Source organism: Geotrypetes seraphini, chromosome 1 (genome assembly GCF_902459505.1).
Source record: "Geotrypetes seraphini chromosome 1, aGeoSer1.1, whole genome shotgun sequence".
NCBI classification, from domain to species: Eukaryota; Metazoa; Chordata; class Amphibia; order Gymnophiona; family Dermophiidae; genus Geotrypetes; species Geotrypetes seraphini.
The window spans coordinates 517580542-517693411 of record NC_047084.1 but is presented as its reverse complement, the minus strand read 5'-3'; the positions used below and the strand labels follow the sequence as shown (position 1 = coordinate 517693411).

General features: G+C 43.9%; 1 protein-coding gene across 1 annotated transcript; it reads left to right on the top strand.

The window, feature by feature from the left end:
* The first annotated feature begins 20950 nt into the window (after window positions 1-20950).
* On the top strand, window positions 20951-112201 carry CDC42SE2 (CDC42 small effector 2). Its single transcript, XM_033928959.1, has 5 exons — window positions 20951-21087; window positions 52550-52868; window positions 97988-98089; window positions 109199-109317; window positions 110332-112201. The coding sequence occupies exons 2-4, from the start codon at window positions 52815-52817 to the stop codon at window positions 109295-109297; spliced, it is 255 nt and encodes an 84-aa protein (XP_033784850.1). The 5' UTR covers window positions 20951-21087; window positions 52550-52814; the 3' UTR covers window positions 109298-109317; window positions 110332-112201.
* Window positions 112202-112870: the final 669 nt, after the last annotated feature.

Here is a 112870-nt window from a genome sequence, read left to right as displayed (position 1 = left end):
CAAGTGCTCCCTTAAAAGCTTTTTGTACAAGGACGCTTTCAAAACATAGAAAACATTATCTACAATACTAAATCCTAGTTTTTAATGAGTTTTATGAGTAGGTCGCCAAAATATTCTTTATTTTATTTTATATTCTGGTTATGTGATCCCACCATATGTGTTTTTCCTTAAATATTTATTTTTCTTTCCTTAAAAATTGTAGATCAGCCCCTTTGCCTTTTGTACCAGTTTGTAATGGAATGTGAAAATTTGTTTATATTATCTTGTTTTGTCCTCCCCAATTTTTTAAATTGTTATTTTAAAAAACAATTGTTATATGCATTGAAATATATGATATTGCATAGATAACAAATCCCAATAAACTTGAAACTTGTCTTGGGGGAAGGGGAGGAGACAGATACCAGACCTGGGAGAAGGAAAAGAGGAAGGAGACAGATACCAGATCTGAGGGGAGAAAAGAAGGAGAGAGATGCTAAAATCTGATGGGAGGGAGGAAGGGAGGTGAGAAAGAGGCAGAGAAAGGGGGGGGGGGGGTTGTAAGCAGATTAGAAAGACTAGAAAGAGAAAGGCCTGAACCAAAGGGGAAAGACAGGAGGCAGATGCAGGACTATGGGAGAGACCCTGGGGAAGAACAGGGAGATTTAAGATCATAGGAGGGAGAGAGAGGGAGACCTGGAGCAAAGGTACAAATGAGAATTGACACTGGATCTGGGGAGTGTAACAGAGAGAGACCTGGACCCAAAGGGGATGGAGTTGGATTGTGAAAGAAATGTTGGATGCAAAAGAAAGAAATATTGGATGCACAGTCAGAAGGAAGTGCAACCAGAGACTCATGAAATCACCAAAGGTAGGAAAAATGATTTTATTTTAAATTTAGTGATCAAAATGTGTCCGTTTTGAGAATTTATATTTGCTGTCTATATTTTGCACTATATTTCTCTATTTTTCTATAGTTACTGAGGTGACATTGCATATTTTAAAGTAATCTGCCTTGACATCTTTGAAAAAAACCTGAAATTGGTAAATGATAATTAACATTTTCTCTGTGTAGTGTGCTTTGTGGGTTTTTTTTAATTTTATGTTTACTATTATGAATTAATAAGATATTGTGTGTACATGAAAAATGAATTGATGAAATTGGGGCAGGGCCAGGGCGGGATTGGGGGCAGGGCTGAATATTAATAGATGTCCCGTTTTGATGAAAAAAATTAAATGGTCACGTTAAGTATGCCCCATGTACAGCCTCCTGGCTGATGAATGCAAATTCTCCTCCAATATTTTCTGATAAAATACTGCATTTACCTGCCATCAATTTTGTCTAAATTCCATTTGCTGCTGTAGTTCATAACCCCCCCCCCTCCCAAAGAGCAGAGATCTATCTCCATGGTGTGTTTCTCTTCATAGGCCTTGTTGACTCCTCTCTTAACATAGGACTTATGCCTGTCTGACGTTGCTTCCTGAATATCTCATCACCATCTAAAATTAAACATGGCCAAGACCTAGCTCCTTATCTTTCCTCCTAAATCCACCTCTCCTCTTTCTCTATTTCTGTGGATAATGTTCTCATCCTTCCTGCCTTATCAGGTCGCAACCTTGGGGCCATCTTTGGCTCATCTCTTTCCTTCTCTTCACATATCTAACAGATCACAAAAACCAGTCATTTATTTACAACATTGTTAAAATCTGACCTTTCCTTTCTGAGCACACTGCTAAGGCCCTTATCCACACTCTCATCACCTCTCGCCTAAACTTGCTTCTCACAAGTCTTCTGCTAAACCATCTCTCTGTTCAGAATTCTGCTGCATGCCTCATATTCTGTCAGTGTCGTAATGCTCATATTACCTCTTTCCTCAAGTCACTTCACTGGCTACATGTGCTTCCACATACTGTACAGTTCAAACTCCTCTTATTGACCTACAAGTGTATTAACTCTGCAGCTCCTCAGTTATCTCTCCTCTCTTCTCTCTCCCTGTACTCTGCCCCAGGAACTCCTTTTCATCGGGTATGTCTCTCTTGGCTGTATCCTCTTCCTCTACTGCCAACTCCGACTCTGTCCTTTCTACTTTGCTGTACTGGAACAAACTGCCTGACTCGGTACTTCTGGCTCCATCTCTGGCAGGGCAGGATTAACCAATAGGCCCAGTAGGCACGTGCCTAGGGCCAAAAATGGTCAGGGGGGCCCAATGAAGGAGGGCATCAACATTGTTTTTTCCAAACGGCGATGGGCCTCTCCAGCATCGATCGGCAATGCAGGCCTCCCCTGTTCGGAAACGCGAGCCTCCCCCCAATCAGCAACACGGCCCCCCCATCAACGGAAAGTAAGACAAGCAAGCAACGCTGGTAAGAAAGGCAACGGGAATTGTAATTTTGCAAGCAGTGCTGCTTGTCCAAAGCTTCCCTCTGACGCAGCTTCCTGTTTCCGCCTGGGCGCATGGGGGGGTGGGGTGGGGCAGGGGAGCCCAGTGTGTGCTTAGGGGCCCTCGAGCGTCAGCAGCACTCTAAACAGGTTGCTTCATGGTCTCTCCTGCTGGTTGTTCCCTCTGCCGCATCACTGATGATGTCATCAGCAATGCGGCACAGGGAAGGCCCCGGCGGGAGAAGGCTGCGAAGCAGCCTGTTTAGAGTGCTGCTGATGCTGCTGTTAGGAGGGAGGTATGTCGGTCTCTGCGGTGGGAGGGTCAGCAGGGTTCAGATGGGAGGGTCAGCGGGAGTTCGGCTGCTTGGGGAATAAGAGGGAGGGATAAAAAGATGCTTGCTCAAGGGTTCTGCTGCACAGGAGGAAGTGAAGGATAGAAGCTGTGCAAGGGTTCTGCTGCGTGAGGGATCGGAGGGAGGGATAGAAAGATGCTGCAGAGGGAAGGCACAAGGGGATGGGTGAAGGAGGAAAGATGCTGCACATGTGGGGGAGAGAAAGGAAAGAGGATGAATTGGGGTAAAGGAGAGGAAGGGAGAGGAAGGGAGAGCTGATCATTGTACATGAAAAAAATAAGGCCTAGCCCGAAAATAAGCCCTAGTGCAATTTTAGGACCCAAAATTAATATAAGACACTTTTTTTGTTAGTTTTTTTGTTAGTTTTGCCTGCCCACAGCGATTTCTGACTACATGTTATTAAGACTGTTCTCTATCTATTTCTTTATCTGTGTAATTGAGATCCATTGGACCCCTGAGGAAGGCATGTTCTTCGAAACACGGACCGTGTAGGGTCCGGTTGAACTATTACAGGGGTCTCAAAGTCCCTCCCTGAGGGCCGCAATCCATTCGGGTTTTCAGGATTTCCCCAATGAATATGCATGAGATCTATGTGTATGCACTGCTTTCAATGCATATTCATTGGGGAAATCCTGAAAACCCGAATGGATTGCGGCCCTCAAGGAGGGACTTTGAGATCCCTGGACTATTACATTTGTGTTTTTATGGTTTTAAGTGTAAGAGTGCATAATAAATTTATCTCAGAACATCAGTATCCACAGTTTTTGTTTTTATCAGTGGATTGTTTTTACTGTGGATCATTGGGTTTTCATCTTTTTTGTTGTTTTATTTTCAGTGAAACATAGTAGTAAGCGGGCTATTTTATGGTGTTGGTTCAGCAAAGGTTTTTTTTCTGGCAACCCTAGCATGCAGACCATTTTTGTTCCAGTATCTCCTTATTGTGCATGCTAAGACAGCCACACCACTGTGTTTCAGAGAAGCCTCTGTTTCTGTAGATGAACTTAATGAAATGAATAAAACCTACTTGCAAAATCGATAATACCAGCAATTTCAAATGCTGACTGAATAGAGGTCAACCCCAATGCTGCCAGTGTCATTACCCAACTTAAAGATCTGGTATTAAACCAGAACATTCTGCAGATATACACCGCACACAGATATTCCAAACATACACTTTAAACCAGTGGTCTGAAACTCGCGGCCCGTGGGCCACATGCAGCCCGCCAGGTCCTATTTTGAGGCCCTCGGTATGTTTATGATAATCACAAAAGTAAAATAAAATTGTTTCTTGATTATATGTCTCTTTAGCTATAAATGACAATATTATTATTAAGACTTAGCCAAAAGGAAAGATTTATAAACTATAAAGTGTTTTACCTCATGCAAAATTGTCATTTCTTTAATAACACATTAACTATTTTTTCTGAGGCCCTCCAAGTCCCTACAAATCCAAAATGTGGCCCTGCAAAGGGTTTGAGTTTGAGACCACTGCTTTAAACTGTCAGTGCAAATAACTTAAATTCTGCAAAATTTTGAATGCAAACTGATTTTGCGTATAACATTCCTGAGATTCACATTTATAGCTTTCATTTGCTCACATTATGTTTTTAAGTACCTTTATTATGTGAAGTTTGCAAGGAATATTTATTTATATTACAAATTTGATTTATTAACCATCTTTATGAAGAGATTCACCCTAGTCAGTATATTTTTCTGCATGGTCATTTTATGATTCTGTCATAGACCTATTTGTGAGTAAGGTTTTATTATTGTACAACCAGCCATTCACTTGTTATATTGGAAAAAAGGGGATTCTTTGTTATTTTGAAATGCAGTGGCCAAAAATCAGTTCTAGAAGACAATCTATGGATGGGCATTTCTCTAGCTTTTAGCCAAGGCAGGACTTTCATTCCTTCTTTGACAGATTTTTAAAGGATATCATCAATTTTATACAAGCTTTTGCCAGCATTATTACTATGACTGCTGAGGTTTGCATTAAAATGAACAGCTAGCAGAATGACTGACTGCCAATGAATGAGAAAAGAAAATGCTTCCTCATCATTCCCATGTCATTTTTCCACTCTACTCCCTTCACTGGTGACTGTACCTGTGGCAATTTTGCTCTCAGTTCAAACTTCTACTCCTCCAGGGTCTATGCAAGCAATGGCATAGTATTGGGGGGAGGGGGCAGCAGACCGCCACAGGCACCTTGTTGGTGGCGGTGCTGGCACCTCTCTGCTCCCCCACACCACTCTCTTGCCCTCCCTTCACCCCATACCTCATGGGGCCAGGAAGTGATATCAAAGGGAAAGTTAATGCCAGCATGAGCAGTAGGCTGGAGAAGCTGCTTGCACTGGCAAAGATTTATAGAGGTATGGGCCGGGGGTGAAGGGAGGGCACAAATGTGGCATGGGGTGAGGGGAAGGAGTAGGATGGGCACCACCACCCCGAGTGCCTCCTATCCTCATTAAGCCACTGTACGTAAGGATACTAGATGGCAGTGGTCTCAAACTTGCGGCCTGCCAGATACTATTTTGAGGCCCTTGGTATGTTTATCATAATCACAAAAGTAAAATAAAACAGTTTCTTGATCATATGTCTCTTTAGCTATAAATGACAATATTATTATTAAGACTTAGCCAAAAGGAAAGATTTATAAACTATAAAAAGTTTTATCTCATGCAAAATTGTCATTTCTTTAATAAGACATTAACTATTTTTTCTGAGGCCCTCCAAGTACCTACAAATCCAAAATGTGGCCCTGCAAAAGGTTTGAGTTTGAGACCACTGCTAGATGGTGTAGGTAAACTTTCAGTCTTGTGCAATTGCCTCTCCCTCCTAATTATCATTCATGGTATTTTTAGGCCCAATTTTAGCATAATATAACCAGACAGAAAAGGGTCCTGCACAGTTAAGTTGTACTTATCGTGAAGATCTGATTAGTGTCAGGGCAGACCAGGGGTGGAGACTTGATGGAGCTGGAATTTACCCAGTTAATAGCAGTTGTCAGATCACTAACCAACTAAATGTCTGGATAAAATTAGGACAGCAAAAAGTCTACTGTAACTTTATCTAGACAGTTATCTGAATATTGGCTGACATCCAGATATCTTATGGTGCTTGGTCAAGTTGCAGATATTCAATGTTCATGCCTGGATTAAGTCCAGCATTGAATATCTAGCTCATACATCATTGACCTTGGCAAGCTAAATATAACCGTTCCCCTTAATTGTATCCATGACTTCCTGTTTGTCTGTCTTGCCTGTTTAGATTGCAAGCTCTTTCGAGCAGGTACTGTTTTCTTATTCTCTGTGACTGTACAGCCCTGCGTGCATCTGGTAGCATTATAGAAATAATTAATAGTAGTAGTAATGACACCCAGATCCTTTTTTTAGACGGAACCTCCAAGGTGGATCTTAGCATCCGGTAACTGTGATTCGGGTTATTCTTCCCAATGTGCATCACTTTGCATTTATGGGAGGAGTGGAGACAGAAATATGTGATTAGTGTTTGAAGACAGTATATTGAGATGATTAAAGGAGGAGAGGGATGAGAAAATCCGAAGATGGCATTGTATTTATTTGAAATTGAAATGATCCCAGAATAACGGAAGTCTGCCCTCAGGGATACAAAATAACAGTGTCTTGCAGAGAGAAAAAAAGAGAAGGAGGACTTGCAATCATTTTCAAAGACTCCCTAACCCTAAACATTCTCGAAAAAACATCCACTCCACACATGGATCTTCTAGCATGCCAACTCTCAAGAATCACACTAAAAAAAAACACTAAATTGCATGCTCTGCTACATACCACCAGGAAACTGGACCACAGTAAGACCTGAATTTGAAAACTTCATATATCAAAACTCATTCACAGCAGCACACAACCTTATCCTACGAGATATAAACCTACATCTTGAAGACCAAACATCCAAACCAGCTGATAGCCTTCTATCATTCCTTGACGCCTTAGCCTTCCGAATCTTAAATCCACAAACTACCCATGAGAAAGGACACCAACTTGACATCGCAGCCTTCATGACCCATCAACCATCCACTTCAGAAATTCAAACATCTAATGGAACCTGGTCCCCTTCCTTGTGATCAGACCACTACACATACACTTTCAACATAATCTGGACCAAAAACAAAACCACACCAAAAACCAAACAAATAACCTACACCTCAAGCAAGCACATCGAGCCCACCAAATTCTGGACTAAAATAGATGAATCAATCCTGGAATGCAACCCCAAGGACTTCATTTCACATTGGTGCAATTTGAGTGATAACACCCTTGATGAGCTAGCCCCATCACAAACCAAAACTAGAACCAGCAGACGATCTGACCAATGGTTTGACAATGATTTACTCCTACTCAAAAGAAAATGTAGAAGACTAGAAAGAAAATGGAGAAAAAAAACCTAGAACACACGAAAACCACCTGGAAAAAAATTAACAAACAATACAAAATACAACTAAAGGATAAGAGGAAAACATATTACACCAACCTAATTGGGAAAGAAACCCAAGACACCAAAAAACTATTCCAAATATTAAAACAACTAACAGACACCAAACCCCTCACGACCACTAACATCACCCCCCTCCCTCAGCCACCCTCTTAGCAGAACACTTCAAGAATAAAATCACAAAATCACTGCACTCCACCTCACCTAATTGAATTCACAATATGCCCCACTGAAAAAGATTCAACAGCCGCAGACAGATCTTGGTCCCAATTCTCCAATATACAATGGCCCGAATTCAACAAACTCTCCAAAAAGTACAGCCACGCATCCTGTGACCTCAACCACTGCCCACCATATCTCCTAACAACATCCAGTACAAAATTCCATACTATACTCCTTCAATGGATACAAAACATGCTCACAGATGGCCTTTTCCCAACTAACCTCAGTGAAATCATCATCACCCCGATCCTTAAAGACCCTAAAGGACCAACTGACCAATCTTCCAACTATAGACCCATTGCCTCAATCCCTCTATACGTCAAAGGACTAGTAGCTAAACTCCTCACCACCTACCTAGAAAATCATAACATACTTCACCCTGCACAATCTGGCTTCAGAACCAACTTCAGCACAGAGACATTACTAGGTTCCCTTATGGACACAGTTAGATAACACCTCAGCACTGGAAAAAGAATGCTTCTCATACAACTGGACCTAACCGCAGCATTTGACCTGGTAGACCATAACATACTACTGCAAATTGTAGACACAACAGGTATCTTAGACAATTTACTCTCATGGTTTGAGGGTTTCCTAAAATCCAGAACATACAGAGTTAAATCAGATAAAGAAAAATCTGAACCATGGTCCAACCCCTATGGAGTACCACAAGGATCCCCTCTATCTCCTACTCTATTCAATCTATATACTGCCTCCATCGGAACGAACATGGAAAAACTAGGCATAACCTCCTACAGTTATGCAGATGACTTCACCATCCTCATACCTTTTGATCAACCAAAGACCACCATAACAGACACTCTACACCGAACTCTGGAAACAGTAGCGAACTGGATGGAAGACCACAAACTGAAACTCAACCCAGACAAAACAAAATTCATCCTCCTCGAAAATAACAAAACCCCAACTATTAACAACATAGAAATCAACTCGATCAATTACCCCATTCAAAACACCCTAAAACTACTAGGTGTGACAATAGACAGATGTTGCACCATGCAATCACAAATAAACATAACAATTCAGAAATCTTTCGCCGTTATGAGGAACCCAAGACAAATACGCAAATTCTTCGAAAGAGCACAATTCCAGCTCATAGTTCAATCCCTTATCCTAGGTATAGTGGATTATTGCAACATCCTCTATCTCCCCTGCCCTGCAACAATGATCAAACAACTACAAAGAGTCCAAAATACAGCAGTAAGACTCATCTACTCCCTAAAGAAACATGACCACATTACTGAAGCATTCATGAGCTCACACTGGCTCCCAATCCAGGAAAGAATACTATTCAAATTTTACTGCATGCTATTTAAAACCATAAACTGTAACAGCCTAACCTACCTGAACAACCGATTCAACCATAATACCTCAACCAGACATAGAAAATCTCACACCCCATTCACACACCTGCCAATCAAAGAAGTTAAACGAAAAAAAATTTACGACGGCCTCCTAGCCACCCAAGCAGCGAACCTGGATAACCAAATCTCCAATCTGCTGATAACGACCACGGACTACAGGTTATTCAGAAAAGAAATAAAGACCATTTTCTTCAAGATATCCCTGATTAAGTCTTAACATCACGATTACCTCATTCCTCCTATCTTCTTCTTAACTCCCTGAGAATACCCGCCCTATTCTCTACCTTCACTAGTCATGACCACTGATCTCTTCTTGTAACAGACCACTGTTCTCTTCTTGTAACAGACCAACCTTAAATCTTTTGTAATCCGCCTTGAACTGCAAGGTAATGGCGGAATAGAAATCTCTAATGTAATGATTCTAATAAGGATTGTGTGTATGTGGTGGAAGAACAGCTGATGGAAGGCCACCTCCTCTGCGAGAAGGGCAGTTGCACATATGGTATTTGTAGCTATGGGAATGGTCTGGTTAAAGACAGGCTACAATTGGGAGCCATGTTTCAGTGAGGCAGCATAAATCTAATTTATTTGATTCTATAAGATATTTATTATTGAGGGAGTAGCAGTTTAATAGTACAGCTGAGAAGGTAGTGGGAGAAAGGACAGTATTAGAGTGATCTTTTGGTAGAAGAGAAATATTTAAAAGATGCCTTACCTGGGAAATAGATGTGATAGTTTTGACTGGTGGCAGTCTATGTCCCCAGTGAACTGGAATTGGCTTCACAAGTCATATAGCAGTATAAGAGAAAAGAATAAAAGTTAGATGATAAAGAGTGGTGTGGAAGTTGGAAGGAAGGGCAGACTCGGTGACACTCAGAGTGCATACTAAGGAGCATGATCTGTTTCTTAAGAGTGCTCCTTTGGAATGCACTTACATGGTACTGCCACCACTAAAGACTTTAAATTTAAGCAGACTAACTGCTGAAGTCACATCTAGTGGATGGAATCACAGTACACTGTGTTCGTGGCGGTCTTGGTAAAGAAGGTAGACTTGGGGAGAATTGCTGAGGTCATGCCTGGTGGGTGGAGTCACAGTACAGCAACTGCTGAATTTGCGGCAGTTCTGGAGAAGAAGGAAGGCTTGGGGATAATCTGCAAGTTACAACTGGCAGGCACAATTAGCATGTGAGTTATCCAAAAGATAAAGGATCTTTGGTCACCATACTATGAGAAACTGTGTATAACAAAATTAGTCCATAATTGATTTGATATTGATTCGATTTGGAGTTGATTTAGGGCCCCTTTTACAAAGTTACAGTAGCGATTCCCACACGGCAAGTACAATGCAGCCCATTCAGTTCCTACAGACTGCGTCACATTTGCCGTGCCAAGACTTGCTAAGCAGATTATAGAGAAAACCCATAAAATACAGTGGAACCTTGGTTAACGATCATAATTCATTCCATAAGCATGTTCGTAAACCGAAGTGCTCGTATATCAAAGCGAGTTTCCCCATAGAAAGTAAGGGGAAATCACTTGATTCGTTTCCCCCCTCCCCGAGGCCACCGGTGCTGCTCCACCTAACCCCCCCACCCCCGAGGCCACCGGCGCTGCTTCATCTCACCCCCAGCACCGAGGCCACTGGCGCACTGCCACCCCCCGAGAACCAGCATGCCCCCCTGCTCGCTAATGCCCCCCCACGTGAACCGGCATCCCCCACTCACCCAAACACAAGCTCTTACCCCGATCTGGCACCGGCATACAGGTCGTGCTGGTGTCGGTACCCAAAGATCCTGCCTCTTGCCTGGGTTGGGCCTTCAGCATCTGCGCATGCTCAAGGCCTTCTCGAGAGAGTGGGAGCCAGAAGGCCTTGAGCATGTGCAGATGCTCAAGGCCCAGCCCGGGCAAAAGACAGGATCTTTGGGCTCTGGCACCGGCACGTCCTGTGGGTTGGTGCTGCGTGCCGGTGCCAGATCAGAGTAAGGGCTTGTGTTTGGGCGGGCGGGGGATATCAGTACGCACGGGGAGGGGGGAGAGTGATGCCGGTTCTGGGGAGGGGGCATTCAAGGGCAGGGAGTGATGCCGGTTCTCAGGGGGGCTCACAAATCGAGTCAACGCTCGGTTTGCGAGGCACGATTTTCTTGAGTGTTTTGCTAGTCTTGCAAAACACTCGCAAACCGCGTTACTTCAAACTGAGGTTTGACTGTATACAATAATCAAAAACAATATAAATATAAAAAACACTTCCCCCCCCCCCCCTTTTACTAAACTGCAATAGTGGTTATTAGCGCAGGGAGCTAATTTCCATTTCCGTTTGCATGCCGGCCGACCAATTCAGTAAAGGCCTGCATGCAAATGGGGATGATCGTTAACACACCCCCTACATGCCCTCTACCCACAGCCAGAGCGATCCCCGCTCATGCGCACACCCTGACAGTAGTGACAGGAGAAGAAGCTTCCTGTCACTGCTGTTAGGGCTCAGCCCAGCCCAGATATCTCTTGCCTGCTCCCGGACTCTCCTGATCTCTGCCGCCGTTTCCTGCAGTGCAAGCCCGTGGTTTTAAAGCAGGCCTGCACTGCAGGGAACAGTGGCAGAGAGCAGGTGAGTCCGGCAGCAGGGAAGAGAGATCAGGCACCACAGCCTGCTCTCTGCTGCCCCGAAGCTGTGCCCGAATCTGTCTGCCCTGACTCTCCCGCTCTTGCCCTGAATCTCTCCTGCCACCCCGCTCTCACCCTGAATCTCTCCTGCTCTTCCCACACTTGGAGCCCATGGTTTTAACCTGCTGATTAAAGCGGGTTAAAACCACGGGCTCCCTACCCGACAAAAAAGTTACTAAAAAAGAAATTTAAAAAAAAAAAAATCACGGTGCCCCCCCCCCCCCACGCGCTGATGCCCCACAAAAGGCAGGACGGTTGCCAATTCCCTCCTGCCATGTTACCCTCCTGGTCTGGCCTACCCACCCACCCACCAATAAACAAACTGCAGGAGGGATGCCAACTCCCTCCTGCCACCCCCTGGATACCTCCTACCCATTCCAAGCACCCTTTCCACCCCCCTTCCCGTACCTTTAATGGAGCAGGAGGGATGCTCAACTCCTCCTGCTCCAATGACTCCAGCGATGACTCTGAGGCCTTAGGCCCCGCCCCGGTGCATCATGCAATGCACAGGGCGGGGCCTAAGGCTCTGATTGGCTCAGGCTCCTAACTTGAGAGGGGCCAGGGGCACCTGAGCCAATCAGGTACTTCCTTAGAGCTGAGCCTTAGGAAGTCCCTGACTGGCTATTGCTTTGACCATAGGCTCAGCCCTAAGGAAGTCCCTGATTGGCTCAGGCACTCCAGGCCCCTCCCAAGGTAGGAGCCTGAGTCAATCAGGGCCTTAGGCTCCTCCCCATGCATCACATGATGCAACAGGGCGGGGCCTAAGGCCCATATTGGAAATACATCATGAGGAGGGGCAGGAGCAGGAGGACTTTGCATTCCTCCTACTCCCTGTAGACTTTGCAGGAAGTCTATGGAGCAGGAAGGACCGGGCACACCTCCTGCTCCAAACTTTGAGGTACGGGGGTGTCGGGTCAGGCCCGGTTGGGGAGTTAGTCGGCCTATGGAGCAGGAGGGACCGAGCACACCTCCTGCTCCCAACATTTTTAAAGGTATGGGGAGGAAGAGGGGTGGGTACGGCCGGCCCAGCCCAGCCCAACCAGACATGGACCGGTCGGGTGCGGTGGCCCAGTCGTTGGTGGGCCGTGCTGGCAGGAGGGAGGCCTAAGGAGCAGGAGGGACTGAGCACCCCTCCTGCTCCCAACTTTTACGTACCGGAGGAGGGTGTTAGGGTGGGCAGCTGCGACTTTTTTTTAAAAAAACTTTCCTTCCTACGGGCTGGCTCTCCTGCTTCCCCCTTCCAGGCAATCTTTCCGCCCAGACTCTCTGCCGCCTTCCATGCAGTGCGAGCCCGTGGGTTTAAACCCGCAAGCTCACATTGCAGGGAAGACGGCAGAGAGTAGGAGCTTAGGGCAGAAAGCAGGGCTGGAAGATCGGGGCGAGCAGGCAGGAGATACGGGGCAGAGCAGGACTTCTAGGGAGCTGGAGAGTAGGAAAGACTGGCAGGGCTGTGGATTTGGTAGATAAATCCTTCGACTCTGACTCCAAAGTTTCTGGTACCCACGACTCCAACTTCAGGTACCCAAAATGTCTCCAACTCCTTGACTCTGACTCCACAACCCCGCTAGCAACTATTAAAACAATCTCAAACTTTCACATGTAACTGCTATATAAGAGCTTTACAAATGCAACAGCAGACTTCAAAAACTGACAGCAACAATTAAATCACACTATTCTTATTATATTTTTTTCCTTTTAAAATAAATCTCAGCAAACAGATTGAGACAAACATATTGAACATCAAATTACAACTGGCAACGTGGTGTTGTCTTCATAAAAAAATCAAATTGCTATCAGCATTAAAGATACTACTGGGACACAGCAGCCACTTTAATGAAAAAATTCCCAAGGTTTTGTGAGACTGACATTTGTTCATAGCAATCCGAAGCTATTAGAAAAATTTAAGACAAAGCATAGTAAGGTTACAAAGCATCGTCACCATTGTAGAGAGTGGGAACAGTATCTAACAATGGCCTAATCTTTAAATTAAACCAAATCAAGAAACAAAATATATTTACAGTATAATCTCGTTATAACAGACTTCAAGGGACCTGGAAAAATGGTCCTTTATATCCAGAGTTGCATTTTTTAAAAACTTTATTTAGGGCAACTTGAAACAACGTAAATCGATGAACAACAGTCACTGCACAAGCATATCAGCAACATCAATAACAAAACTCAGCAATATATTGGTATGGTACGAAATGATTGCAAACCAGAACACTGTACTGTAAAGAAAAATATTCTGTCATTTTTTTTCTGTTTTGCATTTTGATACTATATCACCGGAATGCCACATGCCTTGTAGGCAGAGCCTGCATGTCCATTATAGCTGAATAAAACTACAGCTAAAAGTGGCTCTGGGGACCAAAATAGTTGTCCGTTATATCCGAAAGTCCGTTATATGCGAGTCCACTATATCCGATGATTTTCTGTATGTTTATAATGGCGCTTGGCCAGGACCAGCAGACCTCGTCCGCTATAGACAAGGTTCCGTTATAAGCGAGTCCATTATAATGAGATTATACTGTATGACAGCTCAAATACCTATGACTAGAGACAATACATTATTCATGAAAATATATAAAGAGCAGTTCCTAGAAATAAATCAGTTTTAATGCGTGCAGAAGGAAAGAACGGTAGGTGGAGCTAGAGAACCCAATGAGTACTGCAGAGGCAGAGTGAAAAATCCGGAGTGGATTCCTTCTGCAACAGCACATGGCTATAGGGAAATAACCCATCTATCTAGAAATGTTCTTTTATTCATCCAATAACTCAATGACTTTTTTATTCATCCAGTAGCTCTAAGTCATAGACCTATTGGATGAATAAAAGAGTCACTGAGTTAATTGGATGAATAAAAGAACATTTATGCAATAATAGATTGTGTCCACCAGTCTATTTAGTACAAATCCACCCCATGTTTTGTGACTCAGTTGTGTGCCATTTATCAAATAGCCTGTAGCACCAGGATTTGCACTCAGGGGCATGAGCACGCCTCTTTCCCTTCCCCCATAACTCAAGTTGTTCAAAGCCTTGAGCGACAGCTTCAACATGTTTCTTGTGCCTGCGTCAGCTCTCCCACTGACGTCACTTCTGGGTGCAGCGCACCCAGGAGAGCCACCGGTGTCATGAGGAGCACGTTGAAGTTGTTAGCCGCGGCTGTAAACAACTAGAGGTATGGGGGAAGGGAAGGGGGTGTGTGCAGCAGGAAGGAGCAGGGGAGGGGCACCTCTTACCCTCGATCCACCACTGTCTGCAGTCAACTTTGGGTGCAAAGATTTACACCAGTGGTTCTTAAACCTATCCTGGGGGACCCCCCAGCCAGTTGGGTTTTCAAGATATCCCTAATGTAATGTAATTTGTAATGTAATTTATTTCTTATATACCGCTAAACTCCGTTAGGATTCTAAGCGGTTTACAGAAAAAACAGACAATAAGTGAGATTTGCCTATAAAGTAGGTAGTAGGCATGCAAATCTCACTCATGCATATTCATTAGGGATATCTTGATTGGCTGTGGGTCCCCAAGACAGTTTAAGAACTGCTGATTTATACCAACTGAAATCTTAATCCTCATGTATACATTAGGTACAGATCCCCTGAATTCTGTAATACTGTGTGCAAATTTAGTGAATGCCCCTGACCTGGCCACGTTCCCTTTTCAGTTGCGTGCTAAAAGATCTGCATGTGCGTCTTCACAGAATGGCACTTAGAAAGATAAATCTAAATTGTTGCCAATTAGCACCAATAACTGAGTGTTGGTACCCATATTTGGTTTGTTACTCAAACTGTGTGTGTAAACTGGGCGTACATGCAAATTTCTACATGCAATTTTGGGCGCCATTTATAGAATCTGGGGGGGAAATGTCTAGGGAATAATTGGCAATGTCTAATTTAGACATTTTCAAGTGTTTCTATCTATATTCAGTGGCACTTTTTAGGCACTCTGATGCCATGTGGTGAGAGCCTATTCTATAATGGCATCAGTGCCTTTCTTGTGGCCAATTTGACTACAATTGACTGATGGGACAGCTGTAGTGCAGTGGTTAAACCTACAGCCTCAGCACCCTGAAGTTGTGGGTTCAAACTCATGCTGCTCCTTGTGACCCTTGGCAAGTCACTTAATCCCTCCATTGACCCAGGTGTGTTAGATTGTGAGCTCACCAAGACAGACAGGGAAAAATGCTTGAGTACCTGAATAAATTCATGTAAACCATTCTGAGCTCCCTGGGGAGAATGGTATAGAAAATTAAATACATTTCCTATACCCTGCATTTTGAATCAAGTCTTCAGCTAGTTGCTCTAGAGCAGGGGTGTCCAACCTGCGGCCCGAGGGCCGCATGCAGGCCGGTGAAGTATTTTGTGCAACCCCAGTCGAGGGTGATGCAGTGTTTTCCTCTGCTGCCCTCGGTTGTTTACCGTCTTGCCAGCTCCCTCCTCTGTCTTGCTGCAGTGTTTGCGCAGCCCCAGAAACATTTTTTTTGGCCAATGCAGCCCAGGGAAGCCAAAAGGTTGGACACCCCTGTTCTAGAGAATGTCTCACCTATTGCTAGAATATGCTTTAAAGTTTGTCAAAAACATTGTCCAGTTTCCATTCAAATATAATCAAGTACAATTTCTGTGAAGTATATATTTTTTTCAAACGTCCATAGTTAGTCACCTTTATTAATATTATAAGGTCTTTGGGAGCTTTGAGTGCAGATCTTGTTTAAGATTTGTCTGTTATAAATCTAAATACTCCTGGAAATTGATGCTTTTTTGCTTCATTTTGTTAGTAATCGTTAACTTCATTATTTCTTCTCGAATTTCTCTTACTCCTAGTGTGGGTTTTATGTATACTATTGAGATTTTTCTGTATTATTTATAATTTTCATTTATGATAGCTTAGATAAAGTAAAATATACCTTGTCCATCCCCAACTGTATTGGCATCTGCAGCTGTTTATGCCTGTTCGTCACTTCAACAATGTTGACCTTTCACTCCACACCCCCAAAATCCTGGCATATCTGCTGCTGGTGCTCATTAGCCAAGTTTACCACATTGACCTTGATGGCTCACAAGGGATGCACTAATCACAAAAAGGCCTGGCCAACACATATTTTTCTACTAAAATTCTGGAGATATCTATCTTAGTCCATCAGTTCTAGCAATCTGCTAGACATCCTACAAAAGAAGGAAAAATACAATATTTAGGGCTCCTTTTACTAAGCTGTGGTAGCATTTTTAGCATGTGCTAACCCCTGCGCTACGCAGAAAAACTAATGCCAGCTCTATGGAGACGTTAGCATCTAGCACGCGCTAAAACCGCTAGCGCAGCTTAGTAAAAGGAGCCCTTAATTCAAAACAGCAAAAATACTGTAGAAATATTCCCCAGTATAAACAATGTTGGACAGAGTAGATAAAAATCAATGATTTAAATAAAAAAAAAAAAATCAGATTTTTTTAAAACAAAATGCTTTTTGAGGAAAAATCTATCTAAACATAGGGCCTCTTCTATGAAACTGTGCTAGTTTTTAGCGCAGAGCCGCGCTGAATGGCTTGCGCTGCTCCTGACATAGAATTCCTATGAGCGTTGGGAGCAGCGCGGGCCATTCAGTGCGGCTCTCTGCGCTAAAAACTGCTAGCGCAAGTTAATAGAAGAGGGGGTCAGTTTTCTATTTAAGATACATTATAGTCCTTAACACCCCTCTTTTACAAAAGCATAGCACATTTTTTAGCGCCGGCCGTGACAATAACAGCTCCAACACTCATAGAATTCCTTTGAGCGTAGGAGCTGTTACCGCTACGGCCAGCGCTAAAAACTGGGCTACGGCTTTTGTAAAAAGGGGGGGGAGTTGTAAGTTATTCATCATGAAATAAGGATTTGTTTTTAAATTGTGTAGAAGGCTGTATATTCATGCAATGTTTAAATTTTGGGGTAAGTCGTGATGGGTGGAGTAATGTTGCATGTGCTTGTATGACAGAAGGGAATGTCTTTCCTGCAGAACCAATTGATACCTCACAAAATGCATATTCAGCAGAATACTTACAGGAAGTGGCAGCAAAAGCTATAATAAAATGTGAACAAAAATTAAAATGTCTAGTACATAGTTTAGTCACAGACAATGCTACAAATGTGTCCAAAATGAGAAGAAATTTAGAAGAGCATGAAGAGAATGCCATGCTAATTACATATGGTTGCAGTGCTCATTTGCTGCACCTCCTAGCCAAAGACTTCACTGTCCCAGAAAGAGAGGCTAATGTCATTGACATTGCTAAATACTTCTGTAACAATCATTTTGCAGCTCCGAAAAGAATGGTTGGAATCAAGACAATGCTCCCACAAGATGTTAAATTGAACTCTATAGTGGACAGTTTTAAGCGGTATATCAAGAACTGGTCTAGTCTGATGACATCTGGTTGTAAATATTAAGACTGTACTAACAAAAATGAGTATCTAGAAAACCCTGATTTAAATCGAGTCTTTCAGAGTGGTGATTTAAATCAAATCCATCCTGTTGCTGGGTTTCTAGCTAATCATACAATTACTATTAAATGTCAAATTCAGCTTTCTTCAAAATGTTTGGCTTAAGAACTTAAGTTGGCCATTATAGCAAAGAATGACAATGACAGTTAAACAGTTAAAGGAAAGGTTTATAAACTATAAAGAGTTTTACCTCATGCAAAATTGTCATTTCTTTAATAAAACAATAACTATTTTTTCTGCAGCTCTCCAAGTACCTACAAATCCAAAATGTGGCCCTGCAAATGGTTTGAATTTGAGACCACCAATATAGACTGAAAACCACTTTAGTGCTGGATACTATTACATCAGCTACATTTTTAGTATATTTTGATAAATGTTTAAGGTAACATGTTGCGTGAAAAGGACTCCTCATCCAAATGAAGTGCTTTCCTTTCCCTTTTATATCAGTTTAATTCAGTTTGGGGTTTACTTCATGAACATGTCTGTAGATGAAATCTTATAATGGGTTATGAAAAGGAATAGACGTGCAAGTGCTTATTTTAGGTCCCCCAAATACAGTGGAACATATTCCAAAAGATGGATGCAATATGATCATGACCTGTTTACATAGATGAGAAAACTCTACCTTAATCTCCCATAGCCTTTCTTAAAGTGCTGCAACTTCATCAGATGATACTCTTACATGGCATGGATTGTAATTTTGAGTTTGGTTGTGTTCCTGCTGTTACAAAGGAATAGGTCCCTTCCTTCTTCTAGAGCAGTGTTTCTCAACTCGGTCCTTGCCAGTCAGGTTTTCAGGATATCCACATTGCATTTGCATAAACTTGATTTTCATACACTGCCTCCATTATATGCAAATGTCTTTCATGCAAATTCATTGTGGATATCTTGTAAACCTGACTGGCAAGGGGGTACTCCAGGACCCAGTTGAGAAACACAGTTCTAGAGGAGGTGGCTGATATGAAGCAAAACAAGCACTATTTCCTCAATCCTGCACTGACACCTCTAGCACGTCGGACACAACTGACACTAGGGGAAACCTTCTCTCTTGGCAAACCTGTCCTGAAAATTAGAAAGAGTAAGAAACTCAAATGGTATTATAAAAAAGCAGAATTCTGTTGTATTTTAAGTGAGGATGAAAAACTGGTACTTAAGCAACTACAAAGCTCTTATATAGGAACATTCTTGGGAAATTCTTGTACTAGTCCAACAAAAATGTATTTCACTGCCTACAAAGAACTCAATAGCTACAAATTTAAGATCACAACTAGGCAAATCAGTGAAGAGAAATATAAGGCCTGACCACAATACAAAATGAGAAATAAAAGCTTTATTAAACTAAACCCATTACACAAACCAAGAATAAAATGTATAAAAGCTGTATTCACCCAAGAAAAAAAAAATCCTTTTTACAAAACAAAAATTTCAGATTTATTTACATCCATCATTGTTATTTAGAGCTCAGAGACATTTCACCCCAGGTTTTATATATTAATATTGTAAAAGTACTGTATAACTGTTTCATTTCAGGAACTTTGCCTAGCTCACTATGTCACATCACCAACTAGACTGGAGCAGTTATTAATAGAGTTCCACTTATCAGAAAAGAGGAACATCCTTTACAGATTCAGATAACTTTATTGGTTTAATATGTGTTTGTTGCCCACATTATCAGCACACACCTTAGTTTTATAAAGAAGAGTTTAATTGCTTTTATACAAGAGGATCTTACAATAATTCCCAGCAGCCCAGATATACTCAACACAAAATTACAAACTGAATCTAGGAAGGAGCAAATATGTGCAAGTACTCTAATAAGGGCATGGGCCTAATTTATAAAACACTACTACTAATTATTTCTATAGGTTAAATAATAAAGGTATACAACTCCTCCAACAAACACCCAGTAAAACCTACAAGCGGACCTTGTTAGGACATAATAATAATAATAATTTAATGTTTATATACCGCCAAAGTAGTTCGAGGCAGTTTACAATAAAGAAGAGCTGGACATAAAGCGAAAAACAATTAAGTCTTTGAGTACATGAATATTTGTACAGAGTATGGTAACATTCTAGATGCGGGTTTACAATAAAAAGTAAGTCGAGGCGATTTACAATAGGAAGGGCAGGTGTGGGAATAAGCAGTGAAGACTTTAGGAATTCTTGGTCACAAATCGGTTGAACAGGTTGGTTTTAATAAGTTTTCTGAAGTTGAGGTACGATGAGGAGTGCATGATGCTGCTGCTTAACCAGTCGTTCTGTAGACTTGCTTAGAAGGCAAGCGTTCTGTCAAGGAATCTTGACAGAACGCATGTACTTGTTCATGCATGTGCATCCATACAATTTTCTAAAAAGCCATTTCCTCGTGCAGAATACGCCTCACACAGAGAGAATGATTTATGAAATCTACCATCAGAATAAGTTACAGGACACAGAAAGCTCTTGCATTTACAAATTCAAAAGGCAGTAAGTATGGGACGGTACAGTGCATGTGCAAGCTCATGCGTGCGGCGCGTAAACTTGAATGCAACTGCACACGTCTAGGTCAGGCGATGTTTTTGAAGTCTCGTGGACTCACACGTCCGCTTCGATTCCCGTGCAGAAAGGCGGTATATTAAGTGCCTCAATAAACAAGCTTAAGCGTGAGAGCCAATCACAAACTGCGGGTCGAGACGGGTCCTGTTGCACCCTTTCTCGGGGAAGCAACCGGATAACCGACTCCAACACGGTCGCAAGAAAGCTCGATGTAACGGCACCTCCGAGTGCGGTGAAAGGTAAAAAAAAAACCTAGAGGAAAGCCCGATCCTCCACGTCTCCCTCTCTCTCTCAATCGGTCCGCACACCAGCATCTCTCCCTTTCAAACACCCTCCTACTGCTCCAGAATCTCTTTCTCCACTACCCCGCCATCTGCCCACCCTCTCGACCTCCTCCTCCCCCCACCCCTTGCAAAAGTTTTCTTCCAGGTCGCCCCCAGCAACAGCAGCAACTCGTACACATTAGCCGCCACCCCCCACGCTTTTCCTCTGCCGCGTCCCGCCCTGCCGGAAACAGGAAGTTACGTCACGGGGAGGGGGGGCGGGACGCGGCGAAAGGAAAGCTTGAAGGGTCGATTGCGGACAACCTGTATGAATTGGTGTCGCCGCTGCCGGCGACCTCAAAGGCACGTTTGAAGGTAGGAGAGAGGGGTGCGGAGTGAGGGAGAGACAGATTGCAATTGCTTGTCTAAATGAATACTGGTGCCGAATGGGGGGAGACGTGCTGGATCGAGGAGAGTGGAAGAGAGAGGGATGATGCCGGACTGGTGGTGGGGGGTGTCCCCGGGTCCCTAAAATGCGTGGGAAGAAAGGCGTTCGGCGTGTTCATGAGAATTTTTTTTTTTTTTTTACGCGCTCTCTTTTACTACAGCTGTGGAATGTAGAATGATCAGGGAACGTTCGGATGCGCTTAGGAGCGGTTCAAGGGGCACCGATTAGGGCTTGATATTTCAGATCCTGCTTATAATTAATGGTCTCTGTGTAGGAATGCGGAGATTGGTCCGGTTCTAGCTTGAATACGGTACTTTTTCTATATTCCTCCTCCTCCAACCCGAAGCAGTGGGGATTGCAGTCCTCATCTGGTCGGTGAATTAGCAGTCGCTTTTTTGAAGGTCTCCTTTTACTCGTAATGATAAACTACCTCAGGTTTGCAGAATGTCAGCTGGTGTAAAATTGGTATAATTAGAGTAAGCAAACCTGTTCAGCTTTCTAAGATATCTGGAGATTTTAGAAAGCAAGAGCCTTTACTCTTTCCTACTTCAGTTCACCGGGAGTTACTCATCCTCCCGCTTAACAGCCGTGTTTTTGCTTCCTGGAGGCCTCCATCTCAAGTACTGTGTATTTAATCCTCGCTGAGAAACAGAAATGACTTTTTTTAGCCTCCCTATCTTTTATAGGAGAAAAAAATAAACTTGGTGTTCTTTGCTCTCATTAAAAATTCCTTATTTTCTTTCACTCTTTCCAAACACTATTGATACAAACCGGAAAGATACAATGACTAGAATGGTCTTATCAGTGGTGAGAACGAGCTTTAATGTAGTTTAAACATCCTTGAGACAGATAGAGGTGATGATGTAGGAACTGGATTGAGAAGTTAAGAACAGGATTGGAGCAGGGGTGAGTTTTTAAGATTTGGAATTTATATGCTCCTTTATTTGGAGTGGTATTTTTAAAAAAAAGCTGAGTGGGCTAGGTCCCTTACTGTTCTTCCTTCATGTGTTCTACTGTGTTATACTAAAAATATGGAGAAGAGGGTCAGAAAAGACATCTAAGAAAATCCTGTTTTGGAACAGATTATTGCTACATTTAAATAATTGGTATTGTTAGAATTGGCTTAACCCATTTAACCAGACAAGGAGGATACCTAGAATGGCAGTTTCTTTGGGACGGCATAGAGTAGCTGCAATCAAAGCAAAATAAGTCCTGACAGTTACACCAATCCAAAATAACTATCTATGTGTACTTTTTCCTGCAAGCAGGGTGGGCAGTTTTCAAATAGCCTGCATGTCTGGGAGAATGATAATTGGATATATCTCTGCTTTTATATATATATATCAATGGATAGGTACATAAACTGATACCCAGTTGTTTGTTTACACAGTATGTGAGAGTGGTGGTGTTTGGTTATGATGTTCAGTTTAATAATCAAAATTTCGGGTGTGGGGGGTACTAGGGGCCTGAATGTTTGTTCAGCGCACCTATAATATCCTTGTACTGGTTCTGGGTATTGTGTTTTTCATCAAAAACCATGGAACTTGTTTTCCAAGAAAACAGCTTATGGATTACTCCAATTCACATCCAGTTGTAACATACATACCATTTAAAACCTACTTCAGAGATGTGCTCAACACCACCAGCCTCTCAATAATCCTGTAAAAATAAACAATTGAATGTTACTTGGGGGGAGTGTGATGTGGGTTTATATGTATTATACCACAAATGAAAGTGACACAAAATCCCCTCTGAGGCAAGAAGCACAGTCACAAATAGTGGGATCATGAGAGATGGTTTTCAAAAGGGATCTTTATTTGTGGTTATAACAATTTTCATAAACCTCAGCAGAGACAGTGTTTTGACACCATAGAGACATCTTCCTCAGGAGTCTTCAAATGTGGTGCATATGCTTTTGTACTTGCAAGTCTATGCAAATCAATCCAGCAGAAAAGCTTAGTGGCGGTCTAATGTTGAACAAACTGTTCTCTATTTGTTTGTTTTTTAATTTATGTATGTAAACAGCAAAATATAAAGAAGTCTAGGTGCTGAAATCTTCAATGAGTTGCTGTCATCAGACATAATAAATGCCACTTTAATAGTTCTTAAATGTGTGCAAATTCTTCTTGTGTCAAATAGTCGCAGGTAGTGTGTTATATTCCAACAGACCTGCACAAGAGAAGGGATCTTTCCTTACAAACTGTAAGTTCAGCTGTTGACAAGATGGTACAACAAGTCCATAGGTGGTAGAAGAGCACAAAGTCCGTGAAGGCACATAAACTTCCAGACAAGTCTGCAAGTACTCGGGAGCTTGCTATTGTAAACTCAGATAAACCAACAATAAAAATTTAAATCTCACTCAATATATTGTTAGCCAACACAAAGACATCAAATAGAAATAGGAAAAGATCAAATAGGAAGATCTAAGACAATCCAAACAAATTTTTGTGCAACTTGCAAAGCATGCAAATAAGTAGCAGGCATTCCCAAATAGGCAATGTTACAATAATCAATCCCCAACAGTACAGGGGATTGCAACACCCGCTTAGCATTGTTGGATAAGCTAGTTATAAATATTTTAAATAATTAAAACACCTGCTTGAAATCATACCCAAGAAGATATGAATGAAGTTTGGTCAACATTCTCAACTTAATAAATGAAAAGATGGCAGATAAAGACCTGAACAGTCCATCCAGTCTGCTCGTTAATTTAATCATGTATTTTTAATGGTTATAACTAACTTGTCTCTTCTTTGATATTTCTGGGTCATAGACTGTAAAGTCCAGCTGGAATTGGCCTAGGTTACAAATGCTGAAGTTGCCATCCAAGCTCACTCCAGCCTATCCAGCCATCCTGTTTGCAGGATATCTACCATAAAGTCTGGTCAGTAACGTCCTCATGTTCCAAGTTAGTAGAGATCTCATGGATTCCCTCTCCTTCCCATCCTACACGAAATCTCCACATATGGGACACAGACCATGCAAGTCTGCCAGTACCAGCCTTAGCTCTTTAATTTACATTCATCATTTTCTAATTAGAGATACTTTATTTTTTCCACCAGTAGTTTGGAGAACCATATCAGTTTCCTTTTTTTTCTTATTTTTATTTATTTTCTTCACATAAAGATCAGTAGCTCTTTATTGCACCTTTCAACTTGGACCACTGTTTTTCTTCTTCTCTTATGTCTTTCCATCCAATCGGCTCTTTCTTCAGGTACTCTCCCATGCTACTAAAGTCTGTACGTTTGAAATCCAGGACTTTGAGTTTTATGTGGCCATCCTCCACTTTGGCTGCTATATCGAACCAAACTGTATGGTGATCGCTACTTCCTTCTTACTTCCACTCAAACATTAGAGATACTTTCTCCATTTGTGAGCACCAGATCCAGTATTGCTTTTTGCCTCATGGGTTCTGTCACCATTTGTCTGAGCAGAGCTCCTTGAAAGGCATCCACGATCTTCCTACTTCTTTCCAGTTCTGCAGATGGAACTTTCCAGTCCGCATCGGCAGGTTGAAATCACCCAGCAACAGCACCTCCTCTTTCTTTCCCAACTTTTGTATATCTGTAATCAGATCTTTGTCAATTTGCTGTGATTCAGATCTTTAATCAGGTAGTTATTTTGTATTATCTGATGCAAATATGGTCAGAATGTTAACCGAGAGTCCAATATCGCACTCATACTCTTCATCTGAGTAGATAGTTGTACTGGAATATCTAGGATAGTGAATACAGAACAACTATCTGAATCACATTGCGTAGACACCAACATTATATTGGTCTTCGAAAAATTTAACATCAGTTTATTTGCACTCATCCAACCTTGTATAGCTTTCATAATGACATTGAGCTGATCCACAATGCTTTATGAAGGAAGGCTGAACTGGAATGAAAAATTCCATAGATCCCAGGGTAGTAAGAAATTTTACCATGATACTTGGCATGGCCAACCGCTTTTGCACATCCATTTAGAACTGGTGATGTGGCTGATGCAACCCCGGATTTGGCATAGAGGAGAGAAGGGACACATGCAGGCTCTGTTATAAATCTGCATGGAAGTATTACTGGCTTCAGTATTCTGAGGAACTAGGAAGAGTTGTCCAACCACTATCTGGCACAGCTGGCCTGCTTCCTGTGTGCTATCCCTTATGCTGGTATAAATGAGGTAAAGGCCATGGAAGTACTAGGGAGTTGTTGCTACCAGAACATAGGGGCAGGAATAAGGGGTGAATGGGGAGAGAGCATGGTAGCTTGGAGCAGGGAAAGGAAGGTGGGGGGGGGGGGAGGAAGAAGTTACCAAGGAGAGAGGTGGATTCAGAGACTGAAGGGAAGGTAAGAGGTCAATGAGGGGGTAGGATGAGAGCTGCATTTTGACTGTCCCCCAATCATGTGGATACCACTTCTGACTTCTGCATTTTTGTACTAGCTCACAGAACTAAAGTAAATGTTGTCAGTGATTGCTTTAGCATCTCTTTCTGGGGTGTGATATGATACCATCTTCAACCTTTTTGTTTTTGAAGGTAGAAAAGCAGAATGGCCTTGTTGGGCTGAAAGAATAAAAGCTAGCTAGTTAGAGGAAAACTAAAGCAATGAACAGAGAGAAACAAGGACAAAAGATGAAAGGAGGTAGAACAAAATCTGCACCTAAAACCTATAGTACCCTTTCCTTTCCAGTGAAAAGAGTCTATATGAATGCATTGGTAGCAAGCTTGGACTATAGAAGGTTCCTAGCTTGCACAGAACCAGCTGAATGGTTTGTGTGGTCAAGGGGATGAATTAATATGAGTACACATAAACAGCGGAAACATAGAACAAAAGGAAACTAATAGAAACTAAAAAAAAAAAAAAAAAGCAGGGAGGCTGGTATCCACTTTTACAAATATGAGTCGGAACATAGAAGAAACACGTGCCTTTTTTTTTTAGCTTCCAGCAGGGTACCATGTCCATAATACAGAAATTTAATTGAAACAGCACACAAACACAAGGAGTAAGCCTGTATTGTGTTGGGGGACGATAAATCTTTCCAATTTCCTATCACATTCAAGTACTTTGTAGAAGGGGTGACTGCTTTTAAGCACATAGTTTTATGCTGAAGTGTTATGGAAGACTAACTGAAAAGATGGAAGAGTGGTTTGTCTCTCAAGGATGTTCTGATTTAGAAAGAGGGTATGCTTCTGAAATTATAAATCTTTTTCTGTGTTGCCATTCACCTTGTAGTGTTTTGTCATCATGTTGACACTTCTGCCTCCTTTCTGGTTTATGTGTGAAATAACATTTCATATCAAGGAATGATATATGTTTTTGTACCCAATCACTATACAATTGAATTTATTGCAAAATCACACCAGTACCCGTTTTCTACTTGGCAACAGAAATAACTGTTAGTATATTTGGAATAGAATTCTGCCTGAAACATCCTTCCCCTAGATGGAAGAGAATTGTTCAGGGGAGAAGTAGGTGGGGGATATTTTTGATGATGTCATCTCCCAGGATGGATATACTCGAACCCTGATGTTTTGTGAGCGGAAAGTCTAGATTTGAACACAGAAATATTAAAAGCTTCACAAAACTTCCAAAAAGCTTAAAATTGGATGAAATGTCTGTGCTAGTATTTTTCCCTAACATAGTAAATGTTGGCAGATAAAGACCTCCATGGTCCATCCAGTCTGCCCATCAAAGTGACCGGAGCCCGGAGTTGAATCTAAGACTCTGTACAGGTTCAACTTCTTCATGATTAAATACTGGTTTACTTTTATCTCTGTCTCTCCCTGCAATGTTTGGGCCACAGAACATAGAAATCTACCTAGCACTGATCCTACTTCCCATCTTCTGGGGTTGTTATCAAAGCCCATTTCAACCTCAATCCTGATCTACGGTCTGAGTCCTGTAAATGACACCCCTCCACCCACCCCACCCCCGAAGTCTATCCATCATTGGTTTGTCTTCCCAACCTCTGAAACTGCTGTCAAAGTTCACTCCAGCTATGAGGTCATTTCAGGGTGTTTGTTTGTTTTTTAAATATCTTTATTCATTTTTAAACCATACATAAGTGCAACATATTATACAATCGTATTACATTATAAAAGCACTTAAAATCAATCAAATCTTAATCTATGACAAATAAATACATCACCCCCCATATTCATATTCAAAAATTGCACTCAAATTAAAAAATGTAAAAACTATTTTCCAACCCACCCATCCACCCTGGACGTGCATGACCAAAGGGCAAAATCAACAATCATTCTCTGCAAAATTTTGTCAATGACTCCCAAATCTTCAGAAACTTTTTGTAATGTCCCTGTTGTATAGCCATAATACGTTTCATTTTAAAAACGTGACACAGAGACTCCCAGCAAAAGATATAGTTCAGTCTATCTCAGTTTTTTCAATTCCTTAAAATAAAGGTCATTTAAGTTTTGCTTTAATTGGATTCCCTCCTATATAATGATCCTCTGTGTTTATTGAATGCATTCTTGAATTCTGTCACTGGTTTTGTCTTTATAACCTGTCATGGGAGGGCATTCCAGTCACCACCCACCCTTTGTGAAAAAGTATTTTTTGACATTTTTTTGTCAGCCAATAAAAAGTAGGGATGAAAGATGTTTCCACTGGATCTTTATTCAAAAGTCATAATTGCCACCTGATTCAACACAGCCAGTGCTTTGGTACCTACTGTATAAGGTACCTTCCTCAGGAGTCTATAAATAAACGTGTGTGTGTGTGTGTGTGTATATATATATATATATATATATATATATATTAATTAATTAATAAGAATATATAACATTTACACAGTTCCAATGCAAAAAGCACAAGTCCTGAACCTGAGTAGTGCATCTTCTCTGATTAAGTCTTTTGATATTATTGTTTTGTTTGGAGCAGATTTGCCTGCGCTGCCTTCTTAGTATGCAAATCTCTCTCATGCATGTTCATTGTGGATAACCTGAAAACCTGGCCTGCCAGTAGATCTCGAGGACCGGACTTGGGCAGCCCTGGTTTGGAGGCTAGATCTTACTAAGAATTCCAATGGGGCCTACCAACAACTTGTACAAAGGCATTAACACTAGAGAATGACATGGTAACAAATTTTTCCCTGTTCAATGGGAACTCATTTTCCTGTCCTGGTTAGTTCTTTTCCTGTCCCTGCCCCATTCCTGCAAGCTCTGTCCTCATTTGCACAAGCCTCAAACACTCTAAAATCATAAGTGTTGAGGCTTGTGCGGTGAAGACAGAACTTACAGGAATGGGACAGGGACAGCGGCAAAACTTGCAGGGACGGGACGGAGAAATTGTTCTTGCTGGAATGGGGACAAATTTGTCTCTTAACACCTCCTTTCTTCTACTAGATATGCCTCTCTGTGCAGTCTAGCATCCTTCTAGCTACAGCCACCACTTTGTCACATCATTTTGCAATCTTAAAATTCTCTGACACCCATCACCCCAAAGTTCCTTCCAATTTGTGCTCATCAGCCCCTCGCCCCCTAGCAAATGCAACTCTTGGGTTTCTACACCCCATGCATTAAATTTTAGAATGGTCTAATGTTTGCGCTCCAGTCATGGTACTGTTGGATGAAACTAGACAACAGATTTGCCTTTTTTGATAACAGGAGATGGAATGACATCAAAACCGTAATTAGTGTTGAAGCTAAAAAAGCACCCCAGAAGAGAAAGAAAGCCAGGTTGCCTTGGATCTCGGAGGAAACCAGAAAGGTGGCAGAACAAAGAAGACAAAGCAAAAATTTATGGTGATGGAGAAAGGGTATCGCGGATGAACCGAGTATTTCAACATCAAATTCAGCAAGACAAAGAACAATATCTCAAGGATATTTGTCAGAAAATTGAGTCGGAGCACTTAAATGGAAAAAAAATCAAATTAGCATATTGGGATGTTGAGGTTGGAATTTCTGCTGCAGTCTCTTGATTGGGGATGCTTAAAGACGCCAATGGAATGTTAATTGTATGATCCAGAAAGCATTAGGAAGAGGTGGAAAGAATAAATGGAAAATTTATACAAAAGAGGCAATGAGGATAACATTGGGGAAATTGGGCTAGAGGCTGATGCCAAAAGGGGAACAGATATTTTAAAAGAAGTCATTGTAGCAGCAATTAAAGCTTTGTCAATGAACAGGTCACCTGATAAGCAACCATATTCCAATTGAATTAATCGAGGGCTCGGATGGTGCTATCATGGTCTTCATTTGACTGTGTCAACAGATTTGGAGGGAGAAAACATGGCTAACCGATTGGCGGGGGTGGGGGATGGGATTCTTGTTCATACCTATACCAAAGAAAGGCGATGCCAAGGACTGTAACAATTACAGAGCGATTGCATTGATATTGTTGAGGATGATACTGCGAAGGCTACAGTCACACATTGGGCAGGGGGCTTCCCAGAGTTCAGGCTGGTTTTAGAAGGGGTTGAGGAACAGGAGATATTGTTGCCAGTGTTGGAGTATGTTGGAAAAGAGCGAAGCATGCCAAAAGCCCCTATACTTTTTTTCTTCGATTACAGCAAAACATTTGACTGTGTGGTTCACAATAAACTATGGAGCGCTCTAGCGCAAATGGGAATGCCCAAACACGTAACTCAGCTGATACTATAGCCTCCTGACTTTTGTAGAGGCTCTTTGAGAATTGAATATGGCAACGCTGATAAAGCATGGTGCCAGGCAAAGATGCATCTTGTCACCTTGCTTGTTCAGCCTTTGTGGTGAAGCCATCTTCAGAAAAGCAAGTTTGGGGGAGGATGGAGATGGTTTCAAAGTTGGTAGCTGATATATAAACAACTTGTGCTATGCAGGTGGTGCAGGGCTTATCACCAGTATCAAGGATGGCATGCTATATCTACTGAGAAAAGTCAGGGCCTGAGGTCATGGCATGAGATTGGAACTGTAAGATCCAGAAAAGGGAATATGGAAGGGACACATGTCAAACCACTATAAGGACAATTAGTTTATTAGAATGTCAACAGATTTAGATTAAAAGTACACATATGTATAAATAAAACGTGACAGGCAAAGAAAGTCCTTTATAATAAAATATATACTGGATCTCAACACGGTCTGTGTTTCGGCCAAATAGGCCTTCCTCAGGGGTGTAAAAGGTAGCCCAGTAGATGGCACCAAATTGCAGAAAATCAAGCCAGAGTGATTACTTGCGGTATGTATTATAAAATTCCTGCTGCCTGGCACAGTGTCCAAAAGAAACGCAATCTTGAAAGAACACTGCGATAACTCAAAAATTGCTGCTAAGTCAGATTGGAACGGAACATAAGACAACGAAGATCCTGAAAAAAGAAAATGACGAGGATTTTGAGCTTGAAGGCGATAGAATGGAGGTTGTGGAGGATTTCAGTCTCCTGGGCTCTTTGTGGACAGCAAGGCAACTGGCAGGGAAGAAATGCTCCACAGAATAGTTCTTTATTTATTTAAAAGTGTATATACCACATACAACTATGCGGTTTCCATATCACATACATAAAATCTTGTTTCCCTCCGATTATCACGTATAACATGTCAAGACAAGCACTTTGTTGCTCTTCGGTGAAAGCTCTCAACAGGGTATTTAGGGATAGGGAAGTAACACTCCAAACAAAGATCAGACTTGCCACAAACTCATTTTCTCAGTAGTCAATTACAAATGTAAAAGCTGGACACTTAGGAAACAGGGTGGAGAGAAGAGTTACTCATTTGAGCTTTGGTGCTGGAGAGAGATTTTGTGCGTGCCATGGACTGCCAGAAGAACTGGCAGGTCAATTCTGCAGATCAGGTTGGCTATATCACTCGAGGCCCAGGTGATGAGGTTGCATCTTCTTGTTTTGATCGCATTGTTGGTAGAGAGAGATCACTGGAGAGGGATGTCATGTTTGAGGAGATCGAGAGATCCAGGCGAAGAGAGTAACCTGCATTATCCCAGGACAAGCAGGCAGCCTATTCTCACATATGGGTGACATCTTCAACAGAGCCCAGATGCAGAAGTCTCGCAAGCAGACTTGCTTGAAGAAACTAGAAGTTTCGAGACGACCGCGCATGTGCGAGTGCCTTCCCACCCAGCGTAGGGTGTGTCTCCTTAGTTCTCAGTTTTCCGCGGAGCCGAGAAGTCCGTCTTTGACTCTCTGCGTTTAACTTCGTCACTTCGTGCCTTCTCTCAACCGCGGTTTGTGTTTTTTTCTTCACGAATCGCTGTTTTTACTACATTTATTTCTTTAAAAAAAAAAAATTATTTTCTTCCTTTCGGCTGCTGGGGCAGGCCGCCCGGCCGCAGCCCAAGGGCTTCGATTATGTGGCCGCTATTTTTCCTTCTATGTCCCGGCCAACTATGGGCTTCAAGAAGTGTAGCAAGTACCAGCGTGTGATTTCCCTTAAGGACCCAAACCGTTGGTGCCTCAAGTGCCTTGGACCGGACCATCAACCGAAGTCGTGCGAGCGCTGTGCTACTCTTCAACCTCGAGCCCTTAAACATCGTCGTCTTTTGGTGGACAAGCTCTTCGGGATGGATTCTTCCTCCGATCCCTCGACTTCGAAGGCTGCCTCGACCTCACCTTCGACTGAGTTTCCTCCTGCTTCTACTGCTTCCACCTCGAGCCTCGTCAGACCTTCTTCGTTTGCAGCGGCTCTCTCGTCGACGACTCCTGCTGTATCTTCCCCTGTATCCTCAGGTCAGATAACTCAGCAGAAAGTTCCAGCAGTGGTTCTTAAGGTGCCTAAGACTTCCAAGTCGAAGCACATTCCCACTGCCTCTGTGGAACTTCCAGCCAAGGCAGGTGGGCCGGTTTCAGATGCGGTACCCTCCTTGCCGGCTGCTTTCCAGACCATGTTGGAGAAGCAATTCATGAAGTTCCTTACTAATATGGGACCGAAGCTTCTCCATCTTATCCAGCTTGGGCATTCTGCAGACTCCCGCGAGGTCGAGACGCTTCCTTTGCCTCAGTCTGAGCTTCCACACTCTTTGCAGGGAGCAGAGTCTCTGCGAGTGTCTGGTCTGGCATCCAAGCACATCATGCAAGGAGCAGATTCTTTGCCAGTGCCTCGGCAGGAATCCTCACACTCTATCCAAGGAGCAGAGTCTTTGGGAGTGTATCGAGGTTCCTCCACCAAGCCTCTGGAGCTTCGCTCTACAGCCTCCATTCCTATCCATTCGTTGGTAGCATCGGCTGCTTCTGTCTCCGAGGCGAAGTCTCCTCGATCATCGAGATCTGCTTCCAAGCACCATTCTCATAGAAGATCGAGACATTCATCGAGGCATACTTCCAGGCACAGTTCTTCTTCTAAAGAACGTCCTTCTTCAACCAAGCCTCGATCTACTCCTACTTCTACTAGACCACCTACTCCTCGATCGAGGTCTCCACTTCTAAACCTCGAGGATGTCGCGGTTTCGATTGCTTCGTCCAAGTCTTCATATTCATTTGATACTTTTCTTCCGACCGAAGCTTCAACCCCGACCCAGGCTGCTTCGACAACCTTGAGTCCCTCTCGAGGCAAAGCATTGGTCGATCAGCTATCTTTTTCATCCTTTCTTCATCAGATGGCTGTTGACCTGGATCTTCAATTACATGCTTGTTCCAAATACTCTAAGGAGTATCTCGAAGTTATGCATCTTCCTCAACCTCCGGCAGAGTCACTTAAGCTTCCTCTTCACAAGCTCTTGTCTCAGACTTTTGCCAGATGCCTGGAGACTCCTTTTACAATTCCAGCAGTTCCAGAAAAATTGGACTCTAGATATAAAACTCTACATCACAAAGGGTTTGACAACTCACAGTTATCTCACCAGTCCCTGCTTGTGGAGACATCCTTAAAGAGGTCCCATTCTTCCAAGGTTTATTCCACCGTACCTCCTGGAAGGGAAGGGAAAACTATGGACAAATTCGGACGTCGCATCTATCAAAATGCTATGATGTCCTTTAATTATAATTTTCATTTTGTTACTTATTTTGAGTTCCTCATTAAGCTTTTGCCAAAATTTTTGAATTATTTGGACACTCAAACACATTTTGAATTCCAAGAAGTCATTGCTTCTCTATCTAAACTCAGACTACATCTCCTTCAATCATCTTATGATGCCTTTGAATTGTCTGCTAGGGCGGCTGCTTGTTCTGTAGCAATGCACCGCCTTGCCTGGCTTCGTACTAGACATGGATTCTAATCTTCAGGACCGTTTGGCTAATGTTCCTTGTGAAGACAATGACCTCTTTGATGAAACTATCGAGGCAGTCACCAAGAAACTGTCTGACCATGAAAAATCCTTTGCTTCTATAGTCAGACCTAAGCCAAAGCCAGCTCCTGCTAAGCCTACACGTCCTCCACCTATATATCAGAGGCATTGCTCCCAGGACGGTTCTTTATAATCGCCCTCCTCCTAAGAAACAGCAGCCTCAGAAGTAACAAAAATCTTAGCCTTCTGCTGCACCTAAGGCTACTCAGCCTTTTGACTGTATACAACAGAGCATAACCTCCACCGTTCTGCCTCTGTCTTCTCTTCTCCCTATAGGAGGTCGTCTCCATCATTTTTACCACCGATGGATGACGATTACATCCAACCTCTGAGTGCTAACCATCATCAAGGAAGGATACTCTCTTCATTTCACTCAGGTTTCACCAGAGCTTCCTCAAAGAGAGTATCCTTCCAGTCCATCCCAGACTGCCCTTCTTCTTCAGGAAGCTCAAGCTCTGCTTCGTCTCCATGCTATCGAGACAGTTCCTTTGGACCAGCAGAACAGGGGTTTTTATTCCCATTATTTCCTTGTTCCGAAGAAGACGGGCGATCTGCGACCCATTCTGGATATCAGGGCTCTCAACCAATTTTTGGTCAAAGAAAAATTTTGCATGTTGTCCCTGGCATCCCTTTATCCCCTTCTCGTGCAGAACGACTGGTTATGCTCTCTGGATCTCAAGGAGGCCTACACTCATATTCCCATCCATCCGGACCTCCCATCAATATTTCAGATTTCGGGTGGGGAATCTGCATTATCAGTACAGAGTGTTGCCCTTCGGCCTGGCTTCATCTCCCAGAGTGTTCACCAAGTGCCTGGTAGTGGTAGCAGCAGCTCTAAGAAACCATGGTCTTCAGGTATTTCCTTACCTTGACTACTGGCTCATCAAAGATTCAACTTATCAGGTGGTTATTGTAGCGACCCAACGGACTACTTGGTTCCTACAAAGTTTGGGGTTCGAAATCAACTTTTCCAAATCCCAACTTCAGCCCTCACAGAATCTACAATTCATCGGAGCTGTTCTGGATACTGTCCAACTCGGAGCATTCCTTCCACAACAACATCTGGCAGCTCTTCTTCAACTCTGCCACACAGTGTCTTCCCGCTCAGCGAAACACATGATGGTACTCCTAGGTAACATGGCCTCCACAGTACACGTGACTCGTTTTGCCAGACTTCACCTCAGAATTGCTCAGTGGACCCTGGCATCTCAATGGACGCAAGTTTGCGACCCACTTTCTCGACACATAACAGTCACTCCTTCATTGAAGCAGTCTCTCCATTGGTGGATGCTCTTTTCCAATCTCTCCAGTGGCTTTGCTGTTCGAAATGCTCCCCCATCAAAAGGTCCTAATGACAGATTCTTTGACCTACGCTTGAGGCGCTCACCTCGATTGTCTCCGTACACAAGGCCACTGGACCAGTACGGATTGTCAGTGTCGCATCAATCTGTTGGAACTCAGAGCAATCCTCAAGGCTCTCTATGTTTTTCAACATCTTCTTCACGACCAGGTAGTCCTCATTCGGACGGACAACCAAGTCGCCATGTATTATGGCAACAAACAGGGAGGGATGGGATCTGCCTCCCTTTGTCAAGAAGCTCTGAAGATTTGGGACTGGGCAATCTGCCACAACACCTTCTTCAAAGCTGTCTACATACAAGGGGCGAAAAATTGCTTGGCGGACAACTTGAGTCGTCTTCTGCAACCTCATCAAAGGACACTCCATTCCTCGCCTTTTCATCACAATTTTTTCAATGGGGAACGCCTCAGATAGATCTCTTTGCAGTTCCCCACAACTACAAACTGTTTGCTCCAGTTTTGCTCCAGGATATACTCTCCTCATCGCCTCGAGACAGATGCTTTTCTTCTGGAATGGACGAATCTCTTCCTCTATGCATTCCCTCCATTCCCTCTCATTCTCAAGACTCTGGTCAAGTTGAAGAACGATCATGCCTCCATGATTCTGATTGCTCCTCGGTGGCCGAGACAACCTTGGTACTCCCTTCTACTTCAACTCAGCAGCAGAGAGCCATACCTTCTACCAGTTTTTCCTTCTCTGCTTACACAGGGTCAAGGGTCTCTTCTTCATCCCAACCTGCAGTCGCTACACCTGACAGCTTGGTACCTCTCAACATGACTCCTCTTCAGTTTTCTCAATCTGTAAGAGACATTTTAGAGTCTTCTAGGAAACCTACCACAAGACAATGCTATCCAAAAATGGACTAGATTTTCTACGTGATGTTTTTCTCACGATAAGGATCCTCAACACTCCTCCTTATCCGCTGTTTTGGATTATCTTTTGCACTTATCCACTTCTGGCCTCAGGTTTTCATCCATCCGAGTCCATCTCAGTGCAATTGTGGCTTTCCATCAGAACTGTAATTCATCTAGTCAATAGAACTTGAACGCAAGTCAGTAACATCAGACAAAACAATGTTTGACAATTAATCTTTTTAGGTCCCTTCTCATGTTGTCCGTTCCCTCTAGGGTGTCTATTTTTTATACATCTTTATGTCATCCAGAAAGTTTGCCTTTTTGCAGACAACACAAAGATTTGCAAAAGAGTAAATGACCCGAAGGGAGTAGACAAGAGAAGTGATCTATAAAGACTAGAATGGTTCAGTGTTTTACAGTTAAAATTTAATGTTTTCCTCAGCCACTCAGATATCCAGTGATTCTGCTGAAGATAAAATTACACATGTTTCCTCTCTGATATGCAGATAGCTATAATTACTTTGCATGAGACACATCTTGAAAACTAGAAGAATCCTGCAGACAAGTTGGGAATCGCTGACACAAGGGCCATTTGCTAATGGACATAAATAGCTTTAGAACACCATTAATAAATGACCCTATTTGAACCTTTTTTAAAATTTAGTTCTTAAATGTATGGAATAGATTTGTACTAGCATTAAAAAAAAATTACTCCTCCCCTTTTTATGAAGCCACGTTAGGGATTTTTTTTTGCAGGCCATGGCAGTAAAAGCTCATAGGAATTCTGTGAGTGTCGGAGTTGCTACCATTGCAGCTGGCGATAAAAATAAACCCTTATGCGACTTGGTGATATGTGCATATTTTTACTATTAGAGGGAATATGAGTATATCTGAACATTATAAAATTATTATTATATTTGAGATGTGAAAAATTGTTCTTCATAAACAAATATGAACTCAAGTGTGTGTGTTGTTCATCCAAACAGTACAGAGGCAGTTCTTTAACTTGGCACCTTGATTTATTTTAAGTGCTACAAAGGGATGTGCTTAGTGTCAGTTCTATAATGACATTTAGGTAAGCCTAGGTCATTATAGAATACTAGCACAAACCCACATTGGTATGCCAAAACTTACACGACCAAACAGTGGAGATGTTCAAGGAAATTGGTATGCTTTATTGATACAATGACTCCGATTCAGTGACTTGATATGCAAATGTTTTGGCCAATCAGGCCTGCCTCAGGAGTCTTGAATATACAATAAGTAATGCAGAGCACAGTATGTCAGAAGATGGAACATCAATATATAACAAAGGCACTCTTCTATGTCCAAAGCTAATAGCAAGTAGACAAAACCTACACTGTGACAGTGGCCATTCAAGTGGTCCTGCCTAAGTGCACCAAATAACATGCATTACTGATAATTATTCTGTAAGTTATGTACTTTACTTGATGCTATGATCCTCCCATGTTTACGTCCATCTTAACAGTTACATGCTATAATACCTAGAGACTACTTTATAGAATATCACCTAATTCATCTATGCACAAAAACACCATGCCTTTTCGTGTAAGTGGCGCATAAGTTAAGGAGTAAGCTCATACAATTGCCTCATATGTGTTAGCATGGTCGAGTGCTTCTGGCTGTCGATCCAGTTTTGGCTGTCAGCTGCTGAGGCATAGGTTAATAAGGACAAAAGTGCTTGGATTTAGGAGGAGACTGGTTTAGGGTGAGTTTGACCGTGCAAGAAGGGGGAGGATTATATGTCCCAGTAGGAGCAGGAGTCGCTGCAATATCTAGCTCAGCAGTTCTTGGTTAGAGAGGTACTTCAAGGTCAGACATGCCCAGATTTTGCAACTTTTGTTTATAAGACTGTTGGACCAGCTCTGCCTTTTTAAGAGCCTTTCTGTTTGGTGATGCTGATAATAAAAATTTTAACAAAGGGAAATGATTCTATTGGAACAGTTACAATGTTAGTAGCTACAGAGCCTTTAACTCCACTCTCTCCCCAGCTTCCCGCAATATTGATAAATAAGCCTGGCATGGCTCTTAGTTGCTATTTGGTTAGTTTGCAGTATTTAATAGCAAGTTTAGGTCAAAGTTCTAGGCTTATTTTATATTAAACATACCACCCATCAGCAAATGTCATCTACTATTAGTACTTTGTTTACTTTTTCATTGTTTTAAAGGCAACATTACCAAAATGAAATGTAAATGAAGACGTTTGAACCTGAAGTGCTTTTTTCATGGAGGATAAAATCCTAGTAGCACATGTATCTGATGTAAAAGTTGACCTATTTACATGGCCTTTCTCTTGGATGTTATGGAGAGCTGGCATATAATCTGTTTGAGGTACTCCTAGTGGAATTCTGTACAAAAATATTTTTAAACTCCTATATTTTATTTTGTGCAGAATGTCTCCATTATAATGACCTGGCTCCTCCCCTACCCTTATGTCTGACACCTTCTGCTTTCTCCTCCTCAGACTCTACCCTGTGTAGCATTCTTGCTCTCCAGTTACCTCCCTCCTCTTGTATGTTCAACATCCAGCATTCTTTTCATGGAGGAGTGTGTGGTGCATTGGTTAGAGCTATAGCCTCGGCATCCTGAGGTTGTGGGTTGAAATCCCTCACTGCTTCCTGTGACCCTGGGCAAGCCACTTAATCTCCCCACTGTCCCAGGTATCAGTGGTTCTCAACCCTGTCCTGGAGGACCACCAGGCCAATCGGGTTTTCAGGATAGCTCTAATGAATATGCATGGAGCAGATTTGCATGCCTGTCACTTCCATTATATGCAAATCTGTCTCATGCATATTCATTAGGGCTAGCCTGAAAATCCGATTGGCCTGGTTGACCTCCAGGACAGAGTTGGGAACCACTGCACTAGATAGTTTGAGCTCACCAGGACAGATAGGGAAATATGATAAAAGTACCTGAATGTAAAAACCACTTAGGATATAAGTGGTATATAAATAAAACTTTTTCTGCTCCCCAGTTTTCTACATAACCCTCTACAAAACACCCAGTTATTTCCCTTCCCCCCTAAGATTCTCAGTTCTCTTTCTTTCTATCCCTTCCTTCCTCTGCCATGTTGATCAGCAGATCAAAAGGAGAGCAGCAGGCTGCATGTCAAGCCACATCCTCTTCCTCATGCTGCCTGTGGAGTCCAGTTGTTGATTTTTGAATTGGGCACCTGTACAGTGGCTTGTATGATCCAAATATGCAGTTAGAGCCAGGGCAGCAAAGGATGACAGCATGCTACTGTTCTGCCAGTCAGCAGTGGGGAGGAGGGCAGAGGGGGGGACTGCAAGCTACTGCTGCTTCCTAGTGGCTATGCATAATTCTGCATGACAAATATAGAATTCTGTATAGGAGGGAAACTACACAAATCCTACATTGCAGAGTTGAGATCATGGCAGATTTGCATTATTTTAAAAAGTGTATTTATTGTATTTGATTGTGATTCTATTTTTGGTGCAGCCTGATGAAGGCTGCACTCTCAGGAGCTGATTTGTCAGTAATTTGGACAGACATAAAGCAACTGATTTCTGTGCATTACTGAACCGATTGAAGTTCTTAGATATTAACCAGCAATAAATGTTTCAGGCCATACAAGGGATCTGATCTGACTTTCCAGCATTTATGTAAGGGAGACCCACAAGAAAATCATTCTTGGTTTGGCTTGGCTTGGTCTTCTTAAGTATGTCATTTTGCTACAAGAAAACTTTTCAGCATATCTCTGACTCTGTTCCATTTTTTTTGTTGTTTTTGTTTTTTACCAAAGCAAGACCTTTCCAATAACTAAAATAGTTTCTTTGGGTTTTGGCAGTGCTTTTGGTATTCTTAAAGGTCTACTGTTAGTAAAGATCATGTTTTATGTTATAATGGAATCCTTAATTAATTGAAGTAACTTTTATTGGCATGACATTTTTTTTGTATTGTTGCTAAAGTAATGCATAGGGAAACTTGATGACAGAACACTTGGGGCTCCTTTTACTAAGCCACGTTAGGGCATTAACGCGCGGAATAGCGCACACTAAATTGCCCCGCGCGCTAGACGCTAACGCCAGCATTGAGCTGGTGTTAGTTCTAACCACATAACGCGGGTTTAGCGTGCGCTAAAATGCTGCATGCACTAAAACACTAACGCAGCTTAGTAAAAGGAGTCCTTAGAAGTGAAGGCATGTAAGCACTTGTAGTGTGCCTAGTTAATAAAAACTTCAAAAGAATTAAAAAAAATAAAACAGTACTTACTATTACTTTCAAAAAAAATTTTTTGCAAGACCTTCAGAACTGTTTCTCATGAGCTCGCAATTTTTGCTTCATAAGAATATATGCACTTAGTCAAGTGAAAAAATTAGGACACCCCATGAAATATTCAGTTCTTTCTTAAGAAATGTTCACATATCGATGTCGAATCCTTTTATTATTATTATTTATCTCTGGGAAAAAAAGTTATGTAATTGCAGGTAAACAACAAAAAATTTTCCTTGATTTACTCATGAAACAAAAGATATCCACAAAAATGTGTATTCTAACTGAGGAATAAATTAGGACACCCACACATATCCTCCCACTTAACCTTTTCCTATTGTGTGTCCCGGATGACGGGACATTCCAAAAATGACATAGACAGTGGATAAACAGTCTGTATGGACTAATAAAGAGCCAGGAACACAAAATATTTGAATTTACAGACTTATGACTTATTTATATTATGTTTGCAATAGCCGTAAATGATAACGGTGAATAATACAAAACTTTGCTAAACTAATTACGATTGGAACCAGCTTAACATAAAATTTATTACGATAGGAAAAGGTTAAAGTGGCTCAAATCACACACAAGTGTTCAAGTGGATGCTCACCTGGGAAGTAGCGATCATCAAACGGTTTGGTTTGATATAACAGCTAAGTGGAGGGCGGCCGCACAATACTAAAAGTCCTAGATTTCAAACATACGGACTTTAATAAAAGGAAAGAGTACCTGAAGAAAGAGCTGTTAGGATGGGAGGACATAAGAGAAGTGGAAAAACAGTTGTCTAAGCTGAAAGGAGCAAAAAAAAAAAATGGCTATAGAACTTTATGTGAACAAAATAAATAAAAACAAGAGAAAAAAGAAACCAACATGGTTCTCCAAACTGGTGGCGGAGAAAATAAAGGCTAGAGTTGGCGTTCCTGAAATATTAAAAAACCCAAGAAGAGAGGTACAGAAAGGACTACGGGTGAAACTGAAAGATGCCAAGAGAGGGATACATCTGGCAATTGCGCAGGCGGAAGAGCAAATGGTAAAAAAGGGAGACAAAGTTTTTTTTAGATATCAATGAAAAGAGGAAGATGAAAAATGGAATTGCTAAACTAAAAGATGCTAGGAGCCGATATATGGAGAATGATGAAGGAAAAACCAAACGTGCTAAACAAATACTTCTGCTCTGTGTTCATGGAAGAAAATTCTGGAGAAGGACCGAGGCTGTCTGGCAAAGTTACACGAGAAAATGGAGTAGATTCTGCGCCGTTCATGGAGGAAAGTGTTTATGAACAACTTGAAAAACTGAAGGTAGACATGGGACCGTACAGGATCCATCCCAGGATACTGAGGGAGCTCAGAGAGGTTCTGGCGAGTCCTATTAAAGACTTGTTCAACAAATCTCTGGAGACGGGAGTGGTTCCTGGGGATTGGAGAAGAGCGGATGTGGTCCCTGTTCACAAAAGTGGTCACAAACTACAAGCCTAACTTCGGTTGTTGAAAAAATAATGGAAGTGTTGCTGAAAGAAAGGATAGTGAACTTCCTAGAATCTAATGGGTTACAGGATCTGAAGCAACATAGCTTTACTAAAGGTAAATCGTGCCAAACTAACCTGATTGAGTTTTTTGATTGGGTGACCAGAGAACTGGATCGAGGACATATGCTAGATGTAATTTACTTAAATTTCATCAAAGCCTTTGACATGGTTCCTCATAGGAGGCTCTTAAACTTGAAGGGCTGAAGATAGGATCCAAAGTGGTGAACTGGATTAGAAACTGGTTGTCTGACAGACGTCAGGTGGTGGTGGTTAATGGAAGTCACTCAGAGGAAGGAAAGGTGAATAGTGGAGTCCCTCAGGGTTCGGTGCTGGGGCTGATCCTGCTCAATATGTTTGTGAGTGACATTGCTGAAGGGTTAGAAGGAAAGGGTTGCCTTTTTGCGGATGATACCAAGATTTGTAACAGAGTAGACACCGAGGAGGGAGTGGAAAACATGAAAAAGGATCTATAAAAGTTAGAGGAATGGTCTAATATCTGGCAACTAAAATTCAATGCAAAGAAATGCAGAATAATTCATTTGGGGATTAATAATCAGAAGGAGCCATATATGCTGGGAGGTGAGAGGCTGATAAGCATGGATGGGGAGAGGGACCTTGGGATGATAGTGTCCGAAGATCTAAAGGCGAAAAAACAGTGCGACAAGGCGGTGGCTGCTGCCAGAAGGATGCTGGGCTGTATAAAGAGAGGCGTAACTAGTAGAAGAATAAAAGTGTTGATGCCCCTGTACAGGTCGTTGGTGAGGCCCCATTAGGAGTATTGTGTTCAGTTTTGGAGACCGTATCTGGCGAAGTACACAGGAAGACTTGAAGCGGTCCAGAGGAGGGCAACAAAAATGATAGGAGGTTTGTGCCAAAAGACGTGTGAGGAGAGACTGGAAGCCCTGAATATGTATACTTTAGAGGAAAAGAGGGACAGGGGAGATATGATTCAGACGTTCAAACAAAATCTTTTCCAGAGAAAGAAAAATGGTAAAACCAGAGGACATAATTTGAGGTTGAGGGGTGGTAGACTCAAGAGCAATGTAAGGAAATTCTTCTTTACAGAGAGGTTGGAGGATGCGTGGAATGCGCTCCCGAGATTGGTGGTAGAGATGAAAAAAGTGATAGAGTTCAAAAAAGTGTGGGATGAACACAGAGGATCTAGAATCAGAAAATAATAATAATAACTTTATTTTTGTATACCGCATTACCATGGAAGTTCTATGCGGTTAACAGATGAAGAGACTGTACATTACAGCGAAGTTACACTTTTTTTTTTTTTTTAATAGTAAATATTGAAGAACCAAGACCAGTACTGGGCAGACTTGCACGGTCTGTGTCTATATATGGTCGTTAGGTTGAGGATGGGCTGGAGAGGGCTTCAATGGCTGGGATGATGTAGATCAGTGGTCTCAAACTCATACCCTTTGCAAGGCCACATTTTGGATTTGTAGGTACTAGGAGGGCCTCAGAAAAAATAATAGTTAATGTCTTATTAAAGAAATGACAATTTTGCAAGAGTTAAAACTCTTTATAATTTATAAATCTTTCCTTTTGGCTAAGTCTTAATAATAATATTGTCATTTATAGCTAAAGAGACATATGATCAAGAAACTGTTTTATTTTACTTTTGTGATTATGATAAACATACCGAGGGCATCAAAATAGTACCTGGAGGGCTGCATGTGGCCCCTGGGCCACGAGTTTGAGACCACTGGTGTAGATGGACTGGAGTGAGCATTGACAGAGACTTCAGTAGTTGGAATCTAAGAACAGTACCGGGCAGAGCTTTGGATTATTTCCCAGAATTGGCTAAGAAGAAAAACAAACAAACAGATTTTTAGATTGAATCAGGTTGGGCAGACTTGATGGACCATTCGGGTCTTTATCTGCCGTCATTACTATGGGACATTATCCCAGGACAAGCAGGCAAGTATTCTCACTAGTGGGTGATGTCATCCGACAGAGCCCCGATACGGACATCTTGCAAGCATGTCTTGCTTGAAGAAACTCAGAAGTTTCGAGATGCCCGCACCGCGCATGCGCCAGTGCCTTCCCGCCCGATGCTCCGGGCGTGTCTCCTCAGTTCTTTTTCTTCCGCGGAGCTGAGAAGTCTATCTTCAATTTGCGCCCATTGAATCTCTTTTTTGCCTTCTATTTTGCCGCGGGTTGAGTTCTTTTGGCTCTCCTGTGCATTTCTTTCTTTCTTTGATTTCTTTTTTCAAAAAAAAAAATTTTTCCTTCCGATACCGGGTTGGCCGCGTGGCTGGGGCCCCACGCCTTCGACCTTGCGGGGGAGCTTTTCCGGCCGATTACCGGTTTTAAAAAGTGTAGCAAGTGCCAGCGCGCGATTTCGCTCACGGACCCTCATCGACGCTGCTTACAGTGTCTGGGACCGGATCACTTCCCGAAATCGTGCCGGCCTTGCTCCACTCTGACGGCGAGAGCGTTTAAGCGCCGCTGTCTACTGTGGGAGTCCATGTTCAAGATGGAAGCTTCATCGGATCCTGCAGCTTCGACATCGACGAGTGCTTCGACTCCTTCAGCGAAGCCCTCTGCCTCCCCGGCTGCTTCGGGCCTCCTGAAACCGGCATCGTTCACACCGGTTTCGGCCCCGGCTTCGCCGCCGGTGCCTTCCTCCGTCCCCTCGGAGCAGGTATCGACCCCGACAGTTCCACCGGTGGTGCTCAAGGTGCCGAAGACTGGCAAGAAGAAGCACGCAGCACCGAAGGAGCGCGGAGATCGTGCGGAAGGGCCCCCTTTTGGTGCGGATCCCTCCATATCGGCTTCGTTGCGGTCCCTTCTGGAGGCTCAGTTCGTGGAGCTCATGCAGACCATGGGGCCTCGGCTGATTGCCACCATCCAGGGTGACCTCCCAGCTTCGGCTTCGAGGGGCGGACCGCCCCCTCCTCCTCCTCCTCGCCGCACGACCTCGTTGCTCAGCGAGGAGGAGCGGCGAGCGGTGTCCGGGTCCTCGAGGAGGTCCTCCGTTAGTGCTGTGCCTCCTTTGCAACCGATTCCCTCGAGGAGGGCCTCCCTTAGTGATATGCCTCCCTTGGAGCCCATCCCCTCGAGGAAAGCCTCGTTTAGTGACCTGCCTCCCTTGGAACCGATTACTCCGCCCCATGACTCAGTGTGGCGTCCACCTTCGGGGCCACCCAGTCCTGGGCATAGCAGGAAGCAGGACGAGTTCTTCCGAACCCCCTATCAAACCTGGGCGTCGTCGGGGGAGGCGCCGACTCTTCCGCCTCTGCGATCGACGGCATCGAGTCTGATCTGCTCCTTGGAGGCGTCTGAACCAGTTTCTCACAGACGGGCTCGATCTCCTTCCAGGCATCGGGAGGGGCATCGATCCAGACATTCTTCGAAGCATTCCTCTCGGCACTCGACCGTCTCGCCTCAGAAGAAATTGCCTCGGTTGGGGTATGCTGCTTCGACTGGGTCTCCTCCTTCGGGCCCGGAGTTCGAGGACCCTGAGGTTTTCTACTCATCCTGTTGCTCGCAGGCCTCTCTGGAGCCTGAAGCCTCTTCTTCTTCTAGTCCGTTTCGCAGACCGGCGACGGCAGACCAACTGTCCTTTTCATCGTTCCTCAGGCAGATGGCAGATGACATGGACATTACTCTCGATGCTGGGTCTCGATACTCCAAGGAGTACCTCGATACCATGCACTTGCCTCGTCCTCCGGCGGAGTCCTTGCGGCTTCCCCTGCACAAGCTCCTCGACCAGACCTTCATGCGATGCTTCGAGTCTCCTTACTCTATCCCTGCGGTCCCTGGCAAATTGGATGCGTGGTACCACACGGTGCATCATAAAGGCTTCGAGGGTCCTCAGCTTTCTCACCAGTCCCTCCTGGTCGAATCCTCACTCAAGCAGTCTCATCCTGGCCAGGTCTATGCTTCAGTGCCTCCGGGCCGCGAGGGCAGAACCATGGATAAGTTTGATCAACGCATCTATCAGAATTCGATGATGGCGTCTCGAGTCCTGAATTACAATTTCCACTTTGCAGCCTACTTGGAATTTTTTCTACCTGTGCTTCGGAAGTTCACACCGTACATCGAGTCCCAGGCTAGGTTTGAGTTTGAGGAAGTGGTTGCTTCGCTGTCCCAACTTCGGCTTCAGTTAATGCAATCTGCCTATGATGCGTTCGAGCTCTCAGCCCGAGCGGCGGCCTGCTCGGTGGCGATGCGCCGGTTGGCCTGGTTGCGGACTATTGATATGGACCCGAATCTTCAGGACCGCCTGGCGAACGTCCTGTGTGCTGGGGCGGATCTTTTTGACGAATCCATCGAGATTGTTACGAAGATGTTGTCTGACCACGAAAAGTCCTTCCAATCTATCCTTAGGCCGAAGCCTAAGCCTCAGCAGTCTCGACCTTCTCGTCCGCCATTGATTTATCAGCGGCGTTATCAGCCGAAGCAAACTCCACCTGCGAGGCAACCGGCGAAGCGCCAGCCTCCCCAGAAGGGTCAGCCTAAGTCTCAGTCGCCTGCTGTCCCTAAGACCACTCAGCCTTTTTGACTGTCTCGTTGAGGGCATAACCAACCTTGTTCTGCCTCCCCCTGTTTTTCCCATCGGAGGGCGCCTCCATCATTTTTATTATCGCTGGGAGGCCATAACAACCGACCTCTGGGTCCTTACTATCATCAAGGAAGGATACTCTCTTCATTTCCATCGGGTCCCTCCGGACCACCCTCCAGGAGAGTATCCTTCCAACTTGACTCAGACCGCCCTTCTTCTTCAGGAACCTCAGGCTTTGCTCCGGCTTCGTGCCGTGGAGCCGGTCCCGACGGACCAACTGAACCAGGGGTTTTACTCCCGGTACTTCCTTGTTCCGAAGAAGACGGGCGACCTGCGACCCATTTTGGACCTCAGGGCCCTCAACAAATTCCTAGTCAGGGAGAGGTTTCGCATGCTGACACTTGCTTCTCTCTACCCTCTCCTCGAGCAGAACGACTGGTTAAGCTCTCTGGATCTCAAGGAGGCCTACACTCACATTCCCATTCATCCGGCCTCCCGCAAGTTCCTCAGATTTCGGGTGGGACATCTACATCTGCAGTATCGAGTGCTTCCATTCGGCCTGTCCTCGTCTCCCAGAGTCTTCACGAAGTGTCTGGTGGTGGTGGCCGCTGCACTCCGGAACAGGGGTCTTCAGGTATTTCCGTACCTCGACGACTGGCTCATCAAGGCCCCGTCAGCTCCAAAGGTCATTTCGGCGACCTTGACCACGATCTGCTTCCTGCAGAGCCTAGGCTTCGAGATCAATTTTCCCAAATCTCATCTGCAGCCTACCTAGTCCCTTCCCTTCATCGGGGCGGTACTGGACACCATTCAGCTTCGAGCATTCCTTCCTCCTCAGCGCATGGATGCTCTTCTTCGTCTCTGCTAGTCTGTGTCTTCTCGCCAGTCCATCTCAGCGAGACACATGATGGTCCTCCTGGGCCACATGGCCTCTACAGTTCATGTGACACCCTTTGCCAGGCTCCATCTCAGAATTCCTCAGTGGACCCTAGCTTCTCAATGGACTCAAGTGTCAGACCCGTTGACTCGACACATCATAGTCACTCCTGCTCTTCGGCAGTCTCTACTTTGGTGGATGACCTCTTCGAATCTATCCAGAGGTTTGCTGTTTCACACTCCTCCTCATCAGAAGGTTCTCACAACCGATTCCTCGACCTATGCCTGGGGGGCTCATCTGGATGGGCTTCGCACTCAGGGATTCTGGACCAGTGCGGACCGCCTCCATCAGATCAATCTTCTGGAGCTCAGAGCCATCTTCTATGCTCTTTAGGCTTTTCAACATCTGCTTCACGACATGGTGGTCCTCATCCGTACAGACAACCAGGTCGCCATGTATTATGTGAACAAGCAAGGGGGCACGGGATCGGCCTCCCTCTGCCAGGAAGCTCTCAGAGTCTGGGATTGGGCAGTTCGCCACAATGCCTTCCTCAAAGCTGTCTACATTCAGGGGAAGGACAATGTCTTGGCAGACAACTTGAGTCGTCTCCTCCAGCCTCACGAATGGACTCTCCATTCCAACCCCCTTCATCAGGTCTTTGCACAATGGGGGAAGCCTCAAATAGACCTCTTTGCGGCTCCCCACAACTTCAAGCTGCCTCAGTTTTGCTCCAGGATCTACACTCCTCATCGCCTCGAGGCAGATGCCTTTCTGCTGGATTGGAGGAATCGATTTCTGTATGCGTTTCCTCCATTTCCTCTCATTCAAAAGACTCTGTTCAAGTTGAAATCAGACCAGGCCACCATGATTCTGATAGCTCCTCGGTGGCCCAGGCAACCTTGGTTCTCCCTTCTACTTCAACTCAGCAGCAGGGACCCGGTCCTTCTCCCAGTGTTTCCTTCTCTGCTTACTCAACATCAAGGATCACTGCTTCATCCCAACCTACAGTCTCTCCACCTGACAGCTTGGTTCCTCTCAACGTAACCCCTCACCAGTTTTCTCAAGCGGTGAGGGATGTCTTAAAGGCTTCCAGGAAGCCTGCTACTCGACAATGCTACTCCCAAAAGTGGACTAGATTCTCTTCCTGGTGTATTTCCAATTCCAAAGAGCCTCAGCATGCTTCCCTATCTTCTGTGTTGGACTATCTTCTACACCTGTCTCAGTCTGGTCTCAAGTCGACATCTATACGAGTCCACCTGAGTGCTATTGCGGCTTTCCATCAGCCTCTACATGGGAAACCTCTCTCTTCTCATCCTGTGGTTTCCAGATTTATGAAAGGACTTTTTCATGTCAATCCTCCTCTCAAACCGCCTCCAGTGGTTTGGGATCTCAATGTTGTCCTTTCTCAGCTTATGAAACCTCCTTTTGAGCCTCTGAGCAAGGCTCCACTAAGGTTTCTCACTTGGAAAGTGGTTTTTCTGGTGGCCCTCACTTCTGCTCGCAGGGTCAGTGAGCTTCAGGCCTTGGTGGCGGACCCACCTTTCACAGTATTCCATCATGACAAGGTGGTCCTCCGCACTCACCCGAAATTCCTGCCTAAAGTGGTCTCTGAATTTCACCTCAACCAATCCATTGTGCTTCCAGTGTTCTTTCCAAAGCCTCATTCTCATCCTGGAGAATCAGCTCTTCACACTCTGGACTGTAAACGTGCTTTGGCTTTCTACTTGGATTGCACCAAACCACACAGAACTGCTCCTCAACTTTTCGTCTCCTTTGATCCAAACAAGTTGGGACGACCTGTATCGAAGCGCACCATCTCTAACTGGATGGCGGCTTGTATCTCTTTCTGCTATGCCCAGGCTGGATTACCCCTTCCCTGTAAGGTCACAGCCCATAATGTCAGAGCAATGGCAGCCTCTGTAGCCTTCCTCAGATCGACACCGATTGAGGAGATTTGTAAGGCTGCCACTTGGTCCTCGGTTCATACATTCACCTCTCATTATTGTCTGGATACTTTCTCCAGACGGGATGGACAGTTTGGCCAAACAGTGTTACAAAATTTATTCTCCTAAGTTGCCAACTCTCCCACCATCCCATTGAGGTTAGCTTGGAGGTCACCCACTAGTGAGAATACCTGCCTGCTTGTCCTGGGATAAAGCAATGTTACTTACTGTAACAGTTGTTATCCAGGGACAGCAGGCAGCTATTCTCACGTCCCACCCACCTCTCCTGGGTTGGCTTCTCTGCTAGCTACCTGAACTGAGGAGACACGCCCGGAGCATCGGGCGGGAAGGCACTGGCGCATGCGCGGTGCGGGCATCTCGAAACTTCTGAGTTTCTTCAAGCAAGACATGCTTGCAAGATGTCCGTATCGGGGCTCTGTCGGATGACATCACCCACTAGTGAGAATAGCTGCCTGCTGTCCCTGGATAACAACTGTTACGGTAAGTAACATTGCTTTCTAGGTATTCCTAGACTTAGCCTACTTTCACATCACAGGTTTTGGATCTCTATGTGATTTTATATCCAAGATGAACATTAGGATATAGACTTTGTTTTTAGTTTTTATTATTTGTACAATAAAGTAACTGGTTGAACATCCGAAATTTCATTTGCCTCTTTCCATTGTACATGATTAGAACATCATTACTCAAAATTTTGAAGGAAGTTTGCCCTACTTAAACCTCAGACATTTAGTTTGTTGTGCTCGTGACTGCTGCGGTGAGAGTGAACACCATGGTGAGATCAAAAGAGCTGTCTGAGGCCGTCAGAAAAAAAAGATTGTAGTGGCTTATAAGTCTGGTAAGGGATTTAAAAAGATCTTTAAAGAATTTGACATTAGCCATTCCATGGTCCGGAAAATAGCGTACAAGTGGAGGACTTTCCAAACAACTGCCAATATGTCCAGGTCTGGCCATCCAAGCAAGTTGACCCCCAGGGCAGACCACAAGATGCTAAAAGAAGTCTTCAAAAACCCTAAAATGTCATCACGGGGCCTAAAGCAGGCTCTTGCTACTGTTGATGTAAAAGTGCATGCCTCTACAATCAGAAAGAGATTGCACAAATTTAACTTGCATGGGAGGTGTGCAAGGAGGAAACCTTTGCTCTCTAAGAGAAACATCAAGGCCAAACTGAAGTTTGCCAGAGAGAACGTAGACAAACTCTAGGCCTTCTGGAATAGTGTTCTATGGACAGATGAGTCTATTTGGACACCAGAAAAGACGACATGTTTGGCCACCAAAAACACTAATAAAGAAAAGGAAACAGCTGTATATTTAAATATATATGTTATGTTCAGTAGAAAATCACATTCACCCACCCCATTTTGAATCTTGCCAGCATTACTTTTTTTGCAGCATTTCAAAAACCAGTTTTCTGATACTTTAACTATAATTCACCTGATGTAGCCTCATGGAAGAGGAGAAACAGTAGGACTGACTGTTGGGAAATCTACTTTGGATTTCTATGAATAAGTTGAGTAAAGAAGGAATTACCCAAGACAAATTTCTGCGAAGATAAGTCTATTTTCGTTTTCAATTAAATGTTCGCTCTTAAATGAAATGCTGATGTTATGCTATCTAGCTGTAGCCATTCTGACTGTTTTACGTAGTTGAAATCTGATTATCACCCTACTCTGAGAAGATAACAAAAACTTAAAAAGAAGTCTATTTTTGGTGAGACTGATGATAATTAATGTATGGAGTTTTTTCAGGCCAGTGATGATATGAGTGGCTTAGGGTACAGTGCAGTCCTGGTCACTCGTGTGTGAGGTCTGTTTTCTCCTTTGTATTTGGCGTACACCAAATACAGCATTCCAGGAAAAGAACCTCATACCAACTGTGAAGCATGAAAGTGGAAGTATCATGGTTTGGGGATGCTTTGCTGCGCCAGGACCTGGCCAGCTCATCCTAGAAACCATCATGAATTCTACCGTGTATCAGAGAGTGCTTGAGGAGCATGTGAAACCATCTGTAAGAAAATTAAAGCTGAAGCGGAACTGGACCCTGCAACATACTGGATCCAAAACATACCAGTAAATCCACCAAGGACTGGCTGAAAACTAAGAAATGGAGAGTCCTGGAGTGGCCAAGTCAAAGCCCTGATCTTAATCCCATTGAGATGCTGTGAGGTGATTTGAAACGGGCTGTACATGCAAGAAACCCCTCAAATTTTTCACAGCTGAAAGAATTCTGGGCCAAATTTTCCTTAGACCAATGTCAGAGACTGGTAGATGGCTACAAGAAGCATCTCACTGCAGTCATTTCAGCTAAAGGGTGTACCGCTAGCTATCAGGGTATAGGGTGTCCTAATTTATTCCTCAGTTAGAATACACATTTTTGTGGATATCTTTTGTTTCATGCCTAAATCAAGTAACATTTTTGTTGTTTACCTGCAATTACATCACTTTCTTTTCCAGAGATAAATAAAAAAAAAAAAAAAGATTTGACATTGATATGTGAACATTTCTTAAGAAAGAACTGAATTTCTTGGTGTCCTAATTTTTTCACATGACTAAGTCATCATCAGATCTGCCATTTCTTTTTTATATTAATATTTTTTCTTATTTCATAAGCTTCTTAGTTTTCTTAATCATAGTTCTCTGTATAAGATAACTTCGTGGGGAACCCTTTATGGAGGTTAAACCCTCTTGAATGTAAGCTGAGATTTTGGGGCCAAGAAAATGGCCCAAAAATCGGGGTCTCAGCTTTTATTTGAGTCAGTGCCCAACCGCCCCCATCCTGGACTTGTTGCAGGCCTCTGTTGGGTGTGCCATAAGATCTGGTGCTCCCTGGGACAGGAGGATCCCTCAGGCCTCTGGTCCCCGCCAACTCTAAAAAGTTTTACTTCCCTCCCGCCTCCCCCGCACACCTTTTTGAATTCCTGGCGGTCTCTCGGTGGGTCAGGACAGGAGGGATCCCTCCCGCCTCCTGTCCTGGCCAACTATGACAATTTTTACCTCCTTCCTGCCTCCCCTGCGTACCTTTCAATTTCCTGATGGTCCAGTGGTGAACTGAGCAGGAGCAATCTTCTGGTGCTCCTGCTCAGCGCAGAGCCACTAGCTGAATGACTGCTGCAAATCAACCCTTTTTCCTTCTTTTTTGGGGGAAAAGGGCTACCTTGGCTTATTGTCATGCTGGCTTATATTCAAGTATATATGCTGGTAAAAATCTTTGAATGTGTGTCATTTTTCTGAAATACATGAGTGCTGATCCCATTGTGCCCATTCTCCACCCTCAGGATTGTCTACATGCTGTATGCATCCAATGAAACTAATTGCTATGCTTTTAGTTGTCTGCTTTTAGCATGTAAAATGCTATTCTGTTTACTTAGGTGACCTATAAGCTTATCTCCCAAATCGGGTGAGCAGCCACAGTCCTTGAGGACCATAACCCAGTCAGGTTTTCGAGATTTCTACAATGAAGTTGCATGAGATTGATTTGCATGTACTGCTTCAATTGTGTATTCAATAGTTCAGGGGTGGACAACAAGGACCGGAATCTAGTTGGGTTTTCAGGATTTCCCCAATGAATATGCATGAGATCCATTTGCATGCACTGCCTCCCATTGTATGCAAATGGATCTAATGCATATTCATTGGAGAAATCCTAAAAACCTGACTGGATTCCGGCCCTCGTTATCCACCCCTGCAATAGTTGGTTAAGGTTAAAACAAAATGATTTGCAAACTAGAGAAATATTTTCTTTAATGTACAGTGCTTCATATAGCTTTCAGGTTTGAATGAAGAATTTAAATAATCAAAATGACTTTCTCCTCTCCTTGCAGGTCAGCAGTCATCATTTTGGAACCAGGAGAGCATTTATATCCCTTTCTGGCCTGTTGAGATCCTGCACCAGCCATAGAGATTTTTGTTTTGCTGGCCATAGTAATCAAGGACTTTATTGCTCAGGAAAACTTGTGACAAAAGGACACTGTGCTGTCTGGGACAATTTTCTAAGACTTGGTTTAAGGAGCATCCTCTGGAGGAATCTTGCTAAAGCGATTTGTGACCCTTCTTCATTACTGGTTCTCGTACGTGGGACTGTTCACAATGAGTGAATTTTGGTTGTGTTTCAATTGTTGCATTGCAGAGCAGCCTCAGCCTGTAAGTATGAGCTCCGATAGTACATATGTGGTCAGTGTTCAGTCTTTGGATAGTCAGTTTATGTGTACCTTTTGGTCATTCACCTGCCCTAAAGGCAAACAGTTTTACTTGAGGAGTTTTATTTATCCACCCCTGGGTACAGCAAATCTATAGTTAACATTGTGTGGTTTAATTTTTGTTTTGGTAGGAAGTCTCTAAACTCAGGATTTATGATTATAGGTATATGTTATGTGCAATCTTTTATATCTCACTGAATCCTTATTAGAGTTCTAGACTGGTCACAGGCAACATATCGTTACATATAATTTTATATAGAGTTAAATATGTTAAAAGAATTACTCGTGGAAAAATTAGGACACCCCGTGAAATATTCCATTCTTTCTTATTATTATTTATCTCTGGAAAAGAAAGTAGGTAAACAACAAAAATTTTCCTTGATACCAGACCACAAGAAGGAGGAGAGGGAAGGAGAGATGTGAGGCAGGGAAGGGGCAGGAAAGGAGAGAAAGATGCCAGTCCAGAGAAGGGAGGAGGGAGATACCAGACCACAGAAAGGGGGGAAAAAAGGAGAGAATGTTGGACTACTGGAGGGCGAAGGGAAGGAGAGAAAGATGCCTGACCAGGGAAGGAGAGGAGAGAGGTTCCAGAGGTACTCAGGACTACTGCCTGCTTCTGCCACTTTAGGGCGGAGGGCTTTGTGGCTCAGGACTGCTGGTGCTTCGGGGAGGGAGGGAAGGGGAAATTGAGTTTCTCACACACTCTCAATTAACCAGAAAAAAGCAAACAGTTATCCGGTATCCACCAATCCCTAAGGGTGCCAGATAACTGATTCTACTGTAATAAAAATTTTAAAGGAGACACTCAGCCCAACATACCACCAAATTGAAGGAGTTGGGAAACAAGCCTTCAGCAGTAATCTGGACCTTATGCCTGTTAGAGTAAGTAGCTGCAAAAGCTCTTGTATCTGCATCCCTGAAGGGATGCATCCAACTCAGTACTCTCTTATCTCCACCTCCTGGTAGATGGGTGCAACCCACTTGTCTCTGGATTCATCTGCTGCATCTAAAGGAAAGAAAATTATCAGGTATGAAACATAATTTTTCCTTTGTAGTATGAGTTTTGCTGTAGTGTTGGGTTTTTTTCATTAATTTCACAGAGATACCTGAGAGTAGAGCATTGCAGTAGAATAGTAGTGACAATATTGTTGACTGCACTAGTATCTTGTAGTGCTGTTGGAAGAAGTAGGGTCTTACTCTTTTTAGTTTTTGTAGTGTGTGAGAGGATTTTTGGACTAAGAAGTTAACTCATTAAGTTTTGAAGATCATGAACTTATCTAAAGTGACTCCCAGTACTTTGGAGGTTTTCTCAAGTGCTGAAGCTGGTTCCAGTTGTCAGAGTAATAGTAGATGGGATTAGACGTGTTTGTTGTCCAAACCATAATAGTTAGGTTTTTTTTTCTTTTTCAGTGTATAATAATAATAATTTTATTTCTTGTATACCGCCCTGCCAATAGTTCTAAGTGGTTCACAACAGTAGATAAATACAATCGTATACACATTTCTATGGACAGAATTATACATCATGGTTAAAATATAACTTATTGAAAATACGTTTTATCCAATTCCGTTATAAGCAGGGATTCATCCAGACCAAAAACCATACAGATAAAGCTGACATACTAAAAATCAAAAAGATGAAAAGGAGAAAAATAAACCTCAATTGAGGGTCGTTGGGACTACACAAGTACCCAACCATCCACTCATCATCACGGGTTTATAAAAAACTCCAAAACATGTATAAATAATCAGTTCTCACATCTTTCATTCACACGAGGTCTTCTTTTTATTATTTTTCACAGTCTTTTTTTATATGTATAAAATTTCAGTTTAAATGTCAAGCAATGAAAAAGGCCCGAATCCCAAGCTTAACCACATTAATTGGCGAGGACTACAGCTGAATGTAATCAGTATAAGCAGTTTTTAGAGATATGCAGCATATATCTGAAATCGTGAAAAAATACACTCATCTGAAATCGAGGATTTTCACCAAGAGGCTTCCAATTCAAGATCCCGACAGAAAAGACTTTCTGTTTCGCCCGACGAGGGCTACTTCAGGGGAACAATATCAACTCCAATATCTCTCTGCTTCTAATTATCTGCTGGAAATAGAGCCGACTCCTCTCAAGACGGTACAGGGACTGAAAGACACGCCCGGCTCGAATAAAACACGAACCGGGCGTCTTGACGTCATCACCTACGTGATGCACGATAGGTCAAACACACTCACTTCCAACTAGCTGCCAAACAAACCCCAAGAAGGAACATATGAAATGAATTTCAAAGGAATGGCTGCCATTCATAAGCTATATTCAAGCCCACTGGCTCTAAGGTTTGTAACCGGCTAATCCATTGTTGTTCCTTCTGCCATAGCATTCTTCTACTGTCCCCTCTTCTCTGAGTCGGGCGTAGTTTCTCGATGACCCAACATTTTAAGTTCTCAAATCTATGGCCAAATTGGGTACAATGAGCCACTATCGGGGCTGTTAATTTCCGAGTGTTCAAACAGCTTTTATGTTCTGTAATTCTAGTGGTTAAGGTCCTTGATGTTTGACCTATATATAAACGGTCACATGGACATTGAATCGCATATATTATGTTCATAGATTGGCATGAGGAGGTCTGGTGTAAAACAATATTCTTGCCATCACTGGGATTAATAAAGCTGGAAATATTCAGCATTATGTCACAATTCGAACAATGTCCACAAGGTTTGTGACCCTGGATGTTATCTGGATTTTCTTCTATAAAATCTTCCTTAGATGTATGACATAATAAATCACTAAGATTTTTATTTCTTGATTGTGAAAAAATAAATCTTTTGTTTTCAAAACAAGGAAGCGTTTTTAATAGAGGAAGATGTTTTTTATATTTCTTGATCACCTGTGATGACATACGAGTTTGTTTAATCACACATGGAATTATAACATCATCTGAATGAGGTCTTTTGTAATCTAGCAATGTTTCTCTAGGATTGTACAACGCACGTTTTTTAGCTCGTTTAACTATGTTTTTAGGATAATCTCTTAGCAATAATTTGTGTTCCAATATCTTTGCTTCTTGTGTGAATTTATCCTTAGTATTACAGATACGACGGTACCTGAGAAACTGCGCAAAAGGAATGCTATTTTTAAGATGAATTGGATGCATGCTATTAAATTTAAGCAACGTATTTCTGTCAGTTTTTTTGCGATGGACTGAAGTTTCAATGTGCTGATCTTTCATATAAATTTCCACATCTAAAAAACTGATGTTCTCAACACTATATGTCATGGTAAATTTAATGGAGTGATGACACTGATTCATTTTATCATTTATCATTAAATTCTATAAGTTGTTGCCTAGTCCCCAACCAGATGATAAAAATATCATCGATAAATCTCCACCACTTAAAAACATGGTGAAATTTTGGCATGGTATAAATCAGTGTTTCTTCAAACCATGACATATACAAATTCGCAATTGTTGGAGCGAATGAAGCACCCATTGCTATTCCAGACAGCTGCTTAAAGAATTCACCATTGAAAATAAAGTAATTATTTTTCAATGCAATTTCACAAAGGTCCCTCAAAAACTTCGTATGTATATTATCTTGAACATATTGTGAATTCCATAAAGCTTCCAGTACTACCAGAGCTTCTTCTTGTGGGATGCATGTGTATAATGAACACACATCGAATGTCACCATAATGCACTCCGTGGGTAATGTAGATTCCAACTCATTAAGTAATTTCAAAAAATGTGTAGTGTCTTGTAAATATGATTTAATGGTTTTCAGAAAATCTTGTAATTGTTTATCAATATATTTACTTGTTCTTTCCAATAGTGAATCACGAGCTGTCTGGAATAGCAATGGGTGCTTCATTCGCTCCAACAATTGCGAATTTGTATATGTCATGGTTTGAAGAAACACTGATTTATACCATGCCAGAATTTCACCATGTTTTTAAGTGGTGGAGATTTATCGATGATATTTTTATCATCTGGTTGGGGACTAGGCAACAACTTATAGAATTTAATGATAAATGATAAAATGAATCAGTGTCATCACTCCATTAAATTTACCATGACATATAGTGTTGAGAACATCAGTTTTTTAGATGTGGAAATTTATATGAAAGATCAGCACATTGAAACTTCAGTCCATCGCAAAAAAACTGACAGAAATACGTTGCTTAAATTTAATAGCATGCATCCAATTCATCTTAAAAATAGCATTCCTTTTGCGCAGTTTCTCAGGTACCGTCGTATCTGTAATACTAAGGATAAATTCACACAAGAAGCAAAGATATTGGAACACAAATTATTGCTAAGAGATTATCCTAAAAACATAGTTAAACGAGCTAAAAAACGTGCGTTGTACAATCCTAGAGAAACATTGCTAGATTACAAAAGACCTCATTCAGATGATGTTATAATTCCATGTGTGATTAAACAAACTCGTATGTCATCACAGGTGATCAAGAAATATAAAAAACATCTTCCTCTATTAAAAACGCTTCCTTGTTTTGAAAACAAAAGATTTATTTTTTCACAATCAAGAAATAAAAATCTTAGTGATTTATTATGTCATACATCTAAGGAAGATTTTATAGAAGAAAATCCAGATAACATCCAGGGTCACAAACCTTGTGGACATTGTTCGAATTGTGACATAATGCTGAATATTTCCAGCTTTATTAATCCCAGTGATGGCAAGAATATTGTTTTACACCAGACCTCCTCATGCCAATCTATGAACATAATATATGCGATTCAATGTCCATGTGACCGTTTATATATAGGTCAAACATCAAGGACCTTAACCACTAGAATTACAGAACATAAAAGCTGTTTGAACACTCGGAAATTAACAGCCCCGATAGTGGCTCATTGTACCCAATTTGGGTCATCGAGAAACTACGCCCGACTCAGAGAAGAGGGGACAGTAGAAGAATGCTATGGCAGAAGGAACAACAATGGATTAGCCGGTTACAAACCTTAGAGCCAGTGGGCTTGAATATAGCTTATGAATGGCAGCCATTCCTTTGAAATTCATTTCATATGTTCCTTCTTGGGGTTTGTTTGGCAGCTAGTTGGAAGTGAGTGTGTTTGACCTATCGTGCATCACGTAGGTGATGACGTCAAGACGCCCGGTTCGTGTTTTATTCGAGCCGGGCGTGTCTTTCAGTCCCTGTACCGTCTTGAGAGGAGTCGGCTCTATTTCCAGCAGATAATTAGAAGCAGAGAGATATTGGAGTTGATATTGTTCCCCTGAAGTAGCCCTCGTCGGGCGAAACAGAAAGTCTTTTCTGTCGGGATCTTGAATTGGAAGCCTCTTGGTGAAAATCCTCGATTTCAGATGAGTGTATTTTTTCACGATTTCAGATATATGCTGCATATCTCTAAAAACTGCTTATACTGATTACATTCAGCTGTAGTCCTCGCCAATTAATGTGGTTAAGCTTGGGATTCGGGCCTTTTTCATTGCTTGACATTTAAACTGAAATTTTATACATATAAAAAAAGACTGTGAAAAATAATAAAAAGAAGACCTCGTGTGAATGAAAGATGTGAGAACTGATTATTTATACATGTTTTGGAGTTTTTTATAAACCCGTGATGATGAGTGGATGGTTGGGTACTTGTGTAGTCCCAACGACCCTCAATTGAGGTTTATTTTTCTCCTTTTCATCTTTTTGATTTTTAGTATGTCAGCTTTATCTGTATGGTTTTTGGTCTGGATGAATCCCTGCTTATAACGGAATTGGATAAAACGTATTTTCAATATATTTACTATTAGTCTCACGTTTTTGCCTCAAAACAAATTATTAGTAAAATATAACTTAAACATACAAGTATTGATATCTTGATTAAAATACAACCTAATTGAGATGGTATCTCCCTGCCCATTCTTGCACTTTAGTAAGCTTTCTGGATAATATTGTAGTCATGCTTGCTTGGTTCAGACTGCAGGAGTTAGTAGAAAGACATCATTAGAGAATAGCCATTCACTTGACCTGAGGCATAACAAGTTCAATATGATGTTTATTAAATGATGAGTTGGGAGATTCTTGTGGTACTCCGCATGATGGAGACCAATAGTCAGAGAAGGCTCCATCTTTTAACACTCTGTAGTGTCTTCTCAACAGGAATCCTTGGAACCATTGTAAAAACATTCCTGAAATTCTTATTTCAGCTAGTCTGTTTAGCAGCAGAGTATGGTTGACCATGTCAAATGCTGCTGAGGTATCGAACTGTAGAAGTAACATTTGTTTACCCGATCTAACTTAGAATGTCAGATCAACCAAGCTCTTTCTATACTGTGTTCATTTCTGAACCCATGTTGGGAGGGTAATAGTAAATTCCATTTTGAAAAATTATCTTTTAGTTGTGTTGCAAGTACACTCTATCAGCTTTTGTCATGAATGGTATGCTTGCTTACAGTCTGTAACTTGCAGCTTGGGATAGGTCTTGGTATAGGTGGGATGGACATAGATCCAGTTGGCATAAGAATTAAACTAGCAATAATGGAAAATGCTACAAGGGCAAGAAACTTGTGATTCATTAATTTTCCTGAAACACGTTTGATCTCTCCTGAGATTCTTTTTCGTAAGTACCTCAGAGAGGTTTTGGGGTTGACTAACTTTGAATCAGTACCTATTTCAACACTCTATTATAAATCTAAGAAACAAAAAATTACTGTGGAACAAGGACTAGACCAATTGGCTTCTATTGATATGAATTTGACAGAATTTCTTGAAGACTCGCAAGATACAATACAAACCAGGTCTACCCTTTTAGTTTCATGTACAAATGAGAGGTACTGATAATGAAACTATATTTTAAAAATAAACAGGCAATGTTTTGTGGGGCTAGAATCCAAATATTTCCAGATATGGCAAGAGTAACCCAACTTAGACGAAAAGCTTTTTTAGCTTTGAAATCTAAGGTAGTGGAATCCGGTGCCACATTTTTTCTGAAATTTCTGTGTAAGCGTTTGGTAACTTTTCATGATAAGGATTGCGTATTTTTTTTATCCTATTCAATTAGAATATTTTCTTGAACATTCTTAGTAACCTCCTTTTTGTAAGTTGGGGTAGAATTTTCCTTTCTTGGTTATGATAATTTCAATGAAAATAGGAGTTTAAATAGTTAAATACCTCTATAAAATTAAGGGTGTTAACCCTTATTGATTACTAAATTTTATGTTGTTATGTAATGTAATTCTTTCTCCTCAATGATGGGGGCTTGATGGGATTTCTTATTTTCTATGACTGATTTTAAGTTGTATTAAGAAATAATATTTCTATATTTTTTTGTGTAAATTCCCATATCCTGTATACTTGTTTGGATACGTTAAATAAATTTCAATTTAAAAAAAAAAGAAAGAACATAAGAATTGCCATACTGGGTCAGACCGAAGGTCCATCAAGCCCAGTATCCTGTTTCCAGCAGTGGCCAACCCAGGTCCCAAGTTTCTAGCTAGATCCCAAGTAGTAAAACAGATTTTATTCTGTTTATCCTAAGAATAAGCAGTGGATTTCCTCAAGCCATCTCAATAATGGCCTATGGACTTCTCTCTTTTAGGAAATTATCCAAGTATTTTTTAAACTCTTCTAAGCTAACTGATTTCATCACATTCACTGGCATTTTTGTTTTAGATAGCCTATTCAGCGAGGTTTTAATTCTGTTATTGTGATAGTATTAAATGCTGTCCATGTTCTGTTCAATGGTATTTCTAATGAATTGCTTTCAAAAATAGTATATTCTAATTGATTGTCTGCCATATTATCAAATACAGTAGTTTAAATATATTATCTATCTTATTCTCAAAATATGATGTTAGTGAGTTGGATAGGGGGGAGATATGTTTGAGGCAGTTGTTGTGTAGTCTGTCAGTTTTGTTACAATTTTGAACAACTTAAGTCTAGTTGGTCTACCCCAATCATATTTGTGTAGTGGTTTCATTTATGTTGTTTTCTTTGTCTGTTATAATATGCATGTTTCTTCCATCTGTCTCTTAAGCACTTGATCTCTGATTTTATCCAAGCTATTTCTAGCTTTTGCCATTCTTTTTTTAGGTTTCAGTTCTGCTGAGTACCACAGTTTGTTCTTGCTTCTTGGTACTTTCCTCTCTACTAGTGAAGCTATTCATTCTAATGTGATTTCTACTCAATTTTTGTAATATTCTTAAATCATTGTAAACTGCATAGAACTTCACGGTCCTGCGGTATATAAACTTATTATTTTGGTCTGTGTTTTGGTTTGTCATTGTAAAGAGGGTCCCAGCTTTTCCCAAAACATTTGGGCATTGATTTTGTCCCTCTGGATTTAATGAATTTTCTTTTTGGACTTGGATTGTTGTATGATGATTCGCAATTTAAGGTGGATACATATACTGTGGTCTGACCATATTAGTTGTGACCAGTCAGTAAAGGACAGCAGTTTTGGATCATTTGCTGTGACCATCTCTACTGGGTGGCCTTTTTCATGGTAACGGAGCCCACTGGGACCCAGGCGATCCTCGACCTGGTACTCATCAACGGGGAAAGCGTCTCAGAGGTCTCAGTAGGAGATACGCTAGCCTCCAGCGACCACAACATAGTATGGTTCAACCTTAGGAAAGGCTTCCCTAGATCAAACACGAAAACAAAGGTACTCAATTTCCAGGGCACAGACTTCGCACGCATGGGAGATTTCGTCCATTGGACGCTGCAGGACCAAGCGGAGACCGATGATGTAGAAGCTAAGTGGTTAACACTGAAATCAACCATACATGAAGCAACTAGCCGCTTCATAAAATCAGTAAATAAACGACAAAGAAACAATAAACCCCAATGGTTCACCTCGGAGATCTCGCACCTCGTTAAGGAGAAGAAAAAAGTGTTTCTCTCCTACAATAGAGAGGGTTCCGAGAAGAGCGACACGTCTGATAAAAGGGATAGAAAACCTTTCATACGCTGAGAGATTAGAAAAACTGGGACTCTTTTCCCTGGAGAAGAGGAGACTTAGAGGGGATATGATAGAGACTTACAAGATCATGAAAGGCATAGAGAGAGTAGAGAGGGACAGATTCTTCAAACTTTCGAATAATAAAAGAACAAGAGGGCACTCGGAAAAGTTGAAAGGGGACAGATTCAAAACGAATGCTAGGAAGTTCTTCTTAACCCAACGTGTGGTGGACACCTGGAATGCGCTTCCAGAGGACGTAATAGGGCAGAGTACAGTACTAGGGTTCAAGAAAGGATTGGACAATTTCCTGCTGGAAAAGGGGATAGAGGGATATAGATAGAGGATTACTGCACAGGTCCTGGACCTGTTGGGCCACCGCGTGTGCGGACTGCTGGGCACGATGGACCTCTGGTCTGACCCAGCGGAGGCACTGCTTATGTTCTTATGTACAAGCGCACGGAGAAAAGAGAGGCAAAGGTAGAATATAGGACCAGGTCTATAGCAGTCAAAATGGCAGTTAGGGAGGCAAAACTTTGAGTGGAAGAAATTCTGGCAAAAAACATTAAAAAGGGGGACAAATCCTTCTTCAGGTATATTAGTGACAGAAAAAGGAACACAGGCGGGATAGTACGCCTTAGAAGACCGGACGGAAGTTACGTGGAAGCAGATTCCGATAAAGCTGAACTACTGAATGAATACTTCTGCTCAGTCTTCACCTGTGAGGCACCGGGACACGGTCCGCAGTTGAAGGCAACACAAAGCACAGAAGACCCATTTCAGAATTTTGAGTTCACACCAGGTGAAGTTTACAGTGATCTGGCAAGACTCAAGGTGAACAAAGCCATGGGACCAGACAATTTGCACCCAAGAGCAGTGGCGTACCTAGGGTATGTGGCACCCGGGGCCCATCATTTTTTGACACCCCCCCCCCATCTATATGAAAAATATGATTTTTAGTACCAATCTACATATCGCACCACAAGAGTGTACCTAGGAAAAGGCTGCATCTTAAACATTGCAGTGAGCACTAGAACACCAACACATACATTGTAAAACTAAACAAGCCAGATCCCGCACAGTCAATTGGTCCTGTAGTCAATGCCAACTGAAAACTATGTCTTTTTCAGAACACACAGAACAGAGATACACCCTCGCCCAAAATGGAATAATCACAAACTAAAAATAGAAATATGTAGACAAAAGTTAAACTGATCCGCCAAGAAACCAGACTCTGGATACAATGCAACACCACAAAAAACAGTAACACATGTCCTCTAATACAGTGCAAAATATAAAGACAGTAGATGTAAATTTGAAAAACCTGATACATAACAATCACCACTTTATAAATTAACAAATAAAAATAAAACAAATAATGAGAAATAAAAAAATACCATTTTATTGGACTAATCCCCGTAAGCTCGGTCCCCATCCCCGCAAACCACCTGATTCCATCCACACAAGCCTTGAATTGTTTATATTAAAGTATAAAAAGAAACAATATTCTGTACAATTGTCAATTTATAAATCAGCGTCTTCTCCCCACTCTCTTCCCCATTTCCCTTCAGCATCCTCAGCCCACTCTCTCTCCACTTTCCTTCAGCGCACACACATAAAAACAAGCAAGTAATTTTATATCATTTTCATTCTATTCATTCATAGAAATTAAAGTCTAGATAATGCCAGTCACATAACAAAACATGATTTTACAAAAATAATTCCCTGCAGTCAAGCCTGCAAGGATTACTAGATGTCTTTCAGCAGTTCCCCTCCCTCCCTCCCCCTTACCTTTGTGGCCAAGTCAAAATGATCTACCAACAATAAAATTTTAAAAACACAAAGCACGCTGTACGCAGAGAAAATGTTAATTATCATTTATATTCCGCGGGTTTTCAAAGAGGTCAAGGCAGATGACTTTATGCAATGTCACCTCAGTAACAACTATACAAAAATAGACAAATATTCCCCCTCCCTTTTTACTAAACTGCGATAGCGGTTTTTAGCGTAGGGAGCTGCGCTGAATGCCCCACGCTGCTCTCGACGCTCATAGGCTCCCTGCGCTAAAAAACTCTATTGCGGTTTAGTAAAAGGGGGCCATAGTGCAAAATATAGACAGCAGATATAAATTTTCAAAACAGACACATTTTGATCACTAAGTTGAAAATAAAATCATTTTTCCTACTTTTTTGTCTGGTGATTTCATGAGTCTCTGGTCCTTCTTCTTTCTCTCTCCCCCTGGCTCCCCTCTTTATTTCTGCCTTTCTTTCTCTCTCCTCCTGGCCCCCCTCTTTATTTCTGCCTTTCTTTCTCTCCCCTTGGTCCCCCTCTTTCTTTCTGCCTTTCTTTCTCTCTCCCCCTGGCCCTCCTCTTTCTTTCTGCCTTTCTTTCTCTCCCCCTTGACCCCCTCTTTATTTCTGCCTTTCTTTCTCTCCCCTTGGTCCCCCTCTTTCTTTCTGCCTTTCTTTCTCTCTCCCCCTGGCCCCCCCTCTTTATTTTTTCCTTTCTTTCTCTCTCCCCCTAGCCCGCACAAAGCCATCGTGCCGATTTCTCCACTTCCACGATTCTTTCCCTACCCTCACCCCCAAGCCAGCAGCCGATTTCTCCCTGCTCCTTCCCCGATGTCCTGATGTCCTGAACTTCATCGGGCAGCAGCAGCATTCACAATTCACTGCTGTTGCCCGCTTCAGGCCTTCCTCTCTGTCGGGTCCTGTCTTCATGAAAACTGGAAGTAGGCAGGACCAGGCAGAGAACAAGGCCTGAAACCGGCAACAGCAGTGAATTGTAAACGCTGCTGCTGCCCGAAGAAGGTAATGGAGCACCGAGGCAGTCCGCTTCTCCCCCCTCCCAGCCGAACCCCCGCTGACCCTCCTATCTCCCCCCCCCAGTGAACCTTTCCGACCTTCCCAGCGAGAGCAGCAAACCTCCTTCGCGGCTTTCTCCTCCCTCTGCCGCGTTACTGATGACGTCATCAGTGATGCGGCAGAGGGAGGATAAAGCCGACGCTACTGGAGGGAGGTTTGCTGCTTTCGCTGGGAGGGTCGGAAAGGTTCACTTGGGGGAGGAGAGATAGGATGGTCAGCGGGGTTTCGGCTGGGAGGGGGGAGAAGCGGTCTGCCTTGGTGCTCCAAGGCCTGGCGCCATTACCTTTTTCGATAATGGCGCCGATGCTGCTTTCGCTGGGAGGGTAGGAGCGCGATAGGGACCGGGCCAGCTGTGCACCCCCCCCCCTAAGGCGGCACCCGGGATGGACCTCCCCCTCGCCCCCCTTGGTACGCTACTGCCCTGGGGAAACAGCCTGCAACAAGATCGCGCGATGCCAGAGATCTTTGCCTGCTTCGGCTGTTTCCTCCGCCGCGGTCCCGCCCCTCCTCTGACATCAGAGGAGGGGCAGGACCGTGGCGGAGGAAACAGTCGAAGCAGGCAAAGATCTCTGGCATCGCGATCTTGCTGCAGGCTGTTTCCAGACGCGACACCCGGCGCAGGGGGGGGAACTGGACCGGACCGGGAGCACCCCCTCAGGGCTTGGTACCCGGGGCGGACCGCCCCTCCCGCCCCCCCCTTGGTACGCCACTGCCCAAGAGTGCTCAGAGAATTGAGCGATGTCCTGGCGAAACCGTTGGCTAAGCTATTCAATCTCTCCCTAAGTAAGGGGAAAGTTCCCCTGGACTGAAATTAGCTAATATCGTTCCTCTGCATAAAAAGGGTTGCAGGGCAGGGCTGCGAATTATAGACCGGTGAGTCTCACATCAATAGTGTGCAAACTCATGGAAACACTAATTAAAAGCAAATTGGACACGATCTTGAATGAAGGGAATCTTCGGGATCCCAGTCAGCATGGATTCACCAAGGGTAGGTCCTGCCAATCCAATCTCATCAGCTTCTTTGACTGGGTAACAAGAAAGTTGGACTTGGGAGAGTCTTTGGACGTCGTGTACCTGGACTTCAGTAAAGCTTTTGACAGTGTCCCACACCGCAGGCTGCTAAGCAAGATGGAATCGATGGGGTTAGGAGAGACACTAACTGCATGGGTCAATGATTGGCTGAGTGGCAGACTTCAGAGAGTAGTGGTTAATGGTACCCTCTCTAAAACATCGAAGGTGACCAGTGGAGTGCCGCAGGGCTCGGTCCTGGGTCCACTCCTTTTCAACATATTCATAGGGGATCTGACTCAAAGGGCTTCAAGGTAAAATAACACTATTCGCCGATGACGCCAAACTATGTAATATAGTAAGTGAATGCAGTTTACAGAATTATATGGCGCAGGACCTGCTTACATTGGAAAGTTGGTCCTCAACCTGGCAGCTAGGCTTCAATGCTAAGAAATGTAAGATCATGTACCTCGGAAGCGGAAATCCATGCAGGACGTACTTCTTGAACGGAGAAACTTTAACTAGGACTTCAGCAGAACGAGATTTAGGAGTAATCATCATTGCAGACATGAAAACTGCCAATCAAGTGGAGAAGGCTTCATCTAAGGCAAGGCAGATATTGGGTTGTATCAATAGAGGTTTCGTCAGCCGAAAGCCTGAAGTCATAATGCTGTTGTACAGGGCCATGGTGAGACCTCATCTGGAGTACTGTGTGCAATTCTGGAGGCCACATTACAGTAAAGATGTGCGCAGAATTGAATCGGTTCGGCGGACAACCACCAGGATGATCTCGGGGCTCAAGGGTCTCTCGTATGAAGAGAGACTGAACAAATTGCAGCTCTACACTCTCGAGGAACGTAGGGAGAGGGGAGACATGATCGAAACATTTAAGTACCTCACGGGACGTGTCGAAGTGGAAGATGATATTTTCTTTCTCAAGGGACCCTCAGCCACAAGAAGGCACCCGCTCAAACTCAGGGGCGGAAAATTTCATGGCGACACCAGAAAGTATTTCTTCACAGAGAGAGTGGTTGATCATTGGAACAAGCTTCCAGTACAGGTGATCGAGGCAGACAGCGTGCCAGACTTTAAGAATAAATGGGATACCCAAGTGGGATCCCTACGAGGGTCAAGATAAGAAAATTGGGTCATTAGTGCATAGACAAGGGGTGGATATGCAGAGTGGGCAGACTTGATGGGCTGTAGCCCTTTTCTGCCGTCATCTTCTATGTTTCTATGAGAAGGGATTATCAAGGTATTGGTTCCTTAACATCCTTATTTAGATTTGTTTTCTAATGATAAAGTTTGGCTCCATACTGCGGCTGGTAGGTAAGTCAGCTGAGAGTACAACTTTACCAGCAGACATGTACCATAAGGTACTTCCAAGATTTGCATATGAGCTTTTACAGTCAAGTGAAGCTGAAGATATGACCATCCAAAAAACATGGCTTTATGCATTTATGCAAATTTTCACTGTTTTTCAGATTCAAATATCTCTAATGTGTAGGTTTTTTTTTCTTTGGTTTTTTTTATCATTTGAAAGAGCATGTTTTTTTCCTACAGAAGTTATCCTGTTTCATCTTGGACCCAATCTTTCTGGAGGTTCTTCCTGGGCAGTTAAGACTAGTTTGGTGGTGTTGGTCAGTTTAGACACTGTTCTAAAGAGTTCCTTGGTGTTGATGGAGTGGTCACCAACCAGCTTGTGAAGTAATTACACTTCAAATCGCACCACTGTGTTAAGTAAACAGTTTCTCATGAACTAGGGTTAGAGATCAGAGTACCTTTAACAATTGGAAGCAGAAAGGATGAACAGAAATAGTATATCTGATACAAAGTGATAGAATGATATATTCTTTTCCAGATTTGTGGCATCAATTCAGTGTGAGTATCAATGAGCTTTACATTTGCAAATGCAGCATTACATCAAATAGATTTGCCAGGATTCTCTCTCGGATAGATCAACTCCAAGATTAGAAAATTATTTTAACTTGAAGCCCATGAGAATGTCTCCAACTTAGCACTCATGTTCAGAGAGTAAGGACCCAGAGTCGCTTGTTTTGGGCCTGCCTGAAAGTACAGGCATTCTGGGAGAAAAAGTTAGCCAAACCCTCAGGAAGTCACAGCTCAGAGGGCAGGCCTAGATCCCTGAGCAGCCCTGCTTGACAAAACACACTGTTGTAAAAGTGAGGCTGTGGATGTGGTAGGTAGGGAAGGGCCCAACTTATATTTTCCAAATTGGCACAGAACACACACTTACTTTGTTCCATCTATATCAGATTAGGGTAAGTTAGGTGAAACCAGCAAGGACATGAATATTCGTAGAGGTGGTCGTGTTATGGTATATTAAAATACACTTCCTTGCATGAACTTGAGTAACAATCATTTGGTTATAAGAGTTGGGAGCCCTTGCTTCAGTAGCTAGGGGAAGAGGTAAAGGGAAAAGAGAGAATTGGGAAGTATCATATGTCTGAATATTAAACAAAAAATAAAGTTTTAAACATAACACGTAGTTACATGGACTAGTTCATCTTGAGAAGTTTAATAAGCCCTTGAGGCCTGCTGGCAGACCATATACTATTCTCCTATGCTCAGAAAAGGAGGCTCTCATTATCATATAGCCCTGCTAAAAGAAACTTGCAATGAAATATTCTGCAGAGGGAGCTGGAGCAAGCTCCCCAGGAATGGGAGGAAGCTCCCGTCAGCCTTGCATTGTTGCTTGTCAGTTGTCAGCATTATTTTCTGTTGGCCTAACCAATGTCAGCAAAGGCCTTTGAAATATTATATTAAACAGATCTGACCCTGGGAATGAAAGTGCTGATGAACCTTAGGGCTCCTGGTTATTCTGTCTCAGAAAAGACATTAGAAAATTACCAGTATTTAAAATCAACAAAGAACCCTGGCACAATGCTGGGAGGATCCACAGTTTCAACAGATGTGCTATGGTCCAATGGTTAAGGCAAAGAATGGTTCCAGCTGAGAGGTAGTTATTATCAAATCAAGAGCCATCGTCACAGAAAAATGCTTGAAACTACCAGAAATTCAAATCTATGAAGGACAGGCCTCACCCCTGTTTTCTCACTCTCTCTCTCTCTTCTCCAGCCTTTTCACACCTCATAAACCTCAACCTATGCAGGCACATAAACATCATTTAAATAAAACCTCTTCCCTGCCTTTTCCAGTCTCTTCTTTCTATCTTCAGTTCCTACATACAAATCTTCCCTCTCTTTTTCTCTCTGGACTCTGGCTTATTTCTCTATCCCCTCTCTTCCCCACATATCACCTCCACATCTCGCCTATTCAGAGACACAAAGGAAAACCTCTTTTTCTCTCTCATTCACAAAGGCACAAACAGCTCCATAATAGAATATCTTTCTGAACAGTAGTAACAAGCATATGTTTGGTGTATCTTTCTTTTAAGTAAAGACAGTCAACAAACTCGCTGATTACTTCTGTTCAAAGATTCAGTCTCTCCACATTAAGCTCAACCCCCAGCCCCAACATGCCTGAGAACTACCCATGTGCAAGCTCTCCTCAGAACCACACTGCAGACTTAATCTGAGAAATGCTTCCCCCTCCCCTCCCGGACTTTAACCTGCTCCAGAAACTATGCCAAATACATGCATGGACAATTCCCATTGGACACATGCCCACTTGAGATCATTTGATTCGACCCACCCCCTCCCCCCAGCATTTCAAGGCTTACTTTTCAACTGGCCTCAAACAATGCTTAACAATGATACATTCCCAGAGAACAAAAAGCATATTATGATAATACCCATTACCAAGAACAACCAGGAACCAATTTCTTCTCTCTCTTAACTACTGACTCATCACCTCCATTCCTTTCTTTGTGAAATTACTGGAAGGACTAGTGTATCACCAACTGCTCAATTACCTAGAAGAGCATGATATACTTCACGACTCCTAATCTGGCTTTCGACTACCGTATTTTCGCGGATATAACGCGCACCCGTGTAAAACGCGCACAGGGGTATAGCGCGCAGAAATCACGATGATATGTACAAAAACTTTTGTATACCGCGCTCAGGCATATAACGCGCATGATGCCCGACGCTCCTTTCGCCCGTCCTGACTTTCCGTGCGCTGTCCCGACTCTCCGTTCACCCCCCCTGACTTCCGTGCACTGCCCTGACTTTCCGTGCGCTGTCCCGACTCTCCGTTCACCCCCCCTGACTTTCCGTGCACTGTCCCCCCTTGAAGTCCTGTCCCCCCTTGAAGGTCTGTCCCCATCCTGAAAGCCTGATGCCCCCCCCGACGTCCGATACATCCCCCCCCCCCGGCAGGACCACTCGCACCCTCACCCCGAAGGACCGCCGACTCCCCAACAATATCGGGCCAGGAGGGAGCCCAAACCCTCCTGGCCACGGCGACCCCCTAACCCCACCCCGCACTACATTACGGGCAGGAGGGATCCCAGGCCCTCCTGCCCTCGACGCAAACCCCCTCCCCCCAACGACCGCCCCCCCCCCAAGAACCTCCGCCCGTCCCCCAGCCGACCCGCGACCCCCCTGGCCGACCCCCACGACACCCCCACCCGCCTTCCCCGTACCTTTGTGTAGTTGGGCCAGAAGGGAGCCCAAACCCTCCTGGCCACGGCGACCCCCTAACCCCACCCTGCACTACATTACGGGCAGGAGGGATCCCAGGCCCTCCTGCCCTCGACGCAAACCCCCCTCCCCCCCCAACGACCGCCCCCCCCCAAGAACCTCCGACCGCCCCCCCAGCCGACCCGCGACCCCCCTGGCCGACCCCCACGACACCCCCACCCCCCTTCCCCGTACCTTTGGTAGTTGGCCGGACAGACGGGAGCCAAACCCGCCTGGCCGGCAGGCAGCCAACGAAGGAATGAGGCCGGATTGGCCTATCCGTCCTAAAGCTCCGCCTACTGGTAGGGCCTAAGGCGCGTGGGCCAATCAGAATAGGCCCTGGAGCCTTAGGTCCCACCTGGGGGCACGGCCTGAGGCACATGGGCCAAACCCGACCATGTGTCTCAGGCCGCGCCCCCAGGTGGGACCTAAGGCTCCAGGGCCTATTCTGATTGGCCCACGCGCCTTAGGCCCCACCAGTAGGCGGAGCTTTAGGACGGTTGGGCCAATCCGGCCTCATTCCTTCGTTGGCTGCCTGCCGGACAGGCGGGTTTGGCTCCCGTCTGTCCGGCCAACTACAGAAAGGTACGGGGAAGGGGGGTGGGGGGGTCGTGGGGGTCGGCCAGGGGGGTCGCGGGTCGGCTGGGGGGGCGGTCGGAGGTTCTTGGGGGGGGGGCGGTCGTTGGAGGGAGGGGGGTTTGCGTCGAGGGCAGAAGGGCCTGGGATCCCTCCTGCCCGTAATGTAGTGCGGGGTGGGGGTAGGGCCGCAGTGTTCCCTCTAAGCTGAGCAGGTGTCCTCCAGCTGCATTGCTACCACTAGGGGGTGGAATATTTTCAGTCGCTAAGGACAGGTATGTTCCCTGGAGTCCTGCAGAACTTGCCTGTCCCTCACAATTGAAAAATGTGACAGTAAAACAGCACCCTCTATTGGTGAGACTGTGGGTGGAGGACTCCTGCTCAGCTTAGAGGGAACAGTGGTAGGGGGTCGCCGTGGCCAGGAGGGTTTGGGCTCCCTCCTGGCCCGATATTGTCGGGAAGTCGGCGGTCCTTCGGGGTGGGGGTGCGAGTGGTCCTGCCGGGGGGGGGATGTATCGGACGTCGGGGAGTCGGCCGGGCAAGAGGGCTTGGGCTCCCTCTTGCTCCGATCGTGGATGCGGGTGCGGGTGGGAGCGCGTGCGAGCGGTCGTTCGGGGTGGGGGTGCGAGCGGTCCTGCTGGGGGGGTGAATCGGGCGTCGGGCGGGGTGGGAACTATGTTTAAAAACTTTTGTATACCGCGCTCAGGCATATAACGCGCGAGGGGTATGCGCGGTAGGTAAAAACGCGTATAACGCGCGCGTTATATCCGCGAAAATACGGTACTATTCAGCACAGAGACAGTTCTAGCCTCCCTAATGAATGACATCTACCAACTCTTCAGCAGAGGACAGAGTGCTCTTATATTACAATTTGGCCTAAGCAGCGCCTTTGACTTGGTAGTCCACCACATACTTATTTCATGCCTGGATGCTATTTGCATCTAAATTGGTTTAGGAGCTTCCTAACAAGTCACTCATACCAAGCCTTCTGTAACAACAAACTTTCCCCAATCTAGACCAATCCCTGCGGAGTTCCACAAGGTTCCCCACTATCCCCGATATACTTATGTTTGCTGGGGAACCACCTAGCTTCATTGGGAGTTAAGAACTATAGTTACACCGATGACATCACAGTCCTCCTCCCATTACCCACTCTGCCTTCAAAGGAATCATAGGGGTTATCCAAACAATGGAAGACTGGATGGTGACACACAAACTGAAACTAAACCCTGAAAAAAAAAACCAAGTTCTTCCTCGCAAGCCTTTCGAACCTCAATGAGGAAAACATCACGATCAGGAGTTTATCCCTACCATTACAATTCACTATCAAAATCCTAGCAATGACTCTAGACCAAAATAAGATTATGGAAAGCCAAATCGCTGCTGTGATTCCCAAAGGCTTTGCAATACTCTAGAAACTACGATCTATTCATTCCTATTTTGACACCCTTCCCTTCCAAATCTTATACCAAGCCCTGATCCTCAGCATGCTAGACCAGTGTTTCTCAACTTCTTCAAGTCAAGTACCCTCTAAATCAGGGGTGTCAAACCTTTTGGCTTCTTGGGCTGCATTGGCCGAAAAAAAATGTTTCTGGGGCTGCGCAAATGCTGCAGCAAGACAGAGGAGGAAGCCGGCAAGACGGTAAACACCCGGGGGCAGCAGAGGAAAACACTGCATTGCCCTCGACCGGGGCCACACCAAATACTTCATAGGGCCTCAGGTTGGACACCCCTGCTCTAAATCTAACAAATATCAACTGAGTGCCCCGCCCAAGCTCTACCCCTGACCCCACACCCATAATAATAGTACTAATTGTAATGCAATTTCTTCCATCCAATTTTCATATACACACACATTATAATCTTATTAATACATAATGGTAGCCACAAAATTTTTAAAAACCCAAAGTACACTGTATTCAGAGAAAATGTTAATTATCATTTATATGCAGGGGTTTTTTTTTTTCCAAAGAAGTCAAGGCAGATGACTTTAAATATGTAATGTCATCTCAGTAACAACTATAGAAAAACAGAAAAATATAGTGCAAAATATAGACAGCAGATATACATTCTCAAAATGGACACATTTCGATCACTAAATTGAAAATAAAATCATTTATCCTACCTTTGTTGGCTGGTGATTTCATGAGTCTCTGGTTGCACTTCCTTCTGACTGTGCATCCAATATTTCTTTCTTTCTGTCTCCTGCACACTTCCTCTCTTCCAAACCTCATTCCCTTCCCCAACCAACATATCTCTTTCTCTGCCTCTCCATGACTCCAACATTTCTCCTTCTCTCATCCCCCAGATCATGTGCAGCATTTTTCACCACTGCTCACCAGCCCCATGGCCATTTCTCCTTCTATCACCCCTTTGCAGTACCATGCCACATCTCTCCTTACATCACTAGGTCCAATATTTCTCCCCCTTACATCCCCTTCAGTCTGTCCCTCTGTTCCCCCTCCACCACCATATCCAACATTTCTCTCTCTCAGCCTTCTCTTCCTCTGTCCTCTCTCGCTGCCTAATTTTCCTCTTTCTTCCTTTCCCCATATATCACCATCTCTTTCCTTCTTACTAACACACTCATGTCCAACAATTCTCACTTTTCATTCCCTCTCATGCCCCAAGTTAGTGCCCCCTTGCCATCTCCCTTCTTTCTGAGTCGAGTTCGTGCCCCTCCTTCTCCCCCCCCCTGCCTTCCAGCCTTTGTTCCAGAATTGTGCCCCTTCAATGCCCCAACTCACTCCTTCTCCCCCTCCTTTCTCCCTTTGTCCAAGAAAGATTGTGTCTCCTTACTTGTTTGATCTGCACTCACTCCATGTGCCTTCAGCAGCGATTCATATGCTGCACGTGGCTGACCCACAAGCCTTCCCTCCAATGTCAGCTCTGACGTTGGCGAGAAGGTTTCCAGGTCAGCTACTTGCATATGAACCACTGACAGCTGTGTGTCTCTCAAAAACAGACGCTGAAGGCAGAAGGAGCGAGTGCGACAAGGAGGTAACTGGGAACCTCTCCCCCCGCTCCGACCCAGAAGGCTTTCCTCTGACGACAGCTCTGACATTGGAGGGAGGCCCTGTAGGTCGGATTCGGGAGGGAGGAGAGGGGGCAGACAGGGATCCTTGGCAGTGGCTTCAGTGAGTGGGGCGGGAGAGATCCCTGGCAGTGGCAGCGCAGCTTTGGATGGGCGGGCAGGGAATATTCTCTGTGGCGGCCATGGGTACATGTACTGTGTGTTGAGCAACACTGTGCTAGACTACTGCAACCTCATTTATATCTCATGCCCCAAGAAACACTTCCAACAGACTAGACTGGACGATTGAGCCATACAGCAGTGCACCTTATCTTCAGTCTAAGGAAAACCAAATTAAACCTTATGAGTTTATCAAAAGTCTGAAAATTTTGGGTCATGAGACAACACAGATTGTGTTAATATAAACTGAAACTAAAGGTTCCAGATAATAATAAAATAATGTGATGCGGACTCCATGCTTATACATGGAGACTACTCAGTAGAGACAAAATATAAAGACCCTTATATGTAGTAAACCATATAATGTTATGTAAATCTCAATCCTGTGCAGATACGAAATAATCTCCTGAAGGGAAGATGTGTGACGTTCTAGTCATACTAAGTAAGAGAACGGAAAAGTGAACCGTCATATCATTTTGGTCGCTCTTCTTTGAGCCTTTTCTAATTCCACTATCTTTTTTGAGACACAGTGACCAGAATTGAATGCAGTATTCAAGGTGAGGTCATACCGTGGAATGATACAGAGACATTATAATATTCTTGGTCTTATTTATCATCCCTATTTCTAATAATTCCTAGCATCCTGTTGCTTTTTTGGCCACCACTACACACTGCTTTCAGAGCTGACTGTGAATACAGCTGAGTTGCCCACTGTCTGGCAATGCAAGCATTCCACTTAATCCAGATCTGTTTTATTCTAAAAATCACATCTTTTATGCATTTCAGGGATTTTAAAAACCTGGGACTATCGGAGCTGAAATGACCTAGAGCAGGGGTGTCCAATGTCGGTCCTCGAGGGCCACAGTCCAGTCGGATTTTCAGGATTTCCCCAATGAATATACATGAGGTCTATTTGCATGCACTGCTTTCATTGTATGCTAATAGATCTCATGCATATTCATTGGGGAAATCCTGAAAACCCGACTGGACTGCGGTCCTCGAGGACCGACATTGGACACCCCTGACCTAGAGTTTCTTTCAACTTGTATAAGAAAAAACTGTCTTAGTTCTTTTGGATAATAAGAAAAATCATCACAGACAAGGAGGTAAAATAGAAACATAAGATATAGGAGAATCCCTGGTTGGAAACTGCCCAAGAACATTGAAACCCTATTGTCAGATCTGTGACTGAGCAAGCCATATTCCAGATATAGCAATTGTTTTCAGTTTCATAGCTAAACTGATAGTAGGATAGAATATTTTTCTTCATTACATTTTCAAAACTTGTTCGTTTTGGTGGATAAACCTAAGCTACTGGCATCCAGAGCATCTTATCAACTAACCCTTATTGTGTATAACACAGTATCTGGTCTGTTTAGCAATTAACTTGGTGGTAAAGATAAGGCTCTTGGGGAAATGGCCAGAGCAATGTATTTTTAACTCCTCAGAATGTGGTACTTCAGAGAAGCAATTTATTCTCCACACCGGAGTGATTTTCCATATAAGCTGTCATATGGAGTCCTGGAGCAGGAAGATTCCCGAGGTGTCTGTGCTTAGACCTGCTTGATTCATAGCAAGAGGGCAGCAGGAGCTGTCGGTTTTAATGAAATTGAGCTAGCGGAGCCTTCATCATGCAGACACCTGGATGACCTGTGTCTATTTATGCCTTTTGAGGCGGCAGTCTGCAGATTACCTCATTGTCGTCTCTTCCCCTGGGTTTTCTGCTCTATTTCTGTAGTAAAGCAACTACTGTATTTTTTTTGTGCATGATAGGGCTCTTAGTAAATTACATCACTGTCCTTGTGCACTTTAGTAAAAAAAAAAATTATTCTTTAAGATGAGACGATAACAATACAATACAAGCTTTATTTATATACTGCCAATACTTCGTGGAAATTAACAGTAGTTAACAAGAGATAATAACAAAACAGAACATATCAATAAAACATTCTTAAAACCTGCTAAGAACATATTCCTTGAACAGATAGGTCTTCAAAACCGTTTTAAAACTAATATTACTTTGCTGACTAACCTGATCAGCAAAGATTTCCATAATTTCGCTGCTTGGTAGGCCCAAGTAGAATTAAACATTCTGGTGTATTTTGTGCCCTTAATTTCAGGGAATCGAAAGAAAGATTCCTAATCTCAAGTTAATAGTACTTTTCTTTGATTAGTGCACAGGTGTCAAAGTCGGTCCTCGAGGGCCAGAATCCAGTCGGGTTTTCAGGATTTCCCCAATGAATCTGCATGAGATCTATTTGCATGCACTACTTTCAATGCATATTCATTGGGGAAATCCTGAAAACCCGACTGGATTCCGGCCCTCGAGGAGGGACTTTGACACCCCTGGATTAGTGCAACAAAGGGGGCATATACTTAAGTATTATTCCAACCGAGGGCAATTAGACTAGTCCTAACAGACCAGTTTTGGAACAGTGGCATAATCTGTCCTAATACTCCACTTGAACTATAGCAACTCACTATATTGTGACATCACAGAAAAAGAACACGAGACTTCAACTACTACAAAACACGGCTGCTAGACTAATTCTCAAAAAGAATCGATATGATAGGGCAAATCCACTATTAGAACAACAATTCAATATTCGCTTTGTAAACCATGCAGGCCCTCTGTGGAGAAAACTCGAACAGACTAACATCTGATATCAAAGTCCTACATTCCTTTTTCAATTCATGTGCATCACAGTGCTTCAAATTACCCCACCCTTCACCTCAAAAATACAGCGGAAGAAGATGTTTGAGGCTACTTTTCGAATACCAAGCTCCCCACATTTGGAACAAACTGCAAATACAGCTACGACAACCCACCACATACCTTGACTTCAGGAAGAAAATAAAGACGTACCTCTTCTCTTTATAACCACTCTTATCTTCGCCCCTCCCACCCAACAATTACCTCCCACTCTAAAAATGTAACTTCCAAAACTTGATCTGTTATTGTAAACCACAGATTCCTTGCAGAAAATTGCAGTATATAAGATACTGTATTGTATATGTATCTTTCATTTTGTTGACTTATTTTCATGTGTCAAACAGAAAACATGCTTTTCTGGGTGGGATAAATACATTTTAAGGCCCAGATGGAATGGCAGATGTTGGTACCGTATATCCCAATATATAGGCTGTGGCCTATATATGGGTTTTGTAAGCCTGCCCAGTGGGTTCAGCTTGCATAACTGGGGCGGCCTATACTGGGTTTTTGTTTTTGGTTTTTTTTAATCATCCCCCTCCCCCTTACCTCCCTCGCTGGATGGCAGATGGCTGCTTCCTCAAATCTCACGGGAGCGATCTTTTCGAGAATTGACAGCAAAGCCATGCAGGAAGCAGTGCAGGGCCGGGCTAGAGATCGAAAAGATCGCTCCTGCCCTGCACCGCTGGCTGCGAGATTTGAGGAGGCAGCTGTCCGCCATCCAGTGAGGGAGGTAAGGGGGAGGGGGATGATTTAAAAAAAAAAAAAAACAACAAACCAGTATAGGCCATCCCAGTTACTGGTAGATAAGCCGCAGTTAATACAATGGAGCGGCTTATCTACCAGTTTTAAAACTTGCATAGGCATTTTATGCGGCCTATATGTGGGGAAATACAGTAAGGCTGACATGCTCTATAATTTGTTCTGGTTTGTGTTTCAAAAAGATTGATTTGATTTAGTTAGGTAGTTTCATTAGTTGGTTTATACCAGTGGTTCCAAACTTTTTCATGTAAAAGTCCACAGTATGAATACAAGAAAGTCTGAGGTGCTACCAAAAGATTTCATGCTTGAACATACAAATTTTGTAAACTACCTTCACCTGCTTGTTCAGACTTGGGTATTAAACATAAAAAATTAATATTGATTCTGTAACACTTCAAGGATAATCCTTTTTACATAATTTTCTCTGAGCTTTTGTTAAGACCGCCACTTCAGCTTTAAGAGCCATTATTATCGCTCTATCATATTGTTTTTTGACCATTTTAGAAGCATAGTGTACTTAACATCATTCAGATTTCGGATTCCTGAGGCACATTGCATCCAAAATTTACCAACAGGTTGCCTTACTTTCTGATCAGTGCCTGAGCACTGATTACCAGCTTAGACCCCTGCCCCTCCCCCAAAATTAAAATAAAAATTTAAAACAAATTGAAGTTCAGCAGGAGAGATGCCCGCTCTTTACTGCTGCGTCATCAACACTAATATCCTCACACACCCCCAGCACCCGGCAGCAGGAGAAATGCACACATTCTCCCCGCCAAGCAACACACCCCCCCAACACCCCATCGGCAGTGAGAGAGATGCCCATGCTTTCCCGCTGCCATGTAACCCCCACCCAATGCCTCCAATGACCCACGTCCTTTCCTCCTTACCTTATGTAGATGGTTGTCGGAGGGATGCCTACTCCCTCCAGTCAGCTGGCACACCTCTTCAAAATGGCAGGCCTTCCCCTTCCCGGTGCATCCTGAGGCTCTGATTGGCCCAGGTTGTTTAAGGCCCCTCCTTTGGGAGGAGCCTTATGCGTCTGGGCCAATCAGAGCCTTAGGCTCCTCTCCGGTGCATCCGGGGAGGGGCCTGAGGCTCTGATGGGCCCAGGTTGTTTAAGGACCCTCCTATGGGAGGGGGCTTTAACCTGGGCCAATCAGAGCATCAGGCCCCGCCCCAGTGCATCCTAGGATGCCATCTGGCTAGCCATCTACATAAGGGGAAGAGGACGGGGGTCTTTGGATGCAAAGGGGGGGTTTGCATGGCAGCGATAGAGCATGTGCATCTCTCCTGCTGTCAAGAGGGTGTTGAAGAGTGTGGGGCTTGGTGGTGGGAGTGATTGGTCATCTCTCCCGCTGCCGAGGGGGTGTTAGGGGTGTGTGTTGCTGTGCAGCGGGAGAGAATAGGCATCGCTTCCGGGGACGGGGGGGACGGGGAGGTGTTGCTTGGCGGCAGGAGAGTGGGCATCTCTTCCACTGTCGGGTGGAGAGTTGCTTGACTTAGACGGCTCAGTTTGTTGTTGGTTGGGGGTTTGCGTTTATTCTGTGCTTGTGCCCATCGCACATGCAAATTTAGCAAATATTTGCTACTCTCCACCAACCTCATATGCATGAGCGTTTTTTGGAGAATGACTCACTTTTTTAAATCGCTACTATGACGACTGTGACAGCGGCCCATCGGTTTTGTACACGGATTTTTGAGAATCTAGCCCTCAGTCTTGTCACCATGCTGACTTGTGAATATCTGTTGGGAAATCAAAACTTAAAAAAGGGGGCTTGCCATAGAGTAAATGCATAACTTGGATGTCTCCCAGGCCACACCCTCCAGGTGTCCAAGCTTTTCAACCTCCTTATTCTGTCCTTATTTTCTAATCTGTTAAAATCAAAACACAGTAGTTTATGCATTTAAACATGACATCCTTATGCAAATTTTATTCTCTGTCGTGCAGATGTTTTGTCAACTTCTATTCATCGAGAGATTCATTGGCCCAGTTTGACAAGGGATGCCTAAACCTTTGCACACAACTGCAGTATGCCAAAATTGATATGAAGAATTTTTAACTGACGTGTATAATAAGTAGAACTTATATACAGTAAGATGTCTTTCCTAGCACTGGTTTCCTCCCTCTGTCCCAGATCAGGTAGTTTATAATCCCCCAACCACTTCATGTTTAGACCTCTGTAGATGTGACTGCCACATGGGATTTGTTCCAATTACACATGGTCTTGGCGAGATCTGATAACTTCCAGATGCAGATGCTGTTAACCCAAATATGTTTAGATGGTGGGAGTTTTAAGTTGAAGCAAAGGGGAAGCAGTCTGATGCTTTTTTTTCTCGCTCAGTTAGAGGAAAGTTTGAACTTGTGAGCACCAGCACCTGTGTGAAATTAGGGGAGGGAAATGTTCAATGTTTGTTTCGGAGATGTTCAGCTTCAGTTACTATAGTGTCTTAAGCCATTGTTTTCTGGAAAGAGCAGGAACCCTTGAATGCCTAATCTAAACATGTTTCTTGAAAGGGCTTATTGTTTTCTAGCAGTCATCTGGCATTTGCTGGCAAATCTTTTTGTTTGTTTAGATGTAGCCTGAAAATACCAGTCTATTTCATGCAATGAGTAATGCCACCAAAACATAATGGCATATTGTTTAAATGATTTAAAAGCTTCACACGTCAAGAGATTCCACAAGGTGCTGGTGATGGGCACAGCTGAACAAAGGGTCTTCTGAGCTTGGGAGTCTGGGAGCCTGAAGTTGATTGCGTTTAAAACCGAGTTGCATTCTGCTGGTTTCACACAAGGAAAGGAAGAGTATGTGTGTGTTTTGTTTTTCTTCAGTATTTCCCTTCTAATGCATTAAGCCCACTTGAATCTGTTAAATTACAGAAAGTATCAAAAAATATATAAATATATATTTGTCACGGCTCATACAGGATAATCTTCTTTAAGGCAAAACCAATTAGCCTTGTGAGAAACGGTTTTACAGACCAAATGATTCCAGGCATTTGGTCATTCGAACAGCTGGATGAGCCTTAAACAACCTGGGCCAATCAGAGACTTAGTAAGGCCCCTTTCCTGGTGCATCTGTGGAGGGGCTTGAGGCTCTAATTGTCCCAGGTTGTTTAAGGCCGCTTCCATAGGAGGATGCATCGGGGAGAGGAAGGCCTGCCATTTTGAAGTGGCGGGCCTACAGGCCAGAGGGAGAAGGCATCCCTCTGGCCAGCCATCTAAGTAGGGTAAGGGGGCGAGGATAGGGGTTGTTGGAGGCATGGGGGGGTTGCTTGATGGCGGGAGATAGTGGGCATCTCTCTGGCTGTCGGGTGGAGGGTTGCTTGACTTTGGTGGCTCAATTTGTTGTTGGGTATTTGCAGTGTGTTTTTTGGTTTTTTTTTGGGGGGGGGTGCATTCATTCTGTGCATGTGCCCATCACCATCACAAGCGATGGGCACATGCAAATTTAGCAAACATAAGAATAGCCTTACTGGGTCAGACCAATGGTCCATCAAGCCCAGTAGCCTGTTCTCACGGCGGCCAATCCATGTCACTAGTACCTGGCAAAAACCCAAGGTATAGCAATATTCTATGCTACCAACACAGGGCAAGCAGTGGCTTCCCCCATGTCTTTCTCAATAACAGACTATGGACTTTTTCTCCAGGAACTTGTCCAGACCTTTCTTAAAACCAGCTACGCTCTCCGCTGTTACCACATTGTCTAGCAACGTGTTCCAGAGCTTAACTATTCTCTGAGTGAAAAAAAATTTCCTCCTATTGGTTTTAAAAGTATTTCCCTGTAACTTTATCGAGTGTCCCCTAGTCTTTGTAATTTTTGACAGCGTGAAAAATCAAACCACTTGCACCCGTTCTACTCCACTCAGGATTTTGTAGACTTCAATCATATCTCCCCTCAGACGTCTCTTTTCCAAGCTGAAGAGCCCTAACTGTTGTAGTCTTTCCTCATACGAGAGGAATTCCATCCCCTTTACCATCTTGGTCACTGAACCTTTTCTAGCACCACTATATCTTTCTTGAGAAAAGGAGACCAAAATTGAACACAATACTCCAGATGAGGTCACACAGTGGAGTGATAACAGGGGCAATATAATATTCTTAGTCTTGTTAACCATCCCTTTTTTAATAATTCCCATCATCCTATTTGCTTTTTTGGCCACCGCCGCACATTGGACGGAAGGTTTCATTGTATTGGCTACAATGATACCCAGATCCTTTTCGTTGGCGTTAACCCCCAAGGTAGACCCTAGCATCTGGTAACTGTGATTCAGGTTATTCTTCACTTCAGGGTATGCATCACTTTGCATTTGCCCACATTAAATTTAATCTGCCATCTGGACCTCACCTGGAGTATTGCGTTCAGTTCTGGTTGCCTTATCTCAAGAAAGATATAGCAGAACTAGAAAAGTTCAAAGAAGAGCGACCAAAATGATAAAGGGGATAGAACTCCTCTCGTATGAGGAAAGACTAAAAAAGGTTAGGGCTTTTCAGTTTGGAAAAGAGATGGCTGAGGGGAGATTTGATTGAAGTCTTCAAAATCCTTAGTGATGTAGAATGGGTACAAGTGTATCGATTTATATTTTTTCCGCTCCATCAAAAATGACAAAAACTAGGGGACACCAGATGAAGTTACAGGGAAATACTTTTAAAACCAATAGAAGGAAATATTTTTTATTCAGAGAATGGTTAAACTCTGAAACAGGTTGCCAGAAGTTGTGGTAAGAGTGGTTAATGTAGCTTTAAGAAAGGTTTGGACAGTTTCCTGGAGGAAGAGCCCATACTCTGTTAGTGAGACAGACATGGGGGGAAACCACTGTTTGACTCTCCCACGAACCCCTGTACTGTTTGCAAACCTTTCTGTCAAAAGGATTGCTCTTATCAAATTCAGCTCCCAATTTATTGGGTTTGTTTTAAAGAAGGAGGAAAAAGCCTCACTCTAGCCTGCCACTAGCATGTGGACAGGCATTAAATATAGAGATACCTCATTGGCATTGGAGTTCCATCCCCTTTATCATCTTGCTTGCTCTTCTTTGAGCCTTTTCTAGTGCCACTATCTTTCTTGAGCTAAGGAGACCAGAATTGAACGCAATACTCCAGATGATGTCGCACCATGGAGCGATACAGGGGCATGATAACATTCTTACTCTTGTTAACCATCCCTTTTGTAATAATTCTTACCATCCTGTTTGCTTTTTTGGGCGGAAGGTTTCATCATATTGTCTATGATGACACCCAGATCCTTTTCATGGACGATAATCCCCACGGTAGACCCTAGCATCCGGTAACTGATTCAGGTTATTCTTCCCAATATGCATCATTTTGTATTTGTCCACATTAAATTTCATCTGCCACTTGAACACCCAGTCTTGCAATTTCCTAAGGTCTGCTTACAATTTTTCACAATCTGCAAGTGTTTTAACAACTTTGAATAATTTATTGTCATCTGCAAATTTAATCACCTCACTCATTGTTCCAGTATCCAGAACATTTATAAATAAGATAATAGCACCAATCCCAGTAAAGACCCCTGTGGCAATCCACTGTTTACTCTCCTTCATTTAGAAAAATGACCATTTAACGCTACCTTCTGTTTTCTATCTGATAACCAATTCCTAATCCACAACTGAACTTTGCCACCTATCCCATGACTCTTTTAATTTTCTCAGGATTTTCTCATGAGGAACTTTATCAAAAGCTTTCTGAAAATCTAGATACACTACATCAACCGGCTCACCTTTATCCATATGTTTATTCACACCTTCAAAGATGTCAAGCAAATTGGTGAGGCAAGATTTCCCTCGGCTGAACGCATTCTGACTCTGTCTCATTAAACCATGTTTGTCTATGTGTTCCACAATTTTATTTTTTATAATTGTTTCCACCATTTTGCCCAGCACTGAAGTGAGGCTTACCAGTCTGTAATTTCCCAGATCTTCCCTGGAGCCCTTTCTAAAAAATTGGCGTAACATTGGCCACCCTCCAATCATCAGGTATTACAGACGATTTTAGTGACAGGTTACAGATCACTAACAGCAGGCCAGCAATTTCATGTTTGAGTTCTTTTAGTACCCTGGGATGTATACCATTCAGTCCAGGTGATTTATCACTTTTTAACTTGTTGATTTGGCGTAGTACATCTTCCAGATTCACCGAGATTTCTTTCCGTTCCTCCGCATCATCACATTTGAAAGTAATTAGTACCGTATTTGCCGGCGTATAAGACGACTTTTTAGTACCTTAAAATCCTCCCCAAAGTCGGGGGTCGTCTTATACGCCGGGTACAGTTTACATGCCCTTACTTGCGGGGCTGGATGTACTCAGTCGCGCGGCTCTTCTTCTCCCTACCTTCTCTGCTTGCAGCACAGAGCCGAACGGAAGTCTTCCCGACGTCAGCGCTGACGTCGGAGGGGAGGGAGGGCTTAAACAAAGCCCTCCCTCCCTCCGACGTCAGCGCTGACGTCGGGAAGACTTCCGTTCGGCTCTGTGCTGCAGGCATGGCAGGTAAGGAGAAGGAGAGTAGCCTCGCGGTTCGAGTGGCTACCAAGAGAGAGGGGCGGCCGCCCCGCCCCGGTTGCAGCACAGCCGGCCAGGTTCCCTTACTTTTGTGGCACTTCCCCGACCGACCGATAACAGCCCGGGTCCGACAATCCTCCCTGCCCTGTAGCCGCTGTAAGAAGGTAATTTAGATTCGCGGTTAAGGGCAGGGAGGTTTGTCGGACCGGGGCTGTTGTCGGTCGGTCGGGGAAGTGCCACAAAAGTAAGGGAACCTGGCCGGCTGTACTGCACCCGGGGCGGTAGAGAAGGTGTGCGGAAGAAGGGGTCGTCTTATACGGCGAGTATAACACAAAACTCTATTTTTTAACTAAAAGTTGGGGGGTCGTCTTATACGCCCAGTCGTCCTATACGCCGGCAAATACGGTAATGCTCAGAACCTCTGCACTGTTCTCTACTGTGCAGGACCAATACCACAGGAACATAACTTCCTAACATTCAACACTAATAGCATGCAAATCATATGCACGCTAGTAGTAATCTAATCTAATCTTTGGTTTATATACCGGGTCATCTCCCAGTGGATCTCTACTCTGTTCACATATAATTAAGACTACAGTACATAGCAGAAAACATAGGAGAAGGAAGAACTAATTAAAAACTAAAGTACATAAGAAAAGCATAAGAAAAATAACTATAATATTATCATTTCGTTGAGGCTGTAGTTAAACCATTTAAAAATTGCGAGAACAACAAAGTTTTCAGGCATTTACGAAATAATTGCAGCTGGCCTAAAAGCCTAATGGAGTCGGGAAGTTCATTCCAGATCTCTACAAACTTGAAAACAAAAGATCAACTGATCTTCCCAGCAGATTTAATTGGGAAGTTATTTTTCTGTAAGGAAGAGGAGCATGCCTGGTGCCTGTGCACAAGAGTTGTGTGGTAAGTAAAGCATATATATTCATGCCCAGTCAAGATCTCCGGGATTCACACTCAGTTCCCATTCAGATCACTTGTTTGACGGAACACGGGCAACGGCTTGTTAGAAGGAGGAGGAAGTGGGAAAGTTTGGGAAAGCTCTGCTGGCCCCTTTCAAGCTCAAGTAACACCTGGGTTTGAAATTGAACAGGGCAGAGCCCACCTCTGTGTTGAGAAAGCCCACTCCAGCACACATGGGGCTCTGCTCAGCTCCTTCCTGCACTGGAGAGCATGGGTATGCTGTCTGGCACTATCCCAGCTCTTCCCATATGGGTTCTGAAGCATTCCAATCCTATCCAAAGCCAGCTCTGAGCTAGCACTAGGTTTCCTGCAGAAAGGGCAGAATTAGATTTGTGCACCTTTCTGAGCATTGGGAGAGAATAGCTAAACACCTCGTTTGACTAAATCTACATACAATTTGTGATGATCCTCAACACCTGTGCTATTCATTGCACTGGTTCCCTCTGCTGGCAGTAGTCTGGCGCTAATTGCTTCTAGCGCTGGCTTTAGGTTCTGAGCATTGGCCTGTTAATATCTTATGCTAGGAGAGTATATGGTGAAGAAACTGGAGGTTGGGCATGCCTTCTGATGAGAGCTTGATAGATATCGTTTAAATGTCAAATTTGTTGTGCTTGTAATGTTCCCTGTTTGAACTGAAAACCTTTAGCTGCAGTAAAATGTTCAGCAACATATGAAGTATTTATCCTCCTTAAATGTAGATATTTTTGTATTTTTAGGGTCCAGCAATCACAGTATTGTGTGATTCATTATGAGCCCACTAGGGGCAAGGAAATACCTACTGTACTTGAATGTAACTTGTCTTAGAAAAAGGCATGAGATAAATGGATAAATTGTTAAGCATTTGTAAATTAAATATGGCAGCAGAGTTATGGTTTAGTATGTTGTGGTTATTTTATATATTTTTATGTACCATTTAAAGCAATTTAATACCTGTGGAAGAGTTATGTAAGCCTTTGTAAATACTAGTTGGAAAGTGTATACTTAGAGGAGCATTTTTGATATGACCTCTATGTCCGACTTTGGACATTTTGAGAAAAATAACCCAAAAATCAATTGGATAAAAATGTCCATTTTCGAAACTGCAAGATATCAGGGCATTAAAAAAAAAAGGACAATCTAGATGTTTTTTGCCTTTAGTGTGTCTATCTTTTTTTGGCCATTTTTTAATACAAAAATGTCCAAGTGCAAAATGTCCAAAACAAAGCCATTTGGATGTAGGCAGGGCCACCATCTATACTAGAAACATAGACTGAATAATATGCTTTTCAATCCATTGAATTTTAGTGCCACAGAACCAAATAGTGTTTCCAATACTGTATATTATTGGTGGTAATTTTTTTTTTTAGTACTAATTCACCTCTCCTGTGCTAAGGTAGAGAAAAGCCTCAGATCTGCAGCAACTCTGCTTATGCTCCTGATTTTAATTATTGGCAAAAACCACCATCCTACCTATTTTCTACACTTCTCTCTCCGTATTTGCGGTTTCAGCAATCGCAGTTTCGATTATTCACGTTTTTTAGCTTGCTGGCTCCTCCCCCCAAATTACATCAGCTTGCATAGAGAAATCGCTGATTCCAAGCGTTTACAGAGAAAGTCGCTGATTCCCAGCACTTTCTTCAGTGTTTTGCCTCTCCTTCAAGAACAGGCCAGGTCTCCCACCATGTTATTTGCGGTTTCACCATATTCACAATGTTTTTAATAGAAAACAGCAAATAACATATGAAAAAGTTATTTGTGGTTTTTCTGTATTTGCGGTTTTGTTAATTTCCTATCACAGCAAATAGGGAGGGAGAAGTGTAATAGTATTGTTAGATCCACATTTTTTCGACTAGGGCAAATTCGTTCAGTTTCAAAATTTCTATCCCCTAAATCCATAAATATTTTAGTTCATTCTTTGGTAATCTAGAAAATTGATTACTGTAATGCACTGTTCAAAGGTATTGCATTAAAAGAAATCCGTCGTTTACAGATCATACAAAATGCTTCTATAAAACTTATAAAAAACGCAAAAACATTTGATCACGTTACTCCGCTACTCAAGGAAGCTACATTGGCTCCCTGTAGCACATCGAATAACCTATAAATTAAACTTATTAGTTTTTAAAAGCCTTCTTTGTAAGTCTCCCTCTTTTATTTACAGCGTTTTGATTCCCTATACCCCACTTAGATCTCTTAGATCTATTGATCAACATCTTTTGACAGTCCTTTCTTTAAAAATCATAAATACGTGGCGAAATTCAATCTTCTCCGTCACAGCACCTCAAACCTGGAATTTGCTTCCAATCAATATTCGTGATGAATTAGATTTAGTTAAATTTAAAAGTAAGCTCAAATGTTTTCTTTTTAAAGATGCATTTGATAGCTGAGATAACCAGTACGTATAACCCGACCAAAGTTTTTTATAGATCACATATGTACTATTTTAACCTCCATTTGTTCTTCTTTTCCTAATGTTGTTTACCATAAATGTTTTCTTTAGCTTTTTCAAAATTGTATTTCTTACCCTTCTCCTTCCCCTTTATACTTCATGTTCGTCTCAAGTGTTTTGTTTTCGTTTTTTAACATGAAATTGTCAGTTTCCCCTTATTAACTTTTGTTATTATTATACTATGTACATCGCTTAGAATGTTGAATAAGCGATTAATCAAATATTGAATAAACTTGGAAACTTGGAAGTGTATATATCTTACACTATTCTTTTTTTATTCTTTTTAACTTATTGTCACTAATTATTTCTGCACGCACTATGTTCAGGAGAATTCGATAACAAAGTCCTGTTCTTTAATTACAGTGGTGCCTCACACAACGAACTTAATCCGTTCCAGGAGCAAGTTTGTTATGTGAAACGTTCGTTGTGTGAAACGCGTTTTCCCATAAGAATACATGTAAAACAAAATAATTTGTTCTGCAGCCCTGTTGTCCCATAAGAATACCTGTAAAACAAAATAATTCGTTCTGCAGCCCTACATTTCCCTCCCTCCACCTCACCTCACATGCAGAGCCTGCCAGCCTTCTCCCTCACCCAGCCGCACGATCTGCAGGAGGCTAAGAACTTCGGGAACTGGGTCAGTTCCCACTGCAGCTCCATGTGACTCTAGGCAAATCACCTGACCCTCCAGTTGTCCTAGGTCAGTGGTCGGCAAACCGCGGCTCGCGAGCCGCATGTGGCTCTTTAGCCACTTGAGTGCAGCTCTGCACTTGCCTAGGGCCCGAAACTGTCAGAAGGGTCCCAGGGCTGGCGTAAGAGGGGGGAGCATAGATCTAAGGGGCCCTGCGATCCAAACTTCTTTATTAAACACCTAAATTTTCCTTTTCAGAGGGACCCCGACATGGCAGCTGTTCTCATAAACTGCCGGTAGCTGCCCCGAAGCTTTCCCTTTGCGGCGATCTGCCCTATCAGAAACGGGAAGTTGCAGCAGAGGGAAAACTTTGGGGCAGCCGCAGGCAGTTTGTGAGAATGGCTGCCATGTCGGGGTCCCTCTGAAAAGGAAAATTTTGGCTGGAGAGGGCAGTGATCTCTTGCCTTCCCTACTGCTCCTCCCCCGTACTGTCCAGCTTTCCCTCCCCTGCTGGCCAGAACTCCTCATCTTTCCCCCAAGAAATTCAACAGTTTTCCTTCCTCCCTCTTCGGCTGTACCAGCAGGTTAGTTTGTCTGCACAATATTCACTGCTGCTGTGCATCAGCGGGTCTGGCTCCCGGCACGATCTCAAAAAGCTGTGCACGCGCAGCTGCTGGAGTTGATCAATGTTCTCCTCTCCTGCAACTTCCGGTTTCCGGTTGCGTCAGAGGAGAAGATTGAACAACAGAGCATGCGCGCATGTGCTGCTCCCTGAAAGCGTGTGGCTGGCCGAAAAAGAAAGCCGGAAAACTCGGCATCCGAGGTAAGGTGAGGGTGCTGCTGTTCCCGGCTCACATTAGGAAGCGGCGAGAGTAGTTCCGCCCCCCCTCCCCCCCCGGGCCCCTCGGGCGACTTCGTTGTGTGAAACGAAGTTCGTTATAGGGAGCAAGACAAAAAGTTCGTTATGCGCAGCGTTCGCTGTGCGAGGCGTCCGTTATGCGAGGCACCACTGTACTTGTATCTGAATTCTTTAAAGTCACTTTTTCTTCCTTCTTTTCTTTTACTGGATTCTATGGCGCATGACATATGAGAAAAACTGTCAACCAAATCAATTGTACTTATTTGAAACGTATTCGTATTAGCAGTTTAAAACTACCGTATTTGCCGGCGTATAAGACGACTGGGCGTATAAGACGACCCCCCAACTTTTACAGTTAAAATATAGAGTTTGTTATATACTCGCCGTATAAGACTACCCCTTCTTCCGCACACCTTCTCTACCGCCCCGGGTGCAGCACAGCCGGCCAGGTCCCCTTACTTTTGTGGCACTTCCCCGACCGACCGACAACAGCCCCGGTCCGACAAACCTCCCTGCCCTTAACCGCGAATCTAAATTACCTTCTTACAGCTGCTGTAAGAAGGTAATTTAGATTCGCGGCTACAGGGCAGGGAGGGTTGTCGGACCCGGGCTGTTATCGGTCGGTCGGGGAAGTGCCACAAAAGTAAGGGAACCTGGCCGGCTGTGCTGCAACCGGGGCGGGGCGGGCCGCTCCTATCCCTTGGTAGCCACTCGAACCGTGAGGCTACTCTCCTTCTCCTTATCTGCCCTGCCTGCAGCACAGAGCCGAACGGAAGTCTTCCCGACGTCAGCGCTGACGTCGGAGGGAGGGAGGGCTTTGTTTAAGCTTTGTTTAAGCCCTCCCTCCCCTCCGACGTCAGCGCTGACGTCGGGAAGACTTCCGTTCGGCTCTGTGCTGCAAGCAGAGAAGGTAGGGAGAAGAAGAGCCGCGTACATCCAGAAGACTGAGTACATCCAGCCTCGCGACCCTCGGAGGCGTCCCCATGGGATCCCCGCGACCCTAGGGGGCGTCCCCACGGGATCCCCGCGACCCTAGGGGCGTCCCCGTGCAGCTCTCTAATGTAAAGTAAGGGCATGTAAACAGTACCCGGCGTATAAGACGACCCCCGACTTTGGGGAGGATTTTAAGGTACTGAAAAGTCGTCTTATACGCCGGCAAATACGGTATTTTCAATCTTTTATGCAATCTTCTGTGTATTGATTTCCGATATTCACAACGATAGCCGCCTCTTTCTTCACCAACGCGGCCAGCGTTTCACGGTTCAGTTTTTCATACCGGTGCTTCAGGGTTTATTCATATTTAGAACGGCTGTCTAAACAGTAAAATAAAATTTTGTTCAGTAGTTTATTTTAGACATTATGCTACAAACTACTCCTACCTTCTTTTGTAGTTCAAACTTCCAGCCTTTCCCACGCACAAAAAAATGGCGACAGTGTCTTTTTTTTTTCTTTACTAAGCACGATGATGTCAAGCCAATCAGGTTTTACAATATCTATTTTTCTTTTTTTTTTTTTTTGCAAATAATTTTTATTGAGAAAGCAGTCAATACAAACAAACAATAACATCCAGTCAGGGAACCATAAAACTGATACAACTGAAGATCAGAACAGAGTCATGAACAAATGCCTGGCAACATAGATAGTGCAAACAGGACGCCCACCAGAGACAAATGGCGTTTCACAGAGGTAGATTGGATTTTAACCGGTCAAATTATACCAATTACTGATTCAATTGGATACTTTGTTACATTACTCCGCAGTTGAAGAGTGATTAAGGACAGAAAAACTTTAATAATTTCTTCGTTTTCTGTCTCATATCAGTTGATATAGGGCTCCTTTTACTAAGGTATTTTAGCGTTTTTAGCGTATGCAGCAGATTACCGTGCGCTAACCCCACGCTGCACGGCTAGAACTAACACTGGCTCAATGCTGGCGTTAGCGTCTAGCGCACGCGGCATTAATCGGTGTTTTAACAAGATAACACTCCCCAATAAAAATGTTGCCATTCCATATTGTTATTTAGCCCACGAGGGCTCAAAGTGTTTAACCTATGTATTCACCTCTGTTCTTTCTGCGCTAAAAATCTTTTATATTCCCCACGTCTCCTCCCCTTGTTTACCCTTTCCAAAACTAATACTCTTAATATAGAGAATGCGTGCTTTTTCTCCATACCCTATTTGGTTCTGTGGCACCAAAATTCAATGGATTGAAAAGAGTATTAGTCAGTGTAAATTGTTGAATCCACTGTTTGTGAACTGAATTACTTTGCTATTTGCAATAGAAATATAGAAACATGATGGCAGATAAAGGCCAAATGAACCATCCAGTCTGACCATCCGCAGTAACCATTATCTCTTTCTCTCTCTGAGATACCACGTATCTATCCCAGGCTTTCTTGAAATCAGACACAGTCTCTGTCTCCACCACCTCTACCGGGAGTCTGTTTCACACATCCACCACCCTTTCTGTACTTAGCCTTGGTGATGCACACAGAACACAAATATAAAAAAACAGAATAAGCAACTGCAAACTACAGTATAAATACAAATATGTAGACAGAAATTAATCTGAAACCCTAAGAAATCAGACCTTGCATGTAGAACACCAGATTAATAGAGCTGTTTCTCCCCCTCTACTGTGCAAAATATAAAGATTCAGTACAGCATTGGTCCTCTGTGTCTCTACCCTCTCCTTGTATAGCATTAAACGCACACACCCATATCCCTGTCCCTATGCATACCCATTCTATCTATATCCCCATCCCTCTCCTTGTCTAGCTCTGTGATGAGTCATGTCCTAGACCAGCGATGGCGAACCTATGGCACGCGTGCCAGCTGTGGCACGCGAAGGCCTTGCAGCTGGCACGCGGGAAGGTCCGCAATAGAGAGCTGCACAGGTCCCGGGGATCCCATGGGGACGCCTCCGAGGGTCGCGGGGTTCCTGCGGTGCTGGATGTACTAAGTCGCGCGGCTTTTCTCCCTACCAGCTCTGCTTGCAGCACAGAGCCGAACGGAAGTCTTCCCGACGTCAGCGCTGACGTCAGAGGGGAGGGAGGGCTTAAACAAAGCCCTCCCTCCCTCCCTCCGACGTCAGCGCTGACGTCGGGAAGACTTCCGTTCGGCTCTGTGCTGCAGGCAGGGTAGGAAAGGAGGAGTAGCCTCGTGGCTCGAGTGGCTACCAAGGGAGGGGGGCGGTCCGCCCCGCCCCGTGTGCAGCACAGCCGGCCAGGTCCCCTTACTTTTGTGGAGCTAACCCGACCGACCGACAACAGCCCTGGTCCAACAAACCTCCCTGCCCTTAACCGCAAATCTAAATTACCTTCTTACAGCAGCTGTAAGAAGGAAATTTAGATTTGCGGTTAAGGGCAGGGAGGTTTGTCAGACCGGGGCTGTTGTCGGTCTGTCGGTCGCGGAAGCGCCACAAAAGTAAGGGGACCTGGCCGGCTGTGCTGCACCCGGGGCGGGAGAGAAGGAGGGGGGAGAAGGATGCTGAAAGCACTGGGGAAGACAAAGGGGTGAAGAAGGACGCTGAAAGGCCATGGGGAAGACGGGGTGGGGGGGAAGGACACTGAAAGCATTTGTGGAAGACAGAAGGGGGAGAAGGAAACTGACAGGACATGGGGAAGATGGGGGGGGAAAACATAAGAACATAACATAAGAACATAAGCAGTGCCTCCGCTGGGTCAGACCACAGGTCCATCCTGCCCAGCAGTCCGCTCCCGCGGCGGCCCAAACAGGTCAAGACCTGTCTGAATCCCCAGAGGGGGTCCCCTTGCCACCCTGGTTTCCCATTTAAGTCCTAGCTTCCCATCGAAGTCCTAACCCTCCAGTCTTGCACATGCACGACCTGGTTGGGTTTCTATACTTATTACCTGGTTAGCTTTCTATACCTGTGATACATCCCAGCACCTCTCTCAGTATCCCACGATCCCTTTATCCCTCAGAAATCCGTCCAATCCCTGTTTGAATCCTTGTACCGTACTCTGCCTGATCACTTCCTCCGGTAGCGCATTCCAAGTGTCCACGACCCTTTGGGTGAAAAAAAACTTCCATGCATTTGTTTTGAACCTATCTCCCTTCAGTTTCTCCGAATGCCCCCTCGTACCTGTTGTCCCCTTCAGTCTGAAGAATCTGTCCCTATCCACCCTCTCCATGCCCCTCATGATCTTGAAGGACGCTGAAAGCACATGGGGAAGACAAAGGGGTGGAGAAGGACGCTGAAAGGACATGGGGAAGATGGGGGGTGGGGTGGAGAAGGATGCTGAAAGGCCATGGGGAAGACGGGGGGGGGGGTGGAGAAGGATGCTGAAAGGCCATGGGGAAGACAGAGGGGGGAGAAGGACGCTGACAGGACATGGGGAAGATGGAGGGGGGGAGAAGGACGCTGAAAGGAAATGGGGAAGAGAGAGTGGGGAGAAGACGCTGGCAGGGAAGAAGACAGAGATGCCAGACTATGGGGGGAGCGGAGGGAAGAAGATGGGTGCCAGACCAATTTGGAAGGGGGGAGAAAGGGAGAGGCACAGTATCAGAGCAAATGGAAGACGCAGAAGGAAGAAAGACAGTGGATGGAAGGAACTGAATGAGAACATGAGGAAAGCAGAAACCAGGCAACAAAGGTAGGAAAAGAATTCTATTTCTTTTTTCTTTTTTTTTTTTTGCTTCAGGATAAAGTAGTATATTAGTTGTGTTGATAAAAATTTATAAACAAAAGAGGCTCTGGTAGAAACCCATTTACAAAGTGTGTATTCTTCCCAATTAATATTTCCAAATTAATAAAGTCTTTTTGCTTATTTGTAAATGGGTTTCTACCAGAGCCTTTAATTCAGTAGCATAATTAAATGAAATAACTATTTCTGAAGTTTATAGGGACGGGTGGGGACGGAGGGGATTCCTCACGGGGATGGGTGGGGACGGAGGACATTCCTCGCGGGGACGGTTGGGGACAGAGGGATTCCTCACGGGGACGGGTGGGATTCCTCACGGGGACGGGTGAGACTTTGGCGGGGACGGGTGGGATTTCTGTCCCCGCGTAACTCTCTAGTCCGCAATTAAGATATGCGGTGCGGCGGGAGGCGAGTGTGCCGGTGTCTGCTTTGCAGCTCACCTGGCAACAGGGCCGGACTGGCCATTGGGAGGACCGGGCATTGTCCCGGTGGGCCGCGGCCCATCCTCCTGTGCTGGCTGTAATCCTGTGAGTGGATGTTTAGCCTGCCTGTCTTCCCCTTAGTATCCTATGAGCCAGGCAGTGTGTGAGGGGGAAGTGGGGGGAGGAAGAGAAGCTTCACACTGAGTCTGTCACAGGAACTCAGTGAGGCTGTAGTGTGACTCCACATGTGACATCTGTAATCAGGAACAGTTCCTAGTGCTCTCATGCTAGAGAGGTGAGGATATGGGGGGAAGTTAATGTGTCTAATAATGTGCTCCTCTGTAAAAACCTCTGTATCTTCCATGGGGGACATGCTAAATTCGAGGAAATAAAAAAGCTGCTTATGATGATTGCATAGAGAAGTTCAGTAAGCTGAGAGGAGGGCTGGGCTCTCTGTGAACAACCAACACACTAATCCTCTGCACTGTACCTTATGGAAAACTCAATATAGCAAAAAACAGTAAAGTGTATATGTGGCCCTTCACAGTGCTTTTGTAAACATCATAATAAAATAACAAAGGCTCCAATAATGAAAAATAAAAGTCCTTTTCCCATACACTCAGGTTGCACAAGTCCGGTTTTCACCCGGACAGTATATTTTTTGACCAAAACGGATGTCTACAATTAGTAAAATTCCCCAATCACATATTTTTTTATGGGGACAGATTTGTATACAGCACTTCATTAGATTTTTTTTATTATACAAATTTTATCTTTTTGTAGACTTGAAGTCTTGAACAAAGAAAATGAGTACAGCAAAAAAAGCAAAAACAGATAGTGGAAGACCATTCCAAGAGGCCTGGACAGAGTACATATGGAGTGATTGAACGCAGTGGGAAAGCATTGTGTATTATGTGTAATGAAAGTGTTGTGTCTCGCACATCAAGTGTCAAACGTCACTTTGAGATCAACCATAACAGTGTTGCTGAACTTGGTTTAGCTCAAAGAAAAGAGTTCCTTGTAGGAAAATTAAAGAAATATCACTCCCAGTCTCTTAGTTTTAGCAACTATCTTTCAAAAACTAATCATCTTACAGTTGCCAGCTTTCAAATTTCACTGTGCATGGCAAAACATGGTAAGCCCCTCTCTGATGGAGATTTTATCAAAAAGGCAATTTTGGCTGGGAGTAATTCACTCTTCCATGATTTCCAAAACAAGGATAAAATTGTGCAGCGCATCTCTGAGATGCCGCTAAGCAGAAATACTGCAAAAGATAGGGTTCTGCGAATGGCTGCTGATGTTAGTCAACAGCTTACTTGCGACTTACAAAAAGCACCCTTCTACTCCGTGTGCTTGGATGAAAGTACAGATATTACTAACCATGCAAGACTAGCGTTCATTTTGCGTTATGCTACTGGTGACATCATGAGAGAAGAGCTGGTAAAACTGCTGTCTTTGCCTGGAAGAACACAAGGGATAGATATCCACAATGCTGTGATGGAGGCTTTTTCATCACTAGACATAAGTCCAGAAAAAGTAGTTTCAGTTACTAGCGATGGAGCACCTAGCATGGTGGGGACAACATCAGGATTCATTCATTTCTTTGCTAAGGAAGCAAAACATCCACTGATTCAATTTCACTGCATAATACATCAAGAGGCTCTCTGCGCCAAAGAAAGCAGCAAAAAACTTGACGATGTCCTCAAAGATGTAACAAAAATGGTGAACTTCATCATGGCGCGTGCTCTTAATTTTCGACAATTTCAAGCCCTTCTTGATGAGGTTCAGGCACAATATAACACTTTACTGATGTACAATAATGTCCGGTGGCTGAGCAGAGGACGAGTGTTAGAGAGATTTGTGGCCTGCTTGGAAGAAGTTAGGCTATTTATGAACGAAAAGGGGTAAGACTATCCTCAACTCACCAACATGGCCTGGCTTACCAACCTCATGTTCTTTACAGATTTTACTAACCACTTTAATGTACTAAACAAAAAATTACAAGGCATGGGAAAAACAGCAGAAAGCATGTTTAGTGACATCAAAGCTTTTGAGAGAAAATTGCATGTTTTTGAAAAAGACCTTGAGAGTGGACAGCTAAAATATTTTCCCAACCTAAAAATACATTTGGATAATTCTACAACATTTGTGGACAGTCATAAAAAACACCAGGAAATCCACAAAGCATATTCCACCATTGTAGCCGAAGCAAAGGAGAATTTTAGTAAAAGATTTTCTCAGTTCCGTAAGATGGAGACAACCCTTTCATTTATAACTTCCCCAGAAAAGTCCACATTTGAAGATCTTGATCTTTCCTGCTTACAGTGGTTGGATATTCAAAATTTGGAAATGGAGCTACTGGAATTTCAAGAAAGCTCTATCTGGAAAAGTAAATTCAATGACCTGCGTGCGGCTCTTGAACGTATTGAGTGTGAAAGGGTGACAAATGAAATCACTGCTAGCAGTTCTGAAAATGAAATCCTAAAAGCCAGACAATTTTAAGTCCATGAAAGCACTTAGAATTGCTCTTCTTACTTTGTTTGGGTCATCCTATGCTTGTGAGTAGCTGTTTTCGGCTTTGAATCATATAAAATCTGATGCTAGAAACAGATTAACGGATGACATGAGTGCTGCATGTGTTGCTCTGAAATTAACGCACTATGAGCCAAGGATTGACAAGTTATCAGCATGCATGCAACAACAAAAATCACATTAATTTTTTTCAGAGCATGCCCAATGCATATGTTTACATGAAGCAGTGTTTTCAGTTTGCAGTTAAGACACTTTCTAAGTTATTTAAATATTATTTAAAGATGTTATTTAAAAAAGGGACTTTACATGGCCCTGTTGTATTCCAATCTGGAATTTCCAATAAAAACGGTTGGTTTAATTGAAAGCTCTTTTGTTTTCTTTACATCATATTATTAGAAATGTAATGATTTAACTATTTTCTAATTTGATTGTAAATTTTACAAAAAAACATGTATAGACTCTTTGGGAATGCACACCGAGTCTTGACACAGTTAACAGTTTTAAGAAGTTTATCTTTTTTTTTTACTCAGGATACATTTGACATGTTATGTGAATAATACATTTAAAATATATTGTGTAACTGAATCAAATTCTTCCTAAATTCATTAAATTGAATGAAATCATTAAAACATTATAAATTGCCAATAAATTGAAATGAAAACCAAAGGATTGTGAATCAAATTGATTCTCTGACAATACAAAGATTCCAACCTTTAAAAATGATGTTACATAGTTCAGGCAACTTTATAAAGAGTTTTTAGATACTAAAATCTTGTTATTAAGGTTTAATTGACGTGCTGGCACTTTGAGGAAATTCTTTGGTTTTGTGCGGCAGTTTGGGCACTCGGGCTCAAAAAGGTTAGCCATCACTGTCCTAGACCAATGGTTCTTAAACCTGTCTTTGGGAACCCCTAGCCAGTTGAGTTTTCAAGATATCCCTAATAAATATGCATGAGAAAAAATTTGCATGCCTCTCATCTCTATTATATGCATATCTGGTCTAGAACATGTCTCATGACATGGGGGCCAATTTGTACCCGTCCCCATGGGATCTAACTCCATCCCCGTCCTGTCCTTGTCCCATCCCTGCAAACTCTGTCCTTGTCTGCACAAGCTTCAAACATTTTAAAATCATAAGTATTTGAGGCTTGTGCAGAAGAGGACAGTATTTGCAGGGATGGGACAGGGACGAAACTCGCGGGATGGGGATGAAGAGAGATCCGCAGGGACAATTAGCAAGAGACAAACAAAGAAATAGGAAGAAAAAGAAATCTATCTCTGCCTTCTGATTTTATTGCTGTCTTTAGACCAAGTAGCTTTCTTTACATATTCAGAGCCAAAGTGATGCTCCAACATCTCACAAGCCGTTATTTGTTTTGCAGAAAAGGCGGCGAAGGATTGACCGAAGTATGATTGGCGAGCCAACAAATTTTGTTCACACAGCACATGTAGGATCAGGAGACCTTTTCAGTGGAATGAATTCAGTAAGTAAAATCTTGTATATTTGTGTGTCATTCCCCTCCACCAATCCCTCCCTCTCCCAAAGCTCCTTGTTCCTACACAATAACTTTCTATATATGCAATTATAAGTTGTGACAGATATCATTATATGCATTTTAATACTCTGTGCATTCATTTTTTAGAAGAAGTGCAAATAATATTGTACAGTAGCTTCTTACCTAGAGAGCCTTTCAAGTTTCCAGGCTGAAATTTTCAGGGAACTGGAGAAACCAAAGTTCAGGTTCCCATTCCGCAGTGCCAGCCAAAAAGCCACAATGACGCTAGCCCTCACACCATTCCTTTGAAGATTGGAGTTCAACTCTCAGCCTATCTGTAGGTTTAGGAACAGATACACTGCTGGGTCCTGGACATTATCAGAAAAGGTTTTAAGTCAGAGATCGCATACCCTCTCTCTGACTGCTTCATGGATTTGCCTGCAGACCAGCCAGAGAAAGCAAAAAATGGTCCAAGCAATGCTACGGAGATTACTAGCTATCAAAGCCATAGAACCAGTTCCTCAAGATGACTCAGGCTCCGGCAGATACTATATACACTTTGTCATACCAAAGAAAGGCTCAGAAGAGTGGAGGTCCCTCTTGGATCTGAAACATGTTAACGCGGCTTTGAGAGTACCTCTGTTTTGAATGGAGACCATTTTGTCTGTCATAGTTGTGGTGGAGCTGTGAAAGTTTTTGTCCGTCTTAGATTTGATACGAGCTTGCCTTCACATCCCCATCTTCCCGGAGCACAAGAAGTTCCTCAGATTCCATGTGTTGGAATTATCAATTCTCAGTGCTTCCATTTGGATTAGCACCAGCACCCTGAACTTTCACCAAAGTTATGGTGGTGGTGGCTGCTCATCTCCACTGGTGCACCTGTGCTTGGGCAATTGGTTCATCAGAGCGCTGTCCCAACCGGATGGCAGTTATGGGGTTGCTACAGAGTCTGGGATGGATTTTGAACTTTCAAAAGAGCCACTGATTCTGATACAGTCCCTGAAATATCTGGGAGTTGTATGCAACATGGCAAAAGGCCAAGTCTTTTTTCCAGAAGCATGCAAACAGAATTCATGGTTAGATTACAGACCTGTTGACCAAACCAGAGCCTATGGCATGGCATTACCTTCAAGTCCTGGGATCAGTGGCAGCCATGATAAGAGGGGGTGCGCTGGGCAAAGGCACTCATGCACCCCCTCCAGGATACCTAGGTGGTGCCCTGGGCAAAGGGGACACTTTGTTGTCTTGGTTTCCTCAGAGAGACTTCCTGCATTTTCCGTTTCTTCTGGACAGCAGCAGCCAAGCGCAGCATGAGCTGATGGCTCCGTCTTTGGCGAAGGGGATCCCACTTTGGATTGATTCATGGGTCACCTTAACAACAGATGCCAGCTTGTTTAGCTGGGGATCTTATTGTAGCGGTCACCCAGTACAAGTTCAGTGGACTCAAATCTCAGCAAAAATGGTCTTATCAATAGGCTGGAACTTCAAGCAGTTCACATGGCGCTACTCCAACTGAAGTCCTTGCTAGAAGACCTTCTCCAACAATGCTACTTCAGTGGCATATATGTCAACAGGCAGGAAGGCACCAGTAACACTGCTTTGATAGGAAGCGAAGGCATTGTTCTTTTGGGCAGAAATACACCTGTTGGCAATCTTTGTGGCACACATGACCAGAGTGGACAATATTCAAGTGGATTATCTCAGCAGACAGACATTAGACCCAGGAGAGTGGTGGTTGTCTCAGAAAGCATTCCAGGCCAATGTGAGAAGATGGTTGTCTGACATTTGATCTCATGGCAACTGCAAAGAACAAGAAGGCGGATTGGTTCTTCAGTCGCAGATATGAGCCCAGAAGATCAAGGCTGGATGCTCTTTTTCAACCATGGCCAGAAACTGGACTCCTGTACCTGTTTCCCCCTTGGCCCATGATCGGCTGGATAATCTGCCGGATAGCTCATCACAGAAGAACAGTAGTTCTTGTAGCACCAGATTGGCCCAGGCTCCTGTGGTATACAGATTTCGTACGCCTAGAAAAGGAACAAAGTCTCAGACTCCAAGTGTATTTAGACTTATTCTTGCAGGCGCCAATTGCCCTAGAACAGAAATGAGTAATGAGGGCCGCAATCCAGTCAGGTTTTTAAAATTTCTCCAATGACTCCGACTGGATTGTGGCAAAGGTTCCAGAATAGAATTTCTTGTTGATACTATGGGAGGCCCAGGGGTGTCAGTTTGTCTGTGGGAGTGCAAGTTCTGCGGGAAACACAGATCACTTATGCTATAAGTTACACAGGTGAATGGGAGTTAAGCTCATGAGTATATCCCTTACATATACACACTGTGCCACTCATTGTGCTCCTAAGAATAGCGCTTAGGCACCCTGCTGTTAATTTTATTGATTACAGAATTTTCCTTCATGTGTTAATGTGTGTTTGGGTTAATGTGTTAATGGGTTTTTCCATCTTTTGGTAGTGATGGGCTCAGTACAGCTACTTATTCATATATGTGGCTCAACACTGGAAAGAGTTCTTAATACTGTAATCCATGAATATTTTCTAATGTGCAAGTAAAATTCTGGTTTGAGGCCAAATAAATCCATATGCTCTCCCTAAACAGCAGTAAACATTCAAACCCACTTTAATCAGCTAAACAGCCAAAGGATGCTGGGGTGCATAGGGAGAAAAAAGTCCACTGGGGCAAAAGAGGTGATGGTGCCTCTTTTTATGTCTTTAGTGAGAACACATCTGGAGTACTCTGTAGTCCTGGATAGAGAATGACACAGGGGCAGAATTTGTTCCCATCCCCGTAGATAATCGCAGAAAATTATCCTGTATCATTATTTAGTGTCTATCTCAACCTCAGTCCTTCTACACCAGCATTCTTCAATGCACACTTTGAAGGTCATTTGCTGTGCCCATTCATACTTTGATTCTTCCCTGTCTCCTTAAAGAATGACATGGAAATGGTTTCCCGTAGTTAACCCGGGGATGGTGACAGCAACAAATTCTGTCACCATGTCATTCTCTAATTTCTGGAGACGCATCTTTAAAAGGACATGACATAAACTGGATAGATCAATATAAGAAAAACACACCCTTAATGCTCAAGAATACTATTGAAATAGACTGTTTTTTGGGATGTCACTGAAATCGCGTCTTCATCTTTTTTGGGAGTTTTTCTGACCAAGGATGTGTCTGCTGGCTTCAAGTTCTATTTGAAACCAGCTTGTCTATGTGGGTAGCTATTTTGAGAGCCCCTAGACACTGAGGTCTTTTCTCCCTTTTAGGGAAGATTCGATATGAAATCTTGAGCATTAAGGGTGTGTTTTCTTATATTGATTTATTTGACACCCTTTCTTGGTTTACATTTATTTTTATAAACTGGATAGAGTCATATGGAGGTATACTTAAACATCTAAATATACTGTATATTATATGGAAGAAAGGTGAGACTGGGGAAATAGAGATTTAAATACCTGCACAAGGGGTGGGACTCTTTCAGTTGAAAAGAATCTCTGTAGAAATACCAACCTCTGTGGGTACAAAGAAGTGTATTACTTCAATTTTGGGCTCAGGGGGAATGGTGGTTCCCTGTTTGTGGTGCTATTATATTGCACCACAATTAAAATCATTCTTATCTTGGTGCAAGGATTGCAATAAGAATTGGGTTCAATTGGAACAGGTCTCTTATTTCGGATGATTTCTGTCAGGTACTCCCCTGGCTCTCTGTAGCAGAAGCTCACACTATATTAAAAGGGGCTAATCCCTATTTGCAGCATACATTTGATATCTGGACTAAGACACGGTTACTTCATTCTCAACAAATATTTTTGGGGCGCTCCAGTGTGGGTGGCGGAGGGCTTTCTGCCTGTTAGTTTGGATGCTCGCTTTCAGGCTTGGACTCAGCAAGGCCTTCTAGATTTGGGAGATTTGGTGGAAGATGGGCAAATCCTACCATTTTCTGACCTGTCTGAGGCTTATGGTTTAGGTGCAGTTGATCACTTTCGATATCGGCAGGTATCGGATTTTATCCCAGGACAAGCAGGCATGATATTCTCACATGTGGGTGACGTCATCTACGGAGCCCCAGCGCGGACAGCTTTTCAAGCAAACTTGATTGAAGTTTCAAGTTTGCTACACTGCACCACGCATGTGCATGCCTTCCTGCCCACTAGAGGGCGCATCCCCACCTCGTGGTCCTCAGTTCATTCTCTTCCGCGGAGCCAGAAGCCCTGTGGAAATTGTGCTCTTAGTTTTGCCTTCTGTCACCGCAGCTGTGTTTCTTTTTTGACTCGGTCGCTGTGTTTTTCTCTTTTGTTCTTTTTATTTCTTTCAGTTTTCGTCGAAAAAAAAAAAAAAAGTCTTTTCGTTTGGCTCCAGGGGATCCCGGTAGCCGCGGCCGCGGGACCTCACTTGTTCCCGGCCGGTTTTTGGGCCCATGTCCCGTCCTGTGACGGGCTTTAAAAAGTGCACCCGGTGCGATCGGCTCCTGTCGATTACCGATCCTCACCGGTGGTGCTTGCGTTGCCTGGGCCCTGAGCACCCCTCAGACACCTATTCCCGGTGCTCCACTTTTCAACGGAGAGCTCTCCGCCGCCGTCAGGCTCGCATGGCAGAGCTCTTTGCAGTTGACCCCTCGGCGGGGAAGGCCTCGACGTCGGCTTCGGCCCCGGCCTTGACCTCGGCCTCGACTCCTTCGTCCTCGCCCCGGGAGCCCCCGGCGTCTAAGTCGGGTGCCCCGTGGGAATACTCGGTACCGAGGTCGCCCTCGAGGGAGCACCCGACGGCCCCGGACCTGCCGACTATGATGGGGGTTCCCATCTTTCAAGACTTGCTCCGGGCTCTCATTGCCTCGGAGCTGTCCGGGGCCCTCACGCACCTTCAGCAGGCTTCGGCCTCGGCTGACCCGGCGTCAGTGACCTCGGTCTCGGTGCCCTCGACTTCGGGCCCGGGGGGGGTTTCGGCCTCGGTCCCGACCTTGCCCTCGACCTCGGTTGACCAGCCTGAGCGGAGTGTGCGGCCTCGGGACAAGGTGCGGCGTGTTCGGAGGATCTCTTCCTCTTCGTCCTCGTCGAGGTCCTCCCGGGGTTCCTCGTCCTCGGGTCGGCCTCGGGCGAAGCATCGGTCGAGGAAGCCCAAACGCCACCGGGCTTCTCCTCGACGACACGGTCGCTCCTCGCCGACTGGGGCCGAGACCCTGCGGGTCTCCGAACTGCGCCTCGATAACCCGAGGCTTTTGCGTTCGTCTGAGGTTGAGTGCTCGAGGGACTCTTCGCCAAGACGAAAGGGGCGTGCCTCGGTGCCCCATACCCCGGGGACTTCCCGAAGGGGTTCATCGGGGCGTGAGAGGTCCCCGACCCCGTCCAGATCGCTCGATGCGGCTTCTTGGGGCTCGGGGTCTGGCACGGGGAAGGAGCCTCGATACTCACGCGAGGCTTCTCCTTCCTTCTTGGCGAGGCGCTCGTCTCGATCTCCCTCCCCGCCTTCGAAGCCCTCCTCTTTCTCGAGGTTCATTCTTGATATGGGAAGGGCTTTGGACCTTGATCTGGGAGCAGGATCAAAGTACACGAAGGAGTTTTTGGAGGAGCAGGATTTGCCCTCCCCTCCTCGAGAGACGCCTCGGTTACCTCTCAATAAGGTTCTTAACCAGACCTTTTTGAGGAACCTTGACTCCCCCCTTACAGTCACAGCGGTGCCTTCTAAGATGGAGTCCAAATATCGCACGGTTCCGTGCAAGGGCTTTGATAAGGCAAAGCTGTCCCACCAGTCCCTACTGGTGGAGTCGGCTTTGAAGAAGTCGCAGCCTTCCAGGGTCTCGGCGGCTGTTCCCCCCGGACGGGAGGGACGGACCTTGGACAAGTTTGGTCGTCCCCTCTATTCTAACTCGTTGATGGCGACCAGGGTCCTGAATTACGCATTCACCTTCTCGTCTTATTTGAGACAGATGGTGAAGTCGTTGCCGAGGTATTATGGAGTCATGCCAGATTCCCATAAAGAGGATTTTGGGGTTTTTATGTCCAATTTGTCCCAACTGCGTCTCTACCTCTTCCATGCGGTGTATGACGCGTTTGAGCTCGCCTCTCGCGTGTCAGCCTTCGCGGTGGCCATGCGCCGCCTGGCATGGCTCCGTACCCTGGAGATGGACCCGAACTTACAAGAACGTCTGGCCATTCTTCCTTGTGTTGGCTCAGAGCTGTTTGATGAGTCCTTGGAGGCGGCGACCAAGCGTTTGTCGGAACACGAGCGCTCTATTGCCTCATTGGTCCGTCCCAAACCCCGAGCTCCGCCGCAGAAGCCGTTTAGACCTCCTCCGCGGCGGTACCCGCAGAAGTCGACGCCGGCCTTCTCCAGGCCTCCGCCCCGACGTCCCCAGCAGCAGGGCAGGGCGTCCCAACCAAAGCCTCAGGCGCAAGGAGCGTCTAAACCCGCTCCGTCTTTTTGACGTGATGTGCGGTTGGGGGCGGGCCCCCTCCGCACTGTCAAAGGACCCCCTTCCTATCGGGGGACGATTGCAGGCCTTTCTCCCAGCATGGGCCGAGATCACGTCGGACGCTTGGGTGCTCCGGATTATCTCCGAGGGCTACTCGCTGAATTTCTTGTCCATGCCACCGGAACATCCGCCGGGGACTTCTCTTTGCTGCCAAGACCAGCTTCCTCTTCTCCTGTCCGAGGCCAGGTCCTTGTTGGGCCTTCGGGCGGTGGAGCATGTGCCCCCGAACCAAAGGGGATGGGGGTTTTACTCCCGTTACTTTTTGGTCCCGAAGAAGACCGGGGACTTACGCCCCATTCTGGACCTCCGGAGGCTTAACAAGTTCCTTGTCCGGGAGAAGTTCCGTATGTTGTCTCTTCCAGTCCTGTACCCTCTACTAGACTCGGGGGACTGGATGTGCTCCCCTGGACCTGAAGGAAGCATATACGCATGTTCCGGTGCATCCCGCCTTTCGCCAATACTTACGGTTCCAGGTGGGGGAGTTGCACCTCCAATATAGAGTCCTCCCCTTCGGGCTGGCCTCGTCTCCTCGGGTCTTTACAAAGTGTATGGTGGTGGTCGCGGCTGCCCTACGATCCCAGGGGCTGCAGGTCTTCCCCTACCTGGACGATTGGCTGATCAAGGCTTCATCCCGGGAGAGGGTTATCTCAGCGACCCGATAGACTATCATCTTCCTTCAACGTCTGGGGTTCGAGGTAAATTTTCCCAAATCGCAGTTGTGCCCGGCTCAATCCCTTCAGTTTATCGGGGCCGTGCTGGACACGGTTCGCCTTCGTGCATTCCTGCCCTCATCGAGACTGGAGGCTCTGCTTCGTCTGGCCCGTCAGATTCTGCTGCAGCGCTCCGTCTCTGCACACCGGCTAATGATTCTACTCGGCCATATGGCTTCGACAGTTCATGTCACGCCGTTTGCCCGATTGCGTCTGAGACTCCCTCAGTGGACCTTGGCCTCCCAGTGGCGCCAGGATCGAGACTCGCTCTCCCTTCCTGTAACGGTCACTCCTTCCTTGAGACGGTCGCTCCGTTGGTGGACCAACTCTTCCAATCTTTCCGGGGGTTTGCTCTTTCTCGTCCCTCCGCATCGCAAGGTCCTGACCACGGACTCTTCGGAGTACGCGTGGGGGGCTCACCTCGACGGTCTGCGGACTCAAGCGCTATGGTCAGCGGAGGACCATCGTTGTCACATCAATGTGTTGGAGCTTCGTGCCATTTTTCTGGCAGCCCGAGCCTTCGGTCACCTGCTGCGCAATCAGGTGGTCCTGGTACGGACGGACAACCAAGTGGCGATGTATTATGTGAACAAACAAGGGGGAACGGGCTCTTGGTCTCTGTGCCGGGAAGCCTTGCGCCTTTGGGAATGGGCGACCTCCCAGAACATCTTCCTGCGGGCGGTTTACATTCAGGGAGAGAAGAATTGTCTAGCCGACAAACTCAGTAGTCTTCTCCAGCCGCACGAGTGGTCGCTCAACTCCCGAGTTCTGCGCGAGGTCTTCGACCGCTGGGGGACGCCTCAGGTGGATCTGTTTGCCTCCCCGGAGACTCACAAACTGCCCCTCTATTGTTCAAGAATTTACTCCCGAGACCGTCTCGAGGCAGATGCCTTCCTTCTCGACTGGGGAGGGAGATTCCTTTATGCATTTCCTCCTTTTCCTCTGATCTTGAGGACGTTGGTTCACCTCAAGTCATCCAGAGCCACTATGATTCTCATAGCGCCAAGTTGGCCTCGTCAGCACTGGTTTTCCCTGCTTCTTCAACTCAGTGCCAGGGAGCCTCTACTTCTGCCAGTTTTTCCCTCTCTGCTGTCTCAGAGTCGGGGTTCGCTGTTGCATCCCAATCTTCAGTCATTACATCTGACGGCTTGGTTCCTTTCCCCCTGACTTCGGAGGTCAGGGAGGTGTTGGAAGCCTCGCGCAAGGCCTCGACTCGGCTTTGTTATTCCCAGAAGTGGACCAGATTTTCATCCTGGTGTGCCTCGCACCATCTGGACCCGAGTTTGGTTCCGGTGTCCTCGGTTCTGGAATATTTGCTGCATTTGTCCATGTCTGGGCTGAAGACAACTTCCATCCGGGTGCATCTCAGTGCTATTGCTGCTTTCCATCGGCATCTAGAGGGACGTTCTCTCTCTCTTCATCCTCTGGTGGTTCGTTTCATGAGGGGTTTAGTTAATGTTAATCCTCCTCTGAAACCTCCTCCTGTAGTTTGGGATCTGAACGTGGTCTTGGCTCAGCTGATGAAACCTCCATTTGAGCCAATTGACAAGTCTCTTCCTAAGTTTCTCACTTGGAAGGTGGTCTTTTTACTTGTGCTCACGTCTGCTCGTCGAATCAGTGAGCTTCAGGCTTTGGTTGCGGACCCGCCCTTTACTGTGTTCCATCATGACAAGGTGGTTCTTCGCACCCATCCAAAATTTCTACCTAAAGTTGTGTCTGATTTCCACCTCAATCAGTCTATTGTCCTTCCGGTGTTCTTTCCGAAGCCCCACTCTCATCCTGGTGAGGCGGCGCTTCACACGCTGGACTGTAAGAGGGCGTTGGCTTTTTATCTCCAACGTACCAAGTCTCATCGGAAGGTTCCTCAATTATTTTTGTCCTTTGATCCTAATAGGCTGGGACATCCTGTTTCCAAGTGCACCTTGTCCAACTGGCTAGCTGCTTGTATTTCTTTTTGTTACGCTCAGGCAGGTCTCACGCTCCAGGGTCGAGTCACGGGGCATAAGGTCCGGGCGATGACAGCTTCTGTTGCTTTCCTCCGGTCTACTCCTGTGGACCAAGCTGCCACTTGGTCTTCGGTTCATACGTTCACCTCACATTACTGTCTGGACACTTTGTCCAGGAGCGACGGCCGGTTTGGCCAGTTGGTGTTATGTAACCTGTTTTCCTAAATTGCCATCCTCCCACCTGCCTTTTTTTGGTTGGCTTGGAGGTCACCCACATGTGAGAATATCATGCCTGCTTGTCCTGGGATAAAGCACAGTTACTTACCGTAACAGGTGTTATCCAGGGACAGCAGGCATATATTCTCACAACCCGCCCACCTCCCCGGGGATGGCTTCTTTGCTGGTTATGGAACTGAGGACCACAAGGTGGGGATGCGCCCTCTAGTGGGCAGGAAGGCATGCACATGCGTGGTGCAGTGTAGCAAACTTGAAACTTCAATCAAGTTTGCTTGAAAAGCTGTCCGCGCTGGGGCTCCGTAGATGACGTCACCCACATGTGAGAATATATGCCTGCTGTCCCTGGATAACACCTGTTACGGTAAGTAACTGTGCTTTCTGTGTCGTAAGGCACTTGGGGAACTTCAGTTACCTGAAACCCCCTTGGAATGAGCGCTAATGGGTGATAGTGATAGGGGGGGGGGGTGTTTCACTCTTTTATAAGGCTGTCATTCAACAAAATGCCACACCTCCATTAAATTTATAGCAAGCGGGAGGGTCTTTTGCAATCTGCCCCGTTGTTAATCAAATGGGATAAATAGTTTCCTCACTTGCCACGTACTTCCATACGAGCTTCGTGGTAGAAAACGGATATAAGATGCTCTACCAGTGGTATCTCACTCCGATGCGATTACATAAAATGTACCCTCGGGTATCTGATTTATGTTGGAGAAATTGTGGCCTTCAAGGGTCCTTTCTTCATATTTGGTGGGAGTGCCCCAAGGTTGTGCCTTATTGGGATATGGTCTTTGCAATACTGTCTTAGGTATTGTGTAGGAAAATTCCAAAATCTATGGGTAGCGCTCTTTTGCATTTGCCCTTAGCTGCGCTCCCTAAAAAAATCTCGTAAGCTTGCTTGTTATGTGATTACTGCTAGTCAGCTGTTATTGGCAGCACAGTGGAAACAAGCCCATCCTCTGTTTAGGAGGCAATTGCTTGGAAAGTTAACTGCTTTAATGCATAATTGCTTTATACTCTTTCTTAAGGTATGAGATCCCTATATAAAGTGGCTGGAAAGCTCTACTGAACTGGGTTAGAAATTTCTTAAGTTCCATACATACCTGCGTGCTTACTATTGACTGATACTCAGGCTCCGGGGGAGTGGGTGGATAATATATTTTGATATTTGTTTAGGCTTTGTACTGAAGCGTCAATGTACAATATTTTGCACTTGTTGGTGGGTGAGGTGGGGAGATTTGCTGTTTTCTGTGATGCTATGTTTTGTTTGTTGTATTTTTCTGATAAAACTTTTCAAGAAAAGAAGCTCTGGAACAAAGAGGCATATGGTGAAAGTGAGAGGATAGACTCGGGGTAATATTAAGGAAATATTTTGTTACAGAAAGAATGGTGGATATGTGGAATGACCTTCCAGCAGAGGTGATGGATTCCATGACTGTGCCTGAATTTAAGAATGGGACTGGCACAGAGGAAGAGATTATAGAACTAAAGAGTTGGTGTGGACAGTCACATTATATGACAGGCTGTGTGATTTTTTTTATGCGCCATCATTTTCTGTTTCTTTTTACAGTACCTCTTTTCCAAGTATCCTGCTTAACCTAAGAAATATGGAAAATTCCATCCAGTAAGAGAAGGGTTGCAAAGGATTCTATGAAGACTGAGCAGCAGTGACTTTTCCCCTTTTGCTTTCTCTTTTTCACCATTTCTGTCTTCCCTCCTAGGTGAGTTCAATTCAGAGCCAAATGCAGTCCAAGGGAGGATATGGAGGTGGCATGTCGGCAAATATTCAGATGCAGCTTGTGGAGACAAAGGCTGGATAACCCTGGGAGCAGGATGTACAGTGAGTATTGTTCAGCTGTGAAGGACAGGGGCACCAAATTATGTATGCAATTGGGTAAACAGTTGAGATCCAAACAGGTCAAGGTTTCAGTTTCAAACAGTAAAATATCATATTCTTTACTCACAATACCAAGTGTCATGTTCTGCATTTTATAAATGTTACCATATATTAAATTAAAAACTAAGCAGACTTTCTGTGGCTTGTAGATCGGGTCTGGGAGGATCTGTGGCACACAGAATTTTTAATGTGATACGAAATATACAGGCTCCTGTTCCAATATATTTCTAATTTTTGTTCACTAAAGTGAATTTACATGCTGCCACCTGAATGTAATGCAACTTTTTATCAGACCGTTGTAGGAATACTTCAGAGATGATGTAATGAACGCGAGATCACATACAGTAGATTTGTTATCTTGAAAGGTCAAATACTATGGCGGCAATTTTATAAAATGGTGCCTTGATCTAGGTCCCCTAGTGGCCTGTCCTTAGCTCCACTTCTTTAATGGCATCTTGGCACCAATATTCTGTTATAGGATACTGATGAGAGTCAGCATTGATAGGCCCATGTTTGGACATACGCTCTTACGCTGACAGTGGCAGGCATAAGATCTGCCAAGCGATACGCATAAGTTTATTATATTCTGTAAACTACACACACATGTGGAAGACACATCTGTGGTTTGCCCATGCTGTGCCTTTTATGCCCCCTTGCAGTTATGTGCTATGGAAGTTGGAGACTAGGCATCTATCTGACAGTTAATGGTGTCTTCGATATGCTTACGTGGCGCTTACCTCTAAGTGCCCCTTATATTTTTCAATTATTCTTTCGGTGCCAGAGTAAAAGGTTCCACAGCCCACAATGAACCCATTTATCTTCAAGACCAATATGGGTATTGGAACTCCATATTTTCCGGAGGGATCAAAGGTGGTCTAGCAGATGCCTCTAAGTTCCACAAAGATGTAAAAATTAACATATGCTTGCTAATGATGATCTCTGCGTCTTTTTTTGCAGGTGCTAATGGGGCATTTTTATTGTTTCCCATTTTTGCCTTGGTGGCTGCTTTCCATGTCCTTCGTCCTGGCAAACGAGATGTGAAGCCTCACTGTCCATCTCCCATTTGTGATCACTTCCATAAGTGGCTGTTCTGTTTTTGAGGATGTTTCTTCTGACTGCTCCTGTCATGTCTGTCAGTGGCATGGACAGACCTGACTTGTACCAGAACCATGGACCAACTAGATTATTATTTTTTTTTTTCTTCTAAATGTTTGAATCTTATCATTTTTTCCCCTAGGTCTCCAAACTTCCTTCCCTTGAAATTTAACAAGAAACTAGTTCAGGGTTTTTGTGTTTTCCAGGTTTTTTTTTTTTTTTTTTTTGCATTCCTATATAAAATTTTGAAAGTTTGAGAAGTTTGCTCTTGGAACTTCATTAATGTGGATGACCTGCATGCTTAGTGTTATTCCTAAGGTAGCCATGAGGTGCCAGAAATAGAGTTTGCTGCTTGCTGTGCGGCTGTGAAAATAGTGCCACTGAGGAAACATGGAACTGCCACCCCAGGCACCATCACCTCTCATTGAAGTAGGAAGCAGCCGCAGAAAAGGACTTGTGATTCAGTATCTTTAGAATAATTTCCTTTAGTGGTTATCTTCATCCAGAAGTAATAAAAGTGGAAAAAAAAAATAATAGAACAAGCTTGCATTTGTAAAGCATCCTATTGTAGATGTTCAGCATATTTATTTTATGGAAAATTCTGACCTCAGACGTATAAATCAGTGTAGTAATGTATAAAACTGTGTTGTGTTCGGTGCTCTTCTGATTAAGAAAAAAATTTCTATGTGCAGCTTCTTTTACTTTGTGCCTCACTGGAGGCTGAGGGTCCAGCAGCAGCTTTTTAGATCCCCTGAATTACTAATCTAGATTTTGTGGCACTTTCAAAAGTAGCCGGCAGTCTTTATGTGCTGAATGATTGAAGGCCACGCTGCTGTTAAGGGCGAGAACACTGTGGTCTGATAGCGCACATGCTGGTGAAAAAGACCTTACGCAAGGTTACTTTTTACTGTATTAGTAAAAATCCTCATGCTCAGCTTCCTAAACAAGTTCCCCTGTAAAATTCGTAATGCAGTATTGCACTGGTTTCAAGTAAACCCTGCAAAATGTTTATTTAGGGGAAGTTTCTGTGCATCAGTATAAAAAAAAAAAAAAGAGAGAGAGAAAAGTCTTGGATTTGGGTTTATAAGTAGTTAATCGTGGCATCTTTCATATTTAATACACAGGGAGAGAACTTGATTTCCATTAAGCGGATTTGACAAAGATTAAAACTCTTTAAAAATCGAAAAGAAAAACCGCAGACAGTTATTTTTTTACTTGTGCTTTTTTCACACACGTCTGGGTAGATGATAGATGCCAGTTATATAAGAGCAGTTTACCATTTTAAGAAAATGGGTGACTCGCTTGTGATTGGTCACATGCTTAACAATTGCCATGTACAAAGAACAATAAGACGCTGGGAACAAAGCTGTGTACCCACGATGCAGTTTGACTGGGTGCATTGTCAGCTACACTATGCTTCAAGAACAGTTTTGAAGTCGGTGCTTCAGCGTCCCTTTGTAACTGTGCCATCCACATTTTCTGTGGTTAACCATCACCATGTGATTTTTCTCTTCTCTTATCACTGATTGCAGATTCTTGGTGGAAGGCAGGCTTAGCATCTACTAAATGTTTGACTTATTAGAAAGAAAAGGGGGTTTTTTTTGTTATTTTTTTATAATGGAACATATTTTTTGCACATTATGTTCGTTCTTGAATAAAGTCAGTTGTGTTGGCTTGGTAGCTATTTAAAAGAAAAGTATTGACTTTTGATTAAATAAATGTTTTTCTCAGATCTTCTGGTTGATTCTTTCCTCTTTCTCAAAATACCATTACTTGGAGCAGTTTAATAGAAGTTAGTCTCTGTAGCAGCTGTGGGATGATTGGGTTATTTATTTTAGAGCCTATGTCTAAAGGATTTTTCATTTACTATTTTCTCAAACTGCTAAATGCAATCCAACTTTTCAAGAACCTGCACTTATAGCTTGCTTTGCAGGAGAGGGAGGGAGGGAGGGAGAGGTATTGCTGCAAAGCAAGCTACGTACATGTTCTTGAAAAGTTGGAATATATTTAGCAGTTTGAGAAAATAGTAAATGAAAAATCACAAAAAAAAAATAATGAGGTTGCACAGATCTAGCAGTGGAAGTGTGTCTTGTGCATGATTTATTCAACAATGGTATTGGAATGTCTGTCATATCCTACCTCCTTTCTCTTCTTCAGTCAGTACAAACTTAGCACAGTAGTCTCACCTTATAGGCTTACGGGAGACAATTCTATGAGGGTGCCAATATTTAGGCGCTGTTTCTATGAGTAGTGAGATGTTTTTATAGAATACACTAGTAGTGTCCATCCATATCGATATGCCAAAACTTAGGTGTAGACCAGTGGTCTCAAACTCGTGGCCCAGGGGCCACATGCGGCCCGCCAGGTACTATTTTGAGGCCCTCAGTATGTTTATAATAAT

Bases quoted from the DNA above. Each gene is read 5' to 3' on its own strand.
- CDC42SE2 (XM_033928959.1), top strand. From the start codon at position 52,815: ATGAGTGAATTTTGGTTGTGTTTCAATTGTTGCATTGCAGAGCAGCCT. The intron at 52,869-97,987 runs GTAAGTATGAGC...TTTGTTTTGCAG, and splicing joins TTGCAGAGCAGCCTCAGCCT to AAAAGGCGGCGAAGGATTGA. The intron at 98,090-109,198 runs GTAAGTAAAATC...CTTCCCTCCTAG, and splicing joins TTTTCAGTGGAATGAATTCA to GTGAGTTCAATTCAGAGCCA.